The sequence below is a fragment of the Podarcis liolepis genome (genome assembly GCF_965112155.1).
Source record: "Podarcis liolepis genome assembly, chromosome: 14".
Taxonomy (NCBI): Eukaryota; Metazoa; Chordata; class Lepidosauria; order Squamata; family Lacertidae; genus Podarcis; species Podarcis liolepis.
The window spans coordinates 44,183,257-44,306,254 of NC_139569.1; the positions used below are offsets into that span (position 1 = coordinate 44,183,257).

Consider the following 122,998-nt stretch of genomic DNA (forward strand, 5'->3'; position numbering starts at 1 on the left):
AAAGATCCCTAGAGAGTGCTGGAAGGTACGAAAGGAATGACTCTCCACCCTCAACATACACAAAGCAGTTTTTGTTGTTGTATTTTTTATAAGAAGTGAATGTTCTAAGCCACTTTGGGTACAGCTCAATGTGGAAAGGCAGCATATAAACTCAACTAATTATATGGCATTAGATGCAGATGAAAAGAGGCAGTTTTGAACACCCATTTCTAAGGGCATGCTGTGTCCAAATAAAATAAAATAAAAGTTCCGGACAGACAGAGCCATATCCAAGAAAGTCATTCTATTAGCACAGGGGTGAGGAAGCTCTGGTCCACTGTTCAATCCCCCAAACCATACCCACTTGTCCATCAGCTGATGACATTGGGTGATGTTGGATGATGGGCTAAAGGGATGGGGTTAAATCCTGCTGCATGGCACTTTGGCAGAACATTCCCTACAGCCACCAGGATTGAATCCTTTCCTTATCAGCCGATGAGCAGAGAGTGCAGCTCTGGAGTGCTCTGCTTTGGCGCAGGTCAGCTTGGACATCCTTTAGTCACCTGATGTCATTGTGGTGTCAGAAGATTGACAGGTGGATGGCCTCTCGTTGTCTAGTGCCATCTTCTCTTGGGCTTCAGGTGGCAGAATGTCTTGAGCAGACACTGCATGCCTGCACACGTGTGTGTGTGTGTGTGTGTGTGTGTACACGAGTACAGACACACAGACTGATCTATGCACCTAGGACACTGAAGAGTGAATTGGTAAAGTGGAGTGTACCACTCCAGACTGCAGGTTGGTATGGTTAAAAAACACACAACTTTGTTCATGTTGAGCATTAGCAACTGAGGAACTAACTGGGAAGAGATCTGTACAGTGGTGCCTTGGGTTACAGACTGCTTCAGGTTACATATGCTTCAGGTTACAGACTCCGCTAACCCTGAAATAGTACCACAGGTTAAGAACTTTGCTTCAGGATGAGAACAGAAGTCATGCTCCGGCGGTGCAGTGGCAGCAGGAGGCCCCATTAGCTAAAGTGGTGCTTCAGGTTAAGAACAGTTTCAGGTTAAGAACGGACCTCCAGAACGAATTAAGTACTTAACCTGAGGTACCACTGTACAAGCATGCAGTAGCTGCTGAGTGAGTTGCTGGAGAATTTGGACCAATGACATTGCAGTATGCAGATCAGCAGAATCTCCAACCTCCTGCTGCACCCCAAGAAGCAGGAGGCCCCAGAGAAACTGCCTAAGTCTGCACACATGCCATACACTTAATGTATGTGACTTAGTTGGTTAAGGGCGCTGTGCGGTGTAAACTGCAGATCCCAGGATTCATGTGCTTTAAATATATGGAGTGCATGCAGCCTAAGCCTCAATTGGCTTGGTTTTTTTTCTTTCTAATAACACCAGTGAGGAGGATGAGGAGGAAGAGCGGAGCAAGAAAAAGGTGCTGGCCATGAAAAGGGGCTCAGAATCCTCGTCTGAGGAGGGCAGCCCATCCGAGAGCAGCTCGTCGGAGTCTGATTCTGGCTCCGAAGCAGAGGAACCCCACTTGGAGAAAGAAGTGAAAAAGAAAAGGACGGTGAGTGGCGTGGGGTCATGAAATCTGCCAGCTCTGGTGTCTTTTTGGTGCAGCCACTAAGCTTGGTCAGTCCTCATTGGGCAATTTTATGGGCTTGCCCCTTTCTAAGGATGATTTGTTCCCCCAAGCCTGTTCAGGCCTCCCTTATTGGCAAAACCTATTTGGTGTTTCACAACTTTCTGACTAGTTGCAGGACCTTAGCCAGACCTAGCAGAGTAAACGCAGAATCCACGGAAGCAACTGGCGACTTGGCTGCAGACAGGATAGATGAAGCAGGAACCAGGAACTTGTAGTTAGGTGTTTATTATATACAGTAGACTATTTACAGGAACAGAACACAGATCTTTTGCTAGCTCTCTCTGACACGACTCACAACTCCTACACTGACACACTGACACACAGAACTCTGAATACTGAACTAACACATTCCAGTTAGTAGGCCATTAATTATCACTCCCTTGAGAGAGCTTGACCAATCAGGGAGTTGTCTCCATGTCTCTGTTATCACCAGGCAGACTTACTCCTTCACATGACCTTCTGGCTGTCTGCCAAACCTTAATTGACTCTGTGTGAGTAGCTGCACGTACACAGTTTCCCAACACCCCTTTTGTGCCTGGATGGTGCTATTTTGGCTATATGAGGACTGGCACTCAAAGAATCAGAGTTGGCTATTAGTAGCATATAATATGTTGGCTTCAAGTGGCGAGTGACATGGATGAGTATGAAGAGTGCTGTGCCTGGCAGAATTGACTGGGTTTAGGACTGGCTGTGCCAATGCAGAAAACACAAAGTTAATGCTTTCCTAATTTTTCCTCTGTCTTGTCTTTCAGCCTCCCAGCAGCAAGCCTGCTCCAAAAGCCCCCAAGAAAGGGGTAAAGGAGATTTCCTTGCTTGACCTGGATGACTGTAAGTGTTGCCCCCTTAACAGTTTCCCCCTTCCCAGGAAACACTGGGAATTGTAGCTCTGTGAGGGGCATAGGGGTCTCCTAAAAACTATTAGCCCCCTTAAGAAATTACAGTTCTCAGGATTTTCTGGAAGAAGCCATGATTGTTAAAAGCCTAATGATACTGCTTTCAACATACACTGTGGATGGGGCCTAAAAGTTCACCTGGTGCGAGTATTTAAAATACTGTATTTTAAACAGTATTTTAATGATTCATTTCACAGTTGTAAACCTCTTAGAAGTCATTTTGCCCTGTAAGTGGTATGTAAACAATAAAATAAATGAACATTCATGGTCAGAATCACAGGGCATGTTCAGGAGCTTAACCCAATGTTTCTCAAACTTGGGTCCCCAGCTGTTTTTGGACTACAACTCCCATCATCCCTGACCACTGGTCCTGCTAGGTAGGGATGATGGGAGTTATAGTCCAAAAACAACTAGGTACCCAAGTTTGAGAAACACTGGGCTTAACTTATTCCCACCATACCATGGTCCCAGCAAAAATCTTCCCCTTCCCCTGACATTCCTTAGGATGGATGCTGCAGTTGACCCCTTCCGTACTTGGGGAAATAATTTTAATTTTAATGGTGGATTCGAATCCTAAGATTACAGAAAATGCAGCCAAGGATCTTGCTTTAGTCAAAATCGTATTTTTAGAAAACTATTTCTGCTTATTCGTGGGTTTTGTCATATTTTGCTTTTAAAAGGTACAACTTGTGTGCAGGTATATTTAGTCTTTCTCACCGCTGAGGCTCTCTTGATAAAGCTTATGCTGTGTTTGGTGCCCATGGCCTGTAGACCAAATAAGCTGAAACCCGGATTAGCTATTGACACCAAAATCTCCTGCGTTAAATAGCAACTGGGAAGTGGAGAGGTTTGCATCAAGGACACAGTGTGGGCGACAGGCTCGACACACCTGCAGCTCTGATCCTGATTTGGGGGGGGGGAGTGTCATCATAACTATTTTTAGAAGAGCAAAAGCAGACAAATTAAATGCATGCATGCCTGCTCTAATTTGGGAGAGGGATGTAGTTCTCTGGTGATAGAAGATCCCAGATTTAATCCTCAGCATCCCCAGGTAGGTTAGGGCTGGAAACATTCTTCCTGGAAATCCTTGGAGAGGGAGCTGAGCTAGATGGACCAAAGATCCGACTTGCTATAAGGCAACAAGTTCCTGTGTTGTCCTGAGATGGGCCTGAATAATTGCTTTCAAAGAAGGTCACCTGCTGTGAATTCACTCTGTGTGCTTTGTCACTGGGAGGAAGCCTGTCTTTGCAGAGATGCAGCAGGTGACGACTTCTTCCAAGGTCAAGTTATGCTTAGCAGGTCTGTCTGCAACTGGACCATTCAGCAACTCCTGGTAGAGAGTGGCAACTGTTACACTGCAGCATACAGTGGTGCCTCGCAAGACGAAAAGAATCCGTTCTGTGACTCTCTTCGTCTAGCGGTTTTTTTTCGTCTTGCGAAGCAAGCCCATTGAAAGATTAGCGGATTAGTGTTATTAGAGGTTTTTAGAGGCTTTTAGCGGCTTATCTGCTGATCGGATCAGCTGATAAGCGGCTTAGGGCTGTTAGCGGCTTTTAGCTGCTTTTAGCGGCTTATCTGCTGATCGGATCAGCTGATAAGCGGCTTAGCAGCTTAGAAAAAAGGGGGGGGGAACAGCAGGAACTCGCAAGACATTGTCGTCTTGCGAAGCAAGCCCATAGGAGATTCGTTTTGCGAAGCACCTCCAAAACGAAAAACTCTTTCGTCTAGTGAGTTTTCCGTCTTGCGAGGCATTCGTCTTGCGGGGCACCACTGTATTGGAGACTCATAGGGACCCATGCTTAAATTCATGATCTGTGCCCCGGCCAAAGTTTTGGAATGACTGCTTTACAGGTTGCCATAGAGCAGGTGATCTGTCCATGGTGCTGGAAAGACTTTTTTGTATACCGTGTGTGTGTGTGTGCGCGCGCGCACGCACGCACACACACACACACACACACACACTCGCATCTGACTCTAGACACTTTTATTTTTTCCCCATAGAGCAGGTCTTGTTGACTTGCCATTCTCTCTTCCCAACCCAAATTGTGAAAGCTCCAGATCTAGAAGTTTATTAACGCCTTTGTTTCCTGCTTCTCTGCCCCACAGTCACACCGCCTCCCCCACAGCCAGTTGCCTCCAGCCCTGCAGTTTCCACCAGCCTAGTGACCGACCTTGAGGGACTCACCCTGACTGACACTTCTCTAGCGGCTGCTGTAAGTGATCTCAGTTTATTTATATCGCACTCTCTCAATTTATCTGTCTTACCTTTTTAAATCTTCCCTTTCCTTCAAAGAAGCTCGCACAATGCGCAATTCTTTCTTCCATCTGTTTGACAACAACCCTGTGAGGTAGATTTGGCCTAGAGCGTGTGATTGGCCTAGGCCCTAGGGCATCCAGTGAACATCACAGTTCAGTGGGAATTTGAACATAGCACTAACATAATGCTACGTGAATGTTCCGGCAGCTCTCCCTCTCCTTCCCCGCTCCGAGCAACCCTCTAAATATCTTCCAGGTGTCCTCCCAACCCTTTGGAGCAGATTTGGAGTGTGTGTAGGGAGAACATAAGGGGAGGAAAGTGAAGGACACTGTTGTGCAAGTGGGGGCCACTAGGGGGCGCATTGGAAGATGCCCGACAATACCATCTCTCCGACCCACACGGGGTAATTAAGAGGCTGTTATGGGAGTAGGGAGCCTCCCTTGTTGCCCCAAGGAAATGGGGAACACTGCCCTTGCCTGCTGTGCCCATAAATCACCCCCTAATTCAAAAGAAGGGGGTGAGGGCCCTAGGCAGAATGCCCCCGTGTGGACCTCGGCTCTCCTGGATGCTGTCTCTGATCGTGCACTAGCTGCAGCAATTTGGAATAATTCCATCCTGCCTCTCCTCATTGCACTTTAGCCTGCCTGAATCTCCCCATTTCTTCCTTCCTTCCTCTCCTGCTTTGCAGATGATCAGTCCTGTGTTTGGCGCTGTGAAGACGTATGAGCTGCTGCATCGCATGACGGGAGAGGGGCTGTCTGTCGAGTATTACTTCAGCCGACAGCCTTTCACCCCTGATTCCCGTATGGTGGCTGTGCAGATCCAGATCTCCAATAACACCGCTGCTGAGGTGAAGAACATCCGTGTGAATGAGCCCAAGCTACTCTCAGGCATGCGTGTCCAGGAGTTCAAGGAGATCGGTAGGATCTATGTGAGCATGGGTACATGCATGCGCTTGGGAGTCAGCAGGCAGCCATGCTTTTTGCTGGCTCCTTCTGGGGTAGTCAGCTGGGTCTGAGAATGTTACCTACCCCCTAGCAAGCCTAGCTGATACTTATTTATATATTTTATTCCATTTATATCCTACCTATTCTCCAGGGAAGGGACACGGGTGGCGCTGTGGTCTAAACCACAGAGCCTAGGACTTGCCGATCAGAAAGTCAGCGGTTCGAATCCCCGCGACGGGGTGAGCTCCCGTTGCTCAGTCCCTGCTCCTGCCAACCCAGCAGTTCAAAAGCACATCAAAGTGCAAGTAGATAAATAGGTACCACTCTGGTGGGAAGGTAAACGGCGAAGTGCAAGTAGATAAATAGGTACCACTCCGACAGGAAGGTAAATGGCGTTTCCATGCACTGCTCTGCTTTGCCAGAAGCGGCTTAGTCATGCTGGCCACATGACCCGGAAGCTGTATGCCGGCTCCCTTGGCCAATAAAGCGAGATGAGTGCCGCAACCCCGGAGTCGGCCATGACTGGACCTAATGGTCAGGGATCCCTTTACCTTTATTCTCCAGGGATCTTGAGGTAGCTTATGTGTTTCTCATGGTTCTGTCTCTCATTTTTATCCTCACAACAACCCTGTGAGGTGGGGGGAGAGAGAAACTGACGGGCCCAAAGTCACTCACTGAGTTTTGTGGCTGAATGGGGGTTTAGACTCTGGTCTCCCAGGTCCTAGTTCAACACTCTAACCACTACACCAGGCACTAGTCTGAGTGTGTCTCTTGTGATTAGAACCACTGCTGTTTGGCTTGGGGAAAAGAATCACAACAGCATAGGAGTTGGGCCATTTCCCTTTTATGTTAGCCTCTGGGCCATTTGGAACAGCAACATTGGCACTGTTTCTAAAGTTCTGGTGCGAGTGCCGTCGCATCAGAGGGAAATATCTGCAGACTTGCAGGAAACCAGAAGTTTTCAGAAGTGCAACCCTATCCCCCCAAACCCACTAGGGGGCTGATCCTCAAAAATCAGCCTAGTGATGACTCAGGGCATTCAGTAGCCATAGAAAGAATTGACTGACATTTGGGTGGAAATGGGGTTTGGAATGGAGCACCCAGACTTTTTGTCGCAGGTCCAACATGTATTGCTTAATGAAACTGGAGGGGTTGTTGAACCCGCCCTAAGGTACTTTGGAGCCTCCTGGTGCAAGGTGCGAGATGGGGGCAACCCTAACATCTCACTTGGGTCCTTTTCTCCTGGGCTTGCAGAGTCTTTGGCACCTGGTGAAACAGTCAGTGTTGCTATGGGCATAGACTTTTGTGACTCGACCCAGGCAGCCAGCTTCCAGCTCTGGTGAGTACCTCTCCTCCTTCATTTTGTGCAAAGCAATGGCTGTGTTCTCAGCAATGAGCAGACCAAAGCATCACCACTGTAAGAGAATAGCAGGAGCTCAGCTCTGCTCCCAAGAGTACAATAACTCCATATACAGCAATATTTTGCCATTCTCTCCACTAGCTTATAGAATCATAGAATCATAGAATCATGGAGTTGGAAGAGACCACAAGGGCCATCGAGTCCAACCCCCTGCCAAGCAGGAAACACCATCAGAGCACTCCTGACATATGGTTGTCAAGCCTCTGCTTAAAGACCTCCAAAGAAGGAGACCCCACCACACTCCTTGGCAGCAAATTCCACTGTCGAACAGCTCTTACTGTCAGGAAGTTCTTCCTAATGTTTAGGTGGAATCTTCTTTCTTGTAGTTTGGATCCATTGCTCCGTGTCCGCTTCTCTGGAGCAGCAGAAAACAACCTTTCTCCCTCCTCTATGTGACATCCTTTTATATATTTGAACATGGCTATCATATCACCCCTTAACCTCCTCTTCTCCAGGCTAAACATGCTCAGCTCCCTTAGCCGTTCCTCATAAGGCATCGTTTCCAGGCCTTTGACCATTTTGGTTGCCCTCCTCTGGACACGTTCCAGTTTGTCAGTGTCCTTCTTGAATTGTGGTGCCCAGAACTGGACACAGTACTCCAGCTTCATGTCTACCTTGTCCTTGCTACCTCACTGATAGGTCGATCCTTTCTGTGCTACAAGCTGAATATTGCTGCTACTAAATAATAATAATATTTATACTTCTACTTGTTTGTTTGTTTGCAGCAGGTGGGGGTGTATGAGAGAGCTTCCTGCTGGTGACCTTAGTCAATGGTCTGCATGTCATGAATTCTACTCATATTGATCCAGAGCAGATTCCAACATATAGTTAGCAGAGTAAAAACTTAAACACGTTGCAAGATTCCCCAAAAATAGACCAGAGGCAATTAATACTTCATCCAGTAGAGCTTTACTACTACTGAAGGCAAATGAGCATAATGGTCACAAATTCAATACATTCAGGATTGGCACTGTCCATAAGAAATCCAGTTGCAGTAGACTTAACTTAAACTTGCAATAACTTACAATAAGATTAAAACCCTAACACTAAGCATACTATATACAGAACACCACACAAGAAGGAAAGAGAGATAGAAAGTGAAACAAAGGCTCCTTCTGGCCCTACTTTTATGTTCAGCATGACCTTGACAGAAAGAGTTAACAGAACCAGTTTAAGCCAGCTGTACTCAGCTTCTCTGAAGGAATAACCTAAACATCATGCACCTGCAGCTTGTCTCTAGGCAGAATAGAAACTTACGTTTCAGGTAGAAACTTCCAGCTTGCACCAGTCTCTTTCACACAGAGAAGCTTCCAGAACCCTCTTGAATTACTTGGAATAGGAAATATTTCTACACATCAGATCAATACTTTCCGTACCAAGAAATGCAAACTGACACTGTGATATGCTTTGGTTTTACTTTCTTGAAATATATATATATATATATGCAGATTAGAAGGAGGCCTGCAAAAACAGATAACATATCTGTTATCTGCTTCTTATAGAGTGGGAGGGAGACTGACTCATGCAAATACATAGAGGCAATGAGTTCTACATTTAAGGAGCCGCCACCAAAAATGGATAGATGTGTGAGACCACAGACATTTTGGTTTAAGTTAGAGATTGCTATGCAGAGCAATAAAAGATCAATTTGATGTTTAAAAAAAGATAAACAGGGGAACAAAATACAAGTGTTTGAAAGTAAGATTTTAAAACGATCTCAGGAAGACAGAGGAAGACAATTCAAGGACAGAAGACGGGGAACATGGCCATATCAGTGGAAACTGGTGGCTGTTGAGACTGGAGTGGGCTGCACCCAACAAAGTCCAACTCAGAGTAGACCCATTTGAATTAATGGGCCGAGTTTAGATGTGTCCATTACTTTAAATGGGTCTACTCTGAATAGGTCTAATACTGGATACAATCCAATGACAGACAGAGCCGGTTAATTCTAAGTTTTGCCTTCCTTCTTCTTCCTCTTCCCTGCCCATGGTCTATAAGGGCAACAGGAAGAAGAAGAAGAAGAGGAGTTTGGATTTGATATCCCACCTTTCACTCCCTTTAAGGAGTCTCAAAGCGGCTAACATTCTCCTTTCCCTTCCTCCCCCACAACAAACACTCTGTGAGGTGAGTGGGGCTGAGAGACTTCAGAGAAGTGTGACTGGCCCAAGGTCACCCAGCAGCTGCATGTGGAGGAGCGGAGACGCGAACCCGGTTCCCCAGATTACGAGACTACTGCTCTTAACTACTACACCACACTGGCTCCAACAGGAGCTTACAGGCAGTGGCCACCTGTTGGACTGGTTGCAAGTAAAAAGGCAGGTAGATGGGGGAATGGTTGAGGTTAGTGGGCCAGTGCCCCATTTGCCCTAAAGGCCATCATGAGTAGGAAAGGTAAGATAACTAGCCGAGGGTACAATAGCTGCAGGATAGATTACAGTGGTACCTCGGGTTAAGTACTTAATTTGTTCCGGAGGTCTGTTCTTAACCTGAAACTGTTCTTAACCTGAAGCACCACTTTAGCTACTGGGGCCTCCTGCTGCTGCCACGCCGCCGGAGCAAGGTTTCTGTTCTTATCCTGAAGCAAAGTTCTTAACGTGAAGCACTATTTCTGGGTTAGCGGAGTCTGTAACCTGAAGTGTATGTAACCTGAAGCGTATGTAACCCGAGGTACCACTGTATAGTGGTCTTAAGGAAATGTCCTGTTGTTCTTGGTGAAGCCAAGCTCATCTTGCGCGGTCTCTTTCTGCTTCCAGCACACACACGCGCCAGTTCTATGTGTCCATCCAGCCCCCAGTGGGGGAGCTCATGGCTCCTGTCTTCATGAGCGAGAATGAATTCAAAAAGGAGCAAGGTAAGTGTTATTTCTCTCCCCCCCCCCCCCGCCCAAACCAGCTGTAAAAGGAAGGAGCGCAGATTCTCGACAGCAGGCTCCAAACCCATAGCTTGGTAATGAAGACAGGATTGCACAGCCCTCTTCTCTGCTGGCCCACTCTGCCCCGGAAGAGAAGCGAGATCATACTAGGCAGGGGAGAATTGCCCTCGGCCATTCGGGCTTCCCTCCCCTCCCCTCAGCCCCCTCCCCACTGCCTCGCCCTAGTATAGCCATCTGTGGGGCGCTTTCCCCCTACAAAAAGGCTACCAGACTCAAAATCGTCATGGCTGTTTTCCTGCTACATCAAGAATACGATCTTATTCACATGTTCCTGGGAGTGAGCCCCACTGAGAATAGCAGGCCTTACTTCCAAGTAAACATATATAGGATTGTGCTGCATTTTGCATGCAGACCATGCTTCTCTTTTTGTGGGTTTCAGTGAGTTTCCCTACTCCTGTGATTTCCAATGGTTTTTTGCTCCGGGGGTAACTGGCCAGCGAGAGAGAAATGGGAGAGAGACCCACACGGGGAGGGCATTATTGGCTCTGCCCCCATACAAGAGCTGCCATCACCCTCTCGGGCTGTCCGCGGCTATGGGGGGAGCCCTTTTGGTTGGGGGCCGTGTTGGCAGCTGACGCTAATCATGTGTTTTGTTCTCCTCCGCTGCCTTGTGCATTCTGGCTTCTTCTTTTTCTTTAGAGCAACTGTTAAGGATAGGTGTGGGTAAGTCCCAGCACAGGTAGCTACATCCTGTGGATGCTGCAGCTGCTGTCTGCTCCTTGTAGCCGTAGTGCTAGCGCTGCTTCCACTGGGTAGTTTCTCTCCTTTTCTAGCCGTAGTAATAGCACTGCTTCTACCCAGGGGACTCTTCCCAACCCAGTAGCTGCAGATCCTTTAATTAGCACTGCTTTCACCGCAGACACACACGTCCTTCTCCTAACCTTAGCCTGGTGCAACTTGCACTGTAGACACACCCTATTTCTCCTGCTACTTTCCCGATCCCTTGCCCCTTTTCTCCATGCCCCCACCTACCAAATAGGTTGCAAACAGGGTAATAGAGGTCAGGAGGATGTAACCTTTCTAGCTTGCTAGTGCAATAAAGGATTTCCCGGCAGGCTGTTTGTCACCCCAGCAAGTAAGAATTGTCTCCATGTAACTAGTGCAGTGGATGCTTGGGTTGCAAACGTGATCCATGCGGGATGCACGTTCGCAACCCGCAGCTGCGCACGCGTGGGTTGTGATTTGGCGCTTCTGCGCATGCGCGACCGCCCAAACCCAGAAGTAACCCGTTCCGGTACTTGCGGGTTTCGGTGGTCCATAACCCAAAAAAACGCAACTTGAAGCATCTGTAACCCGAGGTATGACTGTATAGAGAACTTGTTTGAAGGGAGTAGCTGTTGGGTCTACCCACCCCAGCCTATTACAGATGTCAGTACACATGGGGAAACATTTAGGAAAGACTTCACCAACCTAGTGCCTTCTAGAGGTTGTTGGACTATAACGCCCATCAGTCCCCTGGGGTTGATGGGAGTTGTAGTCCAACAACCTCTAGAAGGCACCAGGTTGATGAAGGCTAATTTAGGAGGCTAGCAACTCTTTCTCGGTAGTGGCGCTCACCCTGTGGAACGCCCTCCCATCAGATGTCAAATAAATAAACAACTATCTGACTTCTAGAAGACATCTGAAGGCAGCCCTGGTTAGGGAAGCTTTTTAATATTTGATGTTTTAATATTCTGTTGGGAGCCACCCAGAGTGGCTGGGGAAACCCAGCCAGATGGGCAGGATATAAATAATAATAATAATAATAATTATTATTATTATTATTATTATTATTATTATTATTATTATTTTATTTCAAAAACTTTATTTTCAACTTTGCAAGGATGATTACAATTTCTACACCATATAAAATTTTAAGCTACTGCCCAGATGTTGCATGTCAGCTGTACATTGACAATACACACAGCAATAGGACAGTAAAGTTAGCAGTTATTAATTAATATTGATTAGCTAATTTTTCTTATGGTTTGGTGTAACCTATGAAGGCGTACCAGACACCAGACTGTGTGACTATTTTTAAGCTTTGCTTACTGAGCTCCACAGGAGTTTATGAGACAGACTCCAACAGAAGATGGATGACATATTGGCCCAGGGCTAAGTTTCCAAGTATTGACCCAAAAGCAAGGGGTGTACTTGGGTCTTTAATAACTTTGTTGGGAGGACCCAAAGGATCTGGCTCTCGGTCCAAGTTGGGCAGAAGTAAGGTGAATTCCAGTGCAGCAGACAAGGATAAAGGGGTCTAAAGCTGGAGTCTCTCATCACCCCTGACCACTAACCATGCTGGCTAGAGCCGAATAGAGGTGGACTTAAGGGCCACAGATTCTTGGCCTTGGGCTAGAGGAAGATGCATCATCAAAACTGGACAGGGGCCAAGATCCAAAAGCACAGGCACTCCCACACAGTTGTCCTTGCATCAGAGGCATGTTGTTCTGATTTAGGAGCAAGCACAGAGGCTAAGAATATAGAGGCGCTGGCAGACAGGGATTGGCTCTTGGGCATCAGCTGACAGAACACACAGGCAAGCTGATCTACAACCTAAGGAGCATCCTCAGAACTCAGTTTGCTAGGCTCTCAGTGAAAGGTTTTGGCATTGAAGCTTTGGTAAGGACACCAATGCCCACAAGCTTTTTTCCTTCTGATGGGCCACTAGGTTTTCTGCCTCTGCAGTAGAGTTGCATGTACTTTTGCATGCTGCTCCCCAGCCGTGAGAGAGACCAGCAGAGGGGCAGAGCTCCTCCTGAGCCCTTTCTGTACCTTCCCCTCCGCCTTCCCTTCTCCTTTTACCTTGGCAGAGCACCTGGCATCCCGTCGGCTGACGAAACTCCCTGCATGGTCCAGCAAGGCAGCCTTTTTGGCATGTTAATGCCCGGCACCCAGGCACCACTGCCTCTAATAACACTCCAAGCTGCACACCACTTTCTGCAAGCAGCGGGGCTTTCCGGGACAATTAACCCAAAGCCTCCTTGCTTGGAATGGCTGTTCGTAAGAACGCTAGGAATATAATCCTGTAGGGTGGGGGGATGCTTTTGCTTTATGAGGGCCCCTTCCTGAAGATTAAAAAACACACAAAAATACACCTATACCCTCCCTTGGACACATAGTACACTTCCGTTTGGAAACTCTTGGCTTATATAGATATTACAACATACATCACTCTTATGTCTTCTTTTCAGATAGCCCCCATCAGTACCTCTTGTTCAGCTAAGCTACAATGGGGACTCATTTAGATCCTGGATAGAACGGGGTAGGGTGTGTCAAACTAGAATTGCCCTGAACTCTGGATCTTGTAAGAATGTGCCCTTTGCAGCTCTCTTTGCAGCAATCAGAAGCTCTTAAGTTTGTCCTGCAAGCCTATAAGATGTGTTGGCAAATACCGTATTTTCTGCACCATAACACTCACTTTTTTCCTTCTAAAAGGTAAGGAAATGTCTGTGCGTGTTATGGAGGGAATGCCTACGGGTGGCATGCCTACGGATTTTCCTCCTCTAAAAACTACGTGCGTGTTATGGTCGGGTGCGTGTTATAGAGCGAAAAATACGGTAAATAAATAGGAATTGCTATTCACAGTGGAGTGTAACCACCCAATTGTATTGCAAAACCCAAGGTCGGTTTGATATTCATCAGAATCAACTTGCAAATCTTTTCCCAACAAGTATCACGTAGGGCTGCAGGTGTTGCATTACATATTTGAATATTTAGGCATATTTGAAACAAAAACAACAAAAAATCCACCCTGCCTGTAGAAAACTAGAATGGCAGGGATAACAGTTTAGCCTAGCTTTCTGCTTGACATTCTCTCCCCCCCCCCATGGAAACTTTTGATCATGCAACATCCTCCTCCCACATTTGCAGTCTGAAGTGATTCAGTCCATGAAGTCTTTCCACTTTCCACCTTGGAAGCCTGCATTCAAATCCTAGATTTAGGGTTTTGAATGCAGATCTGGTTCTAACTGTGGTCAGTGAACCATCTGTAGTGTAGACAACAATAATCCTAACCCAATAAGAAGTAAGGGGTTGAATGTGGACAGGTTTAGGCAAAATATTCAGGGTCAGGGCCATCTTTATTAAGCAAGTGCAGATAGCTACGTACACTGGGAAGGAACAACACAACAAATAGTGCTGCCGCTATTCTTGAAGGCCTCTAACACTGCTGCCTCTAACACATTATTATTTTAATAGATACTCTGCATGCATCCAAAATGGCAATTGTATGTAAACATTTCTTCACTGCAAATATTTTATATGCTGCTTTTCTGTTTAAATATGCTTCCAAAGTAGATCCACACCCCCCACCGAAAAAGCTAAAGCTTGAAACCTAATTTTGCTTTAGTTTTATAATAATATGCTAGTATACTCAGGGAGATGGGAGGAAGGAGACACAGCAGCATTTGGGGGCCCCACCTCCCCACAGCAGCAGCAAACTGGGAAACAGTTTATAAGGTCACCCCACTGGTTGTATCCACTATCAGATGGTAACCTTTGGGGCTGAGATTTATCTATTTATTTACAAGAAGTTTCTAGCCTTCCCTTCACCATATGATCCCGGTGTGGATTGTGATACAATAAAATGGTAACGCAGCATTATGATAAAGCCAATTTAACACAGCTTCTAAATTATTGTTATTATTGCTAATTAAATTTGTGTACCACCCTATACCCGCAGGTCTCAGGGCAGTTCACAAAAGCCAGATACAAATAGAGCATAGTCCTAGAGTACTCAGCGTTCTGGGTCTTGGGTCTTCTCACTTGCAGTAGGGGAAAAAATCCATTTCCCCCTGGGCAAGGTTTCCCAAACTTGGGTCTCCAGGTGTTTTTGGACTACAGTTCCCATCATCCCTGACCACTGGTCCTGCTAGCTAGGGATGATGGGAGTTGTAGTCCAAAAACACCTGGAGACCCAAGTTTGGCCAACACTGCCCTAAGGGAACAGATGAGTTTTCACCAAGCACCAAAACACCAAAAGTGTCAGCACCAATTGTGCCTCTAGGCCAGGGGTAAAGAACCTATGGTCCTCTGTACAGTGCTTTGCAAGTGGCATCGATCAGCTGCTCATCCACATGGGCAAACACAGGACACCTGTTATCATTGAGATATCAGGAGCTTGACAAGTGGATCACTCCACCCACCTGTCAGACTCGGACTGCAAGGGGTAGGGGAGATAAAAATCTGGTCCACTGGTCAGATCCAGTTCCCCACCCCTACTCTAGGCAGAGGGCAATCCACTGGCAGAGCACCAACATAGAGAAGACTCCTATCTCAAAGGTTGACCATGTGGTGCCTCCAGGTGTTCTTGGATTCCCAACTCCCATCAGCCTCAGCCAGCACAGCCCGTGGTCAGGGCTGATGGGAGTTGTAGTCCAACAACATCTGGAGGACACCATATTGGCTTCCCCTTGCCTATTCCATATCTCCATATAATGCCCTTCTCTAGGTGGTGGAAAGACAAGAAGGGCATCTCCTCTAGACCTAAGAACATGGGCAGGCTGCAACAGGAAAATTTGTACCCTTCAGATATTTGCATTAGCTACTGAGATTGCATTAGTCACTGTGGGCTGATGCCTTTGTCCTTAGAGGCATGGGTAGGGTATCCTATAGGGTGGAGTTGCCCAGGAAAAAAAATTTGAATAGTTGGAGACATTTGACCTGCAGATCTCAAGGATAGAAGCAGACATGGGGTGGCAAAATTCAAATCCTTCAGTTAACAGTATCAAATGTTTTTAGGAAATGGGAATTCCAGAATTGCATATGCAACCTGAAGTGGGAGCTGACGGGAAGCTACGCAAAGCATAGATCTCCCATTCTAGATTGGTTTGTATCCTAGACAGCCAGGACCCTTTCCTCCCAGGTCATACGCTGCCATTTGATGAATTTGTCTCCACCCAGATGTCTACTGTTCTTTTTTTCCCCTTTTCTACCTTCTTGTCCTCCAGGGAAGCTAACAGGGATGAGTGAAATCACAGAGAAGCTGACTCTACCTGACAAATGCCAGAGTGACCATGTGATTGTGCAACAGGTGACATCTGCAGCCAACGTTAGCCGTGTGCCTTGTGGCTCAGACAAGGAGTATCGGTAAGGAGATGGCTGCTAAGATCAATCTTGTCTCTGCTTCTTCTAAATAGTGAGGGTTGTGGCCTGCCAGAGGTTGCTGGACTACAACTCCCATCATCCCTCACCATTGGCCATGATGGCTGGGGCTGATGGGAATTGTAGTCCAACAAAACACATGGTGGGCCTCCAGTTTTCCATCCCTGTCCTAACCCCATATTTGCTTTCTTGGGTCACTTCCAATCCCCATCTGGATGTCTGACAACTTCTGTTACTGGTTCTGTTCTCAAATATTTACCCTTGATGCCCACAAATTTGCAGCTGTAGTTCCAGACTTTGATGGAACAAAGGAAATGTTGAAGCTACATGAAACCAGGATACCACACATTACAGCTGGGGCAATTAAATTACTGTCTACCTAGTGTTGCGCAGATCTCCCCTAATAGTAACATTTCAGAGCCTCACAGGTCTGATGTTTTGCAACATCAGCATTCAATTTTTTCTGAATTTTGGATCTAGCAGCCTTTCGTATAAGAATATCTAGGGCACTTAAAGTCTAGGCAGCTGGTTGCCCTTGAGACAGGATGTGATCTTCACTTCCTAGGAACACCACCCTCTCTTTAGTCTCTTAGCATTTCGTACCTCTCTAGGGACTGTAATCTCTATTGTCCTAGCATTTTCTGCATAGACAAAAATCTAGACTCATTACTCAGGTTTCAAACCACTTTTATATGCTATTCTTTTGGGGGCTTCTTCTTGGTGGAAACCAAAGGCCAAACTACAGAAAGGCTTGGCGGATCTTATGATGTCTTCTTTTTGGGAAATGTTCTTTAGGTATAAACAGCCCAATAAAAATGCAAACATGCTGAGGATGTGAGGGAGGGATTATTATTAATAATAATTTCATTTCTATATGGCTTTATACTTTTAAGAAAAAAATATCAAAGCAGTTTAAAGGTAAAGGACCCCTGACAGTTAACTCCAGTCGCAGATGACTCTGGGGTTGCGGTGCTTATCTCGCTTTACTGGCTGAGGGAGCCGACATTTGTCTACAGACAGTTTTTCCGGGTCATGTGGCCAGCATGACTAAGCCACTTCTGACAAAATGGAAACGCCGTTTACCTTCCCGCCGGAGCAGTGCCTATTTTATCTACTTGCACTTTTTGGCGTGCTTTCGAACTGCTAGGTTGGCAGGAGCTGGGACTGAACAATGGGAGCTCACCCCGTAGCAGGGATTCGAACCGCTGACCTTCCGATTGGCAAGCCCAAGAGGCTCAGTGGTTTATACCACAGCGCCACCCGCATCCCCCCGAAGCAGTTTACAACACATTAAAACATCGAATAAAAAATGAAGAATAAAACATTGCTGAAGAAAACCAATATAAAGCATACATTCAAAGCAACATAATTAACAGAAACTAAAATATTAACTTAAAGATTTCAAAATAGTACATTACAAAGAAAGTCAGCTACAGAATACACATTTAACACAGCAGAGTTAAGTGGGCGCGGGAATGAAAACATTGCTAAAGCAAGTTAAATATAAAATGCACATTTAAAGGTAAAGGGACCCCTGACCATTAGGTCCAGTCGCGGACGACTCTGGGGTTGCGGCGCTCATCTCGCTTTATTGGCCGAGGGAGCCGCCATACAGCTTCTGGGTCATGTTGCCAGCATGACCAAGCCGCTTCTGGCGAACCAGAGCAGCGCACGGAAACGCCATTTACCTTCCTGCTGGAGCGGTACCTATTTATCTACTTGCACTTTTGTGCCTTCGAACTGCTAGGTTGGCAGGAGCTGGGACCGAACAACGGGAGCTCACCCTGTCATGGGGATTCGAACCACCGACCTTCTGATCAGCAAGTCCTAGGCTCTGTGGTTTAACCCACAGCGCCACAACAGCACAATTAACAAAAGAATATAGCTGCTGCCAATCCTGCCAATGGTGGTTCAGGGTGGGTGGCACCTATGAAAACTCCGGCTCAGCGACCTACATCTGCACTAAAAGACAGCTGAGATGGTCTGTGACCACTTCAGCAGCCTCAGGTTTTTTGTAGCTGGAATCAATCAGGGCACCTCCTTCCCAGGTCAGGTGGAGGAAGGCCTGCAAGGCAGGGAGCAGGTCTTCCAGGACTCAGTGGGGAATTGAACTTGCCTTCCCCAACCTGGTACCCTGCAGTTGTTTTGAACTACTACTCCCAACCCATGCTGGCTGGGGCAGATGGGAGTTGCAGTCCAGAGCATCTACATGTTACTAGGCTGGGGAAATTTCACCAACTCGGGGTTTCCCAAACCTGTAGCTATTTTTGGACCACAGCTCCCATCATGCCTGGCCGGCAGCACCAGTGGTCAGAGGTGATGGGAATTGTAGTCACAAAACAGCTAGAGACCCAAGTTTGAGAAACACTGTTCTGACTACTTCACCATACTAAACCTTGTGACGTGCAGTCACCTTCTTGTTGGGTTGTTTCCCTCTGAACAGGTTCGCCGCCAAGACGGTCAGCAGTGGAAGTCTCATCCTCATCATGCTGGAGAAGAAGGCGGGCAGCGTGGCACAGCTCACTATCAACAGCGAGAAGATGTTGATTAGCACCATGCTAGTAAAGGACATTATCCACTCCTTGACGCAGTGACCAGAATGCTTCCTTCTCTCGTCATCACACCTACTTCAGTCATCCAGCTGTCCTTCCTTCCTGGGCTCAGCCATCTGTCTCCCTCCACCCAGCTTGTTGTGTGTCTCCCTGTCCCTATGTAAAATACAGGTCAAAGCTGAGATCAGGCAATGGGAAACAATCCACGTTAGAAAATAAGGTGCAGCCTCTGATGTGGATAAGAGACATTATTAGCTCAGCAACAAATTAGGGAAGCCTTTTGTAACCCGGTGCGTACTAGTTTTTGGAGTACAACTGGGAGGGCACCAGGTTACAAAAGGCTGAAACGGGTTATTGGGATGCTGAAGATTCCCTGTGACTCTGCCATCCTTGTTGTGAAGTGAGTCTCCTCCCTGTTTTTCTGTTCTATGGCTCTATTTATTATGGGCAGAGATCGTTCAATAAAAATTCTTCCTGGAATTGCAAATTCTGTTTCCTGGCTCGTCTGTATGGTGGCAAAAGTGAAACCTGAGACATCTCCTTTTGTTGCTCTTTCCCCATTATAACCTCTTCCATGGCTCCTCCAATGTAGAGCAGAAGGGCAAGAAACCACATGTATATGAGGACTGAGATTTCTGTTGATCTAACAACTGCCATAGTATTTTAAAAACACAATTGGTGCACATATAATATTGGTACATATGCAGACCTATCTGCTGGAATCATCATGTTGCTATTCCATTATTCAAATACCCAAAACGATGAGGGTTTTTAAAAATTTACCTTATTTCCAAAAATGAAATAAGAATCCGTTCCCATTTCTACTCTTACTATTTCTTTATGACAATGGACAACTTGAACTTGAGCTTAGTTGGGGTTCCTCCAGTTGACCTTATTTATTCAGCACAGAGATGTAACATTTCTGGATATTTTGAAGCCATGTAGGATTTTTTTAAAATAAAGGTCACTTTGTTACTTTAGGAACAAAAAGTGCATTACATATAAATTTACCATAGAATTATCGTGTCTGATATATTAAAAGTATAATTTATTCAGGCAATAATGACAAACTGAATTAATTTTTTTACATTTTTGTTAGCTCCATTTATAAGGAAACTAGAATATTTTTTGGTTCTGCCAGTTCATGAGGAGCAGGCAAATTTTTTTTTAAAGGAACCATCAACATTATAGTTTAAAAAATTATATTCTGAAAATTATTGTGTCTCCTCCAGTTCTCCACACCATCAGTCAGATATAAAGCACTCATTTCTATAACAAGAACTGAGGAAAAGAGGGGAGGGGGAACAAAACTCATGAATGTTACATGAAATTTAATCAGTCCCTCTTTCTAAGCCAGTAGTTATCAAACTTTTTTCTCTGGGCCAGACTTTCAGAATAAAAACTTGCTTGCAAAACACCAAATTTTTTATTTATAGAAAATATATTGGAAAACAAAAATAACAACTAGTAGTATTTGATTATTTATAACATAGAATGCAACTACTTTATAATACGACCATGGGACATCCAGAAGATATAAAACAATGCAGCTACATAAGAACATGAATCATTCTCAGAATATAATACTGATTGGCTTTGACTCTTCCTGCCATACTTGCTGTCGTCTCCTGCCACACCCTTTTGGGGACCACTGTTCTAAGCTATCACTATGAGCGTCTGTTTCCCATATTTCTCATAATATATACCATGGACTTCTATAAACTGCAGGTTTGCCCATATTGAAACAAGCTCTTTCACGTGACAGTTTATTTCTTGAACTGGTGTGTTTCCAAACATAGGCCAGTTTCTTTCACATGCTTCAGAAGTTGGAGGAAGAAGCAAGGGGAGTTGGAGGTTGTGTTGTGCAAAAACGTTGGCCACCATGTTGCAGGAGGGATATGCTTGGCAGAATCCCTGACAGCATTCCTTGGCAAATATCAGAAGATGGCCTGTACTCCGCAACATTTGGGGGGGGGAACCTTTCCAACAATAAGTTCCAAGTGTGCTTGTTGGTGAAACGCAGAATCAGTGCAGCATCACTGCCTTTTCAATCTGGGATACCAACAGATTTGCAGCAGTTTGAGTTAGATGATGACAAAATTATGTTGCTCTGCACTTTCTCCCACTCCCAGTCCTTTGAGACTTAGTCAAGAGGGCAGATATGTAAGTGCCAGCAAAAGGAAGGCCACAAGCAAAGAAGTCATTGTGACGGCAGTGCCCTCCATAAGCCAGAAATGCCTCTTGCCGTTGCATTTCAGTCATACTCTGAGCACACCACCCAGGACTTTCTTGTCTGCAGTACAGTACAGTTGTGCCTCGCAAGACGAAAAGAATCCGTTCTGTGATTCTCTTCGTCTAGCGGTTTTTTCGTCTTGCAAAGCAAGCCCATTGACGGATTAGCGGATTAGCACTATTAGCGGCTTTTAGCGGCTTATCTGCTGATCGGATCAGCTGATAAGTGGCTTAGAAAAAAGGGGGGAAGGAAAAAAAACAGCAGGAACTCGCAAGACATTGTCGTCTTGCGAAGCAAGCCCATAGGAAATTCGTTTTGCGAAGCACCTCCAAAACGGAAAACTCTTTCGTCTAGCGAGTTTTCCGTCTTGCGAGGCATTCGTCTTGCGGGGCACCACTGTATACAGAAATTATGATGCTGTGCATAGTCTTGTAGCTGCCATCATCTTCTTAGAAGAGACATTTGCTTCTGTTGTGAGAGAAGGGAGAATGCTTCCAATATCTGCAGATCTTGCCATCTGCAGCTTTAGTCTGCGCTAGTATTAAAAATATAAAATATGCTTCTCGGTTAAATGGGGCACGTGGTTAGTCTTTCAAAGGATTTTTTAAAAAACTCATCAAACTGACTATTCAACTAACCTAGCCTTCCTCAAACTGGTGCCCACCAGATGCAATTCCCATCAGCTGCAACCAGCATGTCCAATGAGGAAAGCTGAACTAACCATTCCAGGCCTAACAGACACTTGCTATGATGATCCCTGGAGGGCACAATACTGGTTGCAGAAGGAGAGAGACACCAGAAGACTGCAGGCGAGGAAGGCTGGTCCTTTGAGGCTCTTAAAACATTTTTTAGTACTCTCTGACCTGGGGGGAGGCCAGCAGCAATTAGCTAGCCCATGGGCCCTGCTTAGAAGAGTTTGGATTTGATATCCCACTTTATCACTACCCGAAGGAGTCTCAAAGCGGCTAACATTCTCCTTTCCCTTCCTCTCCCACAACAAACACTCTGTGAAGTGAGTGGGGCTGAGGGACTTCAAAGAAGTGTGACTGGCCCAAGGTCACCCAGCAGCTGCATGTGGAGGAGCGGAGACACGAACCCAGTTCACTAGATTATGAGTCTACTGCTCTTAACCACTACACCACACAGTGCAGCTCAGCAGAACAGAGCGTTTGCCCATTTATGCTGAACAACTACAGTAGTTTTCTCTTTAATAAGCTCTCTGTGCCTAGTGGTATAGCACAGGCTTTGCATATAGATGGTTTTAGGCTTAGTTCTCACCAAGTTAAAAGGGGGGGGGCAGGTAGCAGCACCGGGCGTAGCGTGGGGGGTGCAGGGGGGCCGGCTGCACCGGGCGCAACATCTGGGGGTTAGGGGGCGCAAATCCACGGGTTAGGGGGCGCAAATTACTTGCCTTGCCCCGGGTGCTGACAACCCATGCTACGCCACTGGGTAGCAGGTAAAGTGCAAGACCTCTGCCTGAGACTCTAGGTTGCTACTGCCAGGGTTGTATTAGTTGGAGTTGCCATGGTTTTGGGGAGAGGACTTCCAGAGACACCTGGCTTTTAGGCTGCAAGCTGATTTGCTACTGTATGCAGTTGTGTTAAAACTGCAAAATAATAAACTCCCCCAAAGTCTAGCAAATTATGGAATTAACCGTGCCAACTTTCCATTACACCCCTTGATGGTTAACTGGTTTATAAGTGTTTTTTTAACCAAGGTCCCTTTGCCCCCCCCCCCCCGCAATAAAAATGTTGAGCGGGTCTCCCTCCCTAAAAGTTAATGGGCATTGCCATTCAGATGATGTGTGCGCACCGCATCATGTGATCGATTGTGCAGGGCGGGGCCCGGCCCCCTCAAACCTTTTATTTATCGGCCCCCAGCAGTTGGCTCCTATGAACAGAGGTGTGTGTGGATTGTGAGGTTGTTCACACTACACAAAGGAGACGGAAGGAGCACTTCTTCAACACACAACACACGCTTCCACATAGCCTCCAACTTGGATGGCTTCAGAAGGGCATTAGATACCGTATTTTTCGCTCTATAAGACGTTTTTGGAGGAGGAAAACAAGAAAAAAAATATTCTGAATCTCAGAAGCCAGAACAGCAAGAGGGATCGCTGCGCAGCGAAAGCAGCAATCCCTCTTGCTGTTCTGGCTTCTGGGATAGCTGCGCAGCCTGCATTCGCTCCATAAGACGCACACACATTTCCCCTTACTTTTTAGGAGGGAAAAAGTGAGTCTTATAGAGCAAAAAATACGGTATATTGCTGGAGGAGGAGGATTACTGGTTGCTGGGGGGGGGAGAGATGGGATAAAGGGGAAGTGTCCTGTTACTCTTATGTCCCTTGCAGCCCTTTTTTTCTAAAAAAAATATGTTTGGGTTACTTTCATTTTGACTCAAGAAAATCACAATTTTATAGCTCAAATCGGGAAAACTAAATACAGTAAATGGACATCGGGGGTAGCAACAGAACTGACGATTCACCGTGCTAGAGAAGAAACTAAAATTTTAAAGAATTTTAGTTTCTTCTCCCGTTAGATTCACAAAACGTTTAGGGGTATGCGTACTCCTGCGTCCCCGTCCCCCCCAGAAAAAAAAGCACTGGTCCCGTGTTTTTCCCAAAGGGATCTAGCTGGCTATTGGTAGGACGCCACAGCTGTGGTCTCTGCATGCAGGGGCTTCCTCATAATAATAATAATTTTATTATTTGTATGCTACCAATCTATCTGGGTTGCCCCAGCCACTCTGGGCCGGTGCCAACAAAAATAATAGTAAAAACAACACCACACACTAAAAGCTTCCTTGAACAGGGCTGCCTTCAGATGTCTTTTTTTAAAAAACCATAGTTGTTTTATCTGTTTGGCTTCGGAGAGTTCTTGGCAAGGCGTTTTAAGGTTTTTACAGCGCAGCCTCTACTCAGAGGTAAGGCCTACTGCATCCAGCGGGTCTTGCTCCCAAATCAGCGAGGTGCGCGTCCTCAGCTGTTGCAAATTTGTCGTGCAAACCGCCTTGCACCGGGTGGGGAGGCCGACAGCAGCGGAATAAAGCACATATGCATGTATTGCTTTTTTTTCTAAATAAACAGGTTAGCTTGATAGCCTTGGTGCATTTCTATGGGTGGCGTTGCGCAGTTAAAAACAAATCGAATTTAAGCTTTTGCGTGGCCATTCGAGCGTGCAAAAGTATACGTGAGGCAGTGAGGCAAACGGCTGATTAATTAGCCGGCCTCCTGTGCTGAAAACTACTCCCTTCTGGCGGGCAGGGAGCGTTTGCAAACTCCTGCACGCGAGGGTGGAGCAGACCCGGCGACGCTTCGCCCGACCCCCCGGGGAAGCAAGCGCGCGCGCAGGGCTTTGCTTCTCCCTGTTTTTAACGACGACCCCCTAATTAGCGCCTTTTCCTCCGCCCCGTGGAGGAGGAGGAGGGGAGCCACGTGCGGACGCGCAGGTATAAGTTTCCCGCGTGCAGCGCTCGCGCGGGGTTTCCGAGAGGGTTGCCGTGTGATGGCTTTTACGGTCCCGGTGAGTCCGAGGCTGGACCGAGACAGGAGGAGGGCGAAGCAACGGCGAGAGGCTCCAAGCGGGGATTGCAAAAACCCCTCGGTGACCGCGGCGGGTGGGCAGAGAGCTGCGGAGGGCGGGGGGGGGGCCCAAGGGCTTTGCAGCGCGGGGGACGCGGCCTCGTCGCCTCGCCTGCCTAGGAAGGGGGTGGCCGGGGCGGGTCTGGCTTCCCCAGCGTTCTCACGTGCTCGAGCCGCGCGTGGCTTCTGGCTCTCCGCCCCCCCCCCCCGTGCAGGTGTTTGGTTTCGGTTTGGGAGTCGCCCAGAGCTAGTCGCCCTGGGGACCCTTAGCGGGGCGCGGCGGCGTTCACACGACCTTCAGCGTGAATATTGACTATTATCGTAAGCAAATAAAAGGGCCGTATAAAAGGGAACGCATAGGGGCGGCAACACTCCCTCTCGTTTCCGCTCCCCTACTTCGGTTTGTGTACTAATGGGCTTTGCTTTCTAAGAAGCGAAGTTGGTCTTAATTCCGAGGAACACAGGCGTGGAGTTACCTCCCTTTTTTCTTGTGCGCATCCGTGCCTGTCTGCATTTCCCCCGTTGGTTTCGTTTTTCTCTAGCTGGCTCTCCGCTTCTCTTGCCCCACCCGCTTTTCTGTTTCCCAAACCCCCAGCCCCCCCCCTTTAGGCTACAATCCTAACCCCAGTTTCCTAGGAGTAAGCCCCATTTAATTCAGCAGGACTTACTTCTGAGTAGGCGTCGCTAGGCGCACGCTACTAGTTTGCAAACCTGTGTGCAAATGACTGGGAATACGGGCCATTGAAATCCGTTACCTAGGAGTAAGCCCCATTTAATTCAGCAGGACTTACTTCTGAGTAGGCGTCGCTAGGCGCACGCTACTATTTTGCAAACCTGTGTGCAAATGCCTGGGAATACGGGCCATTGAACTAGGTGGGACCTCCCCCTTTAGGCTACAATCCTAACCCGTTACCTAGGAGTAAGCCCCATTTAATTCAGCAGGACTTACTTCTGAGTAGGCGTCGCTAGGCGCACGCTACTAGATTGCAAACCTGTGTGCAAATGCCTGGGAATACGGGCCATTGAACTAGGTGGGACCCGGGTGGAAAGTCTTCGCACGTGCAATAAGTTGCACATCTTTCCTCCCCATTTTCTGCTTCTTGCGCTACAAAGGTTTTTAACATAGCAAAATGATAAAAATGGTGGTATTGCTTGTATGGGTTCTGGCCAGGGCTATTATAGAAAAAGCGGTGCCGGGACTCAACATGAACGCATCCTTTGTTCTCTTATATTGGTAATAGGGCTCACCTGAGAGGCGCTGGAGCTGAGCTCTTGTGAAATGCTGCCGAAAAAAAGCCCTGGTTCTGACCCACTAAATGAAATCTGCTTGGCTTTTCAGTTATTCTGTGTTTTGTGGGGGAGGGCGTGCTTTCCTTCGAAGTACTTTTCTACCCAACGCTCAGTTTCAGTTTGCACCATGGTGGAAAAAATACCTTTTCTGCTAGTAGAGAAAGAATAAGTTCTTTGGAGGTGAGTTAGTGGACGCTGACTAGAAATGGTGAGATAGCTCAAACTTCCCCGCAAAGAGAAGGGACTTCTAAAGCACGTTTGAGGCACGTGCTTTGCCTCAAAGGATTCTGGGCACTGTAGTTTTAGGCTTGTTGGAAATTGTAACTGGAGAGGGATACTTGAATTGATAGCATAAATAAATTGCTTGTGTACTGCATATGAAACTTAATAAGAATGTACGACTGTACAAGTTTCTTTTTTTAAAAAAGGGCTGGATAGCTTAACTGATTTTGTATTTCATTGTTGGCCCTAAACTTCAGGAACAGGGGTGGTGGAGTCAGGAATAATACTTGCTAGATGGTGTTATCCTCAATCAATTGCCTGAAACTCAGTTGTTTTTATTAGGTGTTGATTCTAGAAGGGCTGTCTGTGGTGTGTTCTGTGATAGTACAGATATTTTAAGGACTGTGCTGTGTTCAGGTTTTTTCCTTTCTGGTGGTTGTGCTGCTTGCTGATTACCACACAGTAGCTGCAGCTGTGTGTTCTAGGAGAAGCTGGAATTGCTGAGTCCTGATTTCATGAAGCGTTCTAGTCCTCATGGTGCAGAAAGCTTTGGAGACTCAACCACAGAGTCTCAGAAGTTAAGAAACCGTTGCAAGAGTTACGGAGTGCGAGTTTAGATCTGTAACCACTGCTTTATTAATATGCTGCACTTTAAGCAGTCAAGCCCCGATCCCCATGTCTCCAGGTCTGTTCTTGGCAATATCTGAAAACATACATTTGTGTGCCTGTGTTGGTGTGTGGAGGATGCAGCCTTGAGCAGGCGCGGTTGGTGGAGTAGAGGACACTGGAATCATTTGATTAATGGTATGAAAAGACTACATTGACAGGAAGCAAAAATGACCCTAGCTCTGAATCACCCACTCACACAAACTTGGAAATGCTAACTTGAGAGTATGCTAAGTATTTGGTTTATTACCATTGTAATAGTTTGATTCCAAAGCTCTTGCGGCTGACTCCTTAAGCACATTTTGAAAGTGTTCAGTTAAAATTTGTTGCTTGTGGCATCACTTTCATTATGCCGTTCCAAGGTGGGTAATCTATTTCAACCCAAGCATTACATACCCTTTGAGGGGGGTGGGACAGGCCTAGTGGCAGGCAGAGCTGGAGGCAAAGCAAAGGTTAAGAGCCAGCGTGGTGTAGTGATTAAGAGTGGTAGACTCATAATTTGGTGAACCGGTTTCATGTCTCCGCTCCTCCACATGCAGCTGCTGGGTGACCTTGGGCTAGTCACACTTCTCTGAAGTCTCTCAGCCCCACTCACATCACAGAGCATTTGTTCTGGGGGAGGAAGGGAGAGGAGAATGTTAGCCACTTTGAGACTCCTTCAGGTAGTGATAAAGCGGGATATCAAATCCAAACTCTTCTTAAGAATCCTGCCTTTGTACAGTAGGCTATATTCCAGTCATAGAAAAGTCAAAAGTTGCCTATGTTCACACCTCTCTATTCAGGCAGGGTGGCAGTTCAAGGATAACCTTTGTCAGACAAAAGCACTTGAGGATGTTGTGTGAAGCTGGTGACTGGTACAGGGCAGAGAGTCTTGGAGCTTGTCTGCAGCGGAGTTTTATTGTGTGTTTGCAGTTGTTTGTGTTTCCATTTAATTTGCATAGTCCCCATGGTGTTAATCTCAAACAACAGTCATTCAATGCCTTTCCACTGTAACAGCCTCACACCTAGATTTTTCCGTAACAAGGGATAACTCAGTACAGTACAGGGATAATCTGATAAATTGGGCTCCAGTTCTCTCCATTTAGGCTTGCAGATTGTTTCAGTGTTTTGGGGTGGGGTGGATCCATTGTCACATTCTGGTACTTCCTATTTCCACACTTAGTACTTCCTCAATGCTCTCATTCCTTTTCCAGCCATTCTGGTACCTATTTCCTGTGCATTCCTTAATGGAGCAATATTTCCCTCCCCTTGATCCCAAACACTTGTACCAAAACCAGAAAACTGCACAAGCAAACCAAATTCAAAAATTCTGCCTTGGATATTGCACATTCTGGCCCTTGAATTTGTACAAAACCAGAAACCTGCAAAAATGTATGCTGAGAATTTACAGTTGCCTGTGTGCTTTTGTGCAGTTCCTGGGTAGAAATTAAAAGAAGGAATTGAGGTATGTATACAGCTATCTTTATTCCTGCACTGTCTGTACTTACCGTATTGTTCGCTCTATAAGACGCACCAGACCACAAGACGCACCTAGTTTTTGGAGGAGGAAAACAAGAAAAAATATATTCTGAATCTCAGAAGCCAAAACAGCAAGAGGGATCGCTGTGCAGTGAAAGCAGCAATCCCTCTTGCTGTTCTGGCTTCTGGGATAGCTGCGCAGCCTGCATTCGCTCCATAAGACGCACACACATTTCCCCTTACTTTTTAGGAAGGAAAAAGTGAGTCTTATAGAGCAAAAAATACGATAATTGGCATAGAATCAACACACCAAAAGCCAGGGGCAACACACAAAAGGGAGCATCTACTATTATGAATGGGAAAGACCACAAAGTTGCTCCTTGTACACTACTCTTTCCCCTCCATTCAAATTACACCAGAGTAGTCCTAATGTGAACAAGCACGCAATGACCAAATGGAGAGGTATGGAGGACTGCATTCAGGCTCTCTGACCTAAGGTCCCCCTCCCTTCTGTGGTGCTAATATGGTTGCTTTTGTTTCCAGAAGGACAGTACTGGAAGGACCATAAAAGATTGCTGGGACAACTGTGACGTTCCAGCTTTGACCACGTGCAGCAACGCAAAGATTTTCCGACAAATAAACGGCATGCTGGGGAACTCACTTGACTTCAAGGGAGTCTGCACAACACCCATTGCAAAAGAAAGAGATCTATTATCAGGTGACTTAATGAGTTGATTATAATATTTTAAAATATGGGGAGTGTTAGTCTGCAGGCTTCTGTGGAGTTGTAATATTTACAGTCAATGTGCGAGTTTCCTTGATGGTTTAAATAGCTAGCAAATAAGTTGGTAGCAAGGTGTGCGAGGAACAGCTGGCAGAGTCAGATGAGGATTATATTCCTGATACTGTGGGTAAACTTCAAGTTCCCAAGCACACCTGTTCCCTCCTTTCTGCTGCATGACCAGACCCATTCCATAGGTAAAGACTGTTGTATTAAAACACAAGCCAAAGTGCACCAGCATTAAAATAAAACAAATGCTATTACCCAATGCTTCTAAATGGTTAAAAATTGGCCCTGTCTGATGAGGTTGGAAAGCACACATTTGTTTTCATTTTGTGAGCAGTGCAATGAGCAGTGCAAAAAATAAATCAGAATTGCAGGCATAAATAGTTTTAGTAAAATTAGAAAAGCTTCAGTTTACATTGTAGTTGTGTAGCTGAAGTGCTCTTTTTCTTGAATGTGCCAGTAGATAACAGGCAAGTCAGTGTTAAATTAGTTGTAAATTAGTCCTTAAATCTACAGATAGCTAATCCAAAGACAGTGAGCAAGCCTATGAAAATGATCTGAGTCTTGTTCTGCAGCCTTGAGGATTTGGATGCAGGAAGCAGCCAGGGATTTATAAATCTCCCAAAGCTCGAGCCCAAAGTTGGTAATAGTATTTAGAGAGAAACAAAATGCTCCACAAGTAGTTAAATAAATGTAAGCTGTACCCTGGATGCTCATTTAGCTAAAATCCCCCATCCTCGCTGTATAAGTAAAGCAATTAGCAATTAAGTTATTTTTATCAGAAATAACAATGATCTCTACCTGCATTATGTTTGGGGAAAATGGAGGCAGTGGACCTTCTTGGGTCCACACGTTAGATAATAAATATCCAGATGGCTGTGAATTATCCATAGCCATTCCTATTTTAGGACACAGATAATGGACTGTGTGCTGTTCAGGTCCTTTTGATTTGGCAATTATTTGCATTTAATCTGCACGCAAGTACCAGGCCACTTCAACAGGTGGGTGGGGAAGCCCACCTGTTCATTAGCTGATGTCACTGCAATGCCAGGTGAAGTGTTCTCCTTCCCCAAGTTTATATATACTACTACTGCTGTACGCTGGCTCCCTCAGCCAGTAAAGCAAGATGAGTGCCGCAACCCCAGAGTCGTTCACGACTGGACCTGATGGTCAGGGGTCCCTTTATCTTTACCTTCTGCCCAGGTGGGTTGAAATCAAACCATGCTGGCAAAGGAAATGTTTTCCTGTAGGGTTTGCTTTTGGTACCCATCAGCTGATTGATGCTGACAGCAAATCCTACCTCTGGCAGGGATTGGCTGCATATGGTTTCTGATCAGGAATTCTGTAATGCAGCAGGAATCTGGTTATTGGCACTTAACAGCAACACTCACTCACCAAGGATCAATTTAGAGTGTACTTAGAGTTCATGGTTGTTTCTTTTTAGTCATGGCTTTCCCTGCTCCGCACTTGATGTAACACATGATTTCAGGTGTGCATGGTTTGGAAAAAAAGAAAGCCTGCCTTGGTGACCAGATTAGGATGCCTTCTAAAACTGTATGCTTTTTTGTTTTTTCACCCTTTTTTTTGCTGCTCTGGGCTCCTGTGGGAAGAAGGGTGGGATATAAACTTAAATAAATAATAATTTGGCCCATGGGCCAAAGGTTCTTCACTGCTGCAAGACAGAACAAAAAACCCATATAGAAAGAGAGAATAGATGGGTTCTTTCCAGCACTCAAGGCCCTACCTTTTCAGAGCATTCATTACGCATCAGATTTTATGGGGCTGTATGGATTTGTTGTTGGGTCAGCCTTAACCTTGAAACACGTAACTATAATATGTGAATGATCTCTTCTAACTAACGTTGGTGGCATTATGCGCACATAGAACTGTAGCCCGCCACCATGCAGGTGGTAAATTCCCTTATCACACACCCACAGTAGTAGTTTGCGTGCAGTTTTTTGACCTTGAGAAGTTAAGCTTTAAAGTGCATTCGTCCAAAAATGCTGTTCCTGGGTCAGTAAAACTGTTGATGGAGCCTTAAATCTCTGCCCGTAGCCATCTCCAGACCCTTTTGATGAAAGTTAAATTCAGATTGTGCAATCCAGACCTGGGCTAACAAGGTCTTTTGAATATTTAAAGAGGATTACTTCTTGGGAGGTTGAACAACAGCTTTGCAGGAGCTGAGCCTTCTTTCATAAAATGAAGCATTTGACTGGTTCTGCTCAGGCGGCATCTCATCAAGCATGTGGGCATGACTTGGTGAAATTTATTGGCTGCATCTACCCACTGTTTCCAGTCATACTAATTGCTAATCCCAGTGGCACTGCCTTCTCTGCCATGAGCCTCTGAAGGATTTATAACCTGGCATCATTCTCATAGCAATATCACTTGATCTCCTGCAGACACCTGGGGAATACCATCTGCTCCTGTTGATGTAAATGCTTATAGGACTATTCAGCCTGCAATCTGAAAATCATAGAAGTGGGTGGGGGTTGCTTCCAAAGCTCATACCAGGTTAATTTCTAAGAGAGCCTCTCCCCTAGATCTTGACTCCTTTAAAGAGACCATCGTGTTTTAGGCTGAAAATGAGTATGGCAAGTGGACATCTCAGCCCACAAACAGCCACTAAGCAACCATGGGATATCACAAAAACATAGTTTTAAAGTTACAAGAAGAAGCCTGGTTTCCTGTAGACTGGCATGCTGTCCTCCCTGCATCCTTCTGTGGTACTGCACAGGAAACATAGAATTGGAAGGGCTTGAACCCACAACCCTGAAATTAAAAGTCTCATGCTCTACCAACAGAGCAGCTTGTTTTAGAATAATTGGTTTACTGTGTTGTGAATAACTGATGTTTGTCCAGGTTTTCATAACTCTGGACAGTGGAAAACACAGACCTTTTGGGAAGCGAAGTGCTCAAACATAAAATAGCAGTTGCAGGGAACCAGGCAGAGGGCCTTCTCGGTAGTGGCACCCGCCGTGTGGAACGCCCTCCCATCAGATTTCAAAGACATAAACAACTATCTGATGTTTAGAAGACATCTGAAGGTAGCCCTGTTTAGGGAAGTTTTTAATGACTGATGTTTTAATGTATTTTTAATCTTTTGTTAGAAGCTGCCCAGAGTGGCTGGGGAAACCCAGCCAGATGGGCAGGGTATAAATAAATTATTATTATTATTATTATTATTATTATTATTATTATTATTAATTACTGCTGCTGCTACTGCTACTTGGGCAAATGCCTAGGTCTGTCCTCCATCCTTTGGTGGAACATGCTGATTCCTTTGTAAGTGGAAAAACAAGGTGGCCCTTATATTGCCAAAAGTAAATATGAAGTTTTAGGGTGAGTTCTGGGTTTAGAAAAAGTCATAGAATCCCAATTCGGTAGCTTTACCTAGCTGATTGAGATGTGCCCTCAGCGAATGAAGATTGGGCTTTATTCTCCAAGGGAATAAACTGGCACTTGTTAAAAAGATTTAAGTTTTACTCCTTTCTGAGAATAGTATTAATGCTTAACAGGATTTCAGATTAAAGGATTATTATTCCCGCAAAGGAGATCATGTTGAGTGAGCAATACTGGTATATGCTTTGTTTCTCTGCATTTTAAGGAAATGGTTGTTCTTGAGAGTATAGCTCTAGAATAGGCTTGTATACCACACTTGCAGTGTAGCACTTATGTGTAGACATAGTTCAAAAGGTTCCTGCATGAAAGCAACTAGTCTGTGGAATATACTGAACTCAGTGGGTCTTTTAGCAGACGTGCATAGGATTGCCCTGTAAGGCTATTAACACAAAGCATGTTTCATGTGGACATAACCTGGGTTGTAGGAGATGGCAGAGTTTAAAGGCTGCACAACAAAGGAATCCAACACAGTTGTGAAACAGCTGTGCAGTCCATTGCACAGCCATCTTTGGTAGTGCATGTGATTTTTCCTTGTGCAACGACGTTCTGCCAGTGCAGCAAATCTACCGCTTAGTGACTTTCATTTAGCAGTAGATTTGATACAACCTGAAGAGTTGCAAGTGATAAAATCAGACTACTGTGAACTGTGCAAATGATATCGGTGCAAGTTTGCATCAATACTTTGCAGTTGTCATAATTCTGCAACCACAAGAAAGTTGGAAAGCCATGTGAGGGCACCCAAGCCCTGCCTTTCACTCTATCCCCAGGAATAGTATAAATTTTATTCAGCATTCCCTCTGGCTCTGAGACTTCAGACATTGCCCACACATTCAAGAATATCTTGGCAACCATGAGACTGCTGCTTTCTTGCTAAAAACTGAAACTCCTAGGAAACAGTTGTGTGCTTCCGTGGTGTTATGTGAGTTTCCCCCCTGTGCCTGCATGGACCTGCAGCAAACACACTACTAAGTCTATACTCCAGTTTTTAGGTAATTACCAGTTTCGCTCTCAAACTTGGAGCCTTATGCTGAAGTTCCATCATGGACACAAATTCTCCAAGTCATGTTGAACGCTGGTCAGCCCAGTGCACCATTTGTGGCATCCTAATACAGCCACAAATGATTTTTTTTTTTTAATTATACAGTCTGTGATCAGATTCAGATGTTCTTCTGAGCACTTTCACCTCTGGGCTGTGGTTTGGCGAAATCACACGGCTAAATATTGCCCGCCAGGGTGTGGGGACTTTATACGATCTGCCTTATACCATCTGCCCTTCCCAAGCAATTTTCTCATTTTAAACATTGCTGTTTCAACATATAGTTTATTAGGCATATTCTAAACATAGATAACAAGGAATTGTGTTCCCCTTTCTCCCTTCTGTAAGAAATATATCAACTGATATTGCCCATCAAATGCCACTTTGTGCAGATTTTTTAAATATTGTATTTAGACCTCTGCTGTGTCTAATAGAGAATCCTTAATCAGTGTTCTGTGTTTGCAATAAGCACTCTAAAGGCATGTACAATTCAGCCACTCAACTGATCCAAGCCCCCCCCAAATGATTTGATAAAATTTCTACCCAGCTAGCATGCATGTTTAAGTCATAGCTTTTAAAATCCCATGAGTTCCAGAATAGGACTTCCTAGCTTAAATTTGCATTCACCTCTATCCCAAAACTTTCAGAGCACACTCTTTTTTAAAAATGGAAATAACATGCAATATGATCCATTTACAATAACATCTCCAATTTAATCTTAGCCAACAAATGACAACCTAAATTGCAAGGTTTTAAATATTCTAAATATTCTATCAGTTTTTTTAAAAAAAACTTCTGAGGGGGAAGAGAAAAGAATTCCACAGCTGTGGGAGACCAGCAAAAAAACACAGGACTGTTCTAAACTTAATGTAATCAGTTATCAATAGTTAACAAAGTTATGCATGAATAGTTAACTGTAAATGTCAGGAATACTGGGATCCAGCAACCTTTGGTTTTCATTTAGCATCCTAAGGGCAACTCACTACCGTTGCAAATTTTGTTTACAATAAAACTCAAAAAAAGTGTAATACAGCTTAATTTTTCAAAACATGAGTTGTGGTTATGATGCAAGGCAGCGAATGCCTTATCCCTATATTGGAGGGATCCTTTTGTGTGTAGGGAATCTTGCTGGGCTGGAGAGGAAGGATTTTATCAGGCGATAATGCATAAAATGCAAGCTGCCTACTACATAAATGTGGTGGTTGGCACAGGTAGCTGTGCTCTTTGGTGTTTGTTCCAGTGGTTAAATCTCAGGTGGGTGGCAGTGTGAGCAGGATGTTACTGCTGGAACACCTTATGACTAGAGCTTCAAAGGAGACAAGGTTCTCTGGTCTGGCTCCCACCCTGTTCTGCATTATGCTGGAATTTGGAGACTTGCAAAACATAACTGCGTTTTCCTCCTACATCCCTGTGCCATTTATTTCAGAGATATATTTTTTTTAGATGGGAAAGCAGTGTAGTGACAGGTTATGCTTTGGGTGTGGCTGTCCCCCCCTCCAAAATAGTTTTTTTATATTATTATTAAGGCAGGGGGATGCTGACTTTAACCTTAGCACTGTTTGAACATCAGGCTCTGTTACCACTACCCTTTAAGTGGGCATGCACCTTCCAACGCATAGCTCAGAATCTTTCTTTTATTTGAAGGTTACCCATAGCGGTAAACAATGCAGAGACTGTGAGGGCTCACGGCAGCCAAGTTTAAAGCAAACAGACGATGCTAGCAGAATTGTGAAGCTTTGCATTTTGCTGCTTCCAGGGCTTGCGCCAGCAGCTGGAAACATTCCAGGACGAAAGGGTTTTTTGGGGGTTGTGGGTGGGGAGGCGGGGCCAGGGGAGCTGGAGAGCACCAAGCCAACAGTGTGATCTCTCTCTCACTCACTCTCTCTCTCACACACACACAATCACTCTCTGCCGCTGTGCTGCTGCCTCTGCTGCTCTGCTTTAACTGAGGGGGATGGCTGCTGCCTCCAGCCACCTCCCCGCTCAGAGCTAAGCTACAGCTCCCTGTTTAACTGTGTCCGCTGGCCTCGCCTCTTCTCCCCTCCTGCATGCTGCCTCGGCTCCCATGGGCAGGCTTGCTCTCCACCTCTATCATGTAAGCGAAGATGTGGCTATATTGCATGGCCCAGTGACGTCTCTGGCAGAACGGTAAGCATCAGCAGAGCCTGATCACATGCCGGCCCAGTCACTAGTGCCGGCGGGATAGGAGGGTGGACGTGGGTCTGGGCGCAGGCCATCTGGTGCTCTGCTCCTCTCCTCCCCGCCACCCCTCCATGTCATCACTATCTGTAGGAATAATAGCTGCTGAATATCGTGAGATCTGGTTTGGGCTTCTCCCTCTGCAAAACTCTTAAACTCCCGAGCTCGTGCGTGAGTGTATTTTTATTTGTGTGTGTTTTTCTTTCTTTCTTCCCCCTGTCTGAGCAGACTTCCAGGACTCCAAGGGAGTGGCAGCAAGCAGAATGCTCTTCCCACCTTCTGTGCAGGAAGGTCCGCGTGGTCTCCCAGACACCACTGACCTGTGCCTTGGGCTGCAGTCTCTCAGCCAGCCAGGGTGGGACAGGCCATGGAGCTCCCAGGATTCGGATGCTGCAGCCCAGCCTAGCCTGCAGTCTGGTGAGTGACTCTGCTGACGCACAGCAACAGTTGCCGGATTGCCTTTTTTTGCAGCTTTGTCACCAGGAGAGGTTCCTGGCATAACGGCAGGTTCTCATTATTCCCGACAGCTTCTTTCTTAACATTATTATTGTTACTGTTTTACTAAGGCACCCATTCCCTCAAGAGTAATATTGGGGCACTAAGTGAGACCTTTTGGGGAAGGGAAACTGTAGCTGCCCCCCTCCCCAATTAATAGGGAGCGATAAGTTTCTAAACCTGATACTGCATTGAGATTGCAATGGTAAATATTGGGCGGGGGCAGTAGTAGTGTTTTCTGTGATGCTCCTGTAGAGCCAGCTGGTTGGAGTTGTGCTCCCCAAAGTGGCTTCGAATCGTGGGCTGTTGTAATATTTTAGGCTGGTGCAACGTGGGTAGGTGATGACGGTAAGGAGTTTAATTGTATTTATTTAGACTATTGTTGTTTTTTACTGTGCTTTTCAACCCACCAGAAGTTCCCACAGCAATTGAAGCTGTCCCCTGCAGGGGGTGTAGAAAGAAATGAAAGGAGCCTCATTCAGGCTCATTAGCAGATGCCCAAATCTTGACTCTAGGCAGTGGGTGGTAGCTCTTCCTGGGTCAAGGGCCTGTGAGAGGTGCCTCTATTCCTATTGTGAGATTACTGATCTGTATCTACCAGGTTAGGATAGTATCTCTGGTTGGATGTGATTGCACTAGACTCTCACATTCCATTATCCTTTTGAAGTTTTCCTTCATGGGGGAGCCAAGCATTTGCACCTGTTTCTTTGAGTGTTGTCCTCTCCTGCTGCAGAGTTTCTGTGATTTGCCAGCCTGTGATGAGTCAGGAAGATGAAACTTTGAGAAGCCAAGCTAAGTAAAAGAAACCCAAAATAGTCTAGTCACTGCCCTCTGAAAACTATTCTGCTTTTGCTCAGCTGGGCTTCTCAAAGTTTACAATGATACTCAGTACAGTTCTTTGAGAATGTGTGTTGTATTGGCTTTTGCAGAAGAAACCAAAATGTATTTTTATCCTGTTAAAGCCTTGGAAATTACCACTGGCTTTGACGGGTGGCAGGACAAATCAGTATGATGTTTCGGCAGTATTTTTGCTGGTCCAGTCAGGCTGTTGTAAATCCTTTTGGCATCATCATCTTAAATAGCTTCTGAGCGGTTCTGCAAACTTCTAGCAAGAATGGCTTAAGGAAAGGCTTATATGCCTCTCCTGCTCAGGTAATGGGAGTGGGTGGGGAACAGGTGGGTGTTCCCAGGAAGTGGGACGGGTGGGCTTGAAACCACATGCAGAAGGCCCATTTATGTTATTAGTCTCGATTGCAAAAGTTGCCTGTCAGGGAAGTACTTTAGTTCCTTCACCGTTATCGTTTTCGGCTGTGCTCATTTTGGCAACAGATGTGTTATATTAATACAACTAGTTTCTGCAGGGCTGCATTAGTGGAAGATGTTGGATGCTCAGAGGACATCTGCCCTACCAAACTGATTCCCAAAGAGCCCTGTAAATGGCAGCCATTAACTCTGCTGGGCATATATTGTGCTTTTAACGGGCTTGCTTGTATTGCAATAGAATAATGGCCGCAGTGGGCTGGGGCAAGAGCTTGGTGCAGACATCTTAAGGTGGGGCAGTATTGGCACTTGCTCAACTGTAGCCGTCTGTAAAAATTGTGTGTGCCACTTTGACAATCTCTGCAGGGGAGGTGGGGACTGTGGTGATTAAGGAAATGAAGTGGTCTGCTGGATGTACCCAATGTCCCATTAAAAGTGCATATAATACAAGTCAGGGAGGCAATGTGCGAAGGGGTAACATATCAGTAAGGATTTCCAGACAGTGTGCATGTGATCAAGAAGGCCTCAAAGAGGCCCAGCATTAACCAGACATGCCTAGGCAACTACCTGAACAAAGCGTGCTCCGTAACTTATTTCTGTACTGTAGACCTGCTGCACTAGACTCCATTGTATTGCAGCAATATATGACTACAGTACTTCTTAACTGCACTGCAACCAGCTGTAAGATACTGCTGCAAAAATAACTTCCCTCGGATGGGAGCCCCGACAAGCAAAGCAAACCCCGCTTGAGTATCTTTACAGTGATGCAAAACTTGCTCAAATTCTGCCCGTGGCAGAAGTCTGCTTTGATACCCACAGTTTGCCCTGACCACAAAAGTTAAGATTTTACCAACCTAGATAACTGTTTCCATTGACTATGAGCGTGCAATTTAGAGGCATTCTTGCAATGCAGAACGATCCCATTGGCATTGAGAGCATATTTATGAGACATAGGGCAGAAATAGCATTGCATATGGGCCCAAGCGCCAGTTCAATCTGGGCATCATGTGTTGTACATGTGGGCACAGTAAATTAACTGTGCATTGTTCCCTGAAATGTACAGCCCAGCTTTGTGACTCCATCTCTACTCCCATCCCTAAGACCAGAAGATGTTCTGCATAGGTCTGTTAGGAGTGCTACCAACAAGCTATGTATATAACCTGTTAAATAAATCCATTAAGTTAACCAGTGTCAATGTAGGGCCTGAATTTGTAGCTAAGGTTCAACAGACAATATGCATAGCAAGAGATTTTCAGACCATACCCAATGTGAGAAAAGTCATATTAGAAATAGGACAAGTGGCAACACCCACACATCTATTAACCCACCTAGAGGGCAGGGATTGTATAACATTCAGGGTGTTCTGTGTGTGTATAAGCACTTATCTTTCTAAAAAAAAAAGCCCCACATTTCATCCTACATTAAGCAATAATTACATAAACAGTCCATAATAAAAAGGGGGAAAAATTGAAATCTACATAGAGTTGGTAAAGCATGAGACTCTTAATCTCTGTGTTGTGGGTTCGAATCCCATGTTGGGTGAAAGATTCCTGCACTGCAGGGGGTTGGACTAGATGATCCTCGTTGTGCCTTCCAACTCTACAATTCTGTGATTCTGTAAAATAAAACATTAACGGATAAAGAAGGGCATTGGATATTTTGAGAATCTTTCAGCAAAAGGGGACAGGTACTCTGGTGGGAAGGCTGACAGCAGGCCCAAGTTGGCAATATTGTGTGCCTTTTGGTGCATGCAGCTACATTAACTCCTCTGCAAAAACTGAACTATGGGTGTGTTGTCGTCTCGTGGTCATAAGTCAGCTCTGAATCACATACCACTTTGATTCTCAATCCAAGCACAGAATTCTGCTTGAGCTGGGTGGCCTCCCCACCACCACCTTCAGCAAAAAAGAAGTGTTTGAAGTGGCTGAACAGCAAGGAAGCAGCAGTGGGTGTCTGCGTTCCCATGCAAAACTCTGCCATCGCATGTTCACTGTTCTAGCCTCCCTTGCCCCTTACTGTTTCTTCTGCTTTGCAATGACTCTGCAGAGCCAGAGGAACAGCAGAAGAGAGCTGATTTTGCCTATGTATGGAAAAGCCTATTTTGGAGAAGGAGTTCAAAATTTAAAACTGTGAAACATAGGAAGCGACTTTATACTGAGTCATACTGTTGGTCCACGCAGTTTAGTATTCTCTGCATGGGCTGGCATTGGTTCTCCAGGGTTCCAGGCAGGTTTTTAAAAAGCAAGTAGCAATGTAGATGGCCTTCCCAAGTGCATCATTCAGCAAAGGAAGAAATCTCCTTCAGTTGACTGCTTTAGTAAGCGAAGACTGGATGCTTTGTCGAGAGTCAGATTTCCAGTAGGCAGATTTCCTTCGCCATGTCTTGGTGCAGCAGCTGGCATCTTGGCGAAGTGCTGGACACCAGGACTGCAGCATTGCCCAGATTTGTCTCAAGGCCTCAGCCTGTAGGTTGGGAGGGACAAGCCCTGCCAAGTACCAGGCTTTTCTGTTGGTTCTGAGCAGTTTAGAAGCTTCTATAATGACTCAGCTGTACAAATCTACAGGGAGCTGGCTGAAAGTGCAAAAAGTTCGCAATCATGCTAAAAATACTATTGCTGATCTGCACTCTTGAAGTGCCAGTGTTTGACTACTGATGAGTTCTGAATCCAAGCATGTACTTATTGCTGTGATTCCTTTAAATCGGCTTGCAGCTCCTCTGTGACTCGCTCTCACCATCCAGAGTGGTAAAGGCTGTGTGATCTGTAGCTTTATTATGCATTGCTTACAACGGTGCTGGTTTCATTGAAGTATATAGTCCATAGCCTTCTATTTCACCAGGTATAGAAAGTGATTCCTCTGTTGCAGATTTGTCAGCTGGGCTTTGTGACCACCTTTCTCTGGTATATTTAGTTGCAGGGAATGGCACATAGTAAAGGGACATCTGACCGTTAAGTCCAGTCGCGGACGACTCTGGGGTTGTGGCGCTCATCTCGCTTTACTGTCCGCAGACAGCATCCGGGTCATGTGGCCAGCATGACTAAGCCGCTTCTGGCAAACCAGAGCAGCGCACGGAAACACCATTTACCTTCCCGCCGGAGCGGTACCTATTTATCAACTTGCACTAGCATGCTTTCGAACTGCTAGGTTGGCAGGAGCAGGGACCAAGCAACGGAAGCTCACCCCATCATGGGGATTCGAACCACCAACCTTCTGATCGGCAAGCCCTAGGCTCTGTGGTTTAGACCACAGCGCCACCCACGTCCTAGAACTGTACTGAACTGTGCTGGAAGCCTATGGTTTAAATCAGTGTTTTCCTAACTTTGGTCTCTAGCTGTTTTTTGCCTGCAATTCCCATCATCCCTGACCACTGGTCTTGCTAGCTAGGGCTGATGGGAGTTGTAGTCCAAAAACAGCTGGAGACCCAAGTTTGGGAAACACTGGTTTAAGCAGTTAATGTAGTTGTGGCATCTTGGTTGTGGTGGAGAGGCCATGGCTGTAGAGTGTCAAGTACTACCGCCTCTTGGGAGCTAGGGCAGGGAGCACTAGGGCTTGGTGAATGGTTGAAAGTTTGATAGGAGATGAAGCAACTTGCCCAGCCAATCCTCCAGAGTTTGACTGAAGTGGTCTGAGAGCAAATCCTCAAGAGGTTGCAGACATTTGCACTGCAGTTAAGACAAGATAGCAAGGAAGAAAGGCAGCAATGAACCAGAACACAGTAGGAAAGGGAGGCAAGTTACTGAGCCAACAGTTGGGTTAACTGCCGCAGCCCCTGGCGACTGTCCGGAGCTTTAGCTCACTGGTGTAGAGCACATGCATTGCATGTAGAAGTTTCCTAGGTTCAATCCCTGGCATACCCAGTTAGAGTTGGGAAAGAAGTCCTGTCTATAACTTTACCAGGCCATTGCCAAGTTACTAGCAGATAATACTGACCTAGGGGGATAAATGGTCTGGCTCAGGTAAGAGCTGCTACATTCAATGTAGTATCATACCAGTCATGGTTCTCCCCCCCCCCCAAGAAACATGGGCACTGTAGGGTCTCGTAACAGCTCTGGGCAGTTCCCAGGATTCTTTGGGGGAAGTCATGACTGTACCAGAGGTATATGAGTGCTTTAAATGTATAGCAGAGGAGTGCTCTGATGGTGTTTCCTGCTTGGCATGGGGTTGGACTCGATGGCCCTTGTGGTCTCTTCCAACTCTGATTCTATGACATTGGCATAAGACAAATTCTGCCAGAATAGGAATGGGCAGCTGGGTATACAGAAGATCGGGCCGCCCAGTTTTGGGAGAGGGATGCTGACACCATCCCCTCTTACTCCAATATACTAAGAATATTTCCTAATTTGGCAACTTGTATTCTACTTGCCGTTCATTTCTGAGCTGAAGGATACCTTATTGGTATGGCAACAGTCGTCCACAACTTCTCCAATTTCCCTGCATTCTGCATCATGGTAATGCAATGTCTGCAGCCACATCGTGTGTAAAGGTCACAGAAACGCACAATTTCAGTTGGAGCAACAATGGGAGAAAGAGGTTCAAACCCAGAAATAGCAAATGTTCTGCCTATAACGAGTAATACAATTTCTCAGTGTCGTTGTGAATGGGAATCTTGTTGAAAGAAGTACTCCAGCCTTGCAATGCTTTAGCATATCAGCATCACTAGAAATGCGAGGTACCTCCTTTAGATTGCTGCAGCACCTACCATTTTAAAATGATTTTTATTTATGGGTGGTTACTAGGTCTCGGAATTGGGTTGTTTACCTGCCCTGGGTGACAGTTTGGTGGGTTCAGACCCAAATCCATTGCTGTCACTAGAAGCCCTGGTGACCATTTGTGGCTCATTAGCAGCTTCGCTTGGCGCACCAACTACAACTGTTCCTGGACCGGGAAGTAAGGATAACCTTGTGACTAGATTACTGTAATATGCTGTAGGTGAGCATATTATCCTTGCACCTTATCCAGAAGCTACAAGTTGCTGAACTATAATAAACCCAGCATCTATTTGGTTTTGCCAGTTTATGAGAAGCAGGGAAAAATCAATAAAAGCAGAAACAATCAGTGGTACAGTAAAACAAATAGTGTAGTTCCAAACATAGACCTTCTTATGCGGCCTAGGACCCTCATGCTTATGGGACCGCTTCTCCTGGTATGTCCTGCAGAGGACTCTAAGGTCCATGAATAATAATAGCTTAAAGGTCCCAGGCCCTAAGGAAGCCAGACTATCCTCCACCAGAGCCAGGGCTTTTTCAGTGGCAGCTCCGACCTTGTGGAATGCTCTGTCCCACAAGACTAGGGCCCTGCAGGACTTGATCTCCTTCCACAGGGCCTGTAAGACAGAGCTATTCTGCCTGGCCTTCAATTCGAATTAGCCTGATCCTCTATTCCCTATTCTCTTTTCCCTTTACTCTTCTATGAAGAAACCCTTTCTGGGACCACACATTTAAATTCTTCCCTGGTCTCCTTGCTGGCCCTAGTAGGACCAACTTGGCCAGTTAGCCTTGGTGATAGTTCGATGTCTACTGACTGGGTCCCCCCCCCCCAAAAAAAGACCCCTGAATTTTTGAATTTTATTGATATTGATGCTGCATTTTATGTTGTATGCTGTTTTATGCTGTTTTTAAGTCGCATTTTAATCAATGTTTTATATTTACTGTTAGCTGCCCTGAGCCCAGTTTTTAAACTGGGAAGGGTGAGGTATAAATAAATCTATTATTATTATTATTATTACTACTACTACTACTACTACTACTACTACTACTACTACTACTATTACTATTCCTGCCCCCCACACACTGTAGAAGATGGAGGAATCTGAAATAAGTAAGAAGCAAGAGGAGTTGGAGGTTGTGTTGTGCAAAGACCTTGGCCACCATGTTGCAGGAGGAATACAATCTGTGCTATCATCACTTGTATTTCTGCCTTTGACATGGATCCAAACAATTTGCAGCAGCATGAATTTGGGTGGTATTATGTTTCTCTGTACTTTTTCCACTCCCGAGTCCTTTGAGGCCCAGTCAAGAGGTCAGAAACAGGTCCACTTAACTATGCCAGCAAAAGGGAGGCCACAGCAAAGAAGGCGTCAAATCTTTCTCTTGTGACAACGACAGTGCCCTCCAAGAGTCCAGAGTGCATCTTGCTCTTGTATTTGAGAATTCTGTGCGCTCCCTCTCTCCTTTTAGCCTATCAGAAAAAATAAAAGAACAAACCAAAACAGGAATTTGTTCCAAAATGGGAGGTCTTCAAAGTTTATTTGCAAAATAATTACAGCAGTTTAAACTCTGTCTCAGCATTTGAATAATTTCAGTAGTAGCTTTAAGAAAGATACGAGATCTAAGATAAATTAAGAATTAGTCAATCTATGATAAAAGTGTGTACTGGCAACAAGTAACCTAATTGAAACAGGGAATAGACGGGAGGTCAGTTCTACAGTCCAAAGACCATTTTTTGCTTTATAATCTTGTAATTAATACTGTATTTATCTCTCTTTTCATTTGTATTTTTGATTTTTGTCTTTTGGTGTATAAAAAACCCCCCACCATTCTGGCATACTAAATATATGAACATATTGCCTTTAAGGTTTTGTTCATCAGTCTAAAATACAATATTTCATAATAGTAATATTAAAAATTGCCAATTTGTGTGTGGGGGGGGGAATAATAACCCACTCCTAGCTTTTCTCTTCTCTAAATATAAACGGGGTCATATAAGGCATTGTCAGTGGTACCACAGTCTGGCTGTGTCTTGACAAACATCTGCACCCTTTTGCAAGCTAGATTGGAATATGATTTTTACTTTCTCTGCTGCTGTATCGGAAATTGGAATTATAAGCAGTATGTAACTGGTAGGAACAGTTTTTGACCCCAAGTCAGAGTGTATCCATTATCTCTAAAGGCTTGTCATGTTTTGCTTATTTTCTGGTATTTCAGCACTGAAGCAGAATATAGGGAATCGTTTTGTCATGGCCAAACTAAACTATTGCTAGATATGTAGCTGAATGGACTGTTCCACTTCTGGGGAGTCTAGTTTTGAACACCCCTCCATCTTAACTCGTGGCAAAAGGAAAGTTTAATATAGCAGGGAAACACATGTTGTTTTCTGTGCTTTCTTTTTATTATCAGGATTTTTTTTAAGTGATACAACCCACCCTACCATTCTGCCACTTCCTACAAGTACAACCAATGCCTTAATTACTTTTGTCCAATGGGAACTTGAACCCTAAGGCTGGATTCAAGAATAGCTTTATGGTAAATATGAGCCTGCTTTCAACTTTAGCTAACTTGCTTTCTTGTACCTCAAACCTCAAGTCCTTTTTTCAAAAAACAACAACTTCATGCTGTTGGTACGTAGCATCAGGTCATGAAAATCCCCCCCCCCCCCAAAATCTGCTGCCTGTATCCTTGAATGCTATTTGGCTTCTCTGATATGGAAGAATGGTATGCTTACCCTTGTAATTAAACCTGCTAATGTGCAATTCATTCAAGATCTGATTTTCAGGCAGAGCATAATTCAGTCAAAAAGCAAGTTCCTAGTCTTAATTTGCAAGATATATTAGCAGCGTGCAATTAGCATTTGCGGAATTTTCTTTGTTTTTTCAGCAGTAGGCAGAATATTTTTCACAGGATGGATTTATTGTGGCTCAGTATAGAGATGTGCCCTTTTCCCCTATATCAGTAATGCTGCTTAGAATAGAAAGTTTAGATTGTACATAAAACTCGGAATACTGTGTTTGAAACTTGGAGTGTGTTGTCCAGGCTGCCTTTGAATTTACTGTACTAACTTGGTGCTAAATAGGGATTTCCTGGCCTAAGATATGAAATGTTGGTGTGGAGCGCGAATGGCTGTGTACAGTTAACTTCTCTAGGGTTGCCAATATAGTTAGTCCTGTCTCTTAACACTCCATATGGAATGTTGTAATGATAGTACTTTTAGTAGTAGTCATGTGTAATGAAGGAGAGGATAAAAACATTCAGAGCCCCTTCAGATAATCCCTGTTTACTCTGCATTCATGATTATTTGTGCTCATGATGCTACTGAGGTGGTCATAATGTGATCTTGTTTTCAGTACCGTTTGTATCTGGAAAAGTTTCTGGGGTGGTAACAATTGCTTCGAAGGGACCCGGGTGGCTCTGTGGTCTAAACCACTGAGCCTCTTGGCCTTGCCAATCAGAAGGTCGGCGGTTCGAATCCCCGCAACAGAGTGAGCTCCCGTTGCTCGGTCTTGCCAACCTAGCAGTTCGAAAGCACGCCAAAAAGTGGAAGTAGATAAATAGGTACTGCTCCAGCAGGAAGGTAAACAGCGTTTCTGTGCGCTGCTCTGGTTTCGGTGTTCCATTGCACCGGATGACCTGAAAAAACTGACTGCGGACAAACACCGGCTCCCTCGCCTGTAAAGCGAGACGAGCGCCGCAACCCCAGAGTCATCTGCGACTGGACCTAACTGTCAGGGGTCCTTTACCTTTTAACAACTGCTTCACTTCCAGTCGGGGCATATTGTGTAACTTGATGCTGAAATCCCATAACTTTCCAGACCACAATTGTTTGCAGAATTTCGGGACTGCTTTTGTTATGCCCCTGTGGCAGTTTTAGAGAACAACCAATAAAGTAAGATCTGGAAACAGTCCAGTATAAATTCACCACTAATGCACTATTATTTGTGTCGGGAATGTGGCTGGATCTGCGCCATACATTTAAAGCGCTCCTACGACACTTCAACAGTCATGGCTCTGCCCTCCCCAAAATAATCCTGGGAACTGTAGCTTAAGGGTGCTGAGAGCTGTTAGGAGACACCTCTGAGCTACAGGTCCCAGCATCCTTAAACTACAGTTCCTGTTGTTCTTTGGGGGAAGCCATGGCTGTTAAAATTATTACAAGTGCTTCAAATGTGTGCTGTGGATGTGATCCATGTTGTGGAATACACCTGGTGAGGAAAGCCCCCATAACAGCCTGGAAGGCCCATCGTAGCCTCATGCGGTATGAACTAGGAGTTCTTCTCTCTGACTTCCCATTCAGTTTCCTCCCCACATGTTGCTGGATGTACATCTGCACATTCCAAGTCGCTCTTCCTAGTTAAGAATATAACAAGAGCCTCCTGGATCAGGCCAGAGGCCCATCTATTCTAGCATCCTATCCTCACAGTGACCAACCAGATGCCTGTGGAAAGCCTGCAAGCTGGAGATGAACACAACAGCTGGCATTCAGGGACACAACACCTCTTGACAGTGGATGCAGAATCTAGTCGTTGTGGTTAGTAGCTAGTGAATTTGCTTTTTGTTTGTAAAAGCGTTGAATGAAGGGAAAGTATTATTGTTGTTGTTAGGGACGCAGGTGGCGCTGTGGTCTAAACCACTGAGCCTAGGACTTGCTGATCAGAAGGTCGGCGGTTCGAATCCCCGTGATGGGGTGAGCTCCCGTTGCTCGGTCCCTGCTCCTGCCAACCTAGCAGTTCAAAAACACATCAAAGTGCAAGTAGATAAATAGGTACCGCTCCGGCGGGAAGGTAAACGGCGTTTCCGTGCGCTGCTCTGGTTCGCCAAAAGCGGCTTAGTCATGCTGGCCACATGACCCGGAAGCTGTACGCCGGCTCCCTCGGCCAGTAAAGTGAGATGAACGCCACAACCCCAAAGTCGTCCGCGACTGAACCTAACAGTCAGGGGTCCCTTTACCTTTATTATTGTTATTGTTATTACTATTATTATTTATTTTTAAAAATTGTATACCAGATCCAGGGCGGTTCACAACATAAAGTTAGAATATTAAAAAACCCCAAATGCATAGTAAAAATAAGAACAACAAACCAATAGTCCCTCTCCCACAACACATTTAAAAGGGCATTGGATTTGGTCAATACAGCACATTGTTCCCTGTGACAAGGGAGCTCCGTGTAGACATTTTGTTTAAAATTATTTTGTTGGCTGTTCTTCATTGCCACAGGCAATCCCAGAGCTCAGTGCAGAACTTGAAGTGAAGCAACAAACACAGCCTGCAATACATAATCAACCCTTTTAAACCACCGGGAGGCTTTCTGTAGTACTAAAACAGCAAAGGCTCAGCATTAATGTTTAGCATCCAGCTGCACGCAGAACTGCTTTCAGCTGGTGTCCAAAATGCATGCAGATAACCTCCAGATCTCTTTGCAAGGAGGGAGTCCCTTAATTGGGGTGCCACCACCAAGAAGGCCCCAAAGTTCCCAAGCAACTTTTTTTTTTTAAACGGAATGCTTCACAAATTTGCACGTCATCCTTGTGCCATTATAATCTTCTCAGCTTTAGTATTATGCTAAAGTGAGCATCCAAGCAGCCATTGTGCAGTAGGCTTAAGGCTCCAACTCTTGCTCTAGAGTAAGCCCCATTTGAAGTCTGTGGGGCTTATTTCTGCAGAGACCATTTTACAGAGGACGGGGGTGTTGGTATAAAATATTTTCCCATGTCTGCATTTCCTAAGCTTCCCACCCCACCTATGTAAGGCTTGGGTAGTCTTTTTTTATTCACCCTTGGGCTGTGTACACATTCCTGTTTCCTCTGCGACCAGTGTGTTCCTGCTTCTGCTCTGACATTAGCCACAATCCATATCTGTTCTGTATCTATCTCATCGTTTCCTATGGAATACTGCGTTTTGGTGCGTTTCCCTGCGCAAACAGCTTCAATCTAAATTGAGAGAAATAATTACCTTTGTTGTGATTTCACCTCTGCAATGTTTATACAGCCCTAGCTGCTTTTACAATGGGTCCCATGGAACTGCCCCTTCCCTTTTTATTTTATTTCCTTGCTCAGAAGTATTCTTGCATATTTTTGCTAGATGCTCTTATGAGAGGCGTGGGAATACAAGTGTTAACAGCTGTGAGACTTTCTAATCGTATGCTGTCGTCTTTGACGGGATAGAGAGCCAGTATTCTGCCTGGCCTCTGAATCCGTGGAGTCGATTTACTCCTAGAAAGAGGGAAGATTGTCCTTCTCTGTGCTTATTGATCTGGTATAGAAAAGAAAAAGTTCCACCAGATTATTCCATAGAGAGGGTCTCTCCAGTGCTTAATAGAACAGCTGAGTCACAAGTGATGATGCTTGGGCTATTGCCAGCTTGGGAGTGGCAGTTCTTGGACAGAGCAACAGAATTACAGTACAGGAAGATTTGCTTAATTCTTCTCCTTTGGCGATGCCATTCTGGAGTGAGCTGTGCTGGATTAAGACCACCTAAGGCATCCCTCTTTCTCCTTCCGCCAGAGACTCTGTATTTGACCATTCCTTTGTGTTTCTCTTCAAGCTTATTTTGCAGATAGCATTCACAAAATCGTGCAGTTCAGTCTCTTGACTCCTTGCTGAGTTCTTTGGTGTTGCTTCTGAACCTTAAATTCATCAGTCCTCCTAGGTACAGTGCTACCTTGGTTCTCAACGCCTTGGTACTCAAACAACTTGGAACCCAAACACTGCAAGCCCAGAAGTGTTCAGTTTGCGAACCTTTTTCGAAAGCCGAACGTGCTCCGTTTTGAGTGTTACACTTCTGATTTGAGTGCCACATTTCTGTTTTCAGTGTTACGCTGAGGTCTGTCTGTTTTTCCTATTTTGTGTTTTTGTAACTGTGTAGTACCCAGTTCAGCTACTGATTGATTGATTAAAATAAAAAATATTCCTTCCAGTAGCACCTTAAAGACCAACTAAGTTAGTTCTTGGTATGAGCTTTCGTGTGCATGCACACTTCTTCAGATACACTGAAACAGAAGTTGCCAGATCCTTCTATATAGTGAGAAGGTGGGGAGGGGTATTACTCAGAAGGGTGGTGGGAATGGGAGATTGGCAGATAGCTGAGATGAGCCTGTTGACGACTCTTAACGACTGCAATAGGTCTTACAATTGATTGATTGATTGATTGTGTGACTGCAGTACATTGTTTATTGGTTTCATTTTATGCATCAGTAGTCTCGTTAGATAGTAAAATTCACGTTAAACTGCTGTTTTAGGGGTTGTTTTTAAAAGTCTGGAACGGATTCATCCATTTTGCATTACTTTCTATGGGAAAGTGCACCTTGGTTTTGGAATGGACTTCCGGAACGGATTAAGTTTGAGAGCCAAGGTACCACTTCATGAATATTAACTTTTCTAGGCCACTGTCTAGGGGACTGAAGTTTGAAAAATTGCCATTGTGTGTTGTGCTGTATGTGGCAAGCACATGAACATACCAAGACACAGCCATCTCAGTAAATTGTATCTTCCTTTATCAGTCGTTTGGGTCCCATTGTAGTCAGTTGTCACTAGCTTGTGTGGTACACTCTTGAGAGTGCTGTCTGCTTCACATAGTTTTGTTCTCAGGCTGGCAATAAGAGGCAGAACGTTGTCTCACTAAGATTGAGCTGTCAGGTCTTTGCCATTAAAGCATTACATTGATTAAGCTGCGCCACTGGCTCAGGCAGTTTCCTTTCTTCCATTCCATTTGGCCATGTTTGTTGCTAAATGATAAAAGGATCCAGTTGAGAAAGTCTTAACATGTCTTTGGGAGAAGCTTTAATTCAGTCCTGTACTGGGGTTCCATGCAAATTGTGTATTTCCTCTCCCATTTACTTGAATGGAGAAACATGTTCCTTCTCTGCCCTTGCGTCTGCCCCATAGTGAATATTTGCTAATTGGCTCTTATATGTGGAAGTTTCACAGGAGTGTAGGTCCCCAGATGCTTTAAAAAAAATTTTTAACAGTTGCATGTCACCTTTCAGTCCATTAAGCTCTCAAGTCCGCTTGCATCATTTTTAAACAATTCTAAAGCAATGGTTTTTAAAACCTGCATATATTAAAACCCAATTTTAAAAACTGTTTTATATGTTTTATTTATATATTTAAAACAACAATAATGCATATATAAAACCAATTCAGATGCAATGCAGATACCAACTGGAAATAGGAAATAAAAGTTAGAAATAAATAAGCATACTTTCTTCTGAATTAGGGGAAATAAAACAATGGATCTCTCCCATTAGGGAAAAAGAATAAGAAATAATTTATTTGGAGCAGTGGTGTGTAATCTACTTATAAATAGTCAGGAGTAAGGTGAACCCTGATGTAATTTGCCAACTTGACTACTACAGACTATTCAATATAGTGAAACTACAGATTGAAGAGCTCCAGAACCTGGGCAAGTAGGCAATGGAATTGCAGCACTGGTGTGAGCACATGCAAAACCAAAAATCATATATACCGTAATTGCCTGAATATAAGACGCACCCCCCCCAAAAAAAATTCCAATTGTGAAAAGTCAAGTGCGGCTTATATTTGCGACCTTACCCGCAAAGCGGCGCAACTCTCCCCTCCCCCTGGAAGCAGTGCGGGGCAATGGGGGGGTGCTGGCAAAGCAACACGGCTCCTCCCTCCCCCCAGCAGCCTGGGAGTGTGGGGCAATGACGCCCGTCCCGTCCGGGGCTCCCAAGCCTCCCCCAATCCGCCGAATTTTAAAGGTGCGGCTTATTTGCAGGTGTGGCTTACATTCAGGCCCATACGGTACATGCTGATGGGGTTCTGATTTTGAAGTAGTTACTCAGAAAAGGGAACTTGAGTTTTGTGGAGAGCAAGCGGAAAAGTTTGTCTCAATGTACTGTTGGCTGTGAAAAGGGCAAATCTAGTGTTAAGGAATTAGTAGGAAAAATATGAACAAAACTATAAGCTTATTAGTGCTATCCCAAATCCTTGGGTGCAGCTACATTGAAAATATTGTGCAAAAGTTCTAACAGCACCATCTCAAAGGAGATGGAGCTTGAAAACATATAGAAAATGGCAGCTGAAAAGTCATCAAGGGATTGGTACACCTGAGATGCATTTGGGACTTGTTAGACTAGGAAAATAAATAACTGAAGAAAGGGCATGATAGAGGCTTTCAAAATTATTAGCTGCAATGGGAATAAAGGAGGTAATTTCTTGGTCAGCTGAGGAATGGAGCCTTGCAGGATATGTGGTTAACTCGTCTTCTAGAAGGCAAGGTTAAAACAAGAAGGTGTTTACTGTGAACATCAAGAAAGGAAGGGAATCTTCCTACCCATTCCCAGTCTTCACTGCTTCCAATAGAAGAGCTGGGTTAATGGTTCCTGGTCCTTTTGGGACATGTTGGAGGATGTTGAGGCAGGAATTGTTAGTTAGTATTATTTTGTAATTTATTGGTTGTTTTCTCTTTTTTAAACCCTCAAAAGCAGATAAGCTAAAAAGATAGAACAATTAATTTTTTTTTAAAGAAAACTAAAATCGGCAATAAATAAAATACACACCTCTTATTCAGTGATTGGACAACTGGGCAGTGTGTGTGTGTGTGTGTGTGTGTGTGTGTTTAAGGAGTGATTGCCACCAATACCAAAAGAAGATGCAAATAAGGTTCTGTAGGAGAACATTGCTCTTAGCTAGGGCTGGGTAATGTTCTGTCCCAAACTGGTTTGAAGTCCACATGCAGGAATAGACACTTTGCTGCTTCTCCCTTCCCACCTTATTTTTTCCTTCCTCCTTATTTCAGACCTTGTGATATATCAGTATATTGCAATGTTTACCTGGTGATATATCACAGTGTTCAGTTCAGTTCGATTTATTGTGTTTTGCAAGCAGCCATTAAACAAATAAAAACAAGAATAACAAGAATACTGCTAATAGTGGTTTACATTTCTACTCCCCAACCATTACAGGGTAAATCATTTCCCATTCCCCCTTTTCAGTTTTATGACGTGAATTTGTAAAGCCTCGGTAAGCAGTTTGGATGTTCTAAAGGTTATATACCTCTCTACATCAAACAACAACAAAAAAGGGCTTTGCAAGAGACGTCCTTCCCGTCTGCGATCTTAACAATGGGTGGATATAATTTGTTTCTAAGGTCATCATAAAAAGCTCATTCAAGGAGTACATGAGTTATGACACAGAATTGCAGCTGCAAACTCTGTCCTCCTTAGGAACTCTTTTGTGTCGGCCCATCCAATCTGCTAACGGAAGGTCATTTAGTCTTGCCTGTGTGAAAGCTGTGCTCATTTCAACATTTGGCAAATCTACCAGATATCTTGGCAGGGTTGGATAACAATAGAATTTTAAAAAGCATACAATTTGTTTCACAGTGTTGAAAACCAGATATTGCCCATCCCTAGTTGGTAGGAAACATGCCACTCCAGCTTTCTGCAAGGGCAATAGAACATACAAATCCACACAACTAGTTGGGAGTCGAGAGTCGTCTTCAAAGGTCTTCTGGTCTTTGTGGATCTGTTGAAGCAGAGATATGTCCTGATTTGGACAGCAAAAACACATATCGAACACCAGGAGACATTTACTCTGTGAGTGCTACAGGAGGAGGCCTCCCTGCTGCTGCTGTGGGTGGAAGTGTACCTCCTGTCTGTCTCAAGAGGGAGTTCATGATGTCCACATAGACTGGCCGGAGTCAGGAAGTGATTGTACAAGTGGTGTAACCTCTCAATGAATATAGCCATCCAGGCTACCATAGCAGAACAGAAATTGACCCTGTGTGCAACCTCTCACAACCAGAATATGATACTCGGTATCTCTAGATTCTGGCTGTGTGACAGCGTTCCTGCCCCTTCTGTCCAAGGTGCTTGGAAGCTCCTTTTGACATTCTGGCTGGCCAATTTTTGGAACCAACTTGCAGAATTAGGAGGGCCTTGGTTTCCCCACCATCACAAAACCCTTGTTGTTATAATATTGAAATGCTTTTTCCAGATAGGAGGCCACCTTGCTTTAGAACCCTTGCATCTAGAAATTGGCAGGATTGCAGGCCCACCATGAAGCCTGGAACACCGAGCTCTGAAGCTTCTGAGGCAGAATATTGCTGTTGCTGTAGAGTTCTGAGAATCTGCTTTGTGTGTGGGTGGTGTTAGTATCTGGTCCTCTGTAGTTAAAGAAGCATTCAGTTGGTGTTTGCTTAATGCTTAAACCAAAGATGGTGTGAGTAAGCTTCCACCTGAGGTGAGGCAGGTAGATACCCAAAAGGAGGCACCAGTTATGGAATGCTTTCTCCGGAAAAGTTTGCCTTGCCACTGACACCCATTGCCTGATTTCAGGTAAAAGGACCTTTGAACAATTCCATCCCCAATCTTTTCCAATGTAATTTTAATCCTGCTTACCATTCTTAGCTACTTCATGACTTTGTGGCTTACAGCTTATATGGATTTTACACTTCTTTTTTGTAAGCGACCCTAGAATATAATTGAAGGGCAGTATAAAAGTAATTACAACAAATAGGAGCATCGTACTGCTTCTTGTCTCCTAGACAGTGTCTCTGTCGTCACTTTCTGTTAAAATTGAATACCACCTTACCTGAATCTGTTCTAAAAATGGGACAAATTAAATTCAGGCAGGGTGTCTTTGGCTATGAAGCCAACATTGGTGAGGAGACGCCAGTTAGTTTTCATAGGAGCAATAAGCATCCCGAACAAGAAGGTTCTCTGAGATAGCGTCAGCTTCCCTCCAAACCACCTTCGCATTATAGGAAACCACATTATGCTGAATCAGATCATTGCTGCATCTAGCTCAGTATTTTCTACACTGTCTGGCAGCAGCTGTCCAGAGCTTCAGGCAGGAATCCTTCCCAGCTGTCCCTGGAAATTGAACCTGAGGCCTTCTGCATTCCAAGCAGATGCTCTAACCACTGAGACCTTTTGTCTTGCTGTTCCCACCATCAGATTGCTTGGACAAGAATGTCCAGTGCTGGTATGATGGAAAAGAAGGCATTAGAATATGAAGCTCTTGGCTTTCTTATGTTCAGACAAGCTGTTCATCAGGGCAGGGAGCCTAACACAGAGGTAAAACGTGTTGCATTGGCATCCAGATATAAATACTCATTTGATACCCAGTTGCACGGTAACTGTCCCTTAAGACTCATCAAAGCAAGAACCACAGCCACCAGTGCACAGCTTATCTTTGCAGGTCTCTCTCCTATCAGGTTTGCTTTAAGTTACTGTAAAAGCCAGGAATCACCTGGTTGAGCTCAATTCTTGCTGAGATTTCCATGTTAAGGAAATCCACATTTGATACCCATACTTCAAGATTGGAACCCATAATAAATCATGCAAATAGAATGCTAGCGGGTTGACTTTACCTGTTATACGTTCTGCAGTGAGCCTACTCATGAGTTGTGTAAGCAGCCCCCCAGCCAGCATAGTCTTCCATCTGTTGCGAGTGAGAAACAGCTGCCAGCACAATAATCCAGTGCTGCCTCTGTAGTGTTAAGCTGGACATAAAGATGATAGATAACATGGATAAAAATGTATTTACAGAAGACTGTGTAGGGACTTTGTTTACACAGGGACAGATAAGACATCTGAACTAGACAAGAATGTGAACTAATTAATTAGGAGACCCCAAGACTCTTCTGTTTTAGGCTATTTATAGTTAATACATGTTGGCCATTTGTGTTTTAAGTTTCCTAAAACTTGAGTGCTAATAGATGAGCATCCTTGCTAAGGTGATTTACCTGGGGTGAAGGAGTAAGGAGTGTGCTCATAAAGGGCTCAGAGCTCCACTTGCTGAATATTACAGCAACAAAGGATTCTGCATGTGTTCAAGTACATACTTGAAATCATGAGGGCCGGCAACTTTTCTTTTTAAAAAGGTAAGGTACAATTCTCCTATCTCCGCAAATGTGCCCAGGTGCCTACTTACCAGCTTAGCATAGCACAGGTTCTTTTCTTACTCTTTACTGCAAGTAAAGCCTCTCTAGCTATTCTACTTGAAAATACAAACATAGAAGCCCAGTCAAGATGTAGGCAAGGAAAATGCCAACATCTTGGCAGAGCTCTTGCTTCTGCTTCTCAAAGCAACACAATCTCTCTGTGTCTGGTGATTTGCCCATTTGCTTGTGTGCAACTATAGAGAGTCCAGTGGTGTGTTGGAGGGGACTGGGCGAGGTTTATCTGCGAGGGGAGCACACAACAAGCAGAGCCACTGTCATGGATAATGCCCTTTGTGTAAACTGCTTTGAGCTGAAAGCATTGTTGATGACAGTGGCTCTGCTTACAGGCCCTAGTGTAAGCAGAACACATGGTTTAATGTAGTCTGTGTACACAGTGATGAAAAGAACGAGGCAGCCTTGACAATTAGATTTGGCAGGTCCCATATCACTGAAGTATTCGAGATGGTGCATAACTTGCACGTTGCCTCTGCTTGCAGCTTTGTCTGGCATGCTGTGCTTCTCGAGAGCAAAACATGTTCATGGGACCAGTGGATCCATCTCCTGATGTCCTTGCCTGAGATGTTCATGTGGCCATGAGGCATCTCATAAATGGTCCGCACCATTCCCCTTGTGTGCAAAGCCACAGATGGCAGGGTCCTGCATGCAGTAGTTGGTGGAACAGCAGGAGTCGTGGGACAGCAAATGAAAGCTTGGACAGGTCACCATATATATATTTTCACTCGGTATTGGTGCCAGTGTGCTTGGTATAGGTGGGCATCTGCATTGGAGCAATTAGCACAGATCTTTGTGGGCGGTCCTTTAGTTCCCTGACACAGCAATGGATGGTGATTTATAATCCTCAAGGAGGTCTTTCCCCCAAATTGATTTTTTCTTTTCTTTTTGAGAGCAAACAGGTACCATCTGGTTGAAGGGGGAGCAGAGGGTACCAGGGCTGAAGAGTACATAAAGCATCACTTTGTCTCTTTTGCAGTTCTTAGTGTGTTTAGCAATCCCCTGGGGAAGCCCCCTGTGAATTTCCTGACAATGGATCCCATTGGCTCTGAGCTGACTGATAGCCTTCCGAACCCTTTGAGGGGTTCCCGCCTGGACAACGCCCGTTCGTTCCTGTATTCACGCTCCAGCAGCCCCTCAGACTCTGACACCAGTGGATTCAGCTCTGGTTCTGACCATCTCTCAGACTTTCTTGTAAGTTGCTGGGGAGGTTGTATCCTTTCGGTGGGGAGGTTGTGGCAGGGCAGGTGGGTACTCTGAAATTCTGAATTGATTTGATGGCACTTCGGAGAACATGGTCTGGCTGCGGACTCCCCATCCAGCCGCTAGGAAATGGGAGAATACTCAAGCAGCTGGATGGGTGGATTTAAGCTATTCTGCTTTCCCAAACTATAGCTTTTTACAAGCCAAATGGCACCAGCATCAGAGCCCTGCTTCGGATTCTACAATTTAAATAAGCGTTGCATATTCCGCTGGGTCTACTGATCATTGATCTGTTGGTCTTGTGCAAGATACACCACAACACTTGGTTTCCTGCTCATTACAAAGTCGGAAGGGATATTTTTTTTCTACACTGAATTCGTTGGTTAGGGCAAAATAGCTTTAAGAAGGAATAGAGGATCTGAAAATTGGGCGGGGGGCAGGATGGACAGTTGTACCTTGGAAGTCAAACAGATCTGTTCCGGAAGTCCATTCGACTTCCAAAAAAAGCAAAGCGTGGCTTCTGATTGGCTTCAGGAAGCTCCTGCAGCCAATCAGAAGCCACATTGGACGTTTGGCTTCCCAAAAAAAACTGTTTGAAACCCTCACTTCCAGGTTTTGATAGTCTGGGAGCCAATTTGTTCAGCAACTAAGGCGTTTGACAACCAAGGTACGACTGTATTCTGTAACTGCTGCAAAATAAACAGGTTGTGAAATGCAGCGCATCTTTGGATGGACTTCTGGTGACAGAACTCGTCAAATTGCTTTTCGTTAGGGAACAGAGTAAGGACGAGGAAAGACATCATTTAGCGGGTTAGTAGGAGTACAGAGACTAAGCTGGATGCAGAAGATTATCCCTCCTATTGACTTTCTGTTAAGCTTACCCTCCTCTTTACACACCAGCTTCTGAGCTGTTGGTTGTCACTGCCTTCATCTGAAGCCTTTCCTGAAGCTAGAAACGAAGCTTTCTTAACTCTGCAGAGAGTTGTAGAATTCTGTGCTGAAGACGCGGGTGGCGCTGTGGGTTAAACCACAGAGCCTAGGACTTGCCGATCAGAAGGTCGGCGGTTTGAATCCCTGTGATGGGGTGACCTGTTGCTTGGTCCCTGCTCCTGCCAGCCTAGCAGTTCAAAAGCATGTCAAGAGTGCAAGTAGATAAATAGGTACCGCTCCGGCGGGAAGGTAAACGGCGTTTCCGTGCGCTGCTCTGGTTCGCCAAAAGTGGCTTAGTCTTGCTGGCCACATGACCTGGAAGCTGTACACTGGCTCCCTCGGCCAATAAAGCGAGATGAGCGCCACGACTGGACCTAAGTCAAGAGTCCCTTTACCTTTACCTTATTAATTGTATGTAGTTGATAAAAGTATTTATAAGCCACCCTCTCACAAAACATCAGGGCACTTTACAACAACACAGAAACCGTCAAAAGTAACACAAGAGAATCATCAAAACGACCAGTTATGCAAGAAAATTTTAAATAACCACATCTCTGTCCGACATAAAGAAGTCTCCAAGAGATGCATGGAATTCCAAAGCAAGGATTGCCTCCCAAATCTCAGTGATCAGTCTGGGAGATAAGGGCTCAGAGGGCAGCCCTTAAGGTGTCCTGGACCCAAGTTGTCCAGGGCTTTGTAAAACAGGTATACTAGCCTAATACCAAGCACTGCCACTTTTGCCATAGGTCTGAGAAGAGACATGGCAATAAGCTGTCGGTGTTAACATGGACGTTGTTTGTTTCATGTGCAGGGCCTTAGCCAGCCATATATGTAGCTCTAGAAGCTTGCATTTAATGAGCCTATTCTTGTTGCGTGTAGATACAAGCTGCATATAATTTAATGAATGTGGCAGCTGCCAAAATACAGTTAATTATGCCTGCCATGGTAACGTGGATTTGGAATTCTTGCCCATTATTATTATTTATGATTAGCAGCATTTGCTTGTCACTTTATACAAAGAAGTCTTAGAGTGAACTTCACTTAACAAGGTAAAATACAAGCGTGCAATATCAGCTAAAAGCCATATTTTCTAAAATCACATGATATTCATTTTGGCTCTGAAAGAAAGACTAGATGCATAGCAGTTTGGGTAAGGATGGGGAGAAAAAGCTTGGAAGGAAATAAATGTTGCAACTTTGCTTCTGGGTTTTGAAGCATCTTTTTTACTGTGCTTTGCACAGAGACTTCCAACACGACTAGAAGCATGCCGTAGACAAAAGCAGAAATTTTCTAGCATTCAACCCATTAGATTGTCTTAAATTGCACATTTGGCTCATCCATTAGGGTCATTTAGTACTTTCCTTGTGAATAATCTTCTGGTAATTTAATACTTTACCTTGAAGACTCAAACAGACTCCCCCACCTGCCTTTCGAGACATTCCTTACTCTTTCATTATATTAAGCTGAGAAAATATATGAGGAGTCCATGATAAAAAGATACTGGGTCCTTTCATAGTTTGAAATGGTTCCACCACCCCAATCCCCTTGCTTTTGTTAAGTACCCTGAATTCATAATTGTAGCTTTCCTACCATTGGCTAAGGTGGGATCATAGAGAGAGATGAGGGATCTTAGGGTGCTTTAGATTAACCGCTGCATTGAAATTATACATAGCTGGCTCCTTCAAACTGTGTTTCTTAAAACGTTTCTCTTGCAGTCGAATCTCCGGATCTCCCCACCAATGTCATTCCTGCCTCTTGGTGGCATTGCCAGGGATTCCTTAAGTGGAGCAGGATCCCACCTGGATCAAGATCAAGCCACTCTTGCTTCAGTCACTTCCACCCCAACCAGCATCCCCAAGCAGTGGTCTGGAGCATCTACCTGGCCTTCCTGGGGCATCCAAGACTCCGTGGACGACCCGTTCAGTATCGAAAGGGAAGCCCGGCTTCACAAGCAGGCAGCGGGTGAGTCAGAGCCTGGCCTTGCGTGGGGAGATTGGCACGGGGGAGAGTTGGGTGCAAGATGAATGCTGAGCTCTTAGACGAAGCTTCTCTCTCTTTTGGTTCTTGTCTTCAGCTGTGAACGAGGCAACCTGCACATGGAGTGGGCAGCTTCCGCCCCGAAACTACAAGAATCCAATCTACTCCTGCAAGGTGTTCTTAGGAGGAGTCCCCTGGGATATCACAGAAGGCAAGTAACTGCTAAGGCAGGTTGTGGAGTGAAGGGTCTGGCTTTCTCTAGCTCTTTTCCCCACCCCACTTCATTAAGGTGTGATTATAACTGTCTTCTTGTGACCTTTGTTCCTAATTTACAGGGGACGTTTCCCACTGTAGAGACTGTCCCTCCGGTTTCTCTAAAGCAGGGCTGGCTGACCTGCTGCTCTCCAGATGTTGTTGTTAATTCAGTTTATATACTGCCCTCTATCAGAAGATTTTAGGGTGGTGTACAACATTAAAAACACTTTGCAGAACATCAATGATAAAAACATATTGAAAAACCTAACGACAGATAGACAAATAGTAAAATAATAATTATAATAACAAAATAATAATTACAACAACAGTCCACTTCCCCACACTTTCACAAACTGTAGGTTATTTAATAGCCATAGGCCTCAGAAAAGAGGAATGTTTTTGCCTAGTATCTAAAGACATGCACTGATGGCACCAGGCAAGCCTTTCTGAGGAGAGAATTCCACAATCGTTGAGCCACCACAGAAAAGGCCCATTGTCTTGTTGCCACCCTCTGAACCTCTCTGGAATGGGGGGGACGCAGAAGAGTCTCGGACGAAAAGCACATGCATTTAGTTCATGTTGCTGAACTAAAACTCCCATTGCAGCGGCCATCATTGCCACTGGTCTGGGATGATGGGAACTGCGGTTAGCAATGTCTGGAGAGAGACAGGTTTCCCATTCCTGGTCTGAAGGTGGCTATTAATGTTTCAGAGCAAGATTAAGGGGTTTCCACAGTCTGTCCTCAGAACAGCTCATCCTGACTTAACCTGCCTCTTATTCAAGGGCGCCAGGGCATGGGTGGGGAAGCTGTGACCCCCCAGGTAGTGTTGGAAACTCAACTGTTGGCCCCAGCCAGCATGAGCACTGGCCAGGGATGAAGGGATTTTTAGTGCATCAACATCAGGCTCCCCATACCAAGTCTACAGCCTCAAGGGATGTGGCCTATTCAGGTCAACTGCTCTTGGAGCTAGTCAGTTGACAATGCTAGCTAGTACAGCTGCCTGTTATCAATTGTTTGCTCATCCTAGCTATTCTTAAAGTTAGTGTGCTTTCAGTATAAAGCATTGTGTTGCTTATCTGAAAACCTGGAGATAGCTCAGTGGTGCAAGAGAGCCCCATTTTGGGCAAAAGATTCTGTCAGGGAACTGACATCAGAGCGAGAGGCGAAGGGGAGGCTCCCAGATGATGCTGGCGAAGGACCCAGCAGCAGGGGGAGAAACAGCCCAGTAGAGGGGGAAGCCAATCAGCGCAACACCGGGGATAAAGGGAGGCAGACGGGGGAATTGGAGAGAGGGATCAGGGACTCTTCACTGGACATCAGTGAGGAGAGCCCAGGTCCTCCGCTACCCACGCTTTCCCTGCGCAGAAGACTCCCGCGCAATGAGAGGAGGAGGAGACTGGGTGTCAAACAACTTGTATGTTGGAAGAGGTTCAAGAAACGCCCACTGACGGATTCTGCCAGCGATTGAGGCAGCCACTATGAGAAGGGGTTGTGCAGTCAGAAAGGTTTAACAAGGCAAATTAACCGAAAAAGGCACCAGTTTACGCACGAGTAACTCATACCCATTACAGATTCCAGCACTGCAGGATATTGGACCAGGTGACCTCAGTGTCCCTTCCAACTATACAATTCTATGGTTATTTAATTTAGGAGCTACTTTTTTTGGGGGGGGGTGGCAAAGCTTACCCACCCCACCCCCCGCCCAGGAGCATACAAAAAAATACCAAAAATGATGCAACATTTAGAAACGTCAGCATGAAAATTGCTGCAAAGCAGAACAAAGCACAGAAAACACACACCAAAAAGCACCACATGTTTTTGGAACCACATGAATTCCAGAAGCAGTTCACCAATTATAGGAGAGACCCCATAGCTCAGTACTAAGCCTCTTCGCTTTGCACCCAGCAGGCCCCACACTCAAATCCCTGGCATTGCTATCTACCATTATTTGGCACAGAAAAGACTTTTGTGAGAGAGCTAGTGCCAGTTAAAGTAGGCCATACGAGCCAGCTTCATGCATTGAAGTATATTCTTATATTCGTCTTCCTTGGTCTGTGGCCTAGAACAGAGACATAGTGTGCCGCTTATGCTCTGAGCATGAGATGGTGAATTGTGGTGACTAGAACATTGGGCTTGGCTTGGTGACAGCCAGATTTAAGCCTCTGCTGGACAAGAAGCTTTCTGGGCAAACTCAGACCAGTCAGTCACAGATAATATCAAGAAAAATCCCCTCTCTGTGGCTTCCCCAGGCTGCTTTACAAGGGAAGTCAGGGTAAAGATAGGTTCACATGAAGTGTGTGGGCTCTGCAAATAATTAAGTCACTAACGGTGGAGTCCCCCACGTAATTGCTATTATGTGTTTCACAGAATGCCACTTAAAATATCAGAGCTGCTGTACTGAATTGCACAAAAACGGGAATGATTCAAGTGTCATTACATGAGAAGGCAGAAAACGCATATCAGGAGTAGCGAATAGAATTTGGGTTGGATATGGAGCACAGAAGTGCAAATCAGTTTGCCAAAATCCATTGAGTGGCCAAACGACTGACCCGACCAACTCGTACATTACTAGTGCAATGGAGTTTTTCAGCTTTCACATTCCAAAAATGAGGGATGCTAAAAAGTTGTAACACAGCTTGGGATTTCAAAAGAGATTTTGGTTAAATTAATAAAATTTAGTTTTGCTTGGCAAAACAGCATAGAAATCAAGTACTTGCAGTTATGTTGTAGTTATCATCATAATTAGTTGTTCTTTGGCATTAACTGACATTTTCAGAAGTCAAAAATTAAGTTCCACCGCCTAAAGTGACACTCCTACCAGTGGTTGATAATTGTCCTCCGTTGAGGTTCTTTGCTGGCCAGGAAACTTTCCCCTGTGCTTGTCCCTCCCATGTGTCTGTGAAAGGTAAAGGTACCCCTGACCATTAGGTCCAGTCGTGACCAACTCTGGGGTTGCGGCGCTCATCTCGCTTTATTGGCTGAGGGAGCTGGCGTACAGCTTCCGGGTCATGTGGCCAGCATGACTAAGCCGCTTCTGGCGAACCAGAGCAGCGCACGGAAACGCCGTTTACCTTCCCGCCAGAGCGGTACCTATTTATCTACAGTGGAACCTTGGATTGTGGACGTAACCCGTGACGGAGGCACATACGCAACCTGCAGCGTTAGTAACCTGCAGCGCTGTGTCTGCACATGTGTGTTACGCGATTTGGCACTTCTGCACAAAGCGCAATTTAGCACATCTGCACACATGAGAGCGGCAAAACCCAGAAGTAACCCTTCCAGTACTTCCAGGTTTTCCGCGGTCCGCAACCTGAAAACACATAACCCAAAGCGTTTGTAACCCGAAGTACCACTGTACTTGCACTTTGAGGTGCTTTCGAACTGCTAGTTTGGCAGGAGCAGGGACTGAGCAATGGGAGCTCACCCCGTCACGGGGATTCGGACTGCCAACCTTCTGATTGGCAAGCCCTAGTCTCTGGTTTAGACCACAGCGCCACCCGCATCTGTTAGCCAACCGTTATTGATGCAATGTTTGATGGAGCCATGAGGAAGTTTTATTGAATTACATTGCTGTATGTTTATATTTTACTGGGTTTAAAAAAAAAGTGCACAAAGCATAACTCCATGCACGGGAGTTTTCTCTCTCTCTTACCCCTCTAAACTAAATCTCTCATTTGTGCAGCGGGTCTGATCAGCACTTTCCGTGTGTTTGGCTCGCTGAGAGTGGAGTGGCCTGGTAAGGATAGCAAGCACCCCCGCTACCCTCCCAAAGGTAATATGCCTAAAGGTAATACAGACATGGTAGGAACCTTTTTATCCATGCTACGTATAGAGAGCACTGTGGGCTGCTGGGCTGGCATGGCTGCATGGTGGTGACCGGACAGGTAGAGCACCATAGGATTACAGGCCTCACTCGGGCGCACAGGTTCTTTCCGTTAATGTAATCTGCCAGCTCTTTCGGGGTGAGGGGCTGCACACAGCGGTGTTCACACGGTGGCAGTCACACAGGGAAAAGAACAGAGCTTTGGGTTTATTTGTGCTGAGGAAGCCGTAGCTGTCGTTGCCATTCTCCCCAGTCAATTGTATTAAGGCTTGAATTTCTGCTGAGCCAAGCAGAAAACCTTGCTTTGCCATTAAGGCATTTGGGGAAGTGACTTGTCTTCTGGTGTTCAAGATGCATCAGCCCTAATGTTCTGTCTTGAGAAACCTGGAGTACTTCCATGCTCGGTTTTCCCCCCCACTTCCCCCTCTCTCCAATTTTGGCACCGTTCCTTACTCGTCGGGCAGTTCAGATGCATTCCCATCTTTGGTTCCTTCCAGATGTTGCAGGCTACAACTCTCATCAGCTTAACCAGGATGACCCATAGGGATGCCCAGTAGTTAGGGATGATGTCTAGGACATCTAGCAGGTCCCAAGAGGGGTGATGGTGGCTGTACTTAGAAGGAAGTGGGTGCTGTTAGGGCAGAGGGAGCTGCCTTTACTTTAGACAGAGCTATGGCTGCTACTGCTCTGCTCATGCACATGTTAATTGGGCGTGTGCATAGGGACACCAGTTTAGCCCATATACCTCTGTTGATTTAAAGTACACAATTACATGCTGACTCTCTCCACTGCTAGTGTGTGCACACTCCTTTTTGCCTGGGGCGGGGAATCTCCTGCTTGGAATAGCAAGCCCTCTTTTCTGGGAAAAGCACATTGATAAGTATATTCTGTTCTCTCTCCCCAACTGCCTGCCATGGGAAGTCGGACATACCAGTGGTTTCCCCAGCATAGCCATCCCACCCTGGCTATCCCACCCACAGGGACTGTCTTCCGCTGTTAGCTCAGAACAGGGTCTAGAAATAGCACTGTCTTAGCAAAACGAAAAAGCTCACTTCTTACGGTTTGCAAGCACCCTGGATTGCTTGGCACTGCAGTCTTTGTGCACCATTTGAGTACTTAATGGGGAGAAAATTGTGTCTCTGGCAAATGCGACGGTCTGGAGTAGAGGATTTCAATCTCTGCTGTGCCTAAGAATTGCTCAGTTGACCCAACTCTTCCATCTTCCATTAATGGAAGCTGTGAAAAGGAATGAGATTCTGTACATTGCAAGAAGATAGCCTAATATCATTATTTCCCCCCATCTCTATGCAATGGTGGAAATAACCTGCTATGTATTTGTGAAAGTGGTATATAGACAAAAGGTTGTCTTTCTCTGATCCTGCACTTTCCAAAGCATTGAGAAGAGGGCTCATGAGCCACTGATAGATGTAAATGGAGCCTCAGTGTTCAGAGGCAGCCTGCCTGATGAACCAGCAGGCAGGCAGGAGACTGGCATTGCTTTTGAGCACCCCCAAAACATCAAACTGGTCGCTGTTGAACTAAGTCGGGTCATTGAGTACAACTGGGCAATTCTTAACACGAACTGCACTGCAAAAACACTCCCAAGGGAAGAAGGGAACATGCTTGCACCCTGTGTTTTAAGTAAATTTCTTGTCTTCCGCCCAAGGCTATGCATATCTGGTGTTTGAATCGGAGAAATCTGTGCGTGCTCTGCTCCAGAACTGCTCCCGTGATGTGCTGAGTCCCAGTGGCCTGAGCGAGTACTATTTCAAGATGTCCAGCCGCAGGATGCGCTGCAAAGAGGTGAGAGGATGTGCCGCTGTGCAGTCCAAACCAAGCACCCAGTTGGGTGGCTATAACCTCGTATTGCTTTATTTAGGAGCCATGTATTGCCTTCGAAGCGCTGGCAGCGGCCTCTCGTTCTCCAGGGTGACTTCTGCATAGGCAGCTACCCTCGGTGATGGGTGGAATTGCTCCCAGTTTGCACAAAGGCTGCTTGTGCCATATGTTGCATAGTTGTTGACTCCAAACACATGCAGCTTTTAGATAGACAGGAAGAGAGAGAGGGATAGAAAGTGGCGCATTTGGAAAAGTGCTGGTTCTGAAGGTCTCTAAGCACATGGTTTGTGTTGCCAGTGGGTCAGAGGATGGGTAATGTGTTGTGGAGTGTGATAGATGCTGGAAGAGGTTGCTTGTGACTCTGCGTTGACAGAATTGGCAGCAAGGCTCCTCATTGATCTTCTCCAATAGGAGGTCTTTGTTGCTGAAGGATGGCTGCACAAGCAGTAAAACCATGAAGAATGCATCCCGTTGCTGGTTGGCTTCTGCTTTCTTGCCCTGTGACATTGCCAGTGGTGTGTGTGTGTGTGTATTCAGCATGTATTGTATAGTATCATCTTGAAGATAGCTTCTTTAAATATTGTTTCTAGTGCCTGTGGTTGCAGAGAGATGGCTGGATATGTGCTGGCAACCAGCCACAAGAAAATACAAATATTTTTTATTTAGAAGACATCTGAAGGCAGCCCTATATAGGGAAGTTTTTTTAATGTTTGATGTCTCACTGTGTTTTATATTTTGTTGGAAGCCACCCAGAGTGGCTGGGGTAGCCCAGTCAGATGAGCGGGTTGCAAACACACCAGCAGGATGCTCAGTCCCCCTTCTGTGTTTTATTTGCATGTCCCAAATTAAGGGCAAGGTTGTGTTCTGCTAAGCAAACCATCCCTAAGATACTAGCACCACACATCTATAACAAGTTACCTCTGTCCCTAGTTGAATTCAGGTGTTCAAGTGGGATGCTCAATTTAGATGGCGTGACCCTTGTGAGATTGGTTTGGGCAGTGCACAAAGGATTAGGGCTACGACCACATCTTGTGTTGCTGCTTCAGTCACATATCTTGGCTCTACTATACTCCGGGCAAGTGTTGCATAAATGTACTGCTTGCAAAGTATTGTTTCCATGGTGCAAGCATATGTTACCACTGGGTCATGCCAACCCTGCTGTTCACAGGGAATGCGTAATAAATGCAGTCTTTAAGGCAGAATATGCTTTCAACTGCATAGAGGAACTGAATGGAAAGGAGACTGCAGCCCCCTTGTTAACAGGACACAATATTTGGTTGAAATAGAGTAGTGTACCAGAGTGTACCAGAATAGAATCATCAAATAGTAGAGTTGGAAGGGACCCCAGTGGTCATCTAGTCCAACCCGCTGCAATGCAGGAATCTTGGCTAAGGCATCCATGATCCGATGGCCATCCAACCTCTGCTTAAAAACCTCCAGTGAAGGAGAGTCCACAACCTCCCAAGGGAGACCATTCCCATGTTGAACAGCTCCTACGTCCATCCTCTGCTCATGTTCCAGCTTGTCGACATCCTTCTTAAATTGTGGTGCCCAGAACTAGGCATTATGCCTTCCTCAACAGGGGTTTTGACTACAGTTCCCATCAGCTTAGTTTGTGTCTCTAATAGCTCAGATCCCAACAGGGCACCTTTGACCAAAGGCCAGTTGTACAAAAGTCAGATAGTCTGAATGTAAGAGCAGCCATTTGTGTGTTGACTCAGCGGTTTGGAAGTGTGCTTGGCATCAGGGCATGGGAAGACCATTTGAGGTGCACTTAGAAATAAGTTGGTTGGTTTGTTTTTCAAAGGGGGAGGATACTTGGCTTGTGGACTCGACTCAGACACAGTTTTCTCTTGGGTGACTTCAGGTACAAGTGATCCCATGGGTCCTGGCAGACAGCAACTTTGTGCGCAGCCCCACCCAGAGGCTTGACCCTGGCAAAACAGTCTTCGTGGGAGCTCTTCATGGGATGCTCAATGCCGAAGCTTTAGCAGGGATCCTCAATGACCTGTTTGCTGGCGTCGTGTATGCAGGTATCGACACAGACAAGCACAAGTACCCTATTGGTAAGTGAGGCTAATCAACGACTATTCGTTCATATTCTGTTGGTTTCTGGGCCTTTTGGTGGTACCTTACCATGGCCAAAAATAGGTACAGATGGTACCTTGTAATTGAAAAGGGTGTTGAATGGCTAAGTTGAAGACCCTGGATACAGAGGCAATTTTAGGGCAATCCGAGTGGTGCAGTCGCACCAGATGCGCAGCTAAAAAGGGTGCCTTCTCAGTGCTTGTCCACTTTGGGAAAGAGGCATGAGGGCTCTCGCAGAGTTCTAGAGTCCTCCTACCTCCTCCCCAAAGCTGGGCAAGCACTTATCAGGCTCTGGGACAGAGGTGGGTGGATTTTGGGACCCTGCCAGAGTCTCACACCTCCTTCCCCAAGCCTGGCTTAAGCCAGTGCCATGAGGGTTGTGGGGAGGGTGTCAAATGGCCTTGCACAGGGTGGCATATTACTGCTGGATAGCATGACTGGGGAAAAGGTTGGTGGTCACTTTGTTTTGTATTCCATGTAGTGCTAAGTTAAAGACCCTTGGTGGTTCCCTTGTTCCACTGGCAGTATTTTGTGGCTTCGGGATGGTGTTCTGCAAGACAATGCACGAGAAGGTTGTTGTTAAGTTTGTTTCCCAGCAGATTACACTTGCTGCAAGGCAACGAGTTTCTGCTAGCGCAGCCGCTGCATTTGATTCCTCCGTTGTGCAGCGTTAAAACACAGCCACCCGCTGGACAGAGAACGTTGGATAACAGCCCTTTAAACTGAACTGTTTCCCTCTGGGTAGGCTGTTCCAGCCAAAGACTTGCCTGCTTTGTAGCTTTTGATCACTGCCTCAGGTTATCATGATGGTGATGGTATAAATCAGGTGTGGCTAACTTTTGCCCTTCCAGATGTTGTTTGACTTGATGGCTCTCATCATCCCTGGCAATTGGCCATGCTGGCTGGTTCTGGTGGGAGCTGAAATCTTAACAATAACTGGAGAGTCACAGGTTAGCTTCCCTTGCTGTAAATCTATACAGCATTATTTTAGCTTTTAACTTGAAAGGCTTTGAACCGTCCATTCAGCACTAGAAGTCTCTTGAGTATAGTTCGTCAAGATGAATAGGCAGCAGGCTGCTACTGGAAATAGATAAATCTGACTATTTCGGGCCAGTGTCACCTTCTCGTGTGTTTACCCATAGTTTCGTTCTTTTTCCACATTAATCTGCACTGTTGAAGAAGTCTAAATCACTTAAAAAAGAGTGATGTAGCACTTAAGAGCTAGGACTTGGAAGACTCTGGTTCAAATCTCCGCTTGGTTGTGAGAATAAAGGGGAGAGGCGGGTCGCCTTGCTGCTGTCGTGTGAAATCTGTTGGTGGCTAGGTTCCAATCTACACATTAGTCTGTGGGTTGCAGATCAGGACGTTCCGTATAGGAATTTGCAAAGATTGAATTCCTCAAGCATCCCTCCCCTCCATTAACCTCTGAACCCCCTCTCCCTCCCTGCTGTGGTAGACCTTGGCAAGCAAGTCACGTTCGTGCTGACTCATAAGTCTTGCATTACTATGCTGGTAGGTGCGTATCAGGATCTTTCCTTGGAGCTGCGCACTGCACTAATGGGCTGGGTTTTGTTTCAGGATCTGGCCGTGTCACCTTCAACAACCAGCGCAGCTATCTGAAAGCAGTGAGTGCTGCATTTGTGGAGATCAAAACAACCAAGTTTACAAAAAAGGTGAGAGGCACGAAAGGAAAAGACAAGCTCCTTTGTTGTGCTTATTGGCAAGGATCCCTAAAGTGGGTGCTGTTGCATAGTCCCTAGAAATGGAACAGAGATTCTTATGTGGGATAAAATATATATCCTGGGGGGACATCAGCAGAGAGCAAGAGCTTGCTAGAGCTGGGGTGTGAATAGGAATTACCGTATTTTTCGCACCGTAACACTCAGTCCCCCCCCCCCAAAAAAAAGGTAAAGGGAAATGTGTGTGCGCGTTATGGAGCGAATGCAAGCGGGAGGAGTCGCTCTTGCAGGCTTTTCGGAGAGGTGCCTCTCTTTCTCCGTGTCTGCCTGCAGCCGGCAAAAGCTGTGCGCAGCGTGTAAAAGCCAAGGTAGGAGAAGGGAGAGCCTCTCTTTCTCCATGTCTGCCTGCTCTATGGCTTTTTGGCGAGGTGACTTTATAGTCTGATGGGCTGACTGTAATTCAAGCAAAGGGAGAGCCGCTTACACACATATAAGCGGCTCTTACTCTGCTTTCTTTACAATGAGCCGGAAGGAGGGACAAAGAGGGCATCCTCTCCCGTCTCTCCCCCTGCACCTCACCGGTAAATTCAAACAAAGCGGCTTACAAGGCTCGTGTCCCTGCGTCTCTTCCTCCTCTTTTTGCTCCGGTTCGAGGCAAGGCAGCTGCACAAATGTGAGCTCCCCCTCTCTCTTCCTTCCCTCCCAGAATATTTTTTTCCTTGTTTACCTCCTCTAAAAACTACGTGCGTGTTATGGTCAGGTGTGTGTTATAGAGCAAAAAATACGGTAAGCTGGTAGGACTTTTCCCCCTAAATACTGATTTCAGTAAGTAAGCAGGGAGCTGGGGGGGAAATAGCAGATATAAGGCACGAGGAGTTGGGCCACTGGTTCACCTATCTCAGTACTGTCTCTTCCTGGCAGAGATCTTCTTCCAGCGTTGCAGAGGAGCTTGGATATTCCAGGAATCTTAGCATCATCAAGCTTATTATATGCTGGTTTTCCAAAGTGTGCTCTTAAGTAGCTCGCGGGAACAGTAAACAGATCAATATATAGGTGCATCAGAAACAGTCATAAATACATCAAACATATTTCATAATATATTTATATCCACACTAGCAAGCTTGTAAAGGCATTTATTTCAATAAATTCCTTCTATGTAAAGCATCCCTTTCATAATTTAGGATTGCAGAGAATAGCCGTGTTAAGGAAGCTAAGCTTCAAAACATTACCCTTGGCTCCTGATTAAAACCTTACCAAAGCAGCCCTGTTGTAACAAGGCCTCAAAAAAGGGTGCATTAGCCTCAAGTAAGCACACCTGGTTCTTCATATAACAGGCACCAAAAAGAGCTGTTTTTCTCCTTCCAGAGCAGCCTTTGTAGATGGAGTCTGTGGCAGGCCCTCCCCAGGCCTGCAGAAAACCCTGTTTGAGCAAAGAAATGGTGGGAGTAGAAGAGGCAAGGGCTGTGGCGCAGTGGTAGAGCATCTGCCTTGTGTGCAGATGGTCTGAAGTTCAATCCCTCGCAGGAGGGACCCTGGAGAGCTGCTAGCAGTCATTGTAGGCAATTGCAATCTTGATGGACCATGTGTCCGACTCCAGCAGCTTTCTGTGTTCCAAGTATGCTGGGAAAGGGCGATCTTTTTCTCCTTACGCAGTTACTAAAACAAGTCTGCCAGTCAGTCTCCAAACTGGCTTTAGTGCCTCAGAAGCCACTATGACGAATGTGTATAAACAAGCCATCCACTCTTGGGATACATATTATGGGAGGCTGCACCTAGTTGATTTTCATGTTCCGTGCAGAGACCACTACCCCGTGGTCCTCTTCTGGGGAAAGGGGCAAACTTCTCCAGTGGATGAAATGAAAGCAAAGCTTTAGTCCAGGCATAGGCAAACTCGGCCCTCCAGATGTTTTGGGACTACAACTCCCATCATCCGTAGCTAACAGGACCAGTGGTCAGGGATGATGGGAGTTGTAGTCCCAAAACATCTGGAGGGCCAAGTTTGCCTATGCCTGCTTTAGCCAGATGAATCTGACAGTAGCACTGGTCTTATTCAACATCAAACCCTTGCAGCTGCTTTCGCAGAAGACTCAGAACTCTTTCAGCCTTTGCTCATGCTTGTTTCCTCTGAAGTGCATGCCCCCGTTTCTTCTTTTCCCCCTTTCACCATTAAGAGTGCACTGTGAACTCCAGCTCTGCTGCTTCGTCCCCTGGGCTCCTTCCCTCTGGCCCAGTGTGTTATCTGGCTTTAATTTCCTTTCCTTACTTCCGGGGCAGGTTCAGATTGATCCATACCTGGAGGATGCCATGTGTCAGATCTGCAGGTCTCAACCAGGTCCCTTCTTCTGCAGAGACCAGGTAAGGCTCTTGGGTTTTCCCCCCGTCCACCTTAGACCTGATTGAAGGAGCTGCATTTCCTACCCCACCCACTCTCCTGTAGTGCACAGAACAAACTTCTTGAAGGCTCCTTCCCCTTTGCCCCCTTTTAAAATGTCTGCCCATTTTCACCATCTTTGGAGTGAGTGGAAGCTGCTCTGTTGCACAGGTGAAGCAGCTGTCGTTGGTGTCCTGTGTTCTGTTTAATTAGCGGGGAGAAGGGCTGTAGCTCAGTGTATCTGCGTTGCTTGCTTGCATGCCAAAGGTCTCACGTTGGATCCCTGGCATCTCCAGATAGGACTGGGGAAGAGTCCCTCTCATAAACCCTGGAGAACTACTGCCAGTCATTGTAAACAGTACTGACCTAGAAAGACGAATCGTCCAACGCTGTATAAGGCAACCTCAGATATTCCAAAGGACAGCAACCAACGTAGATGAGAACAGTCTCCACTTGCCCAAGGGCAACCTCTTTTCAACTTCTGGGCAGGCTTTTCATGGATGAAGAGCTGGATGTCTCCCTAACTCCCAGCCCAAACTTTTTGTTTTGTGATGGTAGGAGGCAAGCTTTTGGCGTACGTGTCTAGTAGGTGTGGGGAACTTCTGGCCCTCCAGGTGTTGACGTGCAACTCCCATCATCCCTGACCATTGGCCCATGCTTGATGGGGCTATTGGAAGTTGTTGGCATCCCTCTGTCTCGAGAGACAATGGAGTGCACCTCCAGGGGTGAAGTCAGACCGCTGCAGCCCAGGACAAGGCCCCCTGATATGGTCCAAAGAAAAGCAGAGCAATGCATTTGGCACCAGCTTTCCTGCAGCAATTGCCAGGAGGCGGCATTCAAGGCGCCATCCAAGCACCTTAGAAGTTCCACTCTGGATATGAGTATGGTTTACTCCTTTGCCTTCTCTCGCAAGGCAGCAGAGGTTTGGGGTCAGGGTTATCCTTCTAGATAGGCTTGGAAAGGTAGCCTATCTATAATCCAGGAAATTCAGGTGTCTTAACCCTTCTGTTGTTGTGCTATAGAGATCCTGGCAGTGGGCAGCTCCCATGTCAGAACTTCCTTTTGGCAAAATGCCTTCATAGTATCTGTCCACACATTTAGTAGGGATAACTGAGGAGATTTTTGAATGTGCTCTAATTATCTGATAGCTCTTGATAAATTGCATTCCAGAATAATAAGGTAACCTTGTTGGCGCTCCAGCCAGAGATTGAAATAAGTTCCTTTTATATCTCTGGGGTGTGGGTGGGTGGGTGGGTGTAAGTGTGTAAGCAAAATTCTATAATCTTACGGTGAAAACCACCACCACCCTGTTCCTGCTGCATGTCGGAGCATATCATGGAGCCAGACTGATGCTTCTTGATCCCCCTCTCTCTTCCCACCCACCCACCCCTCTGCATAGGTCTGCTTCAAGTACTTCTGTCGCACCTGCTGGCATTGGAAACATTCCATTGAGATGTTGCATCACCACCGCCCACTGATGCGCAACCAGAAGAACAGAGACTCCAGCTAGAGCCGAGGTGGGGGCACCAGGAGCCACTGCAGTCGCTGCAGGAGGAAGTTCTCCTGTTCACCCGCCACCGGAAGAGAGCCCGGAGATGTTTGCCGGTGCCACACCTAGGCTTGGGGTGCCCGTCGGAAGGACTAACGGGGAATCTTGCCTTCACGTTTGCACTTGCTGGTCTTTATTTGTTTCTGCACTAATGCACAGTGAATTTTTTTTTGTCGAGGGTTTGTTTGGGGATTTTTTCAGAGGGGAGGGCCCCTCAAATGATTCTGCAGTTCCCAGACTTTGGTTCCTTGTTGCTGCTGCGAAGCGCCAAGGACCATGTGTTGAGAAGGTGTTTAATGCAGATGCCTTCGCCTCGGTTTCTTATTTATCAAGGGCCCTTTTTTATCTTCCTTGCAATACTGATGGTAATAATGCAGGTCTCATTGGCTCAGTTTTTTTGCAGTTGCCATACAGTGCCTTTCCATTCATTTAACCCCCCCATCTGAACGGCATACACAGATTGTTCAGCTGGAGTTTTTTACTGTAACAACAAGGAGACTTTGTTCTTCACTTAAACCAAATCATATTTCATATTTTACGCTCCAGGATTTTTACCAGTTCCTTTTTACACTCTTGAAATGGTTTTTAAGTCGTTTGAGACGAGATTTTTTTTTTCCTTTCCTGGCAGCTTTTAACATCATTGCAACTTGTGTCTGGGAGCTGTTCAAGTTTAAAAAAAAAAAATGAAGTTTACCAGTTGTGAATAGCAGTATTTGCAACCCAGAAGGATAGGATTTTTGGATTTTGAAACTGGACCGGATAAACGGAACTTCGAGCTGCTGTATATAGTTCGTTGCACTTTAAGTTGCACTAAGGGGGCTTGATAAAGGTTTTTAATCACAAAGTTTCAAGACTTCAATTTTCTTTTTATAACTGAGCTGGTTTAAAGGGCTGTGCTTTAGTGGGAGCCCTTTTCTGTTCTGAAGAAACAAGAGGGTACCCTTAAGGAAATGTAGTCAAGCCAGCAGCACAGCCCGTAGATCGTGCTGGGAGTTGAAGTTTTGATTTTGTTTTATTATTTCCCCTCTTTTGGAAGCTGTGTGCCAAAGAACCGTGTCCTAAGTTCTCCCTTCTTCCTGCTGAGCTGATGTTGCATATTCCAGCTGCTCTTTGTGGGGTTTTGTGAAGCAGTATGTGAAGTCTCTACCTCATTGTAGTATATGCAGGCAAGACTGCACTCTCCTACAGATGCGTGGAGTAAGCTGTGATGTCGTTCTTGGCACATAATTAAACACGTTGCAGCAAATCCTCAGGTGCACTTTTTTCCTTTGAGGGTGTGCGTGAGAGAGAATGTGTGTGTCTTGGAAGCTTCCAAACAGGCTTTTAAACAAAACAAAACGAGCCACTTTCCCCCCCTTCTTTTTTGCATTTTTGATACAGAGAAACATGACATTGATAGAAGAAGGGAGACTTGTTCTCCAGCCCAGCTTGAGGGTTTCCCACAGACTTCTGGCTGGTCACTGAGAACAGGATGCTAAGAACATAAAAGCCTGCTATATCATCATCAACCTTTATTACGGTCCAGAGACCCAACAAATCGTTACAAAGCAATACACAATTCATAACAGCCTACCTCCAGGTTAAACAAGCATTTTGTTCAGAATATAGGGATCATTGGTTCTTGCAACCACCTATAAAAACTTTGCCACTGCTAATGTTCTAGCGTTTGTCCGGTCTTCCAATAGGAACCTGACATAGTGAGCCTCTGATTTTCCCGGGAAAGGTACCAGCAAGGGTAGTATCAGTTCAGCCCTGGCTTGCTCATATTTTGCACAGTGCAACAAAATATGTTTTATGAAATCGATGTCTTGAGCACACGAGCAAAGTCTGCCCTGGTAGAGAACTCCTCTCAACCTGCCATCCAACACTGCAGAAGGAAAGACATTTAGTCTGGCTTTGGTGAAAAGCCTTCGATAGTTTGGTACTGTCAGGTTTTTAATGTAAGATGTTAACTTAAAGACATACCCATATTGTACTCCTACTGCCAGCGGACTACAGACCTGCGTGTGATTTGAGATCGCAAGTCACTGTGTGCATTGTCCCATAATCTTTGCTTTAACGTCTTTAGGGTGCCTTCATAACCCAGGTAATACAGTTGGGGAGGGGTGACAGACCAATAGAGGTGGCTTTTTTAGCCATGGTTTTCTGCCATTTGCTGACAAATTCCTCATTGATCAGGTGTTGGTACAAACCCTTCCCTAGATCAAACACTGATAAACCGAGTGACTGCTATATCAGGCCAGTGACCCATCTTGTCCAACATCTTGTTCTCACAGCGGCCAACCGGATGGCAAGCCCACAAGCAGTGTTTGAGCACCCCTAAAGTGCCTTTCTGCATCCTCCTCACTGGAAATACACTACTTGGGATGTGTCTCATTTCATCATAACCTCCCAGCTGGTCCCTACAGTAGTTGGAGTAATCAAACCAGGTTGTTGGGGAGTCCTTTAGCACTGTAATACTGTAATGAGCTGGACTTTCTGCACTGCACCTTAATATGATGCACTTCACCATGGCAAAGATCCTTTCTGATGCTTATGAGCAATCAAGTCCCATTCAGCAAAAGGTCCTCTCCAATGTTAATTGAATGCTTCCTGATAATAATAATAATAATAATAATAATAATAATAATAATAATAATAATTTATTATTTATACCCCGCCCATCTGGCTGGGCTTCCCCAGCCACTCTGGGCGGCTTCCAAAAGAATATTAAAATACTATAATACATCAAACATTAAAAGCTTCCCGAAACAGGGCTGCCTTCAGATGTTTTCTAAAAGCCTCGTAGTTGTTGTTCTCTTTGACATCTGGTGGGAGGGTGTTCCACAGGGAAGGCGCCACTACCAAGAAGGCCCTCTGCCTGGTTCCCTGTAACTTGGCTTCTCGCAGTGAGGGAACCGCCAGAAGGCCCTCGGCGCTGGACCTCAGTGTCCGGGTAGAACGATGGGGGTGGAGACGCTCCTTCAGATATACTGGACCAAGGCCGTTTAGGGCTTTAAAGGTCAGCACCAACACTTTGAATTGTGCTCGGAAACGTACTGGGAGCCAATGTAGGTCTTTCAAGTTATATGGTCTCGGCGGCCGCTCCCAGTCACCAGTCTGGCTGCTGCATTCTGGATTAGTTGTAGTTTCCGGGTCACCTTCAAAGGTAGCCCCACGTAGAGCGCATTGCAGTAATCCAAGCGGGAGATAACCAGAGCATGCACCACTCTGGCGAGGCAGTCCGCAGGCAAATAGGGTCTCGGCCTGCGTACCATATGGAGCTGGTAAACAGCTGCCCTGGATACAGATTTGACCTGATGGTCAGTACTGCTTATTTTAGTGCTTCCTGTTGAGCGTCATTGTGGGATTCCTGATGCAAAATATTGTAATTCGAATGGTCCCTCGAATACCCTTTCATTACACTGGCAGTTCATATAGGAGGATTATTTTTTATAAAATATATCTCCCCCCCCCACACACACACATTTGTAGGAAAATAGCATTCTCTTCTTTCATTTCATTTGAATGGCTTTCTCCTCTCCCTGCCACAGAAACTATCCTCCTGTAAATTAAAGGAAAGTGTTAAGGGAGCCATTCAGAAGCACTACTGCAGTAATCCCACTACCATACTCCGCAAGAAGCAATGCATTGTACGACAGGAAATCTAAAACGCACAAGAGCTGCCTTGCCTCTGTGGTGCTTTACCCCCAAACGATTTGGCAACAGCATCATCTGAGTTCTCAAATGGAAACTTGAAAGTGAACAAAGGCTGGCAATTCTAGAGGAAAGGGCTAGTACAAAAGCAACCAGAATCTATTTACACGCGGGTGGGTGCACTGAAGCAGCCTCTGCCTTTTCTGGCCTACGTTCCCTTTCAAAGGCTTGCATTGTTCCCTGTGGATTACTAGACCAGCAAAGGCATAAAGTTTCCATCCGAGTTGCATGTGAATAATGGATGAAGCCCAGGAACGCTCCATGGTGATGACACCTGGCTTTGCAGCATCACCCTGGGAGAGGCTGCCTGCGGACCCTGCGGAGGAAGCCAGCTGTCACGTCCCCAGAAGCCTGCTCTGTGTGGTGGTGATTGACCATTGGCTACTTCCCTGGCATCCTTGCTCTTATGAAAACAGACCTTCATTCTGTAAAACCATTCTCTCTAAAGCAGCATTGCACCACTTGAAACAGGCATGGCTTCCTGCAAAGGATCCTGGGAACTGCATTTGGTTGAACTGAGCATTGTTAGGAGACCCCCATTTCTCTCCAGAAACTACAGTTCCCAGAATTCCCTGGGAAAGAGGGTTTGACTGTTAAACTAGTCTGGGAGTTGTATGTCTGTGAGGAAAACAGGGCAGCCTTACCCTTGGTACTGTTAAACTACAGTTATAAGGATTCTTTGGGTGAAGCCATGACTATTTAATGCTTCAAAATTATAGTACAGGTGGAACTTTCATCTGAGTGTTGCCATTACAGAATATAGTAGGGAGGAAGAAGGTTGGGGCAAAAATTGGAATTGGTTGACAGGGCCTATCGTCAGTCAGGTGGACAAGGCAATATAATTTCCATAGCAGCAAAGCCTCAAATTATGTATTGGCTCAAATCCTAGTTTCATATATAGCTCTTGTCTCTCAGCACATCAAAGAAACGGATGAGACGTGAAGAGAGTGATTGTCTGCCATTTACATTTGGCAAATAAACAACTGTCATCCCAGACAAAAGTCAAGTTAATTTTAATCCATGTTCTCTGGGGCCAGGCATACATAAAAAGAGCATTTAAAAGGAGTGCCTTTGCTCAGAACAAGCCGGACAATTTTTTATTTATACAGTTTTAGTAGGGTTTTGTAATATAAAGAAAACAAAGCCGCCATCCTAATGCTACTGTTTCATGACATCCTAATTGCTGGCTGCCATGTCAGGATGTGATGGAAGCGTGGTCCCATTTCTGCTTCTGGGGACTACTTAAGAATAGAAGCAGTTTTCCAGGTGACCATAGTGCTTCAAAAGCTGTCAGCAATGTACAAACTGAAGCATATCCAGCTGGCATTCAGCATGGTCCCAGTGCGCAGCAGCTGTGAAAACGGTGAATTCCATGCTGGGAATCGGGGGGGGGGGGGATTGAAAATGAAAATAAAACACTCGTAATGTTGCTGTGGAAATCTGGTGTTGACCCCATTTTGAATACTGTGTACAATCCTAGTCACCTCACTTCAAAAGAGATTGTAGAGCTGGAGTATGTTCTGTTAAGGAAAATTCTGTAATTTCCGTAACAGTTCAGAAAGGGGTAGCCAAAATCATCAAGAGTGGAGTAAACCCCCCCTATGAAGAAAGGTGGTAGCACTTGGGGCCTATTGTTATTACTACTACCAAGACTATTATTTATTAAATTTGTATACTGCCCTTCCTCCATAGATGTCAGGGCAGTTCACAGCATATAAATGCAATATAGAAATGCAATATACATAATTAAAAAACCAAAAGAATTGCCTCCTCTCCCAACCCCATCCCACAAACACATTTAAAAGGATAGATGATGTTAGCCAAAAGCCTGGTCAAAGAGGAACGTTTTTGCCTGGCACTTTAAAGGTGTATAATGAAGGCGCCAGAGGAACCTCCCTGGGGAGAGAGCATTCCACAGAGGGGGAGCCACTGCAGAGAAGGCCCCGTTCTCATGTTGCCACCGTCCGGACCTCTCATGGAGGATGCACACAAAGAAAGGTCTCAAATGGTGATTGGGTGTCTGGGTCAGTTTATATCTGGAGGGGCAGTCCTTGAAGTATTGCAGGCAGTCCTGAGCCATTTAAGGCTTTAAGAGGTTAAAAGCACCACATGGAATTGGGCCCGGAAGCAAATTGGCAGCCAGTAGTCGGGCCGGGATCAGTGTAATATCCTCAAGACATCTTGCCTGGCTGCTGAATTCTGCACCAGCTGAAGTTTCCGAACCATCTTCAGAGGCAGCCCCACGTTTAACCTTTTGAGAAAAAGCAAGTACAGTGGTGCCCTGCAAGACAAATGCCTCGCAAGACGGAAAACTCGCTAGACGAAAGTTTTCTGTTTTGGAGGTGCTTCGCAAAACGAATCTCCTATGGGCTTGCTTCGCAAGACGAAAATGTCTTGCGAGTTCCTGCGGGTTTTTTTTCCTCCCCCCCCTTTTTCTAAGCCGCTAATCAGCTGATCCGATCAGCAGATAAGCCGCTAATAGCGCTAATCCTCTAATCCGTCAATGGGCTTGCTTCGCAAGACGAAAAAACTGCTAGACGAAGAGAATCACAGAACGGATTCTTTTCGTCTTGCGAGGCACCACTGTAAGAGTTGGCATGATGGAAGTTTATAAAATTCTGCATGGCGTAGAGAAAGTGGATAGAGAAAAGTTTTTGTCTGATAGCACTGGTACCTGTGGACAGCTAATGCACCTGAACGTTGGAAGTTAAACTATGGAAGTCATTCCCACAGAAATCGGTGATGGCCACCAACTTGGACGGCCTTTACATAGGATTAGACAAATTCCTGTAGCGTAAGGCTAGCTATGAAGACTGCTGGGCCTACATGGTTGGGGGCAGCCTGGGGAGGGCGGGGTATAAATAAAAATTATTATTATTATTAATGCTTCTCAATACAAGTTGCTGGAAACCCCAGGAAGAGAGAGAGCTCTTGTCCTCTGGTCATGCTTGTGGGTTCCCAACAGACATCTAGCTGGCCAAACCTCTGGGCAGTTTAGAACCAGTTAGCTTCATTCAAGGAATTCAAACGCTAAGACAATGAAGCACAATATAAGAAATAATTTGAATACAATTTAAAATCAACGTTCTTGTTTAAAGGGGACATGCCCTGGACCACCTGAACAAAGCTAGTGGACCAAGCCACCAGCTTGACTTGTCATAAGGCCTATGAAAAAGAAGGCTTGCTCTGTTTTCAGCTGAGGGCTGTGCAGGTGCCATTTGAAGCATCAACTATCCCAGAAAGCAGGTGGAGGTTAGGACCCAGTGGAGCTGCCTGCCTCTTTCCCAGCTGGGTCACTCCAGCCATTTGTCTTCAGCGCTGTCAGCAGGTTATACAGGGCTTTGTGAGAGGCATGTACCGAGCCTACCAGCCTCTCCTACCAGCAACCAACAGGTACCTGCAGGAGAAATGGGACAAAGCCAGTTATCAGGAGCACTGCAGGAAGGTACACTATGGACTACAAAAGGGATGTTGTTGTGGTGTCTTATTAAAAGGTAAAGGGACCCCTGACTATTAGGTCTAGTCGTGACCGACTCTGGGATTGTGATGCTCATCTTGCTTTACTGGCCGAGGGAGCTGGCGTACAGCTTCCGGCTCATGTGGCCAGCATGACTAAGCCACTTCTGGTGAACCAGAGCGGTGCACGGAAACGCCGTTTACCTTCCCGCCGGAGCAATACTTTATCTACTTGCACTTTGACGTGCTTTCGAACTGCTAGGTGGGCAGGAGCAGGGACCAAGCAACAGGAACTCACACCGTCACGGGGATTCGAACTGCCGACCTTCTAATCGGCAAGCCCTAGGCTCTGTGGTTTAACCCACAGCGTCACCCGCGTCCCTGGGGTGTCTTATTACAGCTGGCCTATTCCTCACTTGTACCCCCAAAGCAAACTGTAGGGAGTGGGGTGTGGTGGTGGGCAGGTGCACAGGTAAAGACTTTTAAGGAAGAGAACCTGTGGGCACTTGAGATGCTGTTAACTCTACAGCTCCCATCATCCCTCAACATTGGCCATACGCACTGGGGGGTTGATGGGAGGTGGTGTCCAACAACATATGGAGAGCCATCTGTTTTAGAGGATACCTTACAGCAGGTGTAAATGTAGAAGAGACATCTCTCTCCTCCCCTTGCAGGAAGGGATGCCTCTTGGAAGATAGAGCTCTCCATCAGCAGTATTTACAATAACTTCATTAAAATAAAATAATAAAGTGGTTGAAATCTGCTGCTCAGTTAATTGGGGACATGTTTTTGTTGTTGTTTAGTCGTTTAGTTGTGTCCGCCTCTTTGTGACCCCATGGACCAGAGCACACCAGGCACTCCTGTCTTCCACTGCCCCCCGCAGTTTGGTCAGACTCATGCTGGTAGCTTTGAGAACACTATCCAACCATCTCGTCCTCTGTCGTCCCCTTCTCCTTGTGCCCTCCATCTTTCCCAACATCAGGGTCTTTTCCAGGGAGTCTTCTCTTCTCCTGAGGTGGCCAGAGTCTTGGAGCCTCAGCTTCAGGAACTGTCCTTCCAGTGAGCACTCAGGGCTGATTTCCTTAATGGATAGGTTTGATCTTCTTGCAGTCCATGGGACTCTCAAGAGTCTCCTCCAGCACCATAATTCAAAAAGCATCAATTCTTCAGCGATCAGCCTTCTTTATGATCCCTTTATGGGGACATGTTTTCTTGATAATAAAATTATGAAATGTTGCAGCCTTATCATTTTGCTTTCTTCTGTTCCACTTCTCCTTTAGAAAGGTCAGAGTGGCTTAAATCACCAGACTCTCACCCTGGGTCTCAGGAAGCTGGACTTGGATGAAAACAATTTCAAATGCCAAAAAACCATCTTCCAAGATGAGCTTTCCAAACTCCTGCAGCTCTCCCAAGGAATGACTCAAAGGGTGACCTACTCCCCATGGCATGGTGCAATTAAATAGCCCCAGAATGAGTCATTCATGGGTTTTGTTGCTGTTTGTACCTAAACACTGCAGGAGAATCCCCAGCAGTTCCAAACAGGACTGGGAGAAGATTCCTGTTTGAAGCCATTCCCTGACAGTTTGGGTAATATCAATGTTCTAGTTACTTGGCATAACACAGCTTCCTGTCACCCTATCTTTGAGCCCGATTTGCTGACATTATAGATCTGGGTGTCTTGTTAAAATATTTAATTGTAGCCATGTCCAGCTCTTGTGAGCTGTAACAATGCTGTCATCATAACTAAACTGACCGGTCAAAGAAATGCAAGAAACAACGTGAATCCAGATCATTAGCTTCAGATATTCCTGACACTCTCTCAACCTTGCAGGTGGAACTAGCAGTTCCTGTGATCAACACAAAAGCCCCACCTACACCTTTGCATCTTCAGGTGAATTTGAAGAAACTCCAGGTATTGTGGAATGGACTGAACTGGATGCTCAATGTGGGCTTGTTTATGCAGTCACAATTCAGAAGTTTATATCCAAGAGGGTTGGGGATATCCTGGGATAACTGCCCCTTGCAAATGCAAACAAATAATTTCAAGATCTACCAGACATATACCCTTGATGGGGCAATCAGAAATCATGGTATTAGTCTAATGAATGAAAGGTGGTCTTCTGCACTCCAGAACTGAATGCAATTGTTGGGCTCACATATTTTTGGCTCAGCCAAACAAATCTCCAGATGGAAAATTAAATTGCCATCAGCCTCTCATGTTGTGTGTTTTCAGCTGGAAAGAGAGCGCCAAGCTGTTTGGGACCAGGAAAACCGCTCACATTCTGCCAGACTTTGGCGCATCAAGCAGTCACCGGGACGAGTGGACAACTGGAACTTCTATTGTGTTCACAGGTCTGTAAGTAGTGGGTTTAAATTAGGCATGGGCAACCAGTGGCCCTCAGACAAGTATTGTGGGTGGGTGGAGGGACAAGGAAGAGGGAATGGGGTGGGAGAGAGGAGGACGAGGATGAGGACAAGTCTTGCACACCTATAGCCCCGTCTCTGCCCACCATCAGCATGTGGTCCCTGGCAGGTGACCCATGAGAAAATGGAGTCCTTGACAAAAGAAAAAGTTTCCCGAACCCTGGTTTAAACAGTGACTAGGGCAGGTTCAGCAGAGATGCCAGAGAGATCCAAATTCTAGTCTGATGGTGGGAGGGAAAATACAGTGGTACCTCGGGTTAAGAACTTAATTCGTTCTGGAGGTCCGTTCTTAACCTGAAACTGTTCTTAACCTGAAGCACCACTTTAGCTAATGGGGCCTCCTGCTGCTGCTGTGCCACCAGAGCACGATTTCTGTTCTTGTCCTGAAGCAAAGTTCTTAACCTAAGTTATTATTTCTGGGTTAGCGGAGTCTGTAACTTGAAGCGCCTGTAACCTGAAGTGTCTGTAACCCAAGGTACCACTGTAATGCCAAAGGCATGGGTAGGCAAGCTAAGGCCCAGAGGCCAGATACGGCCCAATTGCCTTCTCAATCCGGCCCACGGACGGTCCGGGAATCAGCGTGTTTTTACATGAGTAGAATGTGTCCCTTTATTTAAGATGCACCTCTGGGTTATTTGTGGGGCATAGGAATTCATTCATATATATTTTCAAAATATAGCCTGAGGGACAGTGGACCGGCCCCCTGCTGAAAAAGTTTGCTGATCCCTGGCCAAAGGGCACCCCCTGACATCAATAAGCTATTTCCAGGAAGGGGGTGGAGGCAAATGCAATCTGAATTCAGATCATTTGGGGCTGGCTGTGGCTCAAAGGGGGCCAGGACACGATGCAAGAAACCTAGATCTAGAATAAAGGGTTTCAAGATGGAATGAGGAAGCTGTGGATCTCTGTACGCTTTTGGACTCCAACTGCCATCATCGCTGGCCATTGGCTATGTTGGCAGGGGCTGATGAGAGTTGGAGTCCTACAAGTTCTGGAGGTCCACAGCTCCTCCTCTCCTTCTTTAAAAGAAGACCACCCCCTCCCCTGTGATCTGCTCTTCCCCGTACAGCTTGAATTGGGGGAAGCGGCAGCGCGATCTTGCACGCATCTACTGGGAGAACCAAGAGCTGGCGAAGCGTCTGGAAGGAAGGAGATCAGAACTTGCTCAGGAACGCTGGCAGCAAGACTGGCACAAGGAGCAGCTAATCCGTAGCAGCATTGCCCGCTATCCCCGGGAGACAGTGAGCTGCCAGGTAATAAGAGTTGGATTTGCACCGGTCGTGGAAAGTGGAAGGAGGAAAATCCATCTACAGTCCCCTCATTTTAATAGACTAGGGGCTGCCAACACACCCCTGTGCCCACCAATACTTGTTTATTTATTTTAAGAGTTCTAACCCGCGATTTCATAAAATATATCAAGGTGGCTTACAACATAAAATGCACAAAGATCAATCAATAAATATCTGTAAAACACAATTGAAACAGCAATGAAACAGCAATAGATTAAAAATAAAAAATACGAATTGTGAAGACCTGCCTAAAACAATTCAGCTTTAAAATAAGGCAGGGGCATTTCCTGCCTAACCTCTACAGGTAGTGAGTTTCACAAGGCAGGGGCTGCCATGCTAAAGGCTTGGTCCCTAGTGAAGGCCAGCCAAAACTCAGGGTTGCGGGGAATCACCTGAATTGCCCCATCAGGGGATCCCAGTGATCAAGGTCGTGTATTAGCGATGTAGATCTTGGATTTTCTCCCCCAACTCTTATGGCCAGTGTGCTTTTTATTACTATAAATAACACATATCGGATTGAAATGGTTGCCCCACCCCAGAATGTAAGATTAGAAGAAGACCGATCTAATGTTTCAATTTCATTTTTAGTTCTATTTATGCTGGTCTGCGGCCATCTTAAAAATTTCCTTGATTTGATTTCTGCACCCCTGCATTACTCCATTACAAACTAGGAGTTCACCATCACAGTGACATTAATTGATGGTAAAAGAAATAAATAAATGAAATAATTGTCCAGTAGCACCTTAGAGACTAACTAAGTTTGTTCTGGGTATAAGCTTTCGTGTGCGTGCACACTTCTTCAGATACGATACCTGAATCTATGAATTTAAAGGTGAGTTAAAAGTATATTAAGGGTGGGGTAACTTAATAACATTATTAGGCAATGTGTAAACATCTACAGCAAGAGAACACACCACTTATGTTTTTGTCTTAGTGCCAATGTGGCAATGCTCTCATTATGGGATACTCCAGTTCTGGGTCCTGAAAAGATACACACGTATGTACTTTGAGTAGTCTCAGAACAGAAGTTGGCTGTTGAACTCATAATCAACCTTTACTAAATAGCAAAACCAAATAGTAAATTAACAATGTCACAGCAGCAATTAAATGGCAGGAGTGGGAAGGTATAATTAACAGGATCACTGCACCTCGTTCTTTATCATACTGACATACCATTCATTTTCAATCAGTTATTTATTATGATTAAGTTAGATACTGCTTTGGTGCAAAAAGGGCTCTGTTCCCTGCATGGCTGTGGTGGGAGTGCCCCAAAAGTGGATGGATGGGACCAAAGTGTGCTTAGAGCCGGCAATTAATTGGCAGAGCAGAGCTGAATAACGCAACTCTGAAGTTACAGTAAAACTTTTGACAGCAACACACTGCTCTTCCTCACCACCAAGGTAGTTAGTTTTCTTTGGTGACGGTGAAAACTTCAGTCCATTTATAAAACTAGCCCACCGTTTCTGTCTCATCTGTACGCCTAAGAAGTGCCTAACCATCAGCATTGTGTTTCCCAGGCAAGGAATGGGAGAAGGAGGCAGGCATGCCAGAACAACCATATTCACCTTTCAGCCTCTGGCAGGAGAAACCCCAGCATAAACCCCAGCAGGACCTGTGAACCTTTCAGCAGCAAGAATCACAGCAGAATGGGCAAGAGCTTTTGGGGAAGTGAGAGTGAGTCCACCCAAGAAGAGGAGATAACAACCACCAAATGCTCACCTTCCTCTTTGGGAAAAAGAGATCTGGCCGGGCAACTCAGCAAAGAGACTTCTCTGCTGGCCAAGATTGCATCTGGAGGCTTCTGCCATAGACATGTTGATGGTTCGTTGGTCAGGACGGATTTGGCAGGGGGAGGTGCTCTTGAAAAGGCCAGAGGTGAAGCAATGATGATCCGCAGCAAACCTCGTACCTCTGTATGCTTAAGGGGGAACCTCGGACCTTTGGAGACCAGCCTGATGGCTGCTTCAGGGAACACGGAGAAGAAGGCAGCATTTTCATCCACTAAAAACATTTAACCTTGCTGTAGGAAGGACTGGGAGGGCTCCCTCGTTTGAAGGGAAAGCCACCCTCTGGGTGTCAGTGCCTGTCAAGTGTCTATAAGCCACCACTCGGGAAATCTCCTGAGTGGTGTTGCAGTACATCAGGTGAAGCACTGAGCAGATTCTCCATCTCCTCTGCAAAGCTTTGGCGAAATTCTTTGGCCACGGTGCATGACATGAAAGCACCTCTGGCCTGTTGCTCAGTGACAGCGCATGTGCTTTGCATCCGGAAGGTTCCCAGTTAAGTCCATGATATTGTGATAGGAATTTTGAGGTCTTAGATATATGGTAATGTTGATAACCGCACGTACATAGATCAGCACAGGAAGACCGACCTGAAGCCATTTTGATTCCTAAACTGAGCAAATGTTTTCTCTGCAAGGTCAAAGTGGAAAAGCCTCCCCATTGTCTTTCCTTCACAAATCCTGTCTTAAGGGTATGTCTGTGTTTGAATAGGGTGTGAGCCTGTGACCTGGCCCAGGAACTAAGTACAGTGGTGCCTCGCAAGACGAAATTAATTCGTTCCGCAAGTTTTTTCGTCTAGCGAATTTTTTGTCTTGCGAAGCATGGTGTCGGAAAAGTTTTGGAAAAGCTTCAAAAATTGCCAAAAACCTCAAAAAAGGCTACCACACCATGTTCTATGAGTTGCTCCTTGAAGTCAAGTCACAACTGTATTAACGGTGTTAAGAAAAAGGAAACAAACTTGCAAAAAACGCAAGACGTTGTCGTCTTGCGAAGCAAGCCCATAGGGAAATTTGTCTTGCAAAGCAGCTCAAAAACCGCAAAACCCTTTTGTCTAGCGAGTTTTTCGTCTTGCGAGGCATTCGTCTTGCGGGGCACCACTGTATTTATCACTACAAAAGAATGGCCAGGCAATCCAATCAAGTAACCTGCCAGACAGGAGATAAACAAGGACAGGAGAAAAACAGCATTCAAATTTCTGTTTAGACCTTAGGCCTTTTCTGTGATGTACCGGTAGGTATGATGTATCTGAGGGGTGGTCTTAGATTACACCCCTTCTGTGATGTATGTATGATGTTTCTGGGGGTGGTCTTGATCTACAGGGTGGCAATTTCAAAAGTCTTTATAAGGCCTTGCGCACCATTTTTCTAGGTCCCTCCTCTCTCCTGCCGGTGAGGGGGAGCACTCTGTTGCAACAGATCAATAAAGATCAAGCTTACTAGCTGCTTTGCTTCTCAATATTCTCTGGTTGGCCTCTGTTATTTTCTCCTACCAATAGGGAACCTATGTAAGGACTCTATATGGGCTCTTGGATACCCCATAAGGGAAAAGGGCAATTTTTGTTTACAACAATATCTTCCATTGAAAGGTGATGGGAAAACCCCTTCTCTTACGATGACCCTGGAAAGCCTCTACAGGTCAGACTAAACAATACTTCACTAGATCAGAAAGTAGTGTGGCCAAGTATAAAGCAGCTTCCATGTGCCTTTCATGGCCTCCAGATATCAAATACAGCTGGACATATGAATGTGCCCAGCTCCTAATATCCGCTTCAGAGGCTCTTCTGTCTGTCAGCAATATAAATTAGCTTGGCTGATAGCAGGTCAGGGCCTTCTGGGTGGTGGCACCTCCAGAGTTGTGTGGCATCCTTCCCAAGGACCTCTCTTGCAGTCTTTAGATGTGGAGTAACTACTTTACTTCTCATCTTACATTGACTGTGTTTTACATTTTAATCATGCATGTTTGTGGTGGGTTTGTTTTTTCGTTTTGTTTTTTGGTGACTTTATTGTTATTGTGAGCCACCTTGGTAGAATTTTATTCTTAAAGATGGAATGGTTGATTGATTGAATAAATAAAAAGTCTAATGGTTTAACATCATTGCTACAGCCTATGGCCAAAAGAATCAAGTGGGGGGAAATAATTTACAAAAAATGTTTTGGACATCCACTGCCCAGCAGTAGGGTTAGAAGAACAACGGAACTCTTTTTGCCCTGAAAAAAAGAAGCCTTTCTTTATTTTGTTTTAAATAAAATTTTATTTATTATATATTTGCTCCACAGAGCTCAAGGTTCTCCCTCCTCCAGACCCTCTTTCCCAGGTAGGTCCCTGATTTAGAGAAGCTGTCCCGGGTTATGATTTGATCCTGGAATGCCCCACTTTTCTTCAGAATGCCCGTATTTTCACTGGAGAAATGATGGAGGGTATGCTCCTCATTTTATCTAGGTAGGCTAGGTAGTGACTGGCTGAAGATCAGTGAGCTTTCTCTGTGAATGGGGATTTTAACCCTTTCCTTCCAGGTGCTAATCAAACACCCTAACCCCTATACCACACTAACATATTTTAGTGGTGCTTTATAGAACTGTGCATATATATATAAAGATTTTGTGAATCTAAGTTTGACCTCATTGAGGGGCAGTATTTCAAAATGAGTAGAAAAAAGCACTGTGTATTCGTGTGTGCACGCACACACACACTGGTTTGAAATTGTTTTTAATATATATTTTTAATGTACTGCCCAGAGAACAAGAGTAACTGGGCTGATACTGATAAACCGAGTGACTAATTAACTGAATAAACTAATTGTCTTGTCAAGACTGTAAAGGACCGCAGATTTTAGATTTTATTGCAAGGCTTTGAAATAACCCTGTACTCCCAAAACTGAAATTATGTTAGATGGGGATGATTTGCCACTCCCTCTCCCGCCCCCATTGGGCTCCTGTTCATTTAAATGTCTCCTGACAACCAAATTGTCAGGAGGTGGAGATGCATTCAACAGCTAAAGAGAGGCAGTAAATCTATTAAGGGGCAGCACTGGGAGACGTGCAGCTCTCCAGATGGAGTTAAGACTGCAACTCCCACCAGTCCTAACAATTGACTGTGCTTGCTGGGGCTGATGGGAGTTGTAGTTCATCTGCAGTCTGGGCCGACTCATCCATGAGGCAAGGCGAGGCAACTGCCTCAGGTGGCAGGATCCACAGGGGCAGCATGATCCCGATGTGTATCTTTATCCCCCCCCCCTTGCTCCTGATGTAGATCTTCAAGCACCCCTTCTTCCTGGCAGCTGAGGGGAGCTATTTTAGGGTTCGCTTGAGGTGACAAAATGCCTTGGGCGGGCTCTGCCTGGAGTAAACTCATCCATTTGCCAGTGCCCACAGTGGTACAGTGTGTCTGGTTGGTGGTTCGAGCCCACCCAGGGACGGCTGTGGGCAGAATTCCTGCATTGCAGGGGGGTTGGACTAGATGACCCCGGGATGTCCCTTCCAACTCTACTGTGTTATATGATTCGATGATTAAGCGAGAAACGGACCTTTCTGGAGGGAATGCCAGCGCGGGAGAAAGGCGGGTTATAAATATCTTAAGTAATAAATGAAATCGGATAACAGCCAGCAATTTCAAGTACGGCAACGCAAAGCGGGGATTTATTCTGAATGGATTCCTACGATTTCAGTCACCTTCGTCCAACACGAGCCGGAAGTGAAGGTTTGCTGCAAAACGCCCCGAGCCTCTATCCCTCTATATCACGCCGGCCTGTAAAAAAGCTCCCTCCGTGCCGCTAGGCGGCGCTGGGGAGACGCGCGACGTCGTTTTCCTTGGCTGGTCCTTCTAGCCCCCAGCGCTTTATAGCTCTCTTCCCGGCATGCTTTGCCCTCTTTTGGACCGGCCGCCGTCGACATGGTGAGCAGGAGGGCGGCGGAATCCGAAGCCATCCGCCGCCGGGGGGCCATTGGGAAGGGAATGCGGGGTGGAACTAGCACCGGCGGAGGGGGCTGCAGGTCGCCCGGTCGGTAGTCCAGAGGCTAAGCCCCCACTTCTTGTCCCTGCGGGCTGAACCCGACTTCGGGGGTGGGGGTGCCCAGTTTCTTCCGGTATAGAGATGGCTGCATTCCTTGAGTGAAGGCTCCAAGGCCGTAGTTAGGCCGGCCAGGCCTTGCATGCATTTGGGGGGGGGTGCGGGGCGGCGGCTGGGAGATCCAGTGGGAGATCGGGTTCTGTCATGGCGGCGGAGGCGATCCGTGCAGCCTTTTCGTAGGCCTCTGTTCACTCGCGATGGGAGAGAAGGGGAAAGGAAGGATTGGGAAGGAGCCGAGTATAGGGCGGCCGCCTTCTCTTTCCGGACCTTGGGGCGCCCTGATCCCCGAGTATCTGTCAGACGGCGAGAAGTCCGGCAGAATCAAGTTTCCCTTTGGCGTGATGGGGCAGCATGTGCATATTCTTGTTCAGCAATGCATCTGGATACCAGGGAAAGGTTCCAGAGGATTTTAGGCTTACGATTCAGGTATAAGAGAAAAGGTGTCTGGAGTATGTCTCTTAAATATGGTATTCTCACCTCAAGTCTTCCTCGACCTTAGCTGCCCGACCATTAAAAATGCTGTTGAAAGGTAGCTCACCCTGGCTCTTCCCCTTGCCAAAGCGCCTAAGGTTTGTTCACTCTTTCATTTGGATGTGACCCACCTGGATTTGTGGACAATTTAAAGCTGGGCAAGGACTTTCCTGCAGCTAGCTTGGGACCTTTTCCCTGCTGTGCCTGGGGTTAGTGGTGCTTTTTTATGTTTTCTGGCCATGCATGGGTAGTGCTGACCCTTTGCTGTATGAGTTACTGAAGCTGCCCCCAAGTTTAGAAGCTTCTGTCTCATCTTTGCCAAACCATGGCCTAAGCAGCCACACAAGTCATAGTGTTTGTATGTAGCACAGTGCAACACATGCCAGGCAAACAATATTCCCTTCTATTTAATAACATTCATTAACTATTAAATGCAGTTGCACGAACTCCTGGCAGAAGTTGTGTTTAAACATCAGTCAAAAAGTTGTGAATGTGCAGCCTTAGCATGTTGTTCTTAAGTCCCGCGTCCTCTCCAGGTGTTTTGGATTGCAACTCCCATGATCTCTGGTGTTTGGCCATGCTGGCTGGAGCTGATTGATGGATGTTGTAGCCAAAAACATCTGAGAGCCCCAGGTTGGGAAAGACTGCCTCAAAGGGACTGTTTCTACCAATGTCACCTTTTCTGAACCCTTTTGAGATAAGGCTGCACATGTCTGCCACCTTGCCACTGATCCCTATTTGTTTCCAGTGCACCATGTTCTGGACCTGAGTGTTTCAATAGTAGGGCCATTGAGAGGGAAGCTGCCTGGGGATTCTTCCACTCTTTACAAAAGGCTAGGCTGAAGATTTTAAGCCCCTTGCAAAATTTATTGTGTAGTCATTCTGTTGCATTTTGCTGATTTTGTGTTTTTTTGTCCTTTGACTCCCAGGGACGAGTGCGCACAAAGACGGTGAAAAAGGCCGCCCGGGTCATAATTGAAAAATACTATACCCGTCTTGGGAATGACTTCCACACAAACAAGCGAGTATGTGAGGAGATCGCCATCATCCCTAGCAAAAAGCTGCGCAATAAAGTTGCTGGGTAGGTTGTTTGGTTCTGATCTGCTAGCACATGCTAGGTGACACCATGGGAATATTACAGCCAACTGCTCTGGGGAGGTTCCAGTGAGCTATAAACACCTTTCTTAACAACCTGCATCGAAAGTGATTTTGGTCTTGTTTGTGGCCTGGTCATTGATAGTGCAGGAAGAGAATTCTTGATAGCATTTCCCGTGTTTGGAGGGTTAATTCTCATCCCTATCAAACCCTGAGCTTCTCAGACACTCCTGTGGGCTTCTCCTTAATTGGCCAGAAGGTTAGAATGGGGTGGAAGATTATTATTTCTTGTGTGTGTATTTAGTTTTTCCTTAATGAGACTTGAGAGAATCACAGTCAAACTTAATCAGACACCCGTCTCTTTGCAGGTATGTTACCCATTTGATGAAACGCATTCAAAGAGGACCAGTTAGGGGCATCTCCATCAAACTGCAGGAAGAGGAAAGAGAAAGAAGAGACAACTATGTCCCTGAGGTAGGTTTTGAAAGCTCAGATGAGTTACTTGTGGTGCATAGATTCTCCACTCTCTTCAGATAGCAAAGAATCTATTGCCTCTCCTTTTTTTGCATGCTTTGAGAAGTTGCATGTATTATTTTGACATTCTTGGTCCAGTACACTTGGCATACTGTACGTTCTCTCTAAGAAATGCAGCATTCACCTAGGTGGCCTTACTGCTAACTCAGCTTCTATCTCCCAGTGTTGTAACAATGAACAAATCAGGTCACAGGTGAATGTAATGCTGAAAGCCAGTTAGAAATGCCTCAAAAGGGTGATGGACACTAGGGTGGCATACTTGGATCTGAAACTAGCATTGCATATTGTTGTCTGAGTTGGTCCTGAGTTGGAGTATAGAACCTAGTCTAATAAAGGCTGTCTGTAATCTTATGTAACACTTCCAAGTTCCTACCATTTTCTAAGTGCGCTGCACTTACATTATTAACTGAGACAATCCCTGTCCACAGGCCCACAGTTAATACAAATGTTACAAAAGGAACAGAGAGGAAAGAGGAAAGCAAGCCTCAGAATAGTTGCTTCTTCACTGGCAAGTGGATGGGAGTAGGTTGATCTCCCCTTGCTATGATCTTTTTGGAAGGCAAGGGGTGCAGCCGTCTAGTTGGCCCTAGATCACCTGGCTGCTGGCAGAGGCCAGAATGTGTTTCCCCTCAGCTCTGTAGCCTCAGGTAACTAGCAGGTGGAATAGCATGGAAGCTTGAGCTATGGCACTCAGCAGCTTGTGTCCAGTAGCTGGGATATGCTGTGCTTGTTCACTGACACGGAGAAGGACTGACAAACCTGCATCGAAAGTGATTGTGGCCTGTTGCTTGTGGCCTGATCATTGATACTGCAGGCAGAGAATTCCTGAAAGCATTTCCCGTGTTTGGGGGGCTTCTTTCCATCCCTTCCAAACCCTGAGCTTTTCAGACAATTTTTGTGTGTCCTTAATGCAGTAGTGTGGTGTTCACTGCTTGAGACTTCTCAAATGCTGTGTTTTTTTGTATTATTTTTTTAACGCCTCTTAGTAATAAGGGGCAGTTTTGCTAGACTCTTATCTACCTGTGTCATGACAAAAACCTTACTCCTGATTTTCAAAACTAGTGACTGGTAATCTCTTTGCAGAGAAACATCAGAGCAAAACAGCTTAGGTACACAACCTCTCAGTAAAACACTCCACTTCTTTTCTAATAACTTTCAATGTCAGTGTCTCTTCTGACTGCTTGTAGCCAAATTCTAGGCCAGAACCCTAGTTGACTAGGACTGAATACAGGCTGCCATTTCACTATTGTTTAGGCACTACCCATCTGATTGATGTGGATTTTCACTTAAGCTGCATAGGAGGAATGGGCTAGTTTCTCCCTTGCTCTGCATTGGCATTGGTTGGCTTTCTTATGAGTGTTTGTAGGAACAAGACCAAGGGCTTTTTTGTTCATTCACAACTTGCCTTTTCACAGTTTAAAGCAGCATATTTATTGATCCTATTGAGAGTAGCCAGTACAAGCAATACAATACAGTGGTGCCTCGCAAGACGAAAAGAATCCGTTCTGTGATTCTCTTCGTCTAGCGGTTTTTTCGTCTTGCGAAGCAAGCCCATTGAAGGATTAGCGCTATTAGCGGCTTTTAGCGACATATAAGCGGCTTAGCGGCTTAGAAAAAGGGGGGGAAGGGGAAAAAAACCAGCAGGAACTCGCAAGACATTGTTGTCTTGCGAAGCAAGCCCATAGGAAATTCGTTTTGCGAAGCACCTCCAAAACGGAACTCTTTCGTCTAGTGAGTTTTCCGTCTTGCGAGGCATTCGTCTTGCGGGGCACCACTGTACAGGCCTTGTTAAAAATGTAGCATGAAGAAGTATTATGAGATCTTTACCATTGTTCTGGCTAAAAAAGCAAGATCCAAGAAGCCTGTAATCAACAGACCTTTGGTACTTTTGGAATGAATCAAGACTGAGGTCACTTCCTGGGGACTTAGTGTTGTTTCTGATGGATTATCCACCTAGTTAGGATACCACTGGTATGACTTCTAGGATGCAGTTGGGAAGTTGAAATGTGAGGAGTGTCTGGTTCTTGTTTCCTGCCTAGTAATTTGCTTCCATGTACTGAAGATTGCTGTTCTCACACTGGCTCCTCTGCTTATGTAAAACCATGTTTCAAATGTGTCATTGCCTGATGTTTCTAATTAGTATTTTGGTAAATATAAGCCTAGATTGTTAAACCTTGAGCAGTTGTCATGGGTGATCCTTGTGTATGCTTGGTAGACCAAGAATCTGGGTATTTAATGGAGCAATAGAAATAGCCCTTCTGGTTTCTTTGATGAACTATGAAATACTTTCCCAGTCGCCATACTCTGGGGTGTGTTTGTGTGTGTTGGCCAAGTGCTGTCTCCTGTCACTTCCCTTTCCTGATCTATTCTTAGAGCTCTGTAGCTGCTAGTGATAGGCTTTTGTCAAGAAGATTCTGCTCCTTTTAGGCATTTTCATTTTCTTCTGAAAGTTGCAGAAGATAGTGCAAGGCAGCCCAAATCTTGAAGTTTTGACTGTAGTCCATCTAATTTGGTACTGCTGGCATGCTATACATGAATTTGCTTACAACCTTTGTTGGTGTCACAATGCACTTAATGATCGGTAACTGTACATAGGTGGAGGGAAATTGTCATATATATGTTACAATCCTAAAATGTGTTCCCTTAGTAAGTTAAGGGATTAGTGTGACTCATGGCACTAGAATGAAAACTTTGACTGTAAAGTTGGGAGATGATTGTACAGCGCCCATTCCCATACCAGAGAAATCCACTCCAGTGTCATATTCGTGGACTGGTGTATATTTTGATATTGCTATTGGCACACTGTTTTGGGGTGCTCCTCCATTTTTTCTTTTAAGCCAGTCATTAGTAGTGGCCTCAAGCAGACTACGGAACCATTGTCTGGTATAATGTTTGTATCACATACATGTGCTGTGTTGTCCTGGTGTTAGTTGTGTTTATAGTCTGTTGACCACTATTTAAACCAAATCTAACCTCTATCTCTTTCCCCATCAGGTCTCTGCCCTGGATCAGGAGATCATTGAAGTGGACCCTGATACCAAGGAGATGTTGAAGCTCCTGGTGAGTGGGGCAAGGGGATTGGCACATCTCCCAATAGGAACTGCTCTTATAACGGTCAGCTAGCTACTTCTTGAGAATCACTGTCAATGCAATGTTCTCTGTGCATGTTTTTGTTTTTAGTACCAAGAGTCACACTGCCAGGCAGCAGTATTCAGAGTATTCTTGGGGGTATTTTTCTTGAATGCTGCAGTGTTAAATGGTCATTGGATCTTGTTGGCTAAGCCAGACTGCTTGGGAGATCATTATTGTGTTTTCCACAAATACAAAGTGCTGCTGTTTATATTGTGTCAGTTTTGTACACCTTTTAAGTTAGTCTCAAAAGTTAAATGACATTATTCCTTCGGCTAGTCAGGATAAGGGAATGCCCTCTTTATTTATCAACACTGAAATCTGCTTGGTGTGTCTTTGCTAAGTGTTCCCTGTTCTGTGTTTCTTCCAGGACTTCGGCAGCCTATCCAACCTGCAGGTCACACAGCCTACTGTAGGGATGAACTTCAAAACCCCAAGAGGCGCCATCTGAAGCCATTGTCAAATTTTCACTTTTAAAATAAATATATAGAAACAAAGCCGTGACTTTTGTTCTTGTGTGTCACATTTGCGTCATCTAAGTTTGATACAATACTGTGTGGAGGGGCTCTGCTGTGGACATTCTTAACCCAGGCCAAGATCTGGCTTACGGGGGCCCATGAGAAGAGGGGTTTTCATGCACAAACTAAGCACACAGTTGTGCTGTATGTAGCTGGATTGACTATGAGCGGCATTTAGGAAGGTGAATGTGCAATGTCACTTGAAAAATGCTTCCCCCTTAAATTAGTGGAGGATCAGATCAGAGATTACTACATACCCAGAACAGTGGTATATGGTGTGTCCCATTCTGTGAGAGAAACCAAGAACCCAGTTTTGTGTCACAGAAAAAAGCCAAAAAGTGTTCTGTAGTGTCAAAACAGAGGAGGCTCATTGGTACCACTGGACTTGCAGCTGAATCTTGAAGCCTTTATGTAACGTAAGAACTACTTTGATAGAGAAAGGGTAGAAGGTTCACAAGCTGATCAGTCAAGACATGTCCCAGTTGCTTTTGTCTTGGACCAGTGGTAAACCTTGTGGGAGGCAGTTCCCTGTGTTCATTGTAGCTTTGCCAAATGTATGTGTTCATTGTACCAGTGCTGGGGGGCTTTTGGTTCTCCAGATGTTGGATTCAAATTCCCATCAGCCCCAGCATGCACGATCCAAGGGATGGTGGAACAGAATTCTGTAAGGCCAGTGGTAGGCTGCTTTGTGAATGCTCACATTAAAAGGCAAAATATTATATATAGCTCAATAAATATTTGGAGAACTGCAGCTTGGGGGGGGGGGTAGAAATTTATGTTTTGCATGGACAGTGCTCGGAGAGTTACCTTAAAAGCCTTCACTGGTCAGGATCTTCTCCCAAGTGATTTATTGAAAAAATTAAGGAGAAGACAAATCAAGCATCTGAGATGTACTAAAGAATACAAGCAGATGACACACTTGAAGATGAGATTACAGTGGTATCTCTGGTTACAAACGCTTTGGGTTACGAACTCTGCTAACCCAGAAGTAGCTGCTCTGGGTTGCCCCAGAATGAGAACGGAAATAGTGTGCCCGCGGCAGCAGGAGGCCCCATTAGCCAAAGTGCGCCTCGGATTAAGAACAGACCTCCGGAACACATTTAAGTTCATAACCCAAGGTACCACTGTATTGACTAGAGTGGTAAAAATACAGAATAAGTAATTTTCAAGCAACATTTTGTAAGTTTTCAGCTCTACACAGATCTGTGTATTTTTATATATGTTACATGTAACTAATCCTTAACTGATAAAATCTGTTCCATTCCCCCTGGACACACTTGCCTGTCACTTGTTCAATGATCTCCCATCATTCCCAACCTTTCCTACTATACTTCTGATGTAATGCTACAGTTTTAACATTTTGTGTTGGTGTCTAATCACTGTTAGCATTTTTTGTTATATGGAACTGTGAAATAAAAACGTTTTAGGAAATAAAAATAACCCTGCTAATCTTGTAAACGGATATGATCATCTACCAGAGAAAGTAAGAGGGAGATTTACCAGGAATGGCCACGATCCCACTGTTCTCCATCATTTGCATCTGCAGAGCTCTCTACTAAGAACCCAAGCACAGCCCGTTCCTGCTTAGTGAAATAAATACACCAGCCTCTGCAAAGGTCAACAGACCCTGAAACAAAAGGAAAAGGTTCCCTTCTCAGAAAACATGGTCATAAAGATAAAGGACCCCTGGACTGTTAAGTCCAGTCAAAGGCGATGGGTGCAGCGCTCATCTCGCTTTTCAGACTGAGGGAGCTGATGTTTGTCCACAGACAGCTTTCTGGGTCGTGGCCAGCATGACTAAACCACTTCTGGCACAATTGGACACTGATGAGTGCCAGAGTGCAGGAAAACACTTTACCTTCTCACCGCAGTGGTACCAATTTATCTACTTGCACTGGTGTACTTTTGAACTGCTAGGTTGGCAGAAGCTGGGACAGAGCTATGGGAGCTCACCCTGTCGCCAAGCCTGAGAGGCTCAGTGGTTTAGGTCACAGTGCCACCCGCATCCCAGTTATGTAATAGGACAATCCAAAAAGCTGGTGTGTAGAAGCTGTTTCCTCCAAGAAGAAACACCAATCTTCGTTTCAAGGAAAATACCGGTATGGTTGTTGTTTGTTGCAAAGATTATTGTAGTTGCTACCAAAGCCTGGAAAGCCTAAGACATTATTCTGTTAAGTGAGGTGCATCAGGGCACAAATACTTGCCCCAAGCAAATGTGGAGCACTCCAGCTAGCAACCAGGGAAGGAGGGGACGCGACTGTCAAGTGAGGGGGGGGGGGATTCCTTTAGCTGTGGACCATGGATTATTTGCCAACCTGCTGCCCTCCAGATGTTTTTTGTTTTTACTATAACACTTGCTTTTTTTAAAAAAAACCTTAATTCTCTGACTTGTCAAAACGTATTGTCCAACTAATTCACATAATGCATAAATTCACATAATGCATAAAAACCCCTACATTCCTGATGAAAACAGTTTCTTCCTTTATTTTAGATGTTTATTTATTAAATGTAAAACAAAGTGATATGTCTCTTCTGACAACTGGTATTCTAACAATTAAAAACACGCTAACAACAACCAACTACAACATCCAGCCTAATTTTTGAACTCCCCCCCCCTCTTTTTCTCCCTGCTGTGTGTCAGCAGTTTGTGAAACTGAGGTCAGCCCTAATAAAGGTCTTGCCCAGTTATAGATTTCTGCTCTCAGCATGGATTGGTGGGGTCACCTTTGCTTTTTGATCTTCTTCCGACTTTTGCCACTGTACTGCACTCTAGATGGGCACAACAAAGTGGGATTTGCTGGGGGGATGGGGCAGAGCAAACCCAGAGCAGGGCCTCATCCTGTATAATACAGGATTGTCCCCTATGTCAATGTAAAATACTGTGTCCTATACTGATACAGTTTCGTCTTGCATTTCAAGTCCCCCACACCACCAAGTTAGGGGTCCCCTCCACATGCATGTGTTTGGAAAGGTGTGTGAAAGGCCATGTATTTAAGCTCTGGGTAGCCAAGCACATATTTTACAAAGTCATGTCCATGTGTGTGCAAGGGGGCATGAGTTTGTATGTGTGACAAATTCCAGAGGGGCCATCCTGTTAGGCTGCAGTAGATTGTAATGGATTGCTTTTGTTATAGGAATTCTAAGGTCTTAAATATAGAATAAATGTTGATAATTGCACAAGGTAAACACACATATGTAAGTACAGTGGTACCTCGGGTTACAGACGCTTCAGGTTACAGACTCCGCTAACCCAAAAATAGTACCTCGGGTTAAGAACTTTGCTTCAGAATGAGAACAGATCGAGCAGCAACAGCATGGCAGGCCCCATTAGCTAAAGTGGTGCTTCAGGTTAAGAACAGCTTCAGGTTAAGAACGGACCTCCAGAACAAATTAAGTTCTTAACCCAAGGTACCACTGTACCGTATTTCCTCTGCCTCCTTAATCCCCCTTGCCTGAGAACAGGTATGCAGAGAGCAATCAGGAGAAGTTCCAGAAGGGATCCCTCTCCTATGTATATTAACCTCCTTTCTATAAAATGTCATTGTTTGCCCAGATGCTCTGCACTGAGGGGTGTATGATGGGCATCCCAATGGTCTTACCAAATGCTAACGTTTTGTGTAAACTGTGTTTGGAACTATGTAAAACTTGCTAAATCCTCAAGAATATCACCCCTTGACCTGCCTGAGTCACAGTAACCCCACCTTAAAGGTAAAGGGACCCCTGACCATGAGGTCCAGTCGCGGATGACTCTGGGGTTGCAGCGCTCATCTCGCTTTATTGGCCGAGGGAGCCAGCGTACAGCTTCTGGGTCATGTGGCCAGCATGACTGAGCCGCTTCTGGCGAATCAGAGCAGCGCACGGAAATGCCGTTTACCTTCCCGCCGGAGCGGTACCTATTTATCTACTTGCACTGGGACCGAGCAATGGAAGCTCACCCCATCACAGGGATTTGAACCGCTGACCTTCTGATCGGCAAGCCCTAGGCTCTGTGATGAATTTCTGACTGTTTGCGGAACGGATTGTCCTCCTCCTCCATGCCAAAATGCAAACCCTTAAAGAGATGTTTCTTCTTGGTTCGGGGTCTCTCTTTCCTCTTGGCAAGGAGGGGAGGGAACTCTGTTGTAACAGAAAAATAAAGATCTGCCTTGCTTTCACTGCATCTTGCCTCCATCATTCATCTCGGACCAATCATGGACTTGAGGGGCTCAGTCCCTTGGGGAGCTGGGCAGTAAAAGCCAACCACCTCTATTTTTTCTATATCATTTTGAAGTCACTTTTGCACAAGATGGAGGGGGGGGGAATTAATCGCTCCACCACCAACCGCCCTATCCCGTCCTGTATTTTGCACTGCCAGCTTCCTCCTTGCAAACCAAGAGAGGCGGAGGAGCAACCATCTTGCGCCGCGCAGGCTGCATAGTGTCAGGGGGAAAAGGGAGCGCGCGCGCGCTCGCTTCCTGCCTTTTCGACCACTAAATGCGCGCAGAGGAAGGAGCCTGCCGCACCGCCTTCTAAGGGTTAGCTCGACGGAGCTGGATTCCTAGAGTGGAGAGTTGATTTATTTATTTTTTCGGAGGGGGGCGGAGAGGGAAGAGGAGGGGCGTCCTCCATATCCAATGCCCGTCCCCACGAAGCCCGTTCCCCTCCCGGATCCACCATTGGGGGAGAGAGAGCGGCCTTTGTCTTTGGCGAGAGCTGCATCGGGGCGATTTGGTGAGAGGCGCTGGCTTCATCTGGGCGAAGGGGAGCCCCGGGAGGCTTGCAAGGAGAGAGAGAGAGGGGGGGGGAGGAAGCTAGGAGTGGGGCGGGAAGATCCCAGAGGGAGATACTTGGCCCAGAGCCCAGCCAGTGAGTGGAGAGAAAAGGCGCAAGAAATGTGGGTCGCTTGCAAACTGGGAGGGGTCCTTTGCGGAGCTGGGAAGGGCGAGGCGAGCCCAGCTCTCTGTTTCGACCCAAAATGGACAACATTCCCCGCTCCCCGCAGGATTGGGGAATCCGCTTTCAGTCGTCCTCTCTGCAAAAACAAGCAGGCCTCTTGAATTCGGCGATTTTTAAAAGCGGGCGCAAAACGAACCCACCTGGTTCTTCGATTATATATGCCTCTACTTCGATTAGAATGAGCGACCCCCTTTGAAAACCGAACAAACCTCGCCTCCTCCGGTGCATTTTTGCACGGGGCAGAGCAGTGCTGCCGGGGGGGGGTATTTTTAAGCAGGACGCAATTTCCTTTAAAGGGGAAGGCTGAAAACAAGAGGGAAGGGAGAGAGCCCAGTCGGTAGATCGTGAGATACTTACTTTCAGGGTCGTGGGTTCGAAAGATTCTAACACTGCAGGGGGTTGGGCTAGATGACCCTCGTGGTCCCTTCCAACTCTCCAATTCTGTGGTCGTTCTCGGTTGCTGCAGAGCTTGAGGATTCCGCTGCTTGGGAACTGGTTACTTTCCTGTGCAAACCTTTGCTTTTGCAAGGCAGTTCTCAGCTGTGCGAGAAAAAGAACCTGCATGTACCCTGCCAGTATACCAGAGAAATGTTACAGTGGTGCCTCGCAAGATGAAATTAATCCGTTCCACGAGTCCCTATTAGCGGATTAGCGCTATTAGCGGCTATTAGCGGCTTAGCGGCTAAAAGGCTAATAGCAGCTTAGCGGCTTAAAAAAAGGGGAGCGAAAAAAATCGCAAGACTCACAAGACTTTTTCGTTTTGCGAAGCAAGCCCATAGGGAAATTCGTCTTGCGAAGCGCATCGAAAAATTGAAAACCCTTTCGTCTAGCGGGTTTTTCATCCTGCGAGGCATTCGTCTTGCGGGGCACCACTGTACTTTGTTTTACATTGTTCTCCAAATATAACTAAAATAGAGAAAATAAAATGGGTTTTCCTTAGAAATAGGCAGTTTTCTTTGAGTTCCATTGGACAAAAAGGCAGATAATTAATAAAGTGCAGTATCACCCATCCAGTGCTTTTTTTTTTCTGGAGAAAAGGTGAGGGAACTCACCACGAAGTTTGTTTGTTGTGGCCCCAGTCACAGCGCCGCCACCCCACCCTCACCCCCGGGCTAAATGTCATTAATATAACTCAAGCAGGCAATGATATGGATTAGAAATGGCCACAGCTTTATTGATTACAGATCTAGGTGGATTTTTGGTTCAGGCATTGGGTGTACAGTGGTACCTCGGGTTACATACGTTTCAGGTTACATACGCTTCAGGTTACAGACTCCACTAACCCAGAAATAGTACCTCGGGTTAAGAACTTTGCTTCAGGATGGGAACAGAAATTGTGCTCTGGCGGTGCGGCAGCAGCAGGGGCCCCATTAGCTAAAGTGGTGCTTCAGGTTAAGAACAGTTTCAGGTTAAGAACGGACCTCCGGAACGAATTAAGTACTTAACCTGAGGTACCACTGTATATCTGTTCCAGCATCCCCAGACAAAATAATAATTATTATTTAATTTTTAAAAGGTAGGGGAACTCAGTTCCCCCAAGTTTCTGCTAAAACCACAACAACAACCACCCAGCAACCATCAAGCAGCAGCCTTGATTTAAACTATTTTCACAGTAGCTTAAGAGTAACAGGCTTAAGGAGAACAAGGCAGTGAGGAAAAGGGGTTGCTAGAGGGAGGGAAGTGGGTGAAGGAGGTTCAAGGTTTTAGCAAAAGGCATTCACTGCTTTTCCTTCTGGGATGAGTCCATGTTGGTAGCAGGAAACATCCATATTTGTTGGGGGGGGGGAATCTTCCTTGCCTGGGGCATTAATGGACCTAACAGAAGGATGTCTTGGCTTTGCAGGCCTTATCAACACCACTAGTTAGGGACATCTCTGCCTTGAGACGAAAAGCTGGCAGGCAAAAGACGCAAGCCTTCTCTCACGCTGGAGGCTTCCAAGATGGAAGAGCAAGACTCCGCTGCCTCTGAATCAGGAAGGAGCCCTGAAAACATCAAGATTGGGAGCAGCGGGGAATCCTGGGAGAAGACCATGCAGAAGACTCTGAGCGAGAACTTGCTCAGAGCCGATGTGCAGCACCAGCGCTTCAAGCAGTTCCGCTACCAAGATGCCGAGGGCCCCCGGGAAGTGTGCAACCGCCTCCACGACCTTTGCCATCAGTGGCTGAAGCCGGAGCAGCACACGAAGATCCAGATTCTGGACTTGGTGATCCTGGAGCAGTTCCTGACCATCCTTCCACCGGAGATGGAGCGCTGGGTCAGAGAATGTGGAGCAGAGACCAGTTCCCAGGCAGTGGCCCTGGCAGAGATTTTCCTCCTGACTCAGGCAGAAGAGAAGAAGCAGGAAGAGCAACAGGTGAGAGCACTTTGTTCCAGGGGCCCAGGAATGTGAGGGAGGATGCCCTAAAACTCCCCACTAATTGCCCAGCTCTTTGGGGAAATAATATCTGCAATCCCAAGGCCTGATCACTCCTTTTCTCTCTAATCAGTGTCTTCTCCCTAGTCAGTGTCTCGGATCTTGTTGATTTTTCAGGGGCAGGGGCTGTTTGGTGCTGATTTCTCCGAGGCAGAGAAGACTTCAACAGACACCAAACACAGCCCCCTACGGAAGGAGATCGTGCCAGAGGGTGACGGTGGGACCAGCTGGCAAGGTATGGATTTGAACTTGGTCTCCCCTATTGAGGATGTAAGAAACCTGTGGGCTCTTTTTTGTGCCTCCCTGGGTCTCCCAAGTCTCCAGTCTTTTGCCGTAATTCAAAAAAATGTGTTGCATGTTCAGTATTTCGAAGACTTTGCTAGCACTTTGAATTGTGCCCAAGATGAAAATGGGGAAGAGCGTTTTCACCCAAATTAAATATAAAATGGGTATAAATGTATTTTGACAAGACGTTTTGTAACATTCATGTGTGCTTCGACATGCACCACTTAAATCTCTGAAGCAATGATATGTTACTGCAGTGATGTAGGTGGCCTTCCAAATGATGTCTGAACTACAGCTCCCCTCAGTCTAAGCCAGTATGGCCAATAGCCGGGGATGATGGGAGATGGAGCCCAATAACACCTGGAGGACCACAGGTTCTCCATCATGTGCAACTGGCTTCCCACCACTTTGTCTCTTACAGGCTATGGAATGCTTCCAGCAATACGTGCTCAGCAATCTCTTCTGTGCGGTGGACGAGAAACGGCTTCTGGGCAACCTGATAAGGTAGGGGGCGAGGATTGTTGAGGAAGCTGATTTAAGACGGATTCTGTGCCTCTGTCCTGTCACCTCCCTAGACCTGAACAAATCTCTCATGGGCGTAAGAAGAGCCCGGCTGGATTCATCTAATCTAGCACCTGCTCTCATATTCACCCAGAAACAGTACATGAGGACAGCAGTGTTCTCCCCACTTGTGATGCCCAACAACTGGTACCCAGAGGCATACTGCCTTCAGAGAGGAGGCAGAACATGCCATTGATAGGCTTGTCCTCCATGGATTCATTTAACCCTTTTAAAACCTATCCAGCTGGCTGCATCTTCTGCTGTGAGAATAAGTGCTTTCTTTTGTCCTGAATTTACATTCAGCTACATTGGATGGCCGCAAGTTGTAGTGTTATGGGACAGGGAGAAAAACTTCTCTCCCTCCACTGTCTCCACTTTGTGCATCATTTTATTTTATTCCCCCCCCCAATTTTTTTAATTAGTTTTCCAAATTTATAACAGATATAATGCAACACACAATAACAAACAAATAACAAAACATATTAAAAAGAAAAACAAACATACAAAACTTCTTACAGTTAAAAATCCAAGTTAAATTCCATTATTAAATGACTTCCTCAAATCCTTCCTAACTGATTTTCATTAAATCTCATTTTAGCAGTTTTCCAATATCCACTTCCTAATAAAATTAACTTGTTTAAATTACTAACTTCTTTTACTTTTAGCTTTTAGCTTTTGCTGAAAGATAACATCTCTTGTTACATTCCTAAGAAGGCAAGGTTCTTATCTTTCTCCCCCCCAGGATCTGGCAACCTTGAAGGGGGCTGCTATGTACCTTTCTAAGGAGGAGAGGGCTTTGCTGGATCCAGAACAGAGAGCTGTGCACAGGCAGCTCGTGATGAAGAGCTGTGGAATCATGACCCCTCTAGGTAATGTTTCTTCTTCCCTGGTTGATGATGAGACCTGTTTACAAACCCAAAATAACATCTGTGTCTAACCTGATGGCCCACCCTTTACCCACCTGGCTCCATCCAGATGTTTTGGACTACAGTTGCCATCTGTCCAGCCAACACAGCTGATGGGTTGTAGTTCAAAACATCTGGAGGGCACCAGGTTGGCAAAGGCTGCCTTAACCAGTGTTAACAAGGTCATCTGGTTAGCTGGGAGCTGAACCCTGGTCTCCATGAACTTAGTCCAACTATATCATGGCAGCTGTCACTTAATGCAAGGAACGATCTCCCACCTAATATTTTAGTCCTTTATCACAATGGCTAATTGTAGCTCAATTATTTTTAGGGCCCCATTTCTTAAACTCGCTTATCCCTGTCCTGCCCTATTCCAGGAGGTGAAAGATGGGAAGCGGAGAGTAAAGGAGAAACGCGAGGGATGTCGCCGGAAAGAGGGCGGTGCAAAAAGAGTGAAGAGCAGAAAAGGAAAACCGAAATAAACCATAAAAGGAGGGCTAAATCCCCCGTTTCTGAAGACGGCGACTATCACGAAATCACAGTCCAAGGGAAAATAGGGAAAATAAGGAAAAGAAGTGAAAAACGTAAGTGCCGTGTTTGGGGGCGGGGGGAGTTAAAATTCTAAAATCCGGAAGCTTGTTGCAAAATCTGCACAGGAGAGAAATGATTTAAAATACGGGGGTGTGGAAAGAACGTAACTGTGAGTATGCAGCTCACTACCCATGGAAATAATCAGCACAGGGGAGGAAAGGTATACATGCTCAAGAGTAGCGGGGTGTGCGTGGCACCCACAAGGTTCTCCGTCTACCTGCCTGCTTTCTGTACCCTCACTCAGTCCAGGCAGCTTCTCTGCCTATCAGCTTCTTCCTCCATAGGCTCAGTCTTGCCCATGTAGAACACAGCAAAGAGGAAGATGGGGACAAAACTAGAACTAATTGGTTCTGCCTGTCATTGGCTCTGGCTCCACCTACTGTTGGTCCTCCTGCCTTACCCCCTACCAATCTCAGTGGGCACCAACCACCACTGGTGCGTGTGAGAGGCACAGCCAAAGTGGACCCCATGGCAGCAGTAGAATTTGGACTCTGATTTCCTGGGTGTGTTGTTATTGTAGAGTTATTTGCTTTTTCATATAGTCATTTATTTCTTTGGCTTTGGTGACTGACTGTTTTCAGAGACTTGATTTGCTCCTATATCAGTTATTCCGGTATTTATTACCGTATTTTTTGCTCTATAAGACTCACTTTTTCCCTCCTAAAAAGTAAGGGGAAATTTTGTGTGCGTCTTATGGAGCGAATGCAGGCTGTGCAGCTATCCCAGAAGCCAGAACAGCAAGAGGGATTACTGCTTTCACTGCGCAGCGATCCCTCTTGCTGTTCTGGCTTCTGAGATTCAGAATATTTTTTTTCTTGTTTTCCTCCTCCAAAAACTAGGTGCGTCTTGTGGTCTGGTGCATCTTATAGAGCGAAAAATACGGTACTCTTGCTTTTTAATAAGGATTTTTTATTTTTTGCAGTTTGGCCCTACATGTGAGTAGTAGCTGAACTGAAGTTCTCTTCTTTTCCTCCCCCTGCTATACTAGCTGTTATTAAAATAAGTGAGCCGCCGGCCGTTAAAAGGCAGAGGACTTACTTTTTCAACAAGGAGTGGGAAGAGAGGTATTGCTTTGTGGATCTGAATGGCAAGTGCGTCTGCTTAGTCTGCTCCTCAACTGTTGCCGTCTCAAAGAAGCACAATGTCCAGAGACACTATGAAAGAAACCACAGCAGTTTTGCAAAAGATTATCCCCTAGATTCCGAACTTCGGAAGAAAAAGGTCCATGAAATGAAATCCAAATTGGCGATTCCATCGACACCGGCCACCAGACCTGTGGTGCAATCCAAGAATAATACGATGGCATCTTTTAAAATTGCAAGCTTGCTTGCAAAGAGGAAAAAACCTTTTGTGGATGGGGACTTGTTGAAAGAGATATTTTTGACCGCCGGTGACTCGATGTTCGAAGGTTTCCCTAATAAAAAAGAAATACTTGCAGCGATTCAAAAATTACAGCTGTCTGGAAACACCATCACAAGAAGAATTGAGTCTATATCCAGAGACTTGGATTATCAGCTGCAAAGTGATCTTCAGAATTGCCTTTGGTTCGCACTTCAGTTTAATGAATCGACAGATATAACAGACCCGTCTCAGATGGCAGTTGTTGCGAGAATGGTTCTGAGTGATCTTTCTGTGATAGAGGAGCTACTCAGAATACTACCTCTGAAAGGAAAAACAAGAGGTGAGAATATATTTCAGACTTTCAAAGACTTTGCCATGGAAATAAACTTGCCTCTTCACAAATTGTCGTCTATCACCACCGATGAAGGAGCAGCAACAGGGTGTATCGGTGGGTTTATTGCCCAGTGCCAGCAGGACGAATCTTTTCCAAAGTTTGTTTCATATCACTGCATCATTCACCAGGAAGCATTATGTGCTAAAGTACTCCGGTTTAAACACATAATGGATGTGGTTAAAAAGATAATAAACTCCATCCGGGCCGTCTCCTCAAAACACAGGCTTTATAAAGCCCTTCTGGAAGATGTTGATGCTGAGCACAATGATCTGCTTTTGCACACTGAAGGCAGGTGGCTGAGTAAAGGAAAAGTTCTGGCCAGATTCTTAAACCTGATTGAAGAAATTAAGGAGTTTTTTAGGTCTAAAGATCAGTATGTTGAACAACTTGACGACAGGTTTTGGTTAATGGACTTGGCTTTCCTTGCTGACTTGATGCAAAAACTGAACATTTTGAACTTTGAGCTTCAGGGTAAAGACAAGCATATTTCTGGGATGGTCACTGCAGTCAATGCCTTCAAAGATAAACTGAGGTTGTGGAAGTCACACCTGGAGAGGAAATCGCTCCTTTACTTCCCCTCAATGAAGCAAGTCATTGGAGAGAATGATTTCAACGGTGTGCCATTTGTGGGTTACCTGGAGATCCTGGAGGAGCAGTTCCTTACTCAATTTGAGCAGCTCATTGACATCGAGCCTGTTGTGTCCTTTTTTGCAAACCCATTCGACTCCATCGATGTCACAGTGACTGCCATGGCCATTGCAGAACTCTGCCAAGCTGGGCTGGAGGAAATAGAGCTGGAGATTGTGGACTTGCAAAATGACTTGGTTTTGAAATCTCATTCAGGCCACGACAACTTTTGGAATCAGGTTGGTTCCCAGAAGTTCCCTTTGTTGAAAAAGACTGCTGCAAAGGTAAACTCTTATTTTGGGTCAGCTTATCCGTGCGAGTCCCTTTTCTCTGCCAGAAAGTTTATCAAGTCAAAAAACAGAACACGGCTGACGCCTAAGCATCTGGATGACTGTTTGCGAGCGGCCATCTCGTCGTACACTCCCAATTATAGCAAGCTTGCAGATGACATGCAGTGCCAGGCTTCACATTAGTCTTGGAGCAGTGGCACAATTTATGTGAGGTGTGGTTGCTTTGTGTTAATCATTAGCTTTGATTGGGTTATTTTCAGTGGCTTCTGTTCTTTTCTATGCTGTGTTTACTTTCAACTGTAGCTGATATATCACTCTTAAATACATCATTTTACTTGTGACTGTGGGTGTATATTGTTGCAGTAACTCAGCCCAGGTATAACCAAAATGTCATTAAAAATGGCAAGCAAGCTTTTGAGTTCTCCGGGCTGCTTCACCACACTTGAGTGTTAAGCGAAGCGGATGGGGAGCTAGATTAGTGTCCCAAAGACTGCATTGGTCTCAGCCCCCATCTTCACTATACAGCCGCACCTTGGAAGTCGAACGGAATCCATTCCGGAAGTCTGTTCATCTTCCAAAACATTCGAAAACCAAAGCGTGGCTTCTAATTGGCTGCAGGAGCTTCTTGCACTCAATCAGAAGCTGCCGAAGCAATGTCGGACGTTCAGCTTCCAAAAGAATGTTCAAAAACCAGAACAATCACTTCCAGGTTTCGATCATTTGGGAGCCGATTTGTTCGGAAGCCAAGGCATTCGAGATCCAAGGTATGACTACATTTAAAGCGGTACTATGCCACTTTACAGAGTCACGGCTTGCCAAAGAATCCTTGGAGTTGTAGCTAATAAACTCTCAGAAGTGTTTTGAGAGTTGCCCAGAGACTCCTAATCCCCTCACAGAACTACAATTCCCAAAGATCCCTGGGAAGAGGGACCAGCTGTCGGACCACTCTGAAAACAGTAGCTCTTTGAGAGGAATAAGGGTCTCCTAAGAATTCCCAGCAGCCTTAACCAGCTCCATTTCCCAGGATTCTTTGAGGGAAGCCATGGTTGTTGAAAGTGGCATGATACTGTTTAGAGCATGGGAAGAGGTTGTGGTCTTACTCGAATAATCTTCCTCAGCTGCTGCATAGGTTTTAGGTGACACCAAGAGATGCTAGGATAAAGACTGATTCCCCATTTTTGAAAATAGAAAATCCAGCAGTTAGAGAACTTTTGGGAATGTTTCTTAGGGGTTAACACAGGTATCTTATTGCTTTTTGTATAATTATTCTCCTGCTTGCCTTCTCTTCATATTGGGCTAAGGATATGGACGCCCAAAGAACTTCAGTGGGGCTAGAGAAATATTTGCCATAAACATCCAACAAATCCTATCGGTTTTGCTATACTTCATTTACTGCTGAGCAGTGTTTGAAATTAGCCAGGTGCCATGCGCATTTTGCACCTGACTATTGGCCACTTACAACCAAGTAAAGATGCCTGGGCGCCAGGATCGGGCCTGACGTCTCCACCATCTGGAGGTGCATGCCTGGGAATCCTTGGATATGGACTGTTTTCACACACTAATACCACATCCTGTAGAATTTGATCAGTTATATTTTATCTGCACAATCAGAGTGAATTTCAGGAACCAAAATGCTTTTTTCTGTGCAGCCTGAGCAGGAGCAGTGAACAACATTATAGTAAATTGTTGTAGCTTGTCTTCACTTACCCCACCCCACTGCCCTGCTCACAGCTGTGAAGAATATCCCTATGTTATGAATGGTCGGTGTCACCATTAAGAAAAAGAAGTGGGAAGAGGCCAATATATACCGTATTTTTCGCCCTATAGGACGCACTTTTTCCCCTCCAAAAATGAAGGGGAAATGTGTGTGCGTCCTATGGGGCGAATGCAGGCTTTCGCTGAAGCCTGGAGAGCGAGAGGCGTAGGGAGGTCCCGCCGGGCGCGCGAGGCTTGGGGCAGCAGCCCGAAGCGGGGGGCCAGCTGCGGAGCCCGTCCCCTGCTTCGGGCAGATGTCCACAAGCCTCGCGCGCCCTGCAGGAGGTCCCGCCGGGCACGCAAGGCTTGGGGCGGCAGCCTGTTCTGGGGGCTGGGGTCGGGGGAAGCTCAGGCTTCCCCCGCGCCAGCCCCCGTGCCTGGGGGAAAAAATAATTCCCCCCCTTTATTCCCCCCCCAAAAAAAACTAGGTGCGTCCTATGGGGCGAAAAATACGGTACTTGTGGACTGTCCCTATATCAAGTGGCTTTTCTTCTTCAACGTCTCAAAATTCTTAACCCAGCTCAAGGTTGTCATCTGTAAACTAGCCAGATGTTAATCGTTTGAAAACAGTTAATCGCTTGAAAAATAGGACTTTAGAGCCGCCTTGCCCCAAAATGGCAACTAGACATTCTGTTTTGGCCACTGTAACCTTGGCTTAGGGATTCATTTGTTGCCTAGCTTATATATCTGAGTTTCTAACACTCCTGCTGAGGAATTTCCTGTGCAGTCTGATCCAACTTGTTTTGTTTATTCAAAAGTGCTGCGAACACAAGAAACCAAGCTCAAATCAAGCAATGTGTAGCTGTAATTCAGTGCCCACCACCACTTTCTAAAAAACTTTTTTCCGTTTTAAAAATGTTATTGTTAAACCATTTTGTAAAAGTCTTCTCCCAAAATTATCTGTTGCCACAGGCTACAGGCACTTTGGAATAAAACTGGTAAACTGTTAAATAGAAGATTTCAACCAGTTGTTACTAGCAAAGACAAACACCTTCAACAGTGTGAAAGAGATCTATCTGCTCATTTATAAGCATATGAAAAGGGAAACTTTAACTGTGGATGATGGTGCAGTTCTCTGCTTTTCTACGAAAAGATTACACAATATTATACCCTTCAGCATAGGGTTAGAGGATTCTTAACTACTCCTGTCAGAACCCTAGGCAAAAAGGAAAACTATTTTGAGAGCAAACAACCTTATTGCCATTTCAGAGCACCTCCCAGCAGGAGGCATTTGCATGGACTTATAAAATTGCTCTGTGGGCTTTTCATGGAACATAGCAGGGCATAGAAGTCCTCTCCCTTTACCACTCAAGCTCCTACTCAGGTGATAACCCTGAGAATATATTTCAGCAGGCACTGGCCACCCACTTTCAAACACGTTGTCTAAGTAATAAAAGCTAGAAACTTAATGCTTTTTTATGAAGGACTTTGAGAATCTCCAGAAGGTCTGTTTTACACCCTGATTCTGTACCTTTACTGGTAGCATTGTAGTATATATTTGGCCCAACCTTTTATAATGAACCTAACAGGAAACTAACAGGTAAACTGCACCGCTAGGAAAACTGAAGTGTAATCTGCTTACTTGTAGCTAGTTCAGTCTGGCTGAACACCTAGGGACCAATTTTTCACATAACACTATATAAAGAGCATCATTATGGTGCAATATAGAGGCTATTTGAGGAAGAAGGTTGCAGATCTCATGTTATCAAGAAAAAGCTTCAAAAAGTGCTTGTTCAAAAAAAGGAATCCAGATGTTGCCACCACCTCATTTCCCAGGAACAAGAACAGAGAGCTTAGTAAATATTAGGTGCCTTATAAAATATATAGTATGTGGATTCTGTCAACCTGAACTTTGTACTCCAGTACAAAGCGCTGACCAGTGCTTTTTTTCTGGGGGTACGCAAGGGTGCGCAGTACTGGAATCTTCCCCCCCAAATGTTAAAAGTGTGGCACTTAGTGTATGTAACAACTTCATGGTGAATAACGGCACCTCCCCTGCTCCCATATTTTAAAGTGCTGGAGACTTAGCTTGCAGATAGACACATACACCAAGCTACTGACTGACCAGTCAGTAGGAAAATAATCTTGCCATTACAGTGGTACCTCGGGTTACATACGCTTCAGGTTACTGACTCCACTAGCCCAGAAATAGTGCTTCAGGTTAAGAACTTTGCTTCAGGATAAGAACAGAATTTGGGCTCCAGCAGCAGCATGAGGCCCCATTAGCTAAAGTGGTGCTTCAGGTTAAGAACAGTTTCAGGTTAAGAACAGACCTCCAGAATGAATTAAGTACTTAACCCAAGGTACCACTGTATTGAATGAACTTTATCAAAGAGAATTTCATGGTGGTCATTCACAGAAGTCAAATATACAAAACTCGGGAATTAGACACTGTGTTGGTGCAATTGTGGGACTTTAGGGACGTTCTGGCACCTCTAGTGATCCTGCCCGTCCAGTTTGCACCTTTTGGTCTGTTGTGGCAGTAGAAATTGGCACCATCATTGGTACTTGTAGCACAAATTGGCTTACTTCCTTCTTCCTATACTTAGAGACAACACTTCTTCGATTGTATTGAAACTGTTGGTCCTTTACCCGCTGGTGGCAGCCAGCTTTGTGGTTGCCCAGGGATAGAAAGACGGTTCAAGCATTGCAAATGAAAATTGGCTTCAAAAAGCAACGCATATTGCGTTTACGGAAAAACTCGTCAACTCAACAGTTTTGCACGGTACTATGAAACCAGAAGATTACGCAGCTGTTTGGTGGACTTTCATGACATATGTCAATAGTCGCCCACACTTTAATATGGTCCCTGCTAAGTATGAGTTTAGCTGGAAATAACTCTGATTTTTTCACCCTAGCTACTTACCTTTTCGCTATGTATCTTGGCAAATGCTTTCATACCCTACTAGCTTTGTTATGAACATGTTTTACGCTGCTATCCCTTTATCGTAATCCCTGTACATACTGCTCGTTTGCTTTTATGTATACTTACCATTTTAGTTGCTTCGTCTTGTTTTCCCCTTCTCCTTTTTTTCTCTTACTCAGTGCTGTATACCTGTTGAAATAAAATAAACCATTTAAAATAAAAAAATAAAAATACTGAAAAAACTTTACTGGCTTCCATTGTGTTTTCAAGCACTTTTCACACTGCTAGTGTTTAACTTTAAAAATGGCCCTCCTGAAGGAGCGTTTCCACCCCCATCGTTCAGCTTGGACACTGGGGTCCAGCTCCGAGGGCCTTCTGGCGGTCCCCTCCCTGTGAGAAGTGGGGTTACAGGAAATAAACAACTATCTGACCTTTAGAAGACATCTGAAGGCAGCCCTGTTTAGGGAAGTTTTTAATGTTTGATGTTTTATCGTGTTTTTAATATTCTGTTGGGAGCCGCCCAGAGTGGCTGGGGAAACCCTGCCAGATGGGTGGGGTATCAATAATAAATTATTATTATTATTACGGCATGGGGAGAGACACAAGCAGGCACCTGGAATTATCTTTAGCTACCACTTTCCCCCTCCCGTTTCATGAGGGGCAGCTGTGCTGGAATCCTGAAGCTCCAACAAAGAGTTGTGCAGGACTTTAAAGGGCCGCAGATTTATGATGGCATAAAGGCTTACGGACTAGAGTCCTGTTCATTAGAACGTAAGAAAAGCGGTACTGGATTAGGCCCCAGGCCCATATAGTCCACCATCCTGTTCTTACATACGCCAACCAGATACCCATGGGAAGCCTGCAAGGAGGAGCTGAGGAGAATAGCACTCTTGCATCTTGTGATTCCAAGCAACAGACATTCAGAGACATGCTGCCTCTGACAGCCATTGTGGTAGTAGCCACTGAAAGCCTTATCGCTCATCAGCTGCTTGGGGTGTTTTCCTCAAGTAACAGGAACACATACATCCATACATTATGGGAGGAGTGAGATTACAGTGGTACCTCGCAAGACGAAAAACGCGCAAGACGAAAGAGTTTTTCGTTTTTTGGGTTGCTTCGCAAGACGAATTTCCCTATGGGCTTGCTTCGCAAGACGAAAACGTCTTGCAAGTTTGTTTCCTTTTTCTTAAAACCGTTAATACCCAGGGTGCATTGCTTGAAGAGGTGCAGTTGCGACTTGACTTCGAGGAGCAACTCATAGCACGCAGTGTGGTAGCGTTTTTTGAGGTTTTTGAAGACTTTGGTGATTTTTGAAGCTTTTCCAAAACTTCTTTTGCAGCCATTTGGTAAGTTAAACTTTTAAAACTTTTTGGGGGGGGGTTTGGATTTTGGGTTGGGGTGTTTGGAATTCAAGACTTGGTGTTGGGGAGGGGTTTGCAAGAATCTGGAAGCTTATGTCCCCCCCCCCTGCATTTTTATGATTTTTTTGGTGACCATTGGGGCACTCTGCTGTTGTTAAAAAAAAAGATTTCTGGGTTTGGATTTCTGTGTGGTGGGTGGCTGGGGGGGGGTCAGGGAATTGATGAGAAGGGGTTTGCAAGAATCTGGAAGCTTGTGTGTGTTTTTTCTGCATTTTTATGATTTTTTGTGACCATTGGGGCACTCTGCTGTTGTTAAAAAAAAAGATTTCTGGGTTTGGATTTCTGTGTGGTGGGTGGCTGGGGGGGTCAGGGAATTGTTGAGAAGGGGTTTGCAAGAATCTGGAAGCTTGTGTGTTTTCTGGGAGGTTTGGTGCTTTTGAATTTTTTGGATGTGAAGCACTGATTTTTTATTTTTATTTTTGGGTTTGCGAAGGTAGGAGCTGTGCTGCCATGGGGCCCAAGAAGACTGCTGCTGCAGAGGCCGGCGAGAGGAAGAAGGAGAAAATTACGCTGGAATTGAAGAAGGAGATCATCCGGAAGCACGACGGTGGAATGCGTGTGACAGACCTCGCCAGGGAGTACGGGAGGAATCCATCGACCATCGGGACCATCCTGAAGATGAGGAAGAAGATCCTTGCGACTGATGTAGCCAAGGGAGTCACCAGGATCGTGAAGAACCGCCCAGCTGTTCTGGAGGAGGTGGAGAAGTTGCTGCTCATCTGGTTAGAAGAGAAGCAGCGTGCAGGGGACACAGTGACTGAGGCCGTCATTTGTAAGAAGGCCAAGGCCTTGCACGCAGACCTCGTCCGGCAACAGCCAGGAACCTCAGGCGAGCAAGTCTTCAAGGCAAGCAGAGGCTGGTTTGACCGGTTCAAGACGAGATCTGGAATCCACAGCGTGGTCAGGCATGGAGAGGCTGCCAGTTCTGATGTTCCTGTGGCTGAAGACTTTGCAGCGGAGTTCCTGGAGGTTGTGACGACGGAGGGCTATGTTCCACAGCAGGTCTTCAACTGCAACGAGACCGGGCTGTTTTGGAAGAGGATGCCCAAAAGGACTTTCATCACTCAGGAGGAGGCCAAGTTGCCTGGCCACAAGCCCATGAAGGACCGTCTGACCCTGCTCTTCTGTGCCAACGCAAGCGGCGACCTGAAGATCAAGCCCCTGCTGGTGTACCACTCGGAGAACCTACGGGTCTTCAAGAAACACAAGGTCGACAAGGAGAAGCTGAGTGTCATGTGGCGATCCAACAGTAAGGCTTGGGTCACACGTGTGCTGTTTGTGGACTGGGTCAATCTTGCTTTTGGCCCTGCTGTCAAACAGTACCTGCTGGACAACGACCTGCCGCTGAAGGCTTTGCTTCTGATGGACAATGCTCCTGCTCATCCTAAAGGCCTTGAGGTGGACTTGTTGGAAGAGTTCAGCTTCATCAACATCATGTTCCTGCCGCCTAAGACCACGCCACTGCTCCAGCCGATGGATCAGGAGCTCATCGCCAATTTCAAAAAACTCTACACCAAGGAGCTTTTCAGGCGATGCTTCGAGGTGACTGATTGCACCAACATCACCCTGCGGGAATTCTGGAAGGACCACTTCGACATCGTCACCTGCTTGAAGATGATCACCACGGCCTGGAATGGGATCAGCCAGAGAAATTTGAATTGCGCTTGGCGCAGCCTGTGGCCGGACTGTGTGGCACCAAGTGACTCTGATGCACCAGAGTCAACAGTGGTGCAGGACATTGTTTCCTTGGGGAGGACCATGGGCCTGGAGGTCACAGAGGAGGACATCAGCGAGCTGGTGGAGGAGCACGACCACGAGCTGACCACCCAGGAGCTGGTCGAACTGCAGGCAGAGGCTGCGCAGGAGCAGGCCTCGCTGGAAGAGGAGGAAGCAACTGAGGAACGGCTGTCCTCCAAAGAACTGAGGGACATTTGCCAGAAGTAGAAAGATGTGCAGGCTTTTGCACAGCGGCACCACCCTGACAAGGACCTGACACGTGACCTTGCGAACACTTTTGATACGAGGGTCATGTCGTCTTTCAGGGAGGTGCTGAAAAGGCGGATGAAGCAGCAGGTTATGGACAGGTTCTTCAGCAAGAAGCAAAGAGTGGAAGAGGAACCTTCTTCAAGTTGTCCCCCAGAGTCTTAGAAAATGTATGTACAGTACACTTTGGTTATTTTTAAATGCTTTTCTGTCATGTTTAGAAACTTAAATTATTGTTCCTTCAATTTTTGAAATGCTTTTTACAGTATGTGTGACTTTAAAGAGCACTTAATAAACTCTTTTTGTACCAAATTTGGCTTTGTTTGGACTTTTTTTGACCACAGGAACGCATTAATTGGTTTTCAATGCATTCCTATGGGAAACCGTGCTTCGCAAGACGAAAAATTCGCTAGACGAAAAAACTCGCAGAACGAATTAATTTCGTCTTGCGAGGCACCACTGTATATGAATACGTAAGAAGGTGCACATTGGGACAATTACATTAAAGGTGTGCACATTTGTTTTGGTAAAAATTCACAAAGCAGTGTTGATAGCACAAACATCCTGGCATTGGTGGGCTTATTAACATGAAATGTTGGATTCCATCAGTCTCGAGATACAATGGAGTGCCCATCCAGAAGGCGAAATCAAACCATTGGCGAATCTCTGCGGCTGCAGAGACCAGTAACTCGTAACTGCTGCCTCCTGTGCTTGGTTTTGCTGTGTTAGTCTGGGCAGTGTGCGAGTATGTCCTAGACTGCCCAGAAAACAAGACCCTCCTCACAGCCTTGCTGACGTGATCCAAAAGAAAGCAGAGCATACAACTGGCACCAGCAGTTGGAATTGCCAAACTGAGGCATAATCCAACAATCCAACCATTTTAGGGATTCCACTCTGATTTTGTGTAGGGCTTACTCCTTAGCATTTTTCATCTTTGTCTCAATGCAGGTGACAAGACATCACAAGTAGACACAAAAAACTCAGTACGACCAAATTGCTATTAAAAATCCACTTTCCTACATGGCTCCAATTAGACCGGATGAATGTGCATTTTAAAAATGTGTTTCTGTCATCCACCTGTACGTGCCAGGAGAAAGGAAGAAGCTCAAATCCTTTTAGAGGCACCTGCACACAGATTTGAAAGGCACTTCCCATCTTTATCTGGCTACCCTGATCTCCCTCTTAGCTGCTTCTGTGGATTCTTCCTCCCAGTCAAAATTTAGGCCGTAAACTCCTCAGGTCAGAGACCTGTGTGTTATGATTTTGTTGCTCCATATTATTCATTGGTGGCAAGAATATACACAGAATAGTAAGTGGTTATATTGGTAACTGGAATTCTTTAAGCCAAATTAAATTCACTGTGCCGCCTTGTATCCTCACCTAAACTATCAGCAGATTAGCCTTTCCAAAGGCCCCAGGAAGAAGAGAGACAAGACTCTTTCCAAATACTGTGCAGTGGCGTAGCATGGGTTGTCAGCACCCAGGGCAAGGCAAGTAATTTGCGCCCCCTAACCCGTGGATATGCGCCCCCTAACCCGTGGATTTGCGCCCCCTAACCCATGGATTTGCGCCCCCTAACCCTAACCCCCAGATGTTGCGCCCGGTGCAGCCGGGCCCCCCTGCACCCCCCACGCTACACCACTGATACTGTGCAGGTATTCCTGCTCACCCTCATACAGAGACTGTAGTCTCTCTCCTCCCAATAAACTCTGTGAACTGTAGCTCTCTGAGGCGAATATGGGGGTCTCCTGCCAACTCTCAGCACGAATTACAGTCCCCAGGATTATTTGCGGGGAAGCACTGGCTGTTTAAAGTGCCATGATGCTGCTTGAAATGTTCAGCGCAAATGGGGCCTTAAGACAACTTTATCCCTCTGCCTCCTCACACACTCCACTACGGGAAACTTTGGCAGGGTCAGGCTTGCCTGAGGACTGAATAACGGAGTCTCACTTGCCTTGGATTGCACTGAGTAGCGAGAAAAGGATCCCACCTACACCAATACCTTTTGGCGCCCTGAAGGGAACCACAAAATGGCGGGGTAAGTGAAGATCTACATCAGGAGCACGGGAAGGGTGCAAAATTCCTGCATATTCCTGCATTGCAGGGTCCCAATTCTATGATGTGCATCGGGATCCTGCTGCCTCTCTGGATCCTGCGGCCAGAAGAGCTTGCCTCATTTTGCCTCATGGGTGGGCCAGCCCTGCTTCCTCCCGCCATCTCAGCGTGCATGCATCTCCTCTCTCCATCCCCTTGCACAAGCCAAACGCCCCTTTCCCCATATGGGTTGCGGGATAGGAAGGGCAACCGGCACGGGAAATAAAGATAAAAGGAACGCGGAGGCGCCTCTCCGGGTTCCTATCGGACTCCCCGCCTGGCGCGCACGGATGGAGCATCACGAAGCTTGCGTTTTGGATGCTCCACGGAGAGGATTCCTGTTGCGGGGCCCTCAAAGGGTTAAATCCGGGTTTCCCAAACTTGGGTCACCAGCTGGTCCTTTTTTGGACTACAACTCCCATCATCCCTAGCTAGCAGGACCAGTGGTCGGGGATGATGGGAACTGTAGTCCAAAAACAATTCGAGACCCGAGTTTGGGAAACGCTGGGTTAAATGAATCGAGTCGGATTCCTAGAGAGACTTTATTTTATTGGGGGGGGGGGAGAAGGAGGGAGAGAGGAAGTGAACCCTGGAGCAAAGGCAGCCCCACCCCTGGACGCCCCTTCCTGCCCTGTTTCTTCCAGGAGCGGAAAGTGGCCCCTTGGCTTCCGTAGGCGCTGCAGCGGCGCTTCCTTCCTCCTGCGATCTGGTGAGCCTCCGCCCTTGTGCGTTTGGGAAAAGGGGAGCCTGGGGGCTACACGGGGGGGGGGGGGAATCCTGATTCTGGAAAAGGTTCCCAGGCTCAGATCCTGCAGAGAGAAGGTATCCTTTGCTTGCTTGCTTGCTATTACAGTACTGTATATCCCACTTTTCCACCAGGGAGCGTAAGGTGGAGTTCATGGACCGTCCGCTCTTGCAGGGATGGCTGTGGGCAGGATTTCTGACTTGTCGTGGGTTGCACTAGATAGGGAGAAAGACACTGAGAAGAAAACAGGAGAGGAAGAGGAACTTCCTGTTCCTGATGGGCACAAAGTTTGGGAGCAGTGTCTGGCTACTGTTGTGAACAGGATACTTCAATGCGTCAGAAGTGGGGAGCCAAATGTGGCCCCTCTGTGGCCCTCAGGGCTCACCCCAGACCACACCCCTTCCTCAGTCCCATCCCTCAGCAGCCCTAGTCAAATGGAGAGACCATTGCCACCACAGAAAGGTCCAAGGTGGGAGGAAGCGGGGAATGCTCCATCTTCTGACCCTCAATCACATTGGATGCTTTAAGTGCAAGAACCGCCTTTCCGGACTTTAGTTCATTTAAAATTCTCAGCCTCCCCTTTCCACCCCCCTTTCTCCCTAGTAGAAGTATTAGTTGGTAGCTGCACTAGTGTGACAGGTTCTGCACCTTTTGAACCTCAGTCAGAACGAGGGCTTTAATCTATAGCCCTCAAGTGAAGGAATTCTTCCTCATCCCAGCCTGTGTCTCACAATATGCATTCACTGCCTTTAGTTTTGGGACAAGACATGGTCACTTCTGAGCTTATGGGAAATCTCCCTGCCTTGACAAAGTAATAATGCACTTACAGAATGATGTCTTGGCTTTGCAGGCCTTGGTAACGGCACCAGTTAGGGCCATCTTTACCTTACGGCAAAAACTGGGAGGAGGGAAAAGCGATCCTCTTGCAGGAAGAGGAGGAGCACCGAGCCAAGATGGGCAAGAAGGATTCAGCCGGCCCCAAGGAAGGAAGAGGCAGCCTCAATGCCATCAGGAATGGGAGCAGTGGGAGATCCTGGGAAAGAATGGTGGTGCAGAAGACCCCAGGCGAGGACACAAGTAGCTCAGTTGTATGGTGCCAACGCTTCCGGCGGTTCCGCTACCAGGATGACAAGGGGCCCAGAGAGGCTTGCAGCCAGCTCCACCATCTTTGCCGCCTATGGCTGAAGCCAGAGCAGCGCACAAAGAATCAGATTCTGGACTTGGTGATCCTGGAGCAGTTCCTGAGCATCCTTCCAGCGGAGATGGGGCGCTGGGTCAGAGAATGTGGAGCAGAGACCAGTTCCCAGGCAGTCGCCCTGGCAGAAGGCTTTCTCCTCAGTCAGGCAGAAAAGCAGCAGGTGAGAGCACTTCATCCTGGTAGTTCCATGAGCCCAGGAATGTGAAAGAGGATACCCTAAAACTCCCCACTAATTGCCTTTCTCTTTGGGAAAATCATCCAAGGAGGGATGACCCCAACCCCAAGCTTCTGATCATACTTTTTCTAAGCCTTCTCCCATTCTGTGTCTTTGCTTCTCATTGCTGTTTCAGGAGCTGGAACTGTTTGCAGAAGTGGGCTCTGGTTTCCCCGAGACAGAGGAGGCTCCATCAGACATCAGACACAGTCCACCAGGAAGAGGGGTCATGCAGGAGACCAACAGAGGTACCACCTTACAGTGTAAGGATTAATGGGGCATATTTCAACTTGGTCTGCCCCTATTTATTACACAAGAAATCCCTAGCATGCCTCAAGTTTTTGACATATTTTGATTGCAGCCAAGAGCTCCCAAGTTTTTTTTAGGCTGGGGGAGGGAATTGAGTGGATGAGAGATTCCCCCCCCCCCCAGCTGAAATGGGTGCTGACATCCAAAATCCATTCAACAGAAAACATATGGGCCTTGCTTACTTGTTTCGCTAATCCAAACTATGGCTTAGTGCTGTTCTGGGGAACCTTAGGACTTCTGGCTGGTGCTGAATTACAACTCCCATCTGCCATAGCAAGCATGGCTAATAGCCAAGGGTGATGGGATTTGTAGTGCAGCAACAATTGGAAGGACAAAGGTTCCCCACACCTGACACAGCATGAGGCTGCTAGTTGGGAGATCATGACTGCTTTGCTTCTCTCTCTGGTCGTTTTGCTGCTGTACTCCACTGAGCTGAGCTCAGCCGTGGCTTGGCTTAGCATGGCATCCAAACTTTGCTTCATAGTTTAGCTCTCTGCAGAGGAACTTTGTCATAATCAGTGTCTCTTGCCCGTTTGCATCACAGCATGGTTTGGCTTAGCACAATGTGGGAAGCAGGCCTTTGTAATGCCCATGCGTACTTGTATATGCATTGCTTATTCTACTAGCTTCCCACTCTCTTTGTTTTTCTGTTTGTTTTTTTACAGGTAATGGAATGGTGCCAAAAAAACATGCTCAGCCATCTCGACTTTGTGGTAGATGGGAAATGGCTTCTGTGCCACCTAAACAGGTAGGGGCAAGACTCTCTGCAGAGACAAAAGGGGAAGCTTGGTGTTCTCTGTTCCCCTGCTCACATTTCTGGAACTCGATGAATCTTTCTCTTTCTGTTTGTGTCTCTCAAAGCTGTCCACTAGGAAATCTATGAATGCAACTCGTGAAAGGTGTAAATCCTGCAAGATAATAGCCATATTCCCCACTGCACCTCTGCCATAACTGGCCTTTTGGATATTACTGTCTTATCTATGAGGAGTAAACATTTTCTTTTTCTTTCAGGGCCTGGTGACCTTTGAGGAGGTAGCTTTGAATTTCTCTGAAGAAGAGTGGGCTCTGCTAAATCCTGACCAGAGAGCTCTGCACAAGCAAGTCATGGAGGAGAGCTGTGGACTTGTGGCCTCTCTTGGTAAGGCTGCCTAGTTCAAGGTTGGGGGATTTGTGGCTCTGCAGGCGCTTTTTGGACTCGGAACTCCTATCAGCCCAAGCCTATATGGGCAAGGATGACGGGAGTTAAGAGTTCCTAGATGATGAAAATACCTCTTTACATTTCTTAACATGTTTTGGCACAGTTCTTGCCATTCAGCATCTAAGCTCCCCTTCACCCGGTCTAGTGGGACGTATCGGTATTTTTATTTACTAAAGCATTTACCGTACTTTTCGCACCATAACACTCAGTCCCCCCCCCCTAAAAGATAAAGGGAAATGTGTGCGCGCGTTATGGAGCGAATGCAGGCGGGAGGAGTCGCTCTTGCAGGCTTTGCGGCAGCCTCTCTTCCTCCGGCTTGGCTCGCTGGGAAGCCGGCAACAGCTGAGCGCAGCGTGTCTGCCTGCTCTATGGCTTTTTGGCGAGGTGGGAGAAGGGAGGCAGCTCGGAAGCCGGCAAGAGCTGCGCGCAGCGTGTAAAAGCCAAGGTGGGGAAAGGGAGACAGCCTCTCTTCCTCCTGTCTGCCTGCTCTATGGCTCTCGCTTACACACATGTAAGTGGCTCTTACTCTGCTTTCTTTACAATGAGCCGGAAGGAGGGACAAAGAGGGCATCCCCTCCCATCCCTCCCCTAGCACCTCACCGGTAAATTCAAACAAAGCGGCTTACAAGGCTCGTGTCCCTGAGTCTCCTCCTCCTCTTTTTGTTCCGGTTCGAGGCAAGGCAGTTGCACAAATGTGAGTTCCCCCTCTCTCTTCCTTCCCTCCCTCCCTCCCTCCCTCTTCCAACTTCAAAAAATATTGGGGGGCAGCCAGGTAAGCCCCACCTCGCATACCACAATGGGGGGTGGGGGATGACTCCCTCATATATTTAATGGGGGGGTGAAGGCACCTAGGCCCATAGGAGTTGGCTGCTTTGCCTAGGACAAATGTGAGCTCTCCATCTCTCTTCCCTCCCTCCCTCCCTCCCTCTTCCAACTTCAATAAAATATTGGGGGGCAGGTACAGGTAAGCCCCATCTCACAGACTGCAATGTTCTCAAGACAAAGTTCATGCACACTGGTACCTTATATGAATGACAATGCCCATCAGCATGGGGGGAGGATGGCTCCCTCAAATATTAATGGGGGGGTGAAGGCACCTAGGCCTATAGGAGTTGGCTGCTTTGCCTAGGACAAGTGTGAGCTCCCCCCCCCTCTTCCTTCATCACTGTATTGGAGATACCATACATTACTGACAGTTCCTTCATCATTTTCTTGCAGAAAACTCTATTTTCTTGCAGAAAACCTCCCCCGTTCTGATAAAGCAGAGAAGACTAGTATATGAGATTCCTTTTAAACTAGAGGTAGTAAAATATGCTAAGGAGCATGGAAACAGAGCAGCAGAGAGACATTTTGGGCCACCTCCAACAGAAAGAATGATAAGAGATTGGAGGAAACAGGAGGATCAGCTGCAAAAAGCAAATAAAAGTAAGCACACTTTTCGTGGACATGCTGCAAAGTGGCCACAGATGGACGTGGCCATGAAAGAATGGATCACACATCACCGGAATAATGGCTTCACAGTCTCCAGAAAAATGATAATATATGAAGCCAAACGCATTGCTTTAGAGAAAGGCATTCATGATTTTACTGGCTCACCATCATGGTACTACAGATTTATGAAGCGATGTGGCCTTGCTATGCGCACCAAAACTAGAATTACACAAAAAATGCCAGAAGAATATGAATCTAAGATTCTGTCTTTTCATAAATTTG

General features: G+C 45.8%; 5 protein-coding genes and 2 long non-coding RNA genes across 25 annotated transcripts in view; 6 read left to right on the forward strand and 1 right to left on the reverse strand.

Moving 5' to 3' along the window:
- AP3B2 (adaptor related protein complex 3 subunit beta 2) overlaps positions 1 to 19,210 on the forward strand; it is a 59,743-nt gene extending 40,533 nt beyond the window's left edge. The window contains exons 21-29 of the mRNA XM_083476191.1: positions 5 to 25; positions 1,389 to 1,560; positions 2,391 to 2,466; positions 4,638 to 4,744; positions 5,477 to 5,708; positions 6,990 to 7,074; positions 9,909 to 10,006; positions 16,018 to 16,156; positions 18,615 to 19,210. Of these exons, the coding sequence (XP_083332317.1) occupies positions 5 to 25; positions 1,389 to 1,560; positions 2,391 to 2,466; positions 4,638 to 4,744; positions 5,477 to 5,708; positions 6,990 to 7,074; positions 9,909 to 10,006; positions 16,018 to 16,156; positions 18,615 to 18,765 (1,081 nt within the window). The 3' untranslated portion in view covers positions 18,766 to 19,210. The remainder of the gene's footprint in view (positions 1 to 4; positions 26 to 1,388; positions 1,561 to 2,390; positions 2,467 to 4,637; positions 4,745 to 5,476; positions 5,709 to 6,989; positions 7,075 to 9,908; positions 10,007 to 16,017; positions 16,157 to 18,614) is intronic.
- On the forward strand, positions 11,883 to 14,842 carry LOC310693689. Its single transcript, XR_014519330.1, has 2 exons — positions 11,883 to 13,449; positions 13,614 to 14,842. It is a non-coding gene; the product is annotated as an uncharacterized lncRNA (long non-coding RNA).
- Positions 19,211 to 24,244: 5,034 nt separating the features above from the next.
- CPEB1 (cytoplasmic polyadenylation element binding protein 1) lies at positions 24,245 to 73,943 on the forward strand. Of its 18 annotated transcripts, none has more exons than XM_083475816.1 (12): positions 24,245 to 24,403; positions 28,716 to 28,890; positions 35,825 to 36,013; positions 55,962 to 56,176; positions 58,831 to 59,077; positions 59,190 to 59,303; positions 63,031 to 63,135; positions 64,838 to 64,974; positions 66,878 to 67,076; positions 68,677 to 68,771; positions 71,052 to 71,132; positions 72,548 to 73,943. In XM_083475816.1, the coding sequence occupies exons 2-12, from the start codon at positions 28,818 to 28,820 to the stop codon at positions 72,656 to 72,658; spliced, it is 1,566 nt and encodes a 521-aa protein (XP_083331942.1). In that variant the 5' UTR covers positions 24,245 to 24,403; positions 28,716 to 28,817; the 3' UTR covers positions 72,659 to 73,943. The 18 variants fall into 18 exon arrangements, with proteins under 18 accessions (XP_083331942.1, XP_083331930.1, XP_083331939.1 ...); XM_083475804.1 differs by having other exon boundaries at positions 24,246 to 24,403; positions 63,031 to 63,120; XM_083475813.1 differs by having other exon boundaries at positions 24,266 to 24,477; positions 63,031 to 63,120.
- Positions 73,944 to 79,586: 5,643 nt separating this feature from the next.
- Positions 79,587 to 85,818, forward strand: LOC310693611 (uncharacterized protein). Its single transcript, XM_083476005.1, has 5 exons — positions 79,587 to 79,838; positions 81,681 to 81,761; positions 82,083 to 82,201; positions 83,343 to 83,526; positions 85,080 to 85,818. The coding sequence occupies exons 1-5, from the start codon at positions 79,746 to 79,748 to the stop codon at positions 85,575 to 85,577; spliced, it is 975 nt and encodes a 324-aa protein (XP_083332131.1). The 5' UTR covers positions 79,587 to 79,745; the 3' UTR covers positions 85,578 to 85,818.
- Positions 85,819 to 89,097: 3,279 nt separating this feature from the next.
- Positions 89,098 to 95,138, forward strand: RPS17 (ribosomal protein S17). Its single transcript, XM_083476056.1, has 5 exons — positions 89,098 to 89,237; positions 90,813 to 90,964; positions 91,347 to 91,452; positions 94,507 to 94,572; positions 95,012 to 95,138. Exons 1-5 carry the CDS (start codon positions 89,235 to 89,237, stop codon positions 95,090 to 95,092), a joined length of 408 nt encoding a protein of 135 aa, XP_083332182.1. The 5' UTR covers positions 89,098 to 89,234; the 3' UTR covers positions 95,093 to 95,138.
- A 4,482-nt stretch (positions 95,139 to 99,620) lies between these two features.
- Positions 99,621 to 115,697, forward strand: LOC310693482 (tigger transposable element-derived protein 1-like). 2 transcript variants are annotated; one of them, XM_083475674.1, is made up of 7 exons: positions 99,621 to 99,869; positions 101,938 to 102,448; positions 102,626 to 102,743; positions 103,215 to 103,297; positions 104,097 to 104,223; positions 104,637 to 104,843; positions 113,978 to 115,697. In XM_083475674.1, the coding sequence occupies exons 2-7, from the start codon at positions 102,035 to 102,037 to the stop codon at positions 115,486 to 115,488; spliced, it is 2,460 nt and encodes an 819-aa protein (XP_083331800.1). In that variant the 5' UTR covers positions 99,621 to 99,869; positions 101,938 to 102,034; the 3' UTR covers positions 115,489 to 115,697. The 2 variants fall into 2 exon arrangements, with proteins under 2 accessions (XP_083331800.1, XP_083331799.1); XM_083475673.1 differs by lacking the exon at positions 113,978 to 115,697 and adding an exon at positions 105,839 to 107,843 and having other exon boundaries at positions 99,645 to 99,869.
- On the reverse strand, positions 100,976 to 112,375 carry LOC310693679. Its single transcript, XR_014519319.1, has 3 exons — positions 111,582 to 112,375; positions 110,345 to 111,360; positions 100,976 to 101,559 (listed from the first exon to the last, which is right to left on the reverse strand). It is a non-coding gene; the product is annotated as an uncharacterized lncRNA (long non-coding RNA).
- Positions 115,698 to 122,998: the final 7,301 nt, after the last annotated feature.

Excerpts from the sequence above, each read along its gene's own strand:
- LOC310693611 (XM_083476005.1), top strand. The coding sequence starts at position 79,746 with ATGTACCGAGCCTACCAGCCTCTCCTACCAGCAACCAACAGGTACCTG. Across the intron at positions 79,839-81,680 it reads ATCAGGAGCACTGCAGGAAG|GTGGAACTAGCAGTTCCTGT; the intron begins GTACACTATGGA and ends TCAACCTTGCAG. Across the intron at positions 83,527-85,079 it reads GGGAGACAGTGAGCTGCCAG|GCAAGGAATGGGAGAAGGAG; the intron begins GTAATAAGAGTT and ends TGTGTTTCCCAG.
- RPS17 (XM_083476056.1), top strand. Across the intron at positions 90,965-91,346 it reads CTGCGCAATAAAGTTGCTGG|GTATGTTACCCATTTGATGA; the intron begins GTAGGTTGTTTG and ends GTCTCTTTGCAG. Across the intron at positions 94,573-95,011 it reads AGGAGATGTTGAAGCTCCTG|GACTTCGGCAGCCTATCCAA; the intron begins GTGAGTGGGGCA and ends TGTTTCTTCCAG.
- CPEB1 (XM_083475802.1), top strand. Across the intron at positions 36,014-55,961 it reads CCAGCCTAGCCTGCAGTCTG|TTCTTAGTGTGTTTAGCAAT; the intron begins GTGAGTGACTCT and ends TCTCTTTTGCAG. Across the intron at positions 59,304-63,030 it reads CCCCTGGGATATCACAGAAG|CGGGTCTGATCAGCACTTTC; the intron begins GCAAGTAACTGC and ends TCATTTGTGCAG.
- LOC310693482 (XM_083475673.1), top strand. The coding sequence starts at position 102,035 with ATGGAAGAGCAAGACTCCGCTGCCTCTGAATCAGGAAGGAGCCCTGAA. Across the intron at positions 104,224-104,636 it reads TGGAATCATGACCCCTCTAG|GAGGTGAAAGATGGGAAGCG; the intron begins GTAATGTTTCTT and ends GCCCTATTCCAG. Across the intron at positions 104,844-105,838 it reads AAGGAAAAGAAGTGAAAAAC|CTGTTATTAAAATAAGTGAG; the intron begins GTAAGTGCCGTG and ends CTGCTATACTAG.